Here is a 137,743-nt window from a genome sequence, read left to right on the forward strand (position 1 = left end):
CCGGGGTGGAAAGAAGGAGTGTGCTGACATATTACAGGGATGGCAACTAGGGTCTCATAACAATGCGTGTATAAATTTGTGTATGAGAAACTAACTTGAGTTGTAAACTTTCACTTAAAACACAATAAAAAAAAAGTGAAAAATGGGAAACAACCCAAATGTCCATCAAAAGGGGATTGAAGAAAGAAACCATGGTAAACATAACACAAAGGAGTACTATGCAACCACTAAAATGATATTGTGCAAGAAGATTCGATGCCATGGGAATATTTTCATAATATAGTACATCAAAAATGAAATCATGTGATACAATTTTTGTAAGAAAAATAAGCCTAAAAAAAGATTAGAAAAGTATTCATCTAATCGTTAATAATTGTTCTCACTGAATTATGAATTCAGGAGTGGTTTTCTTCTTTGTACTTTTCTGATTCCCCCGCCCCCTAGAATTTCCACCGTAAGAGTTCTTGACTTTTTACAGCAGAAAAAATAATTTTACTAAATGTTTTTAAAAAATCACTTGTGGGGTGGCAATGAAGATTAACTGTAAATGTGCATTTTATTGGGATGATGAAAATGTTCTAAAATTGGATTATTATACAGTTTGGTAAATTGTAAAAAACATAAAATTGTACTCCTAAAAATGGGCAAATTTTATGGTATTTTTTTTTTAAACTATTACTTCAATAAAATTGTTTTAAAATTTCTTTAAAAAATCCATTTGCTGGGCTTTCTACCATTGAGAAAAGTCTCCTAACTCCACATGCCTTAACCAGTTGCTGCCCCGTCAATTCTGACTCATGGCAACCACATGTGTGTCAGAGTAGAACTGTGCTCCACAAGGTCTTCGGTGGCTGATTTTTTGGAAGTAGATTGTCAGGCCTTTCTTCTGAGGTGCTTCTGGGTGGACTCGAACCTGCAGCCTCTTGATTAGCAGCTGAACTCGTTCACTGTTTGTACCACCCAGGAACTCGTCCACCTTCCTTTAAGAGTCCTAAAACAAACCTGAGTTCTTAGCTAGGTTTGCCGGATAAGATACAGGACGCCCAGTTAATTTGAATTTCAGATAAACAATAAATATTTTTTAAAATAAGTATAAAACTAAGTAGCACAAGTTTAAAGAGTCATGAGCTCTTAGTATTAGTATCTAAAATATCATTCATTGTTTATCCGAAATTCAAATTTAACTAGGTGTCCTGTATTTTTATTTGCTAATTCTGGCAACCCTTGTCTGGGGTCCTTGCTCCTTTCAGATCTTGGGGCAGGAAATAGACTTGGTGGTGGTCATTTAGGTTTGTACCTCCCTCACCCCTAGAGCGATTCTACACAGCCTAGGAGAGTGTGATGGGGAAGCTCAGGTGCTGGAAACAGCAAGGTGAGAGAGGGTGAAGCTGCGGCCATTTCCAGTGTGGAAGGTGATTGCCAGCTCATTGAGTGGGTGTGACAGTGGCATTTCAGCTGACCAGAACCAGGGAGTGGTGTTTTCCACTCTCCTTGGGCAGTGGTCAAGCCTCGCCAAGGCTGGAGGCGGGGGAGGAGCTCACTGTTCAGGCCTCACGATAGCCCTTTTCGCAGGCATTCTATGTTGTACCCCAACAGCGCAGTGAGGAGGGTGATGTCATTGCCCACCATTACGGAGGAGGAAACAGAGATTCCAAGAGATTAAGTAGGCTTCCCAAACTCACACAGCTGGTAAGTGGCAGAGCCACAGCCCGAGTCGAAGCCTTTCCCCTCTCACTGGGGTACTTTCCACAAAGGCAGTGTAATCCAATGGCTAAACAAGTCAGTCTTTGGGCTCGGAGAACATGGGGTCATATCTCTGCATCTTCAGTGACTTGGCTTTTGGCAAGCTCCTTAAGTCTTCTGAGCCCTAGCTACTTCATCTTAAAAGTGAGGATAATAATAATAATAATCCCTATCTCATGAGGTTATTGGAAGGATTAAATGAGACGGTGGAGGTAAAGTCTATTGTCTACTGGGCAGGATGTATGAGAGACCCTGCTGCTCAAGGATGGCAGAACACTGTGAATCAAGGACTTCTCATCAGGGTGTTCTGGGTCCGCAGGGAGTTGCCAAGAGAAAAGAGACAGGGATGTTTCTTCCTTTTGGGGGCAGACACCCTCAAACCTGAGGAGACTGTCTGGCATTTCACCTAGATAGCCTGGGTTCTGCCCTGGCCCTGTGTTACTAGTGGCTTAACCTCCCTGAGCTTCCATCTCCTCATCTAAAAGATGGAGTATATAATATCTACCTTGTCGAACTGTTGTAAGAATGACAATGTAAAGAACATGACTGGGCCCTTCAAGGGACCCTCGGTGGTGCAGTGGCTAAAGAGCTCAGCTGCTAACCTGAAGATCAATGGTTTAACCCACCAATTGCTTCTTGGGAGAAAAATGTGGCAGTCTGCTTCTGTAAAGATTTACAGCCTTGGAAACCCTATAGGGCAGTTCTACTTTGTCATTTAGGGTCGCTATTTTTTGAGTCAGAATCAACTTTGTTGGCAGCGGGTTTGGTTTTTGGTTGGTTGGGCCCTTTAAAAAGAAGGAGTTCAATAAAAGTTCACTAAGAAAGTGGGCAACACATATGTTGTTAACCAGAAATGACTCGCGGGAAGGAAGGCGATTGGGTGAGTTTTTGTATGCCAATGGTCCGTGCCCCACCATGTAGCATTTAACTCCACTGTGTCTTGTTCTGTATTGTTTCATGGACCTCAGGGCGAAGGGGACCTTTCAGAATCACATGGTCCACCCCTCCAATCTCAGAGGGGAAACAGACTCAGAGAGGGCAAGTGATTTGCCTAAGCTCCTACAGGCAGAGCTGGCTTGGGTCTCCCAGGCCCCTGCTTTGCCCACTACACCACCCAGCCTTCAGTGGCCAGACTCTTTCCACAGGATTGGAAGCTCCCAGAGGGCAGATGCATTTGTGTCCTCTGTCCCTGCCCCAGCATGCGTGCACCACCTGCAGAAGACACTCTGGAAGAACCTGCTGATATGTGGGACATGACTGGTCATGCTGTCACTTGCACTGTTGTGTTCATGTGGCCTTGACTCCTGAGCAGGCAGGCAGGAACCCCCATCCAGTCCAGGAATCCTGGGCCTCAGTTCCAGGTCCCAGCAGGAAGGTAGGGGAGAGGATGGGCTTCCTTCCCAGTCATCCCTTCAGACCTCCTGCTCCCCTTGCTGCTGGCGGGGGGCAGTAAGAGGGCTAGGTGTGGCCACACCAAGCCCTGAGGGGAGCTGCGAAGTCTTGTCCCAGGGTCCTGCCTCTGTCCCAGGCCTTCTAGTCACCTGGCTGCTGAGGAAGGCTCTTGGTCGATGTGAGATCTGCTGACCAGGGGGTTGGCAGATTTTCTCTTCTTTCTCTCTCTCTCTATACATATACACACACATATATATAATCTTTTTTTTTTTTTTTTAGGTGCCATGACAAACTGTGGCAGCTGCACCCGGAATAGTCTTTATTTTTAAACAAATTCACAGCTCATTCTGGGAACCATGATGCTGGCTTTTCCCAAGTTTGGCCATTGCTGAGTGTACAGACAGTGGCCTGCCTCCAACCTTTAGGCCAGGAAGCCAGGAGGTGGGGGGACTGGGAGGGGGCAGACGGTGTCAAGGGCCAGGTAAGGTTCTCAGGTGAAGAATGTCTGAGGCCCTTGCCTCCAGCCAGGTTCTCCTTTTTTTTTTTTTTTTTAACTATTGTGCTTTAGGTGAGGGTTTACAGAGCAAATTAGTTTCCCATTCAAAGTTTATACACAAATTGTTCCATGACATAGGTTGCACTCCCTGAAATGTGTCAGTACTCTCCCCGTTACCACCCTGAGTTCCCCAGTTCCATTCCTCCAGTTTTCCTGCCCCTTCCTGCCCTGTCATCTTTGCTTTTGGGCAGATGATGCCCTTTTGCTCTCATACAGGTGATTGTTCTAAGGAGCACATTCCTTATGGATGTTAGTGTTTATTTTATAGGCCTGTCTATTATTTGGCTGACAGGTGGTATCTGGGAGTGGCTTTACTTCCAAGTTAGAAGGATGTCTAAGGGCCATAGTCTCAGGAACTTCAACAGTCCCTCTCGGATGAGTAAATCTGGTCTTTTTTTTTTTTTATGAATTTGAATTTTGTTCTCCATTTTTTTCCCACTCTAACTGGGACCTTCTATTGTGATCCTGGTCAGAGCGGTTGGTAGTGGTCGCTGGGTACCATCTAGTTCTTCTGGTCTCCGGCTAATGGAGGCTGTGGTTCCTGTGGTCCTTTGATCCTTTGGACTAATTGTTTCCTTAAATCTTTGGTTTTCTTCACTCTCCTTTGCCCTGGATGGAAAGAGACCAATAGTTGTACTTAGATGGACCCTCCAAGCTTTTAAGATCCCAGACACTACTTACCAAGGTAGGATGTAGAACGTTTTCTTTATGAACTGTGTTATGCCAGTTGACCTAGACGTCCCCCGAGACTATGGTCCTTAGCGTTCAAGCCGAGTAACTCAGTCCTGTGAGGTGTTGGGTTATATCTAGGATGTTTCCATGACTGTGCCCCCTGTGTGCTCTGTTATGTACGTGAATATACATGCAGCACATACAAATATGTATGTAGAAATATCCACAGCTAAACCTGTATATGCACTTGAATGTACTCCTGTATGCCCTCCCACACCTATTCAGCATACATATCTACCTATGTAGCCATTCATAAATTATTGTTATTACTGTTGTTGCAGGATTATATATGTTATAGTATTTACTGTTGTTGCCTTTTATTCTTGTGTACCTCTCAGTGTCTTCCCTTGGCTTGGTCATGTTGTACTGACTTCCCCTATATTGTGTACTAGCCTTTCCCTTCACCAGAGTTAACATGTGTCTAGTCTACAGTTAGTGATTTTCTCTTCCTCCACCTCCCACCTCTGGTAACCATCAAAAATGTTTCTTTCTGTGTATAAACCTTTTTCTTGACTATAATAGTGGTCTCATACAATACTTGTCCTTTGTGATTGACATTTCACTTAGCACAGTGTCCTCCAGATTCATACATGTTGTGAGATGTTTCAGGGATTCATCATTATTGTTTATTATTGCATAGTATTCCATTGTGTGTATGTACTGTAGTTAGTTTATCCATTCATCTGCTGATGGGCACTTAGGTTGTTTCCATCATTTTGCTATTGTGAATAATGCTGCAATGAACATGGGTGTGCCTATGTCTATTCTTGTCAAGGGTCTTGTTTTTCTAGGATATATACTTAGGAGTGGGATTGCTGGATCACACGGTATTTCTATTTCCAGCTTTTTAAGGAAGCGCCATACCGTTTTCCATTCTGGTACATCACTTTACATTCCCACCAGCAGTATATAAGAGTTCCAATCTCCCCACAACCTCGTCAGCATTTTTTGTTTTCTGTTTTTTTGATCAGTGCCATTATTGCCAAGGTAAGATGGTATCTCATTGTAGTTTTGATTTGCATCTTATTTTTTAATGGCTAATGATTGTATCTCTTCATGTGTTTTTAGTCACCTGAATGTCTTCTTTGGTTAAGTGTCTGTTCATACCCTTTGCCCATTTTTTAATTGGGTCATTTGTCTTTTTGTTGTTGAGGTGTTGAAGTTTTCTCTAAATTTTAGAGATTAGGCCCTTGTTGGATATGTCATAGCCAATTTTTTTTTCCCAGTCTCCAGGTTCTTTTTTTACTCTTTTGGTTAAGTTTTTTGACGAGCATAAGTGTTTAATTTTTAGGAGATCCCAGTTATCTAGTTTATCTTCTGCTGTTTGTACATTTTTAGCTGTATTTGGTATTCTGTTTATGCCATATGTTAATTAGGACTCCAAGCATTGTCCTTACTTTTTTTTTTTCCGTGATCTTTATAGTTTTAATTTTTACATTTAGGTCTTTGATCCATTTTAAGTTAGTTTTTGCATATGGTGTGAGGTAGAGATCTTGTTTCATTTTTCTGCAAATGGATACCCAATTTTGCCAGCAACATTTGTTAAAGAGACTTTCTCTTCCCCATTTGATGAAATTTGACCCTTTGTTGAAGACCAGCTGTCCACAGGTGAATGGATCTACTTCTGGGTTCTCAATTCTGTTCCATTGGTCTATGTGTCTGTCATTGTACCAGCACCAGGCTGTTTTGACTACTGTGGCTATATAGTAGGTTCTGAGATCAGGGAGTGTGAGGCCTTCTACTTCATTCTTTTTCTTCAACAATACTTCGCTTATCCAGGGCCTCTTTCCTTTCCATATAAAGCTGGTGATTAGTTTTTCCATTTCATTAAAGAATGTTGTTGGAATTTGGATCGAGATCACATTATATTTGTAGATTGCTTTTTTTTTTTGGGTAGTATTGACATTTTCACAACGTTAAGTCTTCCTATGCATAAGCATGGTATGTGTTTCCATTTACGTAGGTCTCTTTTGGTTTCTTGTGGTAGTGTTTGTAGTTTTCTTTGTATAAGTATTTTATGTCTCTACTTAGCTTTATTCCTAAGTATTTTATCTTTCTGAGGGCTATTGTAAATGATAGTGTTTTCCTGATTTCCTTTTAAGAGTTCTTCTTGTTAGTGTAGAGAAATCCAACTGATTTTTGAATGTTGATCTTGCATCCTGGCATTTTGCTGAATTCTTTTATTAGTTCCAGTAGCTTTCTTATGGAGTCTCTGGGATTTTCTATGTATATGATCATATCATCTGTGAATAGGGATAGTTTTACTTCTTCTTTGCCATTTTGTATGCCCTTTATTTCCTTTTGTTGCCTTATTGCTCTAGCTAGGACTTCCAGCACAATATTGAATAAGAGTTGTGATAAAGGGCACTGTTGTCTGGTTCTCATTCTCAAAAGAAATGCTTTCAGTCTCTCTCCATTGAGAATACTGTTGGCTGTTGGTTTTGTATATTTGTCCTTAACTATCTTGAGGAATTCCCTTTTATTTCTATTTTGTTGGAAGTTTTTATGAAGAATGGGTGTTGCCCTCCTAGGTTTTTTTTTTTTTTGGTCTTGCTTTATTTATTTATTTATTTTCAGTTACAACTCTAGAATCATTAACTGGCCGAAAACTAAAAACCAAATTCATTGCTGTCCAGTTGATTCTGACTCACAGTGACCCTACAGGACAGAGTAGAACTGCCCCATAGGGTTTCCAAGGAGTGGCTGGTAGATTCCAACAGCTGACCTTTTGGTTAGCAGCTGAGTTCTTAACCACTGCACCACTAGGGCTCCAGCATTAGCTGGCAAAGCTAGAAAAATTCTCAGAAGTCATCCATCAAGCCATGCCACTTTACAGATGAGGAAATTGAGGCCCAGTGGGGTGTTTGCTTGCCCAAGGCCCCTGTCTGGTGCTTTTCCTCCAAACATCTGAAGTTTTTCCCCAAACATCTCAAACAGGCAAGGGTGATGGTGTGCTGGATACTAGTGCCCAACCCCAGAGGAGAGGCCTCTAGGGGAAAAAGGAAGAGAAGGGAGGAGGAAACTGGTTTTCTACCCTTTTTAATCTCATCTTGTTGGACCAGCCAGAAATGTCTCCAGCTGGAAGGAAGGGAACCTAGTCCAACCCTCTCATCCTAGAGATAAAAGAACAAAGAAAGGAAGGCACTTAGCTAGGGTCACGCAGGGAGGTCTGGGTTAAACCTAGAGGTCCTAGGGGCAGTTTTCACAAGAGCCGGCATAACTCAGTCCTTAACGTCACTGCCTTTGCTTTGTGCCTGGGGAACATGGATAGTTGGCCCTGAAATAAATTCTCTCCCATACTCTCCTCATTTCTTCTGGCTCCTGAGCTCATTATGAACAGCCCAAGGGCAGGTCTGGGCCAGAAAGCATCCAGAAAGAATGACGGTCTAGCCTGAATTCTGATGCTGGTACTGTCCTGGATGCTGTCACATCTGCCGTCACCTCTAATTTGGGACTCACTGAGTGTCAGAGCTGAAAGTGACCTCAGAGGACAGAAGTCCTAGAACTGTGTCCCAGATGAGGAGACTGAGGCCCAGAGGGGAAAAGACTCATCCAACAGCACACAGGAAAGAAGCTGTCCCTATGTTGCTCCTGGTTTTCTGACTTCCTGTCCTCTTAGAGTCCCTGGGTAGTGCACATGGTTAACAAGCTTGCCTACTAATTGAAAGGTTGGAGATTCACTTCTACCAAGATGCACTTGGAAGACAGGCCTGATAAAGCTGCCATTGAAAACCCTACGGAACACAGTTTTACTCTGACACACATGGGCCGCCATGAGTTGGAGTTAATTTGACAACAACGGTTTTTCAGCCCTGTTATTTTTTTGCAGCACCTAACATTGTTCTGGCCTCATAAGTTTTCAATCTGCTGAATAAATTCTTGCTGAATATAATATAAATAAGATTCCCCTGTGTATAAGACCCTTTGGTAATTGATAAAAGCTTTAAAGCATGCATATTTCCTTTGAAAAATGTCTAATAAAGGCTTATTGCTTGGGTTTATCGACTTATTTCTCCCTCATTCTGTATTATTTTCTCCTCAAAGCTATATTTAGGCAGAGCTGAACTAGTTCCTCCCCAGCCATTCTTGGGGGCTGTTAGAGCCACTTAAGTGCTGCTCCATTAGAGACCAGAACTGTGAGCTAGACCATGTTAGTTAGAGCCTCCCCAGAGCCCTGGCTCTGGAATTCTGCCTTTGGCTTGGAAGTCCCTCTCCAGGAGACACACTGGTGAGAGTTTGGAGGTGGGACACATCTGACCTAAGGGTCATGTCAGCTCCCCAGGCAATGCCAACCTTAGAGGGCACAGACTGTGGCTGAGTTAGAAGGACTGTGGAGGAGATGGGTGCCAGCCGTATGTTCAGCCATGCCCACCAAATGGGGAGGAAGATTGCTCTGTCTTCTGCCCCAAGTACTGGCCAGGACAATTTCTCATGATGCCAGGCAGGAGTACTACTCCCAGAGCCCCTTGCCGTGGTGCTCACCATGCCTCATTCCACTCTCCAGCCCTAACACCTCCTTCTCAAAGTCCAACAGTGCTGCCAATCTGGCGGCTATTGGTTAAACGCCTGGATCTTCTCCGAGATTTATTTCCTTCTACCAAAAAGCCAAATTCTCTGCCTGTTGCCAGGATCGGAAGTCTCCCACACCCCCGTCAGCTACTAGGTCCCATCTGCAGGCTCACTCTACATCGGGGGAAAATGAGGTAGTGGTTAATGAGACAGTCCCTCCCGCCCTGTTGCCATGGTGAATGGTCTGGGGTCTCTGCCTACTCTATGGCCTCAGAACAAATGATAGTTTTATTCTCTGTAAGGAACTGTGAGTTCATTACAGGCAGAATCATCTCTGTATTCCCAGCGCCCTCCACAGTTGCTCAAGAAATGTGTGCAGAATGAATGCTGAGCTATTTAACCCCCACCTGAGAAGGGGAAATTAGAGGGTTATCCAGGGCGCCATATGATGAATTCTTATAACTTCTGGGACATTTGGCTGCTGGGGGACAGGGTGATAACCACATAGATCTCCAGAGAAGAGGACAAGAGTGGGGGCTTGAGGGACAGAGATAGAGACCTGGGTTTGGATCCTAGTTCTGTTTGTACAAACTCTGTGACTTCGGGCAGGTTTTTTAGCTTCTCCATACCTCGTATGTCTCATCTATGAAGTGGAAAGTGCCTAGCCAAGGTGCTCAATGAGATAGTTATTGATAGTCATCTGTCACACCAGATGGGGAGATCTTTTCCCATGTTCCAAAACCCCCAAAGAAGAGATTCCAGAGTCTTCCAGTGTCTGCAAGTCTTTATCGAGTGCCCGCTACGTGTGAGGAGCCCTGGTGGTATAATGGTTAAGAGCTTGGCTGCTAACCAAAAAGGTCAGCAGCTCTAATCCACCAGCTGCTCCTTGGAAACCTTATGGGTCAGTTCTACTCTGTCCTATAGGGCTGCTATGAGTTGGCAATGGGTTTTTTGATATGGTTATGAGGCGATGTGTTAGGTTTACGCTGTTGTCTCTTTTTTCAAGTGGCTCAAAACCTGTTTGGGAAGACAAAACTTAAGCACTGAGAAATCAAAATTCCAACCCAGCACAACCACCCAAGAGAAATTGCAAGGTAGTACAAGGTGGCACCATCATTATGGGAAAGAGGCAGGAGGGACTCCTGTTGTTGGAGTAACATAGGATGACTCCATGGGAGCCATCCTTCTGCTCAAAGAGTCTATTGTTCAATCAGAAAGTTGTCACCTTGGTTTAATCTTTTAATATTCATCCATTTCATTAAACAAATATTCACAAAGTCTTTCTTTGTGCCAGGTACCATGCTGAGTGCCATGCTGGGAGGACCAAAAAAAAAAAAAAGAAAAAACCCATTGATGTTGAGTGGATTCTGACTCATAGTGACCCCGTGTGTTACAGAGTAGAATTGTTCCATAGGGTTTTCTTGGCTGTAATCGTTACAGAAGCAGATTGCCAGGCCTTTCTTTTGAGGTACCACTGAGTGGGTTCAAATGGACAACTTTTAGGTAGTAGTCAAGCACAAACCTGCAAATGGCTTGTGCCACCCAGGAACTTCTCTGGGAGAATAGCAATAAATAAAAGAGATGTATGGTTCCTGCCCTCAAGAAGTTTATAATTTGGGGGTGAGACGGATATAGAACCGATAACGCCATAAACCCTGTTGCCACTGAGTCAATTCCAACTCATAGCGATCCTATAGAACAAAGTAGAATTGCCCCATAGAGTTTCCAAGGAGTGTCTGGTAGATTCGAACTGCCGACCTTTTGGTTAGCAGCTGTAGCCCTTAATCACTACCCTACCAAAGTTTCTGATAGTGCCATAGATAGATGTATATAAAAATTATTATCAGGGTCAACAAAAACATATGTAACAAGGAGACCTAATTTAATTATAGGACCAAGGAAGGGCTCTTTCAGGAAGTGATATTTAATTGAGCTATGATGGATGAGTCGGAGTTAACCACACAAAGAGAAGTGGGGGGGTGTGGGATACCAGGTAGAAAAAACAGCCTGTGCAAAGGCCCTGGGAAGCAAGGACCTAAGGGGAAGCCACAATTGCTGGGGTACAGGGAGCTAAGGAGAGGGAGGTGAGGTACGCAGGGATCGGATCATGTAGAACCTTATAGGCTGTTTCCCCTCCCCACCCCCGCTGCCCTTTTTTCCCCCAAGTGTGAGGGAAAGAGTAGCTGTGGCAGAATCTCCTGGGGGAACTTACTAAAAATGAAGATTTCTGGGCCTCATCCCTATAGAAATATAAGCTCTAGCAGCAGGGCCCAGGAATTAGTAGTTTTAAGAACTTCCTCATGTGAGTAAGTACCCTAAAGTTTGAAAACTACTTTTCTAGGCCAGTTAAGGATTTTAGTCTTTATCCTAATGTTAGCTGCCTCGAAGTTGGCTTCCCCACTCATGGCAACCCTATGCAGAATGGAACAAAACACTGCCTGGCCCTATGCTATCCCTGTGATTGGTTGTGGATCAGAATATTGTGATCCACAGGATTTTCACTGGCTGATTTTCTGAAAGTAGATTGCCAGGCCTTTCTTCCTAGTCTGTCTTAGTCCATAAGCTCTACTGAAACATGCTCAGCATCATAGCAACATGCAAGCTTCCACTGACTAAAAAAATTGGAAAGGTTTTAAGGCCTTAGTTGATTAGATTTATGTTCTGAAAAGCTCATTCTGGCTTCAGGAGAAGGCTGGTAGTGGGCGGTGGGGGTGGCTAGAGTATCCCAGGTAAGGGATGACTTGGCTTAGAGGGAGGAGTGGGAATGGAGATGGAGAGGAGCGGGCAGATTCACGAGACACTTTGTAAGAAGAATCTTTATCACTTATTGTTAGTTGCCATGAAGTCAGTTCTGACTCATGGCGACCCCATGTGCGCAGAGTAGAACTGCTCCATAGGGTTTTTAAGGCCATGACCTTTCAGAAGCAGATAGACAGGCCTTACTTACAAGGTGCCTCTGGATGGGTTTGAACTGCCATCCTTTCTGTTAGTAGTCCTGTGCTTAACCATTGCACCACCCAGGGACTCTTTTATCATTTATTACAGAAACATTTATAGGTATCTTTTATTTTCTCTGATTAGACAAGTAATACATGATATTGCAAAATTTCATATATCTAGAAAAAGATAACGAGAAAAGTAAAAAACATTCTGGTATATATTATAGATTTTTTTTTTTTACTATACCTACATATTTAGATATATGGATATAGTTTGTTGTTGTTTTTTACAATAATGGAACAATTCTGTAATACTTGCTTAATTCCTGATTTTCAAGAAAACAATATATCATGAACATCTTTCCAGGTCGATATGAACCTATATATAATTTTTAATGTCTAAACCATTTTTAATAGTTTTCACTGAACCCATGTGCCCTAGTTTGCCAATCCCCTACTGATAGATATATAGGTTGTTTTCAACTTTGCACGTCAGTATAAGCAATCTCTTTCCTTCCACGCTCATTTTTTGTTAGTGGAATTGCTGGGTCATTGATTGTCTAGGTTTAATCATACATAACTCACACGGTGTCCTCAGGGGAGTGGTGGAGGAGGAGCGCACCTAAGTCAGGGACCGGAAGTCTTTCTTGCTTCTGTCCTGCCCTTTGGAAGGCCTTGGACTGCTACAACGGTGTTCCGGCCTTTCCTAGCTTTTCTTTCCCTGGCACGGATGCAGTGTGTCCGGTCAATGTCTGCCGGGGTTCAGACCTGTCCGAGTCAACACCCCCTTCTGCAGCCTAGGCCCCCTAGGAATCCATCCCCTCTCCCTCCCCACCGCGGGAGGGCGCGTTAGGGAGAGGCTTAGGCAGACAACGACTGCACCATCCTCAGCTTAAAAAGGAAGTCGAGGAAGCGCAGGGAGGAAAGCGGTGCTTCCCAAAGGCCAAGGCCCCGCATCCAGCCCCCCAGGTCCGTTCCCTGCAGCGATCCTTCCACCTCCACTCCCGGCACCGGTCCTCCTCCCCAGTCCGACTCCTTGCTGGGTACCGGCCCTTTAAGAAGCTGTCACGGCGGAGCTGCTGGCCCCGCCCAGCGGGGAGGGCCGAGAGCGAAGGGCGGAGTTGGCGGCGGCTGAAGTGGAGGGGGGGTCTGGGTCTATTTTTAGCTCTGGGTCGGGTCACGTGACGGGACTGACGTCTCCGAATGTTGTTGTTGGTGGCGGCGGCGAGCGGAGCCGGAGGAGCCGCCGCAAAGATGGAGGAGCCGTCGAGGAGGCGCTGCCGCTGCTGCCGCCGCCGCTGCTGCCGCCGCCGCCCGCGAAGCCGGAGCTCGAGTCGCAGGGGGTGAGCGCGCCGCACCACCCAGATCCCAGTCCCCCTCGACCCCCAGCGCGCGAGGCGGCGCCCTTCCCCGGCTTTGGCTGCCCGCGAGCTCCCCGCGCGCGCGCTCGCTCCGCGCCCCCCTTCCTTCCTCCCGGCGCCCGGGTGCCAGCCGGCGCTCCTGGGGGAGATCGCCTGTCCGGGAGAAGGGCCTCGGGTTTGTTCGCGCACCTCTCCCCACCCTCCCGGCTCCTCCCATGCAGGGGCGCCTCCCCTGCAGGTAAGGGAGGGGCCTACCTTCCCGGGACCCGCGCCCCCAAATGGCCCTGAGACGGGCCGGCGCTGTCTGAGTCGCCCTGCGGCTTATGCTGCGTTGCAGAGCCGTTTGAGCCTGCACCCAGATTCCGTGCAGTCCCCTCTTTTCTGGAGACTCTTTTGCTACACTGAGGTGAGGGGCGCTGCCTACCGCACAGCGCTTCTACACATACCTAAAAACGCATCCTTGATTTTGTGTCTTCGACTTCCGTGCTTGAGGAGGGGGATTGCTTAGCCCACCCGACTTCTCTCCCCCATTATTCTCACCTCCTCCCCGTGAGGCGTTACTGCGTTTGTTCCCACCCTCTTCTCCTGTCTGACACCCTGAAGTCAGAGAGAGAGAGCGCGAGCGAGCGAGCGAGCTAGGAGGTGAAATGGTTCTCCTTTCCCTTCTTGTCTGGGGTGGATGCCCCCCATTTTTCATCCTGGGTCTGTATCTCATGGAGGAGTGGGCGCTGCCAGTGTCTTGTAACTTGGGGGAATCTGCTACCCTACCCACCCCTAGGGCCCTGGGGAAGATGAGAACTGGCTGAGTGATAGATAAGTAATTAATCTGGGTGCCTGGGGCGGGGGAGAGGATGAGGGAGCCGCATCTGGGGAGGATGTGACCACCTGATAGCCCACCACTCTGAGCTGTCCCTAAAGGGGAGGTTTAGCAGCTGCAGTTGCTTTTTTTGGGGGGTGGTGGTTAACACTAACCAGACCCACCACTCTTGACAGTGACCACCTTGCTTCTCGAACTTGAAATTGGCCCTGGAGGTTGGGTGAGGGGGTGGATTATTGGGTTCAAGATCCAGTTGGGAGGGGAGGATGGAGCCAGATCTCAGGAACAAAAGGAGACAGGGGATGCGAAGGCCAGAAGTCTTGGCCAGAGGGACCCCTGGCCAGACTGCCCTAGAGGATTAGCGATGGGGCTGTGCCCTGCCCTGGGCCTCCTCTTATGCTCAGGGCTTGTGGGCAGGGTCTCCAGCTGCTGAGTCCCTGCTGGCTCGGGAGATGCTGGGTTGGGCTGGGTTTGGCGGGTGAACGTTTGGGGACTGCCTGTTTCTTCATTCCAGTCTTTCCTCCTCCTTTCCCTTGCTAAACACTAGGCTTGGGGAAAGCCTGGTTTGTCCCCTGCCCCTTTTCTTGAACCTTTTCTTTACCCTCTGTCCCCCTTGGACTTGGACTTGGGCTGTCTTGACAAGGCAGGCAGAGGTCTTTCTGAGTTAAGGGGTGGACGCCACAGCATCTCCCCTCTGTCGTGTATGCACCCCAGGGGCCAGAGAGAAGGGTACCAGCTGTAAGTTCCTTGGGGGCAAGAACAGAGGAAATGTTAGCTCTATGCCAGCCTTCCCTTCTCCCCAATATTTCCTTCTCCTTTCACTGGATGGTGTAATTCCACGGGTGGGGGGGGCAGCAGTATCACATGCCCCACCCACCCCAAGTAGCTGTAGAGACAAAGGTTTGCTTTCCTTTCCCTAGGGGTGGCATCTTAGTTTGTGTGTTTAGAAAAGGGGCCTGGGGGTGGAGGGGTCATTTGTTTCACATAAGGGGGTGGTCCGTGTGAGGAGCTGGGGGGAGTTCAGTTGCTACCGAAGTACCAGCTGCTCTTTAATAATTAATTCTTCCTACTCAAATCTCTGTGAGGAGGGATGTCTGGAGCGGCATCAGGCTCAGCCAGCCTGCTAGAGGACACACTCCTGTTGGGGGGGGGGGCAGGCAGTGAGGGGGGGCGGTTCTTGGCATTTTTGGAGCACTGTAGCTTGCTCATGAATGAAAACCTGATGCAGGCCATGAGGGGGCCTATCGTAGCTGCCTCCAGTTCATTAAACTTTCTCTGTTGCTCTTCCTCCCACCCTACTTCCCCCCCCACCAGCCCCAGCCCTTTTCGTCTTGATTGGGGACCCTGTCTGATAGGGCTGGGAGGGGGGTATTGTTCTGCCTGGGGTTTTAGGGCAAACAGACCCAGTCTTCCGCCCTCCGCCTCCGCCTGCTCCCTCCCCTCTCACCCCCTTTTTTTTTTTTTTTTTTTCTAGAAATAGCAGCCTCCTCCATCTGGCTTGTGCAGATGCCTGGAGCTGCGTCTGAGCAGACAAACAGAAATGGGCCTATTGCAAAAATGAATTTGTCAGCCTGGTGCCTTTTTTCCTCCCCTCTTGCCCTGCCTTTCCCCTAGTTTGGGACCTGTCTGTCCAAGTCAGCCACCCTGCACAACTCAGATCTTCTCAGGGATCTGTTGTCTCAGTTTGGGGGAGGCAAAAGGTGAGGGAAGCTCCTGGGGGCTGGGGAAAGCGGCCTGCTGTGGCCATGCTCAGGAGGGGTCAAGATGCAAGGTCCTTAGGGCCTTGGGATGGGATGGATGTCTGGGCTTGTTCGTTTTTGATGAAGTCCTTAGGGGCAAAATGAAGCAATCTCAGGCTCATAGGACTTGGTTCAGACTCCTGCTTTCCCGGGTCTCAACCCTGCTATGTATGAACTAAGGGGTGGTGGGGGGGCGCGGCCCTAGCCTGGCCTGCGTGCTTGGGACTTGCGCTTACCTGTAGCAGGGCCAGAGCTGGTGTGTCAGGAGGGGGTTGCATGGTAGTACGGGAGTCCAAGTTCTGGAGACCCTGGCAGGGACACCTTACTTCCCAGGAATTCAGAGGGAGTTGTTTGAGGGACAAGATTCCTCCAGGGCAACCTTGTGAACTTGTGGCCTTGGGGCACTGTGTTGCCTCTTGGCTCCCTCACTGTCTGCCCTTCTCCTCCCACCCCTGCCAGTTTTTATTGCTCCTGAGTGGGGTGGGGGGTGTCTCCCTAGGTTTCTGTTCTACCACCACCACCCCCAGCTTAGCTGTGAGCTGTAGGGTGAGAAGCAGCCTGTTTCCGTCACTCTTCCTTGACCTACTGTCCTGGCTGGTGGTAGGAGGTGGGTTTGGATCCTGGAGTGGGACAGAGGTCTGTTTGGAAAAAGAGAGTCAGCAACAAGGGCCAGTGCCCTGGAGTCTGCCTCTTTATGACCCCATGGAAGCAGAGTTTGACCCCTAAGTGTTGGGGGGTCCAGGAGCCACACAACTGCTGGTCCTTGGGTGCCCACGCAGAGGGTCATGTAATAATGGTCAGCGTGTTTCCCTGGCAGAGGAAGAAACAGATAGCTTAGGTTTTACCCATCAGGCTGCCCTCTTTCCCCTTCATGCCCCACCCCAGACAAGAATCTATGCCTGGCCTATCAGGCCATGAATGCTGCTTTGTTTCCCAGGAGGCCTTGGCCCATGACTGTTGTTCACTTTGGAGGCCAATGGGCTGTTGGCAGACACTCTCTGGGGCTTTGCTGGTGGATGGGACACAGGGGTCCTGCGAAGTCCTGCAGGGTGGGGAGAAGTGGAGCATAATCAAGGCTTGAGCCCATTGTGGGTTCTGGGAGTCCTTCCCTTTCTCCCCTCCCCCAGTGAGTGAGGATCAGCACCTTTTAAGACCCAGAGATAGGGTGGATAAGTAAGGACGATAGGGACGGGCGGCTGATCTTGACCTGGTTTTTGTACCATTGGAGGCTTCTGCCCCTTCTGAGCATCCTGCTGTGGAGGTGCCTTTCTCTAAGGAGATAGGCTGGGCCACTCAGGCTGCTGGGAGTCGTGGGAATTTCTGAACCTGTGTTCCCCAGCCCACGGGAAAGGGTGTGAGTGGTACTGGGTGCCAGCCCTGGTGTGGGCACAGGCTGAGCTGCCTGCCACATGGGCCCTGCCAGGGCACCAATAGCCCCACCTGCCACATTCCTGAGCTTAGCCCTAGTCCTGCACAGCCTCTTTTGTTCTTACCCCATACCTGTGCTCCAGGAGCAGTTCAGCCCCTTTGACCCTGCTCCCCTCTCCCATACCATCTGAGCACACCTTCCTCCAGTTTTAGAATCCAGAATCCAAGCCCCGTGGGTGAGAGCAGGGGGCAGTGGGCCTACGCCTTCAGGTCTTCCTAGCGTGTGTATGCACGTGCGTCTGTGTTCTTGTGTCCCTGCTGTAGCTGACCTTTGGGCTTCTGGGCCCCAAATGGAGCCCATCCCTGGGAATCAATGCATATTTAAGGCTTACTGAGAATCAGGCCTGCTGGGATGGGAAGTGGGGCTATCCAGGGGCCAGAGCTGATTGTCTTCTTGAAGCTTGGGGAGCACAGTTAGGACTTAAACATGCAGCTCCTCTCAGCCTCATCTGATTGCTTCCTGCTACCTCGCTTTCTTCATTTGGAAGAAAATGAATGAGATCATGTCTGGGTGGATCGTGGGCTGTTTAGGGATGGGCCCAGGTAGGTGTGTGTAGCTCTGAAGCTTGGGGACTAGTGATGGGGCTAGAGGGGGGATGGAGGAGTAGGGACAAAGCCATGGTCATGTAATCCTGGGTCATCCTTCATTACTATATTGAACTAGGCTGGGCCACTGCAGGGCCTTTTGGTGCCTTTGTGCAAACTGGAGAAAAGGGGCCCTTGTTCTAGGTTCATCCAGTCTGTGTCAGGCCCGTGGCTTGGCAGGCAGAGTAGGAGCTAGATTTCACATCTCCCTGGGCCAGGCCTCCTTGACCAGGCACGACCTGGACAACACACCCAACAGCCTTGGGCTTGGGCCCTGGACCCTACCCCCTGTGGTGGTGGCGCAGGTGGGTGTCTCTGCCTTTCCAAATTCCTAGAAATGGCGTGGGTTCTGGATAGAAGGGAGGCAGTTATCATCTTGTCCTAACCCGTTTTTGAATGGGAAAGATCAAAAGAGAAACATCCACATCCCAGAGTTGGAGTGGCACAAGGATCAGAAAGTGGGGAGAAATGACTCTCTCTTTGAGAGTCCCAGCTCAGGTTACTGGGGCTGGGATACCAGTTGCTCCCTTAACCTCTTCCGGAGACCCAGATCAGCCCTGTATCCCACCATTGCTGGAGACAGAGTTCAGAACCCTGCCTGCATTTTCTCCACTGGCCCGTACCCAGTCCCACATCAGGCACCTTTGGGAGTGGATAAGGTCTCCCCACCAGGCAGTGGACACTGACACTTGAAAAGGAGTTTGGGTGGGGCCACTGTAGCCATTTCCCATTCTTTTGGGTGCTGGAAGCCTCACCGATTAGGAAGAGAAGAAGCCAGGCTTCTGGCCCAGTTTTGGTGACCCCCCTTCTGTGCCCCTGGGAAGGTGTCCCTCCCTGTCTGTCCCAGGTTTCCTTCAACTCTCAAGATTCTTGAGTTGGGGGTCTAACCCTGCTCCGTCTCTCCCCAGGGATGCCGTTCTGAGTGCCTGACCGCCTCGCCCGAAGGATGGCCTTGGATGGGCATTAGAGGCACGGCGGCCCCGGGCTCCCGTCCCGTCTGTCCGTCTGTCTGTTATCGTCTGTCTCTCTTGACATCACTGCAGCTCCACCCTCTCCTGCCCCAGCCCCCAACGCCAGTTTCCTGCGGGCCCCAAGCCGGCATGAACTCTCCCAACGAGTCGGGTAAGAACTGGGAGGCTGGAAAGAGCACCCTGGAGTAGCTTTGGGTGCGATGGGCTGTGTGGGTGTCCAGCCCAGGCCTTCAGGGTCTCTGAGCTGTCAGGGAACCAGGGCATCAGGAGTGGAGAAGGGTTGCAAGTCAAGGGCAGAGGCAAATAGAGGTTTTGACCAGGAAGTGGACCTGGGACTTGCTGGGCTGACAGTCCCCCCGGCCCTGGGTCCAACTCTGTCCTTTGCCTGCCCTCTCAACTCAGGGGCATAAATGCCAACTCCGTCCTGCCCTGTTAGCTGAGACAGGCAGGCCTGAGGGGGTTGTGCACCCCTTAATTGCTCTTGGCAGGCCAGGGATGATCTGGAAGAATTTTCTTACTATATTCTGAATGGCCGGCTTCCTCTTTGTGGTAATGGTTTCTTTTCTTGGTGGAGTGTTTCTTTGGGTTCCAGACTTTTTTCTTGGGGGAGGTTTGCAGGGCCTCAGGTCTTACCCTCTGTGATGCGGAGGTATGATATTGGGATAGGCAGGGTGATCTGTTTGTAGAGGAGTCTCCGTTCTCTCCTCAGAGTTCAGGTAGACTACCCCTCTGCCTCTTTGCCCTGGACATGGTGGATTCCTAATTTGGGACCTTCGGCTCAGAGATTTTCTATTCCTCTCTGCAACTAGGACCCTGCCCAGTGCAGCCAGAAATAGTCCATGGGTGGGACGCCAGGCAGCTTTCTGCACGGGTGGGTTTGGGTGTGTGCCCATGAGTATGTGTCCAAGTGGCCTGAGCTGGACCCTCAGGAGTTTCCCAGGGGGTCATGGGTCACTGTGGTCAGAATAATAACTGCCTTCTCTCCTTGGCTGTCTCCTTCTCTTCTGCACAGCCTTAAAGGTTCAGAGTTAATCTTGCTCAACTTTAACCCCCGTATCCCCACATTGTTTTCTGAAGGGTAGAAGAATGTTTTTTCTCCTTTTGGGTGTAGAGAAACTAAAGCCTGAGATGAAACCCATTTGCTAGATGATACAGAAGCCATATCAGGGAGGAATGCAGGCCACCCCCATCTTCCATCTTCAGTTGGCTGGGGATCTGAGGCTATCTGTTGTGGGTGTCCCAGGCTGGCGATGTGTGGGAGAAGCCCTGACCCAGGATCCTCGGGATTCCAGCCGATGCAGGGAAGCTGGGGGCTGGTGGATTGGTTGGCTGTGTGCCATTTATTGTGGTCAAATCTGTGCCCCCGCCCCACTTCTACACCAAGACTCACCCTGGGCATGGGCTGTAGATAGGAGAGTGTCAGCTGGCGGAGGCCAGGCTCCTGAGGCCCACCAAGGTGGGCTGTCAAGACCTGACTTTCTGCTTCCCCTTCTTAGGCTGGATTCGCAAGGGAAAGGAGAGGCCTGTAGTGGCTTCTCGTTAGTCCCTTGCCTGTCTCTGCCTGCCCCTGGCAGGGCCACTTGTGCATGGTGGTAGGGCCAGCTGCTCCTTTCCTTTGAACTAGGCTGACCTGTCCAGAAGCCACCTCCAGTCCTCACTTCACACTGGGGCTGGATCTAACCCTTGGCCAAGGGAACAGAATCTGCCCAGAGGCAGCAGTTCGTGGCTCGGAAAGGATGTTTCCTTGCTTTGGTGTTTTATTCAATTGCAACAAAAGACTAAAATAATCAACCCAGGATGGATGAAGTTACTGGGTTCCCTTTCCAGACACTAGTGGTCTGAATTCCTCTTGCAGACACTTCTGCTGAGGCTGGGAGGAGTGTGGTGGTAGGTGGAGGTGCCTCCAGCCCAGGAGGCAGGCAGCTTGGGAGCAGTTGCTGAGCCCCTGCCCAGTATGGGCCTCTGAGTGGGCCTATGGAATCAGCCTCCCTGGCTGGCTTTCCAGCTCCCCCAGTAGGGGGAGATGCAGCCTTCCCTGTGTTTGGGAGGGAGGTCCCGAGGGAGGGGGCCTGGGACTGGAAACCTCACTCTAGGATTGTTGAGAGGCCAGGATCAGGGCTTGGGGACATCAACCTGAGGCCCTTCCCATAGTTTCCCCAGGGTTCTGGGACTGACTCCCAATTGTAGGGTTTCAGCCACCCTGGGCTAGGGAGCCAGCCAGCCTCCACACAGCTCTTCCTCTTCGAGGGGCCCAGCATCTGCTATTCCCAGAGCGCAGGATGGCATCTGGGGTAGGGCTGTGGGTGCCTGGCAGAAGCCTGGAAGCCACGTGCCTTGGGACTCCACGGAAGTAAAATGAAACCACAATTGTAGCCTGAGCACGTGGGTGTCCACTTCCCCTGTGGACACCCCGCAGAGAGCTTCTGGAGCCCCAAGAAAGAAGAGTATGGGGCCACAATGCAGGGGGTGGGGCAGGGGGGAATGATGGGAATAGTTTGTCCCTTGGGCTTGGGTACCCCAGCCCTGAACATCTCCCACCGTTTTCTTCCATACCCCTGAACTGTTCTTCTTCTTTCTTTGGGGTGCAGAGCAGCAGGGCTGGGTAAGGGCACAGAGTTTTCTACTGGCCCCTCGGCTTCCCCCCAGTTCCTCTAAGTACAGGAGCGCTTCCATTTGGCAAGTCCTTGCTGAGTATCGCCAACACCCCAAACCCTGGGCTTGACCCTGTGGGGAATAGAAGGAAAATAGATGGCCCATCCCTGCCCACATGGCAGTCAAGTTAGTAAAAGAGCGTTCTGGGTAAGGGGCGGCTGATGGAGACTGAGCAGTGTACACCCTAGTCCAGGGATTCCCTTCCTCCCCAGTAGTGGGAGCTGATCTACTTATCTCTGGGCTGGCACCTCTGGGCTGGGTGAAACGCCAGCATTTGGCCTTAAGTTGCAGTTCTGGGGTACCTGCGAAGGCCGTCGATGGGGCTGCTTGTTTCCCTGAGGAGACTATTCCTTGGTCTCCAGCTTCTCTTTAAGCAAGAGAGGGCTGGAGGATTGAGGCTTTCTTTATTTTTCTGGAACTGATCATTTCTGCATGTTCTCCTCAGTCCGTTTAGAGGACTGACAGGATCTCCCCTGCCGGGCTTGGGCTGGGCAGGTTGGAGGAGCTGCCAGGGGACCCCGGACCTTCGCCTGCTGTGGTCACTGCCCAGAGGAAAGTGTAAGAGTGAGGGCCGGCTACATGAGCCATTCTGGCTGGTGACTGGGGGCCTGGGAGGAGGCGGCTAGGTTCCTTATCCCCAGTGTGGGAGGGAGACAAGCCTCATAACAACACCTGCCCGCCCAGCAGTTCCCAGCGCCCTCCACACTTTCTTTACTTCCCTTTCCCAGGCGGGCGGGCAGGCGGGCAGCTTCTCCCTCCTTTCTGGGTGACCAGAAAAACTGGGGCATGGGTGTGGGGTGGAGCCAAGAACTTCGGCGTCCCTCCTCCCAGCCTTGGGCTCTGCCTCTGAGCCCCTGGGGAAGGCAGGCATCCAGCCCCATGGAGGAGAAAGTGGGTCAGTGCCGGCATGGGGCCGGGGTCTGGGAAATGGACTCCTGGTGGTCTCTCTCCTGCTCAGAGCCCCCACCACACCTTTGTGCTCACCGTGGGTTGGGATCTGCTCCACCCTTCTCTTCTCTGTTCTATTGTTCCAAAGAGATTGAAGGCTTAGAATGGGAAGGTCAGAGGAGGCAGGGTCAACCCTGAGAGGAGATGGAAGATGCCAAAGTAGATTTTCCATTTTTCCTGGACTTGGTTCCAATTGAGAGGGTTCAGCCAGCACCTAGCATGGAACCCAGCTCTCAGGCAATGCAGATGGGCTCTGGCACAACTTGGCTTGAAGAGAAGGAGAAAAATGGAGGGCAGGCAGGCATGATGTCTCCAGGGCCCCAGGGTGGCTGGCACCCCACACTCTGGGGTGCTCTTGGGACAGTCCTTGACTTTTCGTACTGTGGAAAAGGTACTCCTTGCTTGAAGAAGAGGCCCCAACCCAGCCTTTTGGGCCCAGGAAAGGGAGCCTGGAAGAGTTCAAGGAGCCAGCGTTGGGCTCTTCCTTTCTTCTAGATTCCAAGGAAGGGGATGGGGTCATTACAGCCTGTGGAGGTTGGTGCTGGCACTGCACAATGCTCATCTGACCCATGCTCCATAGGGTTTGTGGGATGACACATGGAGGAGCAGGATGGGTGGGTATGGAGAAATGAACCAAGGGGAAAGGGGCTATAGCAGGAAGGATTGAGATTAGACACGAGGAAGATCTTATAGCATCACCTGACTCTCAGGAGAAGAAAGAAAGATACTTGTCCTCACCCTAGACCTTTTCTCTTGTTCCCCTGGATTCTGGGAATTGCATGGAGGATAGTCTGGTTGTATCTACACTTCATTTCCCACTTTATGCTGTTACTGTAAGTGGTAATAGTGCTGGGAGCTGCCCTGAGCTCCTAGCCCTGGCCCCCTCTGGCTGCCCAGTCTCCTGGGTCCTACTGTCTTCCCTAAGTAGAAAGCTCTCTTTTCTTGGCATCTGGCTGCCCCAAGTTCTGGGGGCCCTGCTTTTGAATTATAACTGATGTATTCCTCTTCTCCAGAACAAGGCTCCCCTGCCATCCTCTCCTGTGCCTGGGGCTGGCAGAGAGAGCCAGGGCAGGGCTAGCCAGCCCTTCCAGTTGCTCCTAGCCTGGGTGGGTGGAGACCTGGGCAGGGAGGGGCTGCTTCCCCCAGCTTTCTGGGCTCCCTTGAGTCTGCTGCCCATCACCCAGCTAAGGGAGCCTTGGCCTCCCTCTTGAGAGGGTGTGATTGGCCAGGATGAGGTTCAGGCAAGGGTGGTGTCTGCCAGGGCTAAACCCCTGTGGGGAGCACTGCCTCATCACCCCTTTTCTACAGTTTCTCCTGGCTGAGAAATCGAGGCTCTAGGCCCCTGTTTAGTTCCTGGTCCAACACTTCCTTTACCCCCTCCACCATACACACCAGCCAGCCAGTCTGGGATGGGAAAGCCGGCCCCTGTCCATATGCTCCTCCACCTGAGGGCAGAGGCCAGCTGGGAAGACGGGCTCCAGGAGCCTCAGCCACTGTGTCCTTGGTTGGCCAGCTCCTCCTGGGCTCCTGACAGGAGAGTGAGGTCATCCAGTCCAGGGAAAGGACAGGTGTCCCTGGCTCCATGCCTGGAGTAGGGGGCAAGGAGGGGCCAGAGGGGGCTCTAAAATAGCAACTGTGACATCAGGAAGGGGGAGGGGGATACAGACCCAGAAATAACCAGGCTATTAAAAGTCTCCAGTGAGGTCAGGGGGCCAAGTGAGATCTCTGCACCAGTGGGAGGCACAGCCTGAGGAGAAGGGGTGGCCAGTCCTCATGTTGCCTCAGCCCCAGGGCCCAGCAGGGCCCAGGAGCAGGGGGTGATCTACCAGGCCTGAGGTCTGGGGGAAGGGGCTGGATGCTGGCCTCTTGACTCTTCTTGGAGGGACTCCAATCTCAAGTCTTTTCCTACCTGACTATTGGGGTCATTGTGCCTATTAATGGGAACCCTGGGGCAGATTGTTGAGCTCTCTTGCGCGGGAGGGTGGACTGTGGTGGTTAGTGCTCAAACTTGAGCCTCAGACATTCTAAGCAGCCCTCCCATTTAAGCAGTGGTGCCTCGGTTTTCCTATCAGTACCTGCCTCCTGAGGTTGTCATGCAGAATAAATGAGACATAATGCTTTTAGCATTGCACCTGGCACATTGCTTGGAAAGTGCTACCTGTGCTCTGAGAATGGGCAGGTGCCACAAGGTCCCCTTCCCTGGGCTAGGGCGAGGCCTGCCCAGGAAGTCTCCCTATTCCCTGGAAGGAAGCTCAGCAGTCTCTGGAAGTGACGACACAGAATGAGTGGGAGGGATCTGCCATTTAGCCGATCCTCAGGGGTCGCCCTGCTGGTTGAGGGGTTGGGGAGACACCTCCCTGCTCTGCCACAGGGTGGCGGGGGCCGGGCGCAGTGCAGAAGCTAACCAGATGCCTATCTAGCTGTTAGAAGGGCTCCAGGGAAGATGCGAGGTTAGGCCAAGTGGCCCTGCCTGCCACCCTCTTCCATACCCTCCCACTTCCTTTACCTGCTCTAGGCATCTAGAGGAAAGACAGGGTGGAATCTGGCTTGCTGGTCTCCAACCCCTCGCCTGCCAAGGGCAGCGGCCAGAGCAGCTTGGAGGCCGGGGAGACCGGGTACTCCGGCCTGTGCCCGTCCCCGCCCCAACCTCTGGCCGCCACCTAGCTCTGTGGCCTTGGCCCTGAGTGCAGGCCCTCCCCATTCCCATCCCCCTCCCTGACGCTTCCTCCTGGGGAGGAACGCGCCTCCCCCCATGGGGCCTCCGCCGGGCCAGGAGCCCTGGCAGTGGGCCTGCGGCTCCCTGAGCATGCTCCACCTATTTATAGACAAGGCCCTCCCCCAACTGCTATTTCAGTCTCCTGCCAGCTGCCGGCGGCTCATTCGGGAAGGAGGAGCAGGGAGCCGGTCCCAGAGCTGTCACCCAGTGCAGGGAGGGAACGCATAGCCTGCCTGCCCGCCGAGTTCCCCTTCCTGTCCCCTGAGTGCTCCTCGACACCCCAGCTCAGGGAACGGGGGACAGGCCTGGTGGTGAATGCCCCTCTAGAGGAGAACTAGGCCTGCAGCCTGGGAGCCTCTTGGCTCCTCCTGCTGAGAGGAGCACCCGGGCCGGATGAGGCACCTCCCACAGCACGGGTCCCCACAGCAGTGGCCTGAGGGAGCCCCTGAGCAGTGAGGGCCCCGCCCGACCACCTTTCCGCTGGCTGGCTCCCGCCTCGGGCGGCCCCTTCTCTGGCATGCTGCTGGTGCCCAAGGCCCAGGGGCTCGTGGAGATGCTGCAGACCATCTATGAGACGGAATCGTGTTTCTCAGCAGATGGAATGTCAGGCCGGGAGCCATCCTTGGAAATCCTGCCGCGTACTCCTCTACACAGCATCCCTGTGGCAGGTAAGTGCATCCGTGTCCCTGCCTGCTCTCTGCTGTTGGGCATCCCTGCCCCTGGGACTGAGCACCTGGCTCCTGGCCTTGCCCAGACAGGGTCCTGTTTGTTAGGTCTTTCTTGAGGTCTTTGTTGTGAATACATGAGGTGAGGGGAGCCATACTCACAGAGCAGGGCTTCCCAGCCTGATGTCCCTGTCCTCCCTGGTTCAGACCTGCCCTCCTACCACGCCCCCGGCTGCACTTTGCATCTCTGCAAGTACCTTTGGCCTCTGGCAGGGTCGGCACCCCTAGTAGGGATAGAGGGTTACTAGAGCATCCTGGCCTACTTGGCACCATGGTCAGAAGGGAGGAAGTGGGTCAGCAACCTGCCTGCAGGCTGCCTGCTCCCCGGGCTTGGGCAGGGGAAGAAACCATAGCTGAGGTGTCCACCCCACCCCCTCTTGCTGGATCCTGGTGTTTAAGGGATAAAGTGCAGCAGTTTCCCCAAGTCCCCAGTCAGAGGGGTTCCCTGAAAATCAGACGCTTAGGAAGGAGGCTCAGTGAAGTCGTGGTCATGTTATGCCGATGGCTGACAGCTGGGATGTCGGAGGCCTTGGCTGCCTTAGCTCCTGGCTCCCCTTGTATCTCTCCTTGCCCCAGGCCTCTGTTTATTCCCATCTCATGAGGAAGGGTTACTCAGGCTCACAAGGCCTTGAGAACCCCCTAACCCCCTCACCTTCTCAGCAGGAACTTTTTTCTTAGTTGGAGGTGGGGTCCCCCAGAGCTGGGCTATTCCCTCCCACACAGGAACCTGTTGGCAGCATCAGGTCTTTCTGGCACAGCTTCCCCACCAGGCCGGCACCACAAGATGCTTCCTCTAGGGAGGAGCCTGCTGGACTCTTGCCTGCTTGGCCCCTCCTGGCAGTGGGTTGGCACTCGGGTGTGGGTCCCAGGCCTTGAATTAGAAAACAGAAGCTGCATGCCTCTGTAGGTACCTGTGATTTGGCTCTGAGCTGTCCAGGGATAAGGTTGCAGCTGGACTGGAAAATGTCATAGGATATATGTTTTAGGAAGATTTGGGAAACCCTTGCAACAAGGCCTGCCATCTGCATGGGCAGGGATGCTCATGCAGTCTCCTTGTATAGGGGCATGACCCTGGGGGCCAGCCCTACAGGATCCCCTGGGATGGGGGTATATCCTTGAGGACCAGCCCTACCAGGTCCCCACACAGTCCTCTAGGAGAGGGGTATAAACCTACAGGGCTGGTCATACCCCTGGTCTAGTTGACTCTACACCTTTAAAGGCCCTGCCTGCTGACCCTTACCCCAGAGCCTCCAGGACTTAATGGTAGTCTCTTGGAAGGCAAAGGGCTGGCCATGCAGAGCATCTGCTTAGGGGCCACTCTATCCTGCTTAGTGAATGTTGTATTGGTTTACCCATCCTGCTCTGTCCCGCTGTCCCTTGCCTCCCAGCAGCAGCGGGCAGTCGGCCTGAACTTTTCTTCTTCACCTTGTTCTTGTGCCTCTTTTCAAATTAGACCCCCAGAAACCTTGCAAGCTGGATCTGCGCCCGTCCCCTCCCTAGGCTGCCTGCCCCTTCACAGACCCCCGGCCGGTTTTCTTGGGTCTCTGTCCACCCTTCCCCCCACCCAGATTGCCCAGCCTCTGAGCGGTGGTGTGGCCCATGCTGGCAGGAGGGAGTTGTGAGTCACCTCAGCGGCTCGGGGACAGGGCTAAGAATGTTCCCCCTGCGTAGCTCTGATGCTGTGTGTCTGTGACGTGGCTGGGGACAGATATAGGCCTGGAACTCGGCTGCCTTGTCTTTTTTTTTTTGGACTCTGGAATGTAAACAGATGTTTCAAATAGAAACGCTTTAACCTTTGGGTTAAAAAAAAATCCACCCCAGATAAACAACATAGCCATGAGGCCCTGGGCAGCCTGGTGTTTCCCTTTGCTGTCTCCCCTCCTCATATCTTGATCAGTCTCCAAACAGGGTGTAAAAGCCTGTGGCTGAAAGAGCAGGTGTCCAGGGATGCTTTCTTGGGTGCTGTCTAGAGCAGGCCTCCTGGCCCAAGGGATTGGAGTAAAGGGATCTGCAGGGTGGGTGCCGACCTGTCACCTCCAGCAGCATGTCTTTGGAACCCTATTTTAGGGGCATTCCTTGTTCTCTGGGCAGTCTCACTCACTGCTCTTTTACCGGCATCCAGCACAGTGCCTGGCACATGGATGAATGAATGTTGGCATGAGGCGGGTGGTGTTCAAGGCCGGTGGCAGGATCCCTGGGTTCTATTCTGGGGCTTGGCTTTCTGGTGAATAGATAGCTATGGTGAGATGCCCCAGCGGGTGAGCCAGAGCCTTAGCCAACCTAAGGAAGGGGACAGATTGCAGCTTCTAATAGTGATCATCAGAGGTCCTCCTTGACTGAGGGGTCTCTGCCTGGCTATCCCCTCAACAACCCAGTGCACAGTGGCACCAGTACCATCCAGCCTGGGCTGGCTTGGGGAGCTTGGGAGCTCGGCCTCTGGTGTGGGATTCCCAAGGTCACAGAGCTGGGGAATCCCTGACCTCTGTTCTTTGGGCCCTGGGTTCCCCTCTCTCCTGGACTGGGTCAAGCTGATGGTTGAGCAATGTGCAGGGTGTTGTGGGAAGGCATGGAGGGGGGTTCCCTTTCTCCACTGAAGGTGGGTGCGACTCTGCTTGTACCAGGAAGGCATGCTATGGAGGTGGGGAAGTGCCATGGAGTTTGGGTTTGTTGTTTTCCTTGGATAGTCTTATTCATGCTCTTCAGACCATTCAGAGCTTGGTTATGTGGGGGGTGTGTAGGTGCAGGGTGCAGGGAAGGTAGGAGGAGTGAGACTAGAGTCAGAAGGGAACTAACATTATTATAGCCTAAGTAACAAGGGTATCAGGTGCTTTCCTTACCTCATCTCATTTAGGAAAACAATAATAGCCACTTTTTATAAAAAGGAAGACTCAGAGAAGTTAAGGAACCTGCCCGAGGTCACAGATTAAGTAACAGCCAGGATTCAAACTCAAGTCTGTGTGGGGGGCCTCTGCTAACCCACACAAAAGCTCCTTTCTGAGAATTTTTTTTAAAAATGTCCCTTCTTCTGGGTGGCTGCATCCACATGTCAGGGTGCATGGCTTGGCAACTAAAGTGTGGGCTAGATTTCAGCCTCAATTTGCCCCTTCATGATGGATGCCCTTGTGCAGTATATAACCTGCACAACCTTATGCACAGCCTTGTCTGTGTGCCTCTAAAGTCTGTGCTTCTAGGGAATAAAGCCCTAGGGCTCAGCGTTAGGGAGCTCCTGAGGTTTCTAAAAGGAAGCTTTGTTTTCTATAAATACTTGGGACTTCTTGGTTAGCCATCTCTCTCCCTGCAGGAATTTCTGCCCAAGGAGAGAAGGGGGCCCAGAAACAATTGAATACCCCCTCCCACATAGACAGCCTCCCCTGCCCCCATTCCTTCCTACCTCATTCCCTCTTGTTTTTGAGGCCCTCAGCTGTCCCTTCCCTGCTGTGCAGCTGCCAGATAGGAAATCAGATTAACTGTGTCCACATGCACAGCTGTAACAGCTGTTGGGTCGGCAGCAGGAGTGCGGGCAGCCCAGGGACACTGTGGGGCAGTGGTTCTCAAACTTTCAGTTGTATCAGAATTATCAGAGGAATGCATTAAAATGCAGATTCCCAGGTCTTGCCCCCAAAGGCTTGGATTCTGTACCTTGGCCCAGGAACCAGCATTTTTAGCAGTGGTTCTGGTATAAGTGATCTCAGACTGTGAATGAAGTAAGAGCTGTGTAGACAGTGGTCATGGAGACAACGGCCCACCAATGAGTGTCACCAGCAACCCTGGGAGACCCCAGTGGGCCTTGGGACTCCTGGGTGAAGGACCTTGCACCTACTGTAGTCTAGAGTCAAGTCCAGCTCCCAGCAGCGTGGCAGTCTGGAGAGGATGTTTTGAGATGCTGGAGAGCAGGTGTCCAAACCCCAGCTGAGGCTGGGGATTATGGCTAGAGGCCAGGTGGGCAGGGTGCCCTACTGAATGCTCAGGGCTGGGTTGTGCTCTGGGGCCCCCCGCTGTCCCACCCCAGGTGTGGAGCACACAGTCTGAGCAACAGCTGCAGACTCTGAATGACTGATGTGCTTTTTAATTGCCTGTAGCTTTCTGCCCAAGTATTTCCCTGAAATGGCTGGGCTGGGAGAAGGGAGTCTACTTCTCCTCCAGATAGCATTCCAAGACCAGAGACTAAGTTCATCTTCACCAGTTAGAGACACTTTGTGCCTCCTCCAGGGCTCTGTGTCCCCCAGGCTTGAACCCATTTAGAGTCACAGTCTGCCTCAAAGTTCAGCCCTCTTCTTCCCTGCGCTCTCTGGCTCTGGGGTTTGGTGCCCAACCAGGTGCCCTTGTCTAGATCCTGGATGCAGAGCTTGGCTCCGGTTTCCGTCTCTAATTAAATTCCCGAGCAGCTCTCAGGGTTTCCCTTCAGTTTTCCAGTGGGAGGCAGAGAAGGAGGCAGAGAAGGAGGCCAGAAGCCTCGGGATTAAGCCCTGGCTCCTCCACCACCTTTCCAGGTGACCTTAGACAAATCTCTCCCCATCTCTGGCCTCACTTTCTTCTTCTGTCGGCTAGTGGGGGTTGAGTTGAGGAGCTCCAGGGCCCTTGTGCCTTGACCTTCTAATCATCTCTGAAGTCAGTTTCATGTCTCTTCTGTTTTGCCAGAAGTGGGACTTAGGGTTTCCTGAGCCCTGTCCCTGGAAGGATGTGGAATCAGGAGAGAGGTATCGCCTGCAGTGGGACATAGTGAGGTTAGAAAGTGAGCTAGAATTTCTGACTGGCTGAGCTGAGAGCTTTGAGAGCAGAGACTAAAACTTGTACACGTGTCTGTGCTAAGTAAGGCTTTTGAGGGACAGGAGGGATCCCATGATTGCAGGCTGAGCCACAGAGGGATGGAGTGGCTCTTCTCGGAGTGGTACAGCAGGTGAGACGGTCTGGAAGTGCTGGTGTTGAGAGGAGGGTTATTCCCAAGATTCCTCCTCTGCCTTGGGACACAGCTGCTGACTACTTTGTCACACTTTGTTTGGGACAGCACCACAAAGTGACCTCAGGGCAGTCTGAAACTCGAGCTAAGGCCTCACTCTGGCAGGGGTCTGAACCTGGCATCCTTAGAATCCAAGCTGCCTGTGAACTTGGCCGTATGTAATTCTAAGTACTTTATTTTGTGCATTCTAGAAACACTATTCTGAGAAGCAGTCTGTAGGCTTCACTAGACTGCCAGAGGTGTCCAGGACACCAAAAATGTAAAGAGCCCCTACCCCAGGGAGCCTTTCAGTACAGGCAGTCCCGGTGTTAACGAATGTCCATTGCAAACCAACCCCTATAAAGCCTATTAAAAATTTGAGGTACATACAGTGGTTCCTAAGAACAAACAGGTGCTACTTTGCGGCGCACTTGAAAACGTTCTTTTTTTATTACTATGTTATTATGTGAAAGATGTTTTAGCCTATCTGCAAGTGTTTCTTTGATGTTTTTTATGCGTAGGAAGGTACGCTGTGTACTTATATACTAAGACAAACATCTGAGTAACTGAGGTTAGATACAAACAGTACCTGTTTCAGCTGACCTACAAATTCGATTTAAAGACAGACTTACAAACAGAACTTGTGCATAATCCAGGGACTGACTGTAATTCAAGGACCCAGCACATTGATAACAGCCCTGACCCGCATGTCTTGAGACCTTACCAGGCTCTGGACTAATCTCCTCTGCATGGATTTTCTCTCTTGAGCCCAGCAACTTTGGGAGGCAGGTGCTGTTATTACTCCCATTTCACAGATGCCTGAATGAGTGCAGGGAGGTGCTCACCACCTTGCACTAGTAAGTGGTAAAGCCTGACTTGAACCCTGGTGCTCTTACTCCAGAGCCCTGGCTCTTAACCATTAGGTGATGTGTGTTCGCTCACATTAAATGAGGAATTGCAAATATTGTTAGGTGAGAGTCATACCCAGCTTGCATGTGTGGCAACATCTGTCTGAATTGTGGAAGAACCTGTTGAGCCTAAATTGGCCTCCCTAGTCATGTAAAGGCCCAGAAATAGATCATGGGAAAGCCATCCTCAGTGGGGAGGGGTCATCGGCGTCATCAGAGTTTGAAATGCCGTTCTCCGCCTTCTTCCAGACTCCCTCAAGGCCAGGACAGGGACAAGAGCCTTTTCCCATTCTCCAAAGGGACAGAATGGGGTAATTAGATGCCTAGTGAGGGAGTCCTGGGGCCTGCTGCTGGTGGAAGAGGCTGCCTTCCAGGGAGGCTGCCAGCCTGTTGCTCTCCAAGAGGCCAGGTACCCAGGGCTAGTGGCTGCACACATTTGTGTGGAGAGGGAACCTGCCTGAGCTGGGAGTCGGGACACCTGGGTTCACACCCCTGCTCTGCTACTACTTAGCTTGTGGCATCTTGCAGAGAGCAGCCTCTGTAGGTTTGGTTTCCCCATCTGTGTAACAAGGGGGTCAAAGTAGATGATCTTAAAGGTCCCTCCTTTCACCCCCCTCCCCTGCTTTTTTTTTTTTTTAAAGGCTGCTTCTCAGTCCCAGGGATTATCTGCAGGGGCCTCAGTTTTGGCCCGTGTAGATATTCCTAGCAGTTTAATGTGCCCCTGTCTCCTACTCTGTGCACCCTGGGCCCTCTCCTCCCCCAGACGTCTATGTCTGGGAGCTCCTGGGAGCAAAACCTTTTTAGAACCAGGTTCTAAGCTTCTTAGGTCCTCTAGGCAGGTCCTCACACTATCCCTCCCTCTCCTTCCAGGGCTTCTTCAGGGGAAATTGTCTTAGTTATCTAGTGCTGCTATAACTGAAATATCACAAGTGGGTGGGTTTAACAAACAAATGTATTTTCTCACAGTTCAGGAGGTTAGAAGTCTGAATTCAGGCTGCTGGCTCTAGAGGAGGGCTTTCTGTCTCTGTCAGCTCTAGGGGGAAGGTCCTTGTTCCTTGGTTCCTTGGTGATCTTTATGTGGCTTGACATCTGTCTTCCTCCATCTCTGCTCTCTTCTCTGTCTTAATCTGCTCTTTTTATATTTCAAAGGTGATTGGCTTAAAACACGCTATACACTGATACAGCCTCTTAACAAAGAAAACCCATTCCCAAATGGGATTATAACCACAGGTATAGGGATTAGAAGGAGCCCTGATGACATAGTGGGTAAAGCGCTCTGCTGTTAACTGAAAGGTCTATGGTTTGAACCCACCATCCACTCCACAGGAGAAAGAAAAGATATGGCAGTCTGATTGCGCAAAGATTTGCAGCCTTGGAGACCTTATGGGGCAGTTCTACTCTGTCCTCTAGGGTTGTTATGAGTTGGAATTGAGTCTATGGCAGTGGTTTTGGTATTGGGCTGTAGGGGTTAGGATTTACAGTACATATATTTGGGGGATACAATTCAATCCATAACAGAAACTGAGACACCATACCCACTGGCCAGGGTTTGGGCCACAGGGATTCAAGACTGTTGACAGCGTCACCATGAGAGGGCCTAGAGCTGGGCACAGGTTGTAGTGTGTTCAGAGCAGGAGAGAAGGCTTGGCCTTGCTCTGCAGCTAGGTTTGCTTCTTATTTTGAGCCCTTGTCCCCAAGGCACTGCTAAAACCTGCTTTTCGTGTCACAGAGCCCCTCATCTGCTTGGGGGCAGTGACCCTTTGCCAGGACACCCTCTTTCTAGCCTAAGACTATGCTGGCAGTAGCTCCAGAGGTTGCTCATCAGCATCTGTGTCATCTTCCCCAGAGGAGCCAGGCCATCCCTTGTGCTGGCCAGAGAGCCCTCCATGGAAGCCCCCAGTGGGATGATAGGGGTCATGGAGGCCCAACTGGGCGGAAACCAAGTGTCACTAAGGTGTCACCACTGCCCAGCTGTGCCCATGCACTGGTCAGATAACCCCTTCTGAGCCAGAGCTGGAGTGAGATTGTAGGGGTATGTGCAGGGCTGCTCCGATGGTTGGAAACGTGAAGCGCCCCTCCCAGCTGCACGGGCAGGGCTTCTCCCTGGAAGTGGTGGTGGTCAGTCCTACAGAAGGCCAAGTGACAGGATGCTGTTGTCTCCCGTTCCTGATGCTGCCGCTCCCAGGAGGAGTGGTCAGAGTCCCTGGAAGGGAAAGAATATTGAGCAGAAGCAGGTAGGATGACCCTGGGCCTGCCTCAGGACCCCACCCCAGAGCCCCTCCCCACTGCAGGGTTTGTTGTGTTGGCTATCTGGCCTCTTCTTTTTGCCCCATGCCCCTCTGTTAACTTGAGGCGCTGGGGTGGGCAGAACCCAGGGCCTTGGCCTTCCACATGATCCCTTTCCTGGCCTTTTAGGGGAGCTCTTTGCCAGCCAGAGCTCCCAACCACTGGTCCCACTAAGGAGAAGTGCCCCTTCTCCTACCCTCTTTCCTTTCAGGAGGCCCTCCAGCCTTCTTTGGTCCGCCAGGAGGCGGCCAAGAGCCTCCTTGTATCATGACACACCCACTTCCCCTTCCAGGTGTTTGGTTCTGATGGCAGCTGCTGCCACCTGTCCTGCTGGTGCCAAGCTGGCAGAGGGCACAGATCCCAGGGGGTGCAAGGCTGGCTAGGCTCTAGGTTCTGTGCATGGCAGACTACATTCAGGGGGTTCCGTGCCCCTCCCCCAGCCCTTCCCTGACCCCAACTATCCCACAGACCACTTCCACCTTGGGGCCAGGTTGCTGCCTGGCAGACCCCTGGGTGCTGTATGCTGCTCAGGCCCCACAGGACCTGCAGATTAATATTCTCCAGTCGCCCGCACTTTCTGCTTGCATGGGAATGAGCTGTGGTGAAGCCCGTCAGCAGCCCCACCACCTGCGTACCAATGGGGCTGCGGCTCCCACTGCAGAGCAGGGCCTGCTGCTGTGCTGCCGTGGCCTTAGTGGCAGCAGTGGTGGTGGTGGCGGTGGCGGTGGCTTAGCCATGGTGGGAGATCCCCTCTCCTGAATCCGTGGCCTCATACAAGGCTCCTGTAAGGGAAGCCAGCATTGCTGGCAACAGTTCCAGCCTGAGACAGGGCTATCTGCTGGGAGCCAGGACTGCTTGGACCCCTGCCCTTCTCTGGGCAGGCGGGCTGGTATCCGGTGCCCGCAGGTTGAAGCCTGTCCACCTCTTGGCGGAGCGATCAGAGTGCCACAGGCCAAGCCTGCCTTGATTGGGAACAGACAGCCCTCCGATCAGCTGGGGGCCTTGCTGAGTGCTTCAGGGGCTGGGGAGACCCAGGCTGCCTACCTATGACTCCTTGCTGCCACCCTGCTTTGCCTGGGGCCAGCTGCCTCCAGAAAGGTCCTCTGCAGTTCCCAAGGGCTCTTCTTCCTGCTGCTGGGGCAGGACATGGGTCCGAGGGAAAGCGAGTGAGTGACCACACCCTCCTGGCCACGTCTGGCCACTCCTGCAGATGTGGCTCTGGCCTTGTGGCCGCAGAGTCGTCAGTGCGGCTGGCGGGCAAACCACAGAGGAATGTGCTTGTCAGTGCTGCAGGGAGAAGAGGTCTGTGGGGACATCTTAGGGCTTTACCTTCCCCACTTCCCGACGTCCAGGGGCCCCTAGAGGCTTCCTTCAGGCATGAGGGTAGCAGGGTTTTGGCCTTCCACGGGCCTGGCCCCTGCCTTGGTGACTTCTCTTCAGTGCCTGGTCCCCAGAGAGATACAGGCCCATAGCCTGGGCCTCTCTTATCTCAGCCCATAGCATACTCTGGCAAGGGACAATGGGGCCAGAAGACATGGGCAGCTAGCCGTCAGGGCCCATCCTTGTCCAGACCTGGGCTGGAGGGGCCACTTTGCCACAGGAGAATCATCCCAGCTCCCCCTGTGGCCTCCCTGGGCTAGAGCAACGGAAGTGAGGGCTTTCTTTGGAGAAAGAAGTGGAAAAGAAACAAGATGGGTTCTGCCTCTTTCATTTCCTCCTTCCTGCTGGCGTCAGGAGGCTTTGTGGGGTGTGGGCTGGGCTTGGGGCTCCCTGCTGGCCTGGTGTTTGCCCAGTTGCCCTGGGAACCAGGGGCAGTGGTGGGAAGTGACACTCAGTGAGCAGACAACAGCGTACAGGAATCAAGAGGTCGAGACTCAGCCTTCCCATAAGCCACTGGAACCTTTTGCCACTCCCTGGGGTCCTATTGTCCACTTGGGGGCCTGGACAAAAAGCCATGGGCCCCCCTGCAGCTCCCCACCTTTCCCCGCTTCCCTGGGGTTGCTCCCTGGCCCTGGAGTTCCGAGTTCTTCTCTTTGGGCTCCAGCCCTCCCTTTTGCCATCACCCTTCTTCCTGTCTGATTCCCTTTCCTTCCCTGTCTCCTCCTCCCACCTCCTCCCTTTCGCCTGCCCGCCCATTCTTTCATTCCCCCCTCCTCCCCAGGCACAGCTGCTGTTTGGCTCACTCTATATATAGCGGCATTTTCAGGGTAATTACAATAAAACTGTTGAAAGGAGATAATCCAGCAAAGGAAGCAAGTCTGACTCCCAGTCTCCCTCCTGTCCCTGGCTTGGTGCTGCCCTGCACCCACTTTCCCTGAGGTCTGCTGCTGCCACCCCACCCTCCATCCCCAGAGCCTCCTCCTCTTCCTCCACCTGTCCCAGCTGGTATGGGGCAGAGAACAGGGGAGAAGGCAGGGATCCCCACGTCTCATAGACTTCTTCTGGGTCTACCAAGGGCTCTGGCTCCCAGCCCTAGCAGTTCTAGAACCAACCTCTGTGCCTGTTTCTATAGGCTTCTTGAGGGGGGGTGGTGTTGAGAGGTTGGGGGGGGGGCATAGGACAGTGACTTAAAAGCATAAATTTGACAGAAAATTTGGCAATGATTATTGGTGATGGTTGTACGCCATGATTAGAGTAATTGATTTCACTAAATCATGCATCTGAAAAATGTTGAATTGGTAAATATTGTGTTATATATATTTTTACAACAATTAAAAAAAAAAAAAGCAAAACTCTGTGATGACCTGGCTGTACGTCTTTGGTTGAATTACTTAAACCTCTGTTTCCTCATCAGTGTAATGGGGTATCAATAAGTACGTACCTCATAGGTAGTGATGAGGTTTAAATGAGTGAGTAATTCATGTAAAATGCTGGCCCTTGAGTACCTACATGTTGAGTCTGTGCCCCCCACCAAGTCTGCACGCTTATGCATATTCTGTGTTGAAGCCCATGGCTTCATCTCATTTAGTGAAGGTGTAACCGTGCTGGCTGTGGTCTAGGAGTCTGCCTGGTAGCTTCCTGCGCCCCAGGCTGGGCTGCAGGGGCTACTAGGGTATGGGCTGGCTCACTGACTCTTCCTGTCTCCTCTCCCCACAGTGGAGGTGAAGCCAGTGCTGCCGGGAGCCATGCCCAGCTCCATGGGGGGTGGCAGTGGAGGCAGTGCTAGCCCCGTGGAGCTTCGGGGAGCTCTGGCAGGCCCTGTGGACCCTGCGCTACGTGAGCAGCAACTCCAGCAGGAGCTGCTGGCGCTCAAGCAGCAGCAGCAGCTGCAGAAACAGCTCCTGTTTGCCGAGTTCCAGAAGCAGCACGACCACCTGACACGGCAGCACGAAGTCCAGCTGCAGAAGCACCTCAAGGTGACCGAGGGAGGTGCAGGGGGCCGCCCAGACGCCCGACCCCTGTCTGGGCCCAACTCACCACCTTCTACCCCTGTGCCCCTGCAGCAGCAGCAGGAGATGCTGGCAGCCAAGAGGCAGCAGGAGTTGGAGCAGCAGCGGCAGCGGGAGCAGCAGCGGCAGGAGGAGCTGGAGAAGCAGCGCCTGGAGCAGCAGCTGCTCATCCTTCGGAACAAGGAGAAGAGCAAAGAGAGTAAGACCTGGGGCCTCCTGGGCCGCCAGCCTCTGGCCACGGGGCCCTGGCCCTGAGCCCCCAGGTCAGCTGTGCCCTGTCCCACAGGTGCCATCGCCAGCACCGAGGTGAAGCTGAGGCTCCAGGAATTCCTGTTGTCGAAATCAAAGGAGCCCACTCCGGGCGGCCTCAACCATTCCCTCCCGCAGCACCCCAAATGCTGGTAATGGCCCGGGGTAGGCAGATATGGGCCTCAGTCTCTCATAGAGGATGAGACTCCCACCCCTGGTTTCTCCTTGCTTCTCTCTCCAAGATCCACTTCCTATCCCTACATATAGTGGAGAGGAATCCCTGGGTGGCACAAAAGTTAAGTGTTCGGCTGCTAACCAAAAGGTTGGAGGTTTGAATCTGCCTAGAGGTACCTCGGAAGAAAGGCCTGGCGAGCTACTTCCGAAAGGTCACAGCCATCGAGAGCCCTCTGGAGTACAGTTCTACTCTGACACACGTAGGGTCACCATGCGTTGGAATCAGTTTGACCTCAACTGGTTTACTGTTACATACAGTGGGCTTTTCATAAATGTAGATTGCCAGGTGGCAGGCCCAGCTGACTGAATGGTAACCTAGCTCTTTTTCTGTCACCCCTCCCCCCCAGGGGAGCCCACCATGCTTCTTTGGACCAGAGTTCCCCTCCCCAGAGCGGCCCTCCTGGGACGCCTCCTTCCTACAAACTGCCTTTGCTTGGGCCCTATGACAGCCGCGATGACTTCCCCCTCCGCAAAACAGGTGAGTGCCCCATCTGATCTTGTGGGATATGGCTCCTCAGAGGTAGAGGTAGGTGTGTTGTGAAGGCAGGGCTGTTGCTGCGAGCCAGCCTGCAGGCTGGGCTGCAGGTGCGTGCCCACTTGTCGGGGGTGTCTCTGAGCCACGACTGCCTTCTCTGCAGCCTCTGAACCCAACTTGAAAGTGCGTTCAAGGCTAAAGCAGAAGGTGGCCGAGCGGAGAAGCAGTCCCCTCCTGCGCCGCAAGGATGGGACTGTTATTAGCACCTTTAAGAAGAGAGCTGTTGAGATCACAGGTGCTGGGCCTGGGGGTAAGCACTTCTCTCCTGTCCCTGTTCTGAGGGCCTGGGAGTAGGGGGTGGTTCAGAGGAGGCCCAGGTGACAGCCACTTCTCCCGTAGTGTCGTCTGTGTGTAACAGCGCGCCAGGCTCTGGTCCTAGTTCTCCCAACAGCTCCCACAGCACCATCGCTGAGAACGGCTTTACTGGCTCCGTCCCCAACATCCCCACCGAGGTACAGGCCCAGCTGAGGGCGGGGTGGGATGGGGACAAAGCCGCTCCCTTTCCTTGGAAGATGTAGCTCCTTCCTGTCTTGCTGAGAGTGCCAAGCAGAGACCTCTGCCTGAATGGATGGGCTGGAGGGTCCCTGCCTGGACTTGCTGTCCTGCAGGGATGTTTGTCCAACACACCCATGAAGGGTCCTGATTTCTCCATCACCCCCAGTTGAGGCTCTAGGCAGGGGGAGTGGGGCACCATTCAGAGACCTTGGCCTCGATCCCTCCCTTGCCATCTCCTTTGCCCATGCTCATGCCTGTCTCTCCTGACTGCTCCCCAGATGCTCCCCCAGCACCGGGCCCTCCCTCTGGACAGCTCCCCCAACCAGTTCAGCCTCTACACGTCCCCCTCTCTGCCCAACATCTCCCTAGGGCTGCAGGCCACCGTCACCGTCACCAACTCGCACCTCACCGTAAGTATAGGACACATACCCCATCCTCTCCCCGATGTTGGGGGGACTGATCCTGGATGCTTCTGACTGGGGCTTTTGCCCTCCCAAGGCCCTGAGGGGGATTAAATGGCCCCTCAGAACTCGGGGCTGGGCAGGGGGTGATGAGGGGTGCTGGTCTGAAGTTGGCAGCCATCCCCCCCCAACCAGGCCTCCCCAAAGCTGTCAACGCAGCAAGAGGCCGAGAGGCAGGCCCTCCAGTCCCTGCGGCAGGGTGGTGCGCTGACGGGCAAGTTCATGAGCACATCCTCCATCCCGGGCTGCCTGCTGGGTGTGGCGCTGGAGGGCGACACGAGTCCCCACGGGCACGCCTCCCTGTTGCAGCATGTGCTGCTGCTGGAGCAGGCCCGGCAACAGAGCACCCTCATTGCCGGTGAGTGGGTGGCCACTGTGCCATGGGGGGCCAACAGAGGGGCATTCCAGTCTCTTCTGGGGGGCTCAAGGCAGGACCAACTATCAGGAAGCAGCCAGAGACACTTCCCAGCCCTGTCACAGCTCCCCCAAGGGCATCGTTAATTTTTTCCACATTCTATAAACATTTATCAAGCACCTATAGCATGCCAGGCACTGTTCTCGACAAAAGCTGCTGCCATCAGGGAGCTCACGCTTTAGAGCCATGGTGTCTGTTAGAAATATCACACGAGCCACCTAATGTTACATTTTCTAGTGGCCACATTAAGAAATGTAAGAAGAAACAAAGGAAATTAATTTTAATAACACATTTAACCCGGTATATCTAAAATACTATCACTTAATGTATAATCAATATGAAGAGTTGTCAGTGAGATGTTTTCCTTTTTTTTTCATGCTAAGTCTTAGAAATCTGGTTTGTGTTTCACCCTTACAGCACGTCTGAATTGAGACAAGCACGTTTCAAGTGCTCAGTAGTCACGGGTGGTTGGTTGCTATGGGATTGGCAGCAGAGCTTTTTTAGACAGTCAGTCCTGAAGTACCTGTTGGTGTCCTCAGGAGGGGGCTGCTTGAAAGACACATGGTCCTGCTCCAGGGCTTCCCTGCCTGCTGGGATCCATGGGGGCCTATGATCAGGGAGGTCTTGTTCCAGCTAGGGGGAACTAGTCATTGCTCATAAGCAATGCCCAAGACTATGTGTGCAATGAGTTAAATGAATCCAAAGGTGAGAATGGTGAATCCAGGAAGGCTTGTTGGAGGCAGTGGCCCTGAGCTGTCAGACTGTTCAGTCATGGGGAAGAGGAAGTATGGGGCTCAGATTTGGAGCAGGGCACTCTAGGCCCCTCTGTGTTTTCTTCCTGATTGTGGTAGATGTAGGTGGCTGTGTTCCAAGAGGGAGAGAGTCCTGGGGTAGGATGGGTGGTCTGGTGCCCCGATGGTGATGCTTATCCGCCCCCCTGCCACTTCACAGTGCCACTCCACGGGCAGTCCCCACTGGTGACAGGCGAACGTGTGGCTACCAGCATGCGGACGGTAGGCAAGCTCCCACGACATCGGCCCCTGAGCCGCACGCAGTCCTCGCCGCTGCCGCAGAGCCCCCAGGCCCTGCAGCAGCTGGTCATGCAGCAGCAGCACCAGCAGTTCCTGGAGAAGCAGAAGCAGCAGCAGCTGCAGCTGGGCAAGGTGAGGCAGAGAGGCGAGTCTGGCTGGGCTGGGGCAAGGCACGCGGCGCAGGCACCGAAACCCAGGGCGCTCCCAGGCTGGGCGCTCCTGGCCTTTTTCTTCATTCACAGGGAGGCTCAGGAGGGGCTAGGATCAGGGAGGAGGGATATAGACTCCTGGGCCACTGGCTGGGGCTGCTCCCCCTCCCAGCTGATGCGTCCCCCTTGGTGCTGCTCCCAGATGCTCACCAAGACTGGGGAGCTGCCTCGGCAACCCACCACCCACCCTGAGGAGACTGAGGAGGAGCTGACAGAGCAGCAGGAGGTGCTGCTGGGGGAGGGAGCCCTGACCATGCCCCGGGAAGGCTCCACCGAGAGTGAGAGCACCCAGGAGGATCTGGAGGAGGAAGAGGAGGAGGAGGAGGAGGAGGAAGAGGAGGAGGAGGAAGACTGCATCCAGGTCAAGGACGAGGAGGGCGAGAGTGGTGCTGAGGAGGGACCTGATCTGGAGGAGTCCAGTGCTGGTTACAAAAAGGTACCCACCCCTCCTGGCCCCAGCCCTGTCCCACCTTTCTGGCTGCCTTCCTCCCACTTTCTGCCCTTGCCTTTCCCTCTCCCACTCTGGGCAGTTTGCTGTGAGGAAGGAGAAAAGAGAAAAAGAGGAGTAGGAAAGGGGCAGGGTGAGGTGGGAGGGAGGGAGCTGTTTGTGTTGGTCCCAGAGCCCTGAATGTGTCCCAGTCTGCCAGCCCCCTCCCCCCGACCCCATCTGTGACTGCCCCCGCCTGTGTGTGTCCATGTGGCTGTGTGTCTGCATGTCTGTCTGCGTAGGGCAGGCTGTGTGCGTTGGTCCCGATGTGCGCCTGTGCACGTGTGTGTGTACACAAACGCCCCCTCTGCTACTACAGTCTGCCTCGCGCCTAGCATGCACGCACACGCTCCATTCATTGCTCATTGCGGACACAGCCGAGCCCTCCAGGCCTGACTCATCCCACCCCCTTGCAACGCCCCCGCCCCTCTCAGCCTCTTACCTCAATGTTACTCTTTGATGTGACTCATCATATCCCCCCATCCCTCACCATCTTCTAGGAGATGGCAAGGCTGGAGCATCTCCTGTCCCTGGAGGGAGGAAGGGGAGGAGGTGGGGGGAGCTGGATGCTTGGAAGAGAAGGGCTGGATTTGGAGGCCCTGAGGGTACCTGCCCTCACTTCATCCCAGGCTAAGCCTCACCCAGGTGCCTCCTGGCTCCTCCTTCCCAGGTGTTTTCAGAGGCCCAGCCCCTGCAGCCACTACAGGTGTACCAGGCACCCCTCAGCCTGGCCACTGTGCCCCACCAGGCCTTGGGCCGCACCCAATCCTCACCCGCTGCCCCTGGGGGCATGAAGAGCCCCCCAGACCAGCCCACCAAGCACCTCTTCACCACAGGTGAGCTGCACCACTGTGTGCTGTGTTCTTCCAGTGTGAGGCCCAGGGGGCCGTTGGGGGTATTCAGCCCTGCTGGGTAGCTTCAGAGCAGGCCCCTCCCCTGAAAAGATTGTCAGGTCCCCTCAGAGAACCTGATGGGAGAGAAGACCTTGGGCCTCCTTACCGGGAGGTCAAGAATATAGACTCAGTCCTGTCCAGAAAGCCCTTCCCCAAGCCACCATGTGCTGGGTTCAGGGGGCTCTGAGGGGCCCTGAAGGGGTGCAGACATGCCTAAGGGTGGTCCCATCCCTCCAGAGGGGAGTGGGGGCTGTGGGGAAGAGCACAGAAGGGGCTGTGGCGGGTGGTGGGAACCAGGACAGGCCGTGAAGATGCGTTCAGTGCTATGGGTACAGTGGGCAGAGATCAGTGCCAGTGGGGGTGTCTGGGGCAGCCTGATTGGGGTGAGATTGGGGTGGGGAGGCTTTTGATAGGCAGTAATGGAGGAAAGGGAATTCAGGAAGAAAAAATAGGGCAAAAGCTGGAGAGGAGAGGGGGAGCAGGTGTGTGGGAGGGTGGCCAAGGTGGCCCAGGGTGGTTGGGGAGAGCCTGGTGAGCTCTGTGGAGGATGGCGGGGCCAGGCTTCGAGCCTGTGCCTGGAGCAGCATTGGCCAACACATCCATCTGGCCCAGGTGTGGTCTATGACACATTCATGCTGAAGCACCAGTGCACGTGCGGGAACACACACGTGCACCCCGAGCACGCTGGCCGGATCCAGAGCATCTGGTCTCGGCTGCAGGAGACAGGCCTGCTGAGCAAGTGTGAGGTAGGGGCCCTTGCCTCCAGCCCCTGACTCAAACCAGCAAAAGACTTCATCTCACTCCCTGTCTCTTCTTCCTTCTCTCTTCAACCTTGATTTGGAACCAGTACCCCAGCTACCCCCCTGCAGTCTGTTTTCCCCCATAGTCCCCAGCTGAGTGAGCAGGGGACCAGGGTACACTTTGTCAAAGATCTTTGGATCTCCTGAAGCCAGAAAGTGGCTCTGTGTGCCCCAGGCTGTGGGGCAGAGAGTCTGAGCACTGGGAAAGTGGGGCCTGCAGTGATCCCTCTCACCAGCCCTTCTTCCTGCCTCCTCTGGTAGCGGGTCCGGGGCCGCAAGGCCACACTGGATGAGATCCAGACGGTGCACTCCGAGTACCACACCCTGCTCTATGGGACCAGCCCTCTCAACCGGCAGAAGCTGGACAGCAAGAAGCTGCTCGGTAAGCAGCTTGGGGCCTAGGCCAGAGGAGGGCCACTGCCTGCACATAGGGGGAGGAGGCTGTCAGGAAGACCACATGGCCAGGGTAGGCAGGTGGTTCCTGATGATGGGCACAGGTCGTCCCCTTGGCTGAGTGGCATGGTTGCCATGCTGCCCACCTCCACGGGTCACACTCACAGAATATGACAAGAACGGAGCATGCTGGTGATGCACAGGTGGCAAGGTCAGGCGTGATGATGGGGGAGTGGTTTGCCCCTCTCTCCATACCATCTGCCCCCAGAGGGAGGATGTTCCCCCAGAACAGGGGTACAGATAGCTAACTGGCCTGGCCTGAGCCTTCTTTTTTTGGCGGCTGAGTTCACTGTCCTCTGCAGACCCCAACCTGTAGCCCTGGCAGTTGAGGCAACTTCCAGAATAACTGTCCCTCCTCTTCCTGGCAGGCCCCATCAGCCAGAAGATGTATGCCATGCTGCCGTGTGGGGGCATTGGGGTGAGTAGGGTGCCCACAAGTGGGAGTGGGCCGGCAAGTGGCTCTCCCTGCTTTGGCCCCTCCTTCCCACCCACCTGGCTGCCGGGGATGTCCTGGTGCCTGCCCCCACCCTTTTTTCCCCTCCCCCTGCAGGGGGCATGCTGAAGCCTGCTCTCCTGTCCCTGCAGGTGGACAGTGACACTGTGTGGAACGAGATGCACTCCTCCAGTGCCGTGCGCATGGCGGTGGGCTGCCTGGTGGAGCTGGCCTTCAAGGTGGCTGCAGGAGAGCTCAAGGTGAGTGTGTCCCTGTGGCCTGGGTGCTCCTTGCCTGGTCCTGTGTCCTCAGGAGTGGAGGATGGGGCAGTCTTGGCCTCACCTCCCTTGCAGTCTCAACTCTTAGGTGCCTGGGTCGGGAGAGGTGCCACTCTAGGGCCAGCTGGGGGGTGGTGGTGAGGAGTAAGGGGGACTGGATGGAAGAGTCACCAGCATCTGGAGCTCTCTCTCAGGTGTCTTGAGGGTAGAGATGGTGCCTGCTTGCCCAGCAGGCCCACGGTTGCCATTCAAAGCTATGTGTTGAGTATATGCTTTTCTGACCTGTGTTCTCTTCCCTGCCTGGCTTATGCTTCTGTGTCCACCCATCTGTGGCCATCTTGCCTTATTATCTGTTCCTGCCCATCACCTCTTCAGAATGGATTTGCCATCATACGGCCCCCAGGACACCACGCTGAGGAGTCCACAGCCATGTGAGTGCCCCCCCACCCCGATCCCTGCACTAGACTCTCTGCCCTCAGCCTTGTACCTTCTCAGCCGGGTGGATGCCCACAGCCTCTCCTCACGAAGCCAACAAGGTCACACTGAAGCTGACCGCCCCACCCTCTTCTCCCCCCACCCCCCTCAGGGGATTCTGCTTCTTCAATTCTGTAGCCATCACAGCAAAACTCCTGCAGCAGAAGTTGAACGTTGGCAAGGTCCTCATCGTGGACTGGGTAGGCAGTGGGCTCTGAGGGCTGGGCAGGGCCAGGCAGAGCTGGGACCAGAGTCAGCCTTTCGGAAGCCCTCTCCCCAATCCTGCCTCCAGGGAGCCCACTCTTCCTTGGGGTTGGACACTGGGGGGCCTGCCTTGGTCACCCATCATGTTGACTCACCTTATGTGCCTCCTGCTGGAGCATCCATCAGCCTGTCCTCACGTTCCAATAAGGCTCCCTCCTCCCTATGAGAGACTCAGAAGGGGTTTGTGCCCCCTGCTCCATCTTGGTCCCCGCCTTGCAGCCTCAGGCAGCTGAGGGGATTTCATATCCTGAATGGTAGAGAGCACTAATGGGGGCTGAGCATGTGCCAGGCCTTGACACACAGTGATGCTCCCGGCCACCTCTCATGGTAGGAATCATTATGTCCATTTTCCATAAAGGAAGACACCGAGCTATGTAAGGTCACTTAGCTTGGGATGTTGGCACTGGGTTTCAGACCACGCCTTTGTCCCCAACACTTCTGCTCTTGCTGCTTCAGGGCTTCTCAAACCTTACCTCTAATGGGGGAGGGAAAAGCACCCCTACTCCTTGTGAGCTAGGGAGGTACCAAGAGTTATCCTCAGCAGGGATGACGTCCCTATGAAGTTCAACTTTGGCCTAAAAATTTAGGCACCATGCCTTTTCCAGAATTTGCCTGTTTGTTTAAAATTCCTTACTAGTTAATTTGCCTTTAGGAGAATGGATTCTGCAGGGAGCTATGCTGCATTTATCCCGCAGCTTTCTGTGTCCCCGTGTGGTGCCACGTCACGCACACACAGACCCTGGTTAGAGAAGCGTTGGGCCATACTGTTGTGAACAGAACTCACATGCCCTGTAGCTAGTAGTGGGCTGCACCCCCAGAGCTCACTGTAGGGTGGGATTGGGGGGCAAGTGGGATTTGAACCTTTGGGTCAGAGCAGGGGCCATTTTCCTGATGCCACCCCCTCCCCCGACTAGGACATCCACCACGGCAACGGCACCCAGCAGGCGTTCTACAACGACCCCTCTGTGCTCTACATTTCCCTCCATCGCTATGACAACGGGAACTTCTTTCCAGGCAGTGGGGCGCCTGAAGAGGTACAGCTCCTGGGCCCAAAGGTGGGGCCCCTCGGGGAAGCAGCGGAGTAGGACCAGCAGGGAGCCACGGAGGTCCGTGGTGATGCTGGTGCCTGGGGAGTCTGGACTCCTAGTGGGAGGACCACTGGCCCGATGGCCCCTCTGGGCAGAGCCGAGGTCAGTGAGGACAAGAGGTGGGGGGGGGCGATGTCTGGGATCTCCAGACAGAGATAATTCCCTCCCCCATCCTGGTGCCAGGTTGGCGGAGGCCCGGGCGTGGGGTACAATGTGAACGTGGCATGGACAGGAGGTGTGGACCCCCCCATCGGAGATGTGGAGTACCTGACAGCCTTCAGGTGGGGGCCGAGGAGGGCGTGGGAGGGGTGGGGAGCCCCTGCCCCAACCCTGCCGTGGGAGGGCAGAAGCACTCGGTTTTGCATGGGTGGAGGGGGTTGTCTGGAAGGAGAGCAGTGGGGTGAGCCCCAGCAGGTCAGCTCAGGCCATCCCTTTGCAGGACAGTGGTGATGCCCATTGCCCACGAGTTCTCCCCTGACATGGTCCTGGTCTCCGCCGGCTTTGATGCTGTCGAGGGACATCTGTCTCCGCTGGGTGGCTACTCTGTCACCGCCAGATGTGAGCCTACTGGGGGACTGAGAGAGGGTGTGGAATAGTGAGGATGGGGACAAGAGCGGGGATTGCAGAGCTTGGGGGTAAGAGAGCTAGAAGCAGGTCTAGGATGTGGATTCATCCCAGCACCTCCTCCCCGAAGCTCCCCCGCCAACTTTGGTCCTGGGGGCAAGTGGGGGGATAGCAGAGGGTGTATCTCCTGCTGGAGCCATAGGGATGGAGTTAGTTGATCCCTGATAATGTTAGTGGTCTCCTTTAAGTCAGCACGTAATTGGATTTGTTTTAGCCGATCTGTTACCTTTTATCTTTAGTGAAGCATCTAGTCCATTACGTTGAATTTCATTATGGATATATCTGGGTTTAAAGCTACCATCTTGTTCTGTGCTATTGTCCCACCTCTCCTGTTTCTTTTTGTCTCTTGCCTTGTTTGAATTATTTTTTACCATTCCATCATCTTCCTCCTCCACCCATCCCCAAAGGTTTTGGCCATTTGACCAGGCAGCTGATGACGCTGGCAGGGGGCCGGGTGGTGCTGGCCCTGGAGGGAGGCCACGACTTGACCGCCATCTGTGATGCCTCTGAGGCCTGTGTCTCGGCTTTGCTCAGCGTGGAGGTGAGGGGTGCAGGGAGGGGTGGGGGAGAAGGAACAGTGGGCCAAGGGGGCTGGGGGAGGTGCAGCAAGGCATGGCCCTGTACCTGGGTCAAGTAGTAGGGAAGGTTTTCCTGAGTCTTAAGGACAACTAGTAGCCAGGGCTGTCTGAGTTGGGGCACCCCCAGAAAGGCTGTGCCTTGCCCTGCCATGAGAGGTGTCTGGGGCTGGCTGGAGGCACTTAGAGGGGCAAATGCATCCCTCCACTTCTTACCCTAAGCCTTCTCTTCTTTCTCCCGCCAGTTGCAGCCCTTGGATGAGGCAGTCTTGCAGCAAAAGCCCAACGTCAACGCAGTGACCACACTAGAGAAAGTCATTGAGATCCAGAGTGCGTGGGGATGGCGCAGGGGCCCAACCCTCAGCTTGCAAAGGGCGTGGCACTTGTGGGAGCCCCTGGGCAGGAGATGCAGGTATTGGGGTGGTCTGCCCTCCTTGACCCCCTGCCCTCCCCTCTTACAGGCAAACACTGGAGCTGTGTGCAGAGGTTTGCGGTGGGTTTGGGCTGTTCCCTGCGGGAGGCCCAGGCTGGTGAGTCGGAGGAAGCTGAGACTGTGAGCGCCATGGCCTTGCTGTCGGTGGGAGCTGAGCAGGCCCAGGCTGCTGCCGCCCGGGAGCACAGCCCCAGGTGAGGTCCCTCACCAGCTGTCTGTCCTGGCGTCCTGCCAGTGCCCCCCACTCAGTGCCCTTCCCTGTGTTTGTCCCCACAGGCCAGCAGAGGAGCCCATGGAGCAGGAGCCTGCCCCGTGACACCCTGGCCCCACCCTTCTGGGCTTCATCATTGTGATTTTGTTTATTTTTTCTATTAAAAACAAAAAGTCACACATTCAACAACGTGTGCCGTGTGGGTCTCTCAGCCTTGCCCCTCCTGCTCCTCTAAGCTGCCTCAGGCCTATCCCCCCCACCCCCCTCCCCAACTGGTCCCCATCTCAGTTCTGGAAGTTTGTTCCTTCCAGGGAGGGTATACTTTCCAGCCCCTCCCCACATTGTAGCCTACACCTACTTTCCCGCAATCTGTCCTTTTCCCCCTTGGAGCTTGGGGCAGCTCAAGGTGGCATGGAGGCCAGGACAGTGCCCTCAGGTTCTGGGGTCTCCCTGAGGGAGGAGGGAGCAGTAAGTTCGGTGCCGTGGCTCCAGCTGATCTGGGGGGAAATGCCTTAATTCTACCCTCAGGGGAGGGTCTAGAGGGTCCCTATAGTACTAAGGTGTAGGCTGGAGGGGAAGTGGGCCCCACCTTTACCGCTATTGCCTTCCCCTTTCCTCTCCTGGCCTCAGCGCCCAGGGGAGTGCTCATGCCACAGATGTAGGCCTGAGGTCTGCAGGCAGGGCTTTTCCCCTTTCCAGGGGTGGAGTGGAGAAAGTGTATGGGGAGGGATGGGATGGACCCTGGGTTCTGAGGGCCCAGGAGGAGCCGCAGAACCAGGCCTGCTGCCCACCTGACTATTAGCCTCCCTGCCCCTCTGCTGGTACAGCCTGGGGAGGGGAAGAAGGTGGTCCCTGCAGGGGGTGCTCCAGGCTGATGAGAGCCCCCCTGCTGATCAGGACCAGATTTCCCCCAACCATCCGGTGTGCTTCCGCAGAAGGGTCAGCAGTCCTTTGTTTTGAAGCCTGGGGATGGTGAGAGTGAGGTTCTAGAAGAGGCAAGGACAGTGCCAGAACCCAAGAACTCAGGAGTCTGCCCTCAGCTGGAGCTTCCCTCCTTCTGGGCTCCCTTTGCTGGCCTTGACCAAGGAAGCTACGAGCAGGAGAGGGCTGGGCGCTGCCCCTTCTTTCCTAGGAGCCCTGTCTGTGTCCAGGGGCTGGGGGCCCACAAGGCTTCCAGGGAATGCCATCCAGCTGTTAGGAAACCAAAGATGAGAAGTGGCTCCTAGGAGGCTGAGTCTTCCTCCTCCTCCCCAACACCACATACACTTTCTTTCCCCCAATCCCCAGGGCTCCACCAGTCTGTTTACATATTTATTATCCTAATACGGGCTTGAATAGGGTTGAGGGAGCCAGAGGGAGGGGCAGGAGTCCCTTTATGTTGGTTTGTTGTGCGCTGTGTCTTGTGTCTTGTGTGTTACAGATCCTACTGGGGATGGGGCTGGGGCTGGCCCAGTGTACCAGGCTTGCCCATGCGGAGCCCCAGGCGCCAGGCCCCTCACCTCCCTTTCCTGTGGCCAGTCTGGTTCTCATGTAAACCCCCTTGCTTTGTTTCCCTGGATATGGATTTCAGTTAAGTATTTTGTAACCTACTACACTGTATGTCCTTGTGTAAATAAACTTGTTTCTGGCAGTGCCTTCTGGGGCCAGTGTCTCTGTTCTCTGGGCTCCCAAATGGAGTAGAGGTTCTCATTCTCCCGGGCCAAAAAATCTACTCTGCTTTTTCCCAGCCCCTGGACTAGAAGCCAATTTAGGCAACAGGTAGGATGGGGTAGGGGTGGGGTTCCTGTCCTGTAGCTGAAAGACATGGTCTCACTGCCTGTGGCCACAACATCTCACGGGACCTCCCGTGTGGCCTAGGCCTGACAGATCACAACTGAACCCAGAGCCCTTCTCTGTCGCTGTGACTCTGCCTCTGTAGAATGAGGATTGCAGAGGGGGCAGCCTGGCCAGGGTCCACCTGCATTCATGCTGGCAAGTTCAGTGGAGAGACAAGAAAGGAATCCAGAAATGTTCAAGGGCTTTATTGGGGCCTCCTTGAGACACCCCTCACAGTGCTGCAGGAACCGCTGGTCTTGCCATTGCTCCTGCTCTTTAGGGGCTTGGGAGGGAAGGCAGGAGAAGACCAGCCTCTCTGGGAGAGAAAAGGCTCTCTTTTGGGGCTAAGACCAGGTGGTGGGAGAAGTTGGGGAAATTCAAAGTAAGCCTGTTGGGATCTGGACACTCAGAAGGGATGGGGCTGCCTGGAAGGCAGAGGTAGAGGAGTGTTGGCTTTGGGAGGGAAGGTAGTGGAAGGAAGTACTTGGACGTCAGGAAGAATGGATGGGTGGGGCTTCCTGGGCACTGAACAAGTGTACCACCCAGGGCACGAGGGCCAGGACCAGGCATGGCCAGAGGGTGAATTTGAGGAAATTGAAGATGTAGAAGAGGCTGACCTGAGGGGCATGGCCCAGCCAGTCCAGGGGACCTAGCAGCACCATGGCCAGCACAAAACAGGCAATCTTCTGGCCATTTCCCAGGTGTGCCCGCCGTACCTGGGCATAACAGGGAGAGTGCAAGGCAATGCCCAGACCCAGGGCGGCACCTGAATCACGGCTCAGGGAGGCAAAGGGCCGGCTGTCCACATGCAACCACTCAGGTCGCTCACACCACTTGGAAGCTAGGTTGATGGACCTGTGGTGAGGAAGAAACATTCCCCTGGAACCTAGAGGGCCCCGGCTCTTAGCCATCTGCCCTTTGGGGCCCAGCCTCATGTTCTGTGACCCCAGAAGGGTCTATCTTTGTGAATAAGCGGTGTGTCCTTTGTTAGCTACAGTTAACCAGGGACCTACTAGGCTAGATCCAGGTGAGGTAGCACAGGCCCTAGCCTGCCCAGTCTTCAAAGAGGGACTTACCAAGAAAGATCCAGGCCCAGTGTAAAGAGGGTCCAATAGATGAGGCTGGCGCCCAGCATGAGAGCCAGCGCAGTCAAACCGTAGAAGCTTAGCTCCCGCTCCGTGGGCACCCGGGGGGTCATCAGCCAGCCCAGGATGACACCTGGGGAAGGGGGTGACATGAGCTTCAAGGAGTTGGGGACGTGACCAGTGAGTTGCGGCTTGGCAGGAGAACACACTGAGACACGAGGGGGACCTCGGGGTTGGCTCTACAGAAGCCAGGGTAAATGCAAAGATTTTGAACTGGTCCTTCCACCACCAAAGGCACCCTCTCAGCCACTCCAGTTGCTTACCAGCTATTAAGCCAGCCAACACCTGGTGTGGAAAATGTGCTAAGATGAAGACCCGAGACAGGCCGACTGCCAAGAGGAAGGTGCAATAAGCCAGGCTAGGCATAATCCGCACCCAGCGGCTGGAAAGAAGAAAGGCAAATGGCTCAGGGGGTGTCCACACAGCATGGCTTCCCTCTACACCCAGGCATGGCATGGGTTGACCAAATGTCCCAGGACCCCCAAAACTCCAGCTCTCAGGCTGCCCTACTGCCATTATCCCTGCTCCCATTGGTGAGCAATGCCAGACAGAGTATACCTGCGGGTCCGAGTGGCCAACTGGGAGGAGACGGTCGTCATTACAGGCCAGAGGGCTGCTCCTGTGATCATGCAGTGTCCAGAAGGGCTACCTGATGGAGAATCCAGAAGCTTGTGATAAGAGGATGGGGGTGGAACCCAGGTGTCCCTGGTGATATCTTAACACATCTTCCTTCCCCTAGCCAAGATGAGAGCTTCCTTCCAGTACTAGTCCATAGCTCCTTCTGCTCTGAGGGCTTTTTTACTCCCCATCTGCCTCCTTCCCCCATGAGGCCTCTCTCAGGCTTCTGCCTTGGCCTGTGTACAAGGTGGGCAACTGGCACACTGGCATGGGGGCCCTCCTCCTACAACTTGACTCAGTCTTCCTGGGGTTTCTTTGTTTTCAGGGCCAGTGACTGTGAGGCTGGGCATCTGGTGGGGCCACCCAGGCTAAAAAGTACTCTGAAATGCTTACCCAAACCCTAACCATATTGGGAAAGAGAGGAGGGTTGAAGCTTCCCACCTGGACCAGTTTCACATGAAGAGGGGAACTGGTGAACCTGGGCTGGGGCCTGGCTGTAGTACCCAGATTCATGGACCCACCAGAAGGGTCTGTCTCCAAAGAGGAACCTGCAAGAGAATAGATGCAGGACAACATTAAGCACAACACAGGTGGGAGGAGAGAGGGGAGAGTAGCAGAAGGACACCTGAGAGTCCACGGGAGAGGGGAAGAGTCAGAATGGGAACTCTGATTCTCTGCCATTACCCCGCCATGGTTTCCTACCTTGGAACAGGAGAAAGCATGCTATTTTCTAAAAGCAATAGGACACAACAGATTGTGGAGTGTGTGTGTGTTGCAAGGCCAGATCTCCTCATCCACAGAGAGCCCAGGACCTGACACTTCTCTTCCCACTCCCCACCCTAGACTCTCACTAACCCTCCTGCTTCCGTTTTTCTTGGTGCCATATCCCCTCTCTCCATTTCCCAAATTTCATCTTGAATTACCCACACCTGCATTACTTAGGTGAGTGTCTCATGTTTGAAAACGGGAGTGGTGAATGGACAAGGTGGCTGAGAAAGTGTAAGGACAAAAAATTGAAAGTTCCCTGGCTTAGTGGGGGTGGCTTCTTGGCTAGGCCCTGGACAACCACACACTGAAGGCTGCTGTGGCCAGGAGAAAAGATGAGAGCGCAGAAAAGATGCCAGCAGGAAGCTGTGTGCCAGGGAGGGTGGTGCAAGAGGGACCTAACTCCTCAGCAAAAACAACCTAATTTCACATACTAGATGTTCAATACCTACTTAGCCCCTACTTTGTCATGTGGGGGGCATTAGCGCTCCACCAAGGGCTGGAGGTGGGAGGCCTGACGGTTGAGGGAATAGGACAAGAGAGGGAGGCTTATACAGACTCCGAGGAAAGAGAAAGCATAAAGCAAAGGGCAATTAAGCAAGAAGGAAACGATTTGACAATTGCTTTTCCGTTTACAGCAGGAATGCATCGCTACAGAAGAGTGGAAGGGAAAGTAACTATTTTGTTTTTTCAGCAAGTCGTTCTTTTTTTTTTCATTCCAGTCCATTCAAGTGTCTCCTATGGACCTCCTTCCCTCCTGCAGAGGGAACAGAGGCTGAGGTGAGGCAAGGTGCTGGCTGCATGCCCAGGGAGAGGCATCACTCTGTTGTGCACCCAAAAGAGAAGAGGTGGCTCAAAAAGATAAGCCCCAAGGGCTGCAGGGCCTCCACCCACTTGCCTGGGATTCTTGGCTTCTAAGTCTCAGTGTGAATAGCCTACTAGTGAATGAAGAGAAAAAGGAAAAAGAGACAGCGTGCCCTGGAAGGCAATGCTTTTCAAACTTTACTGTGCACTGGAATCGCCTGGGTACTTTGTTAATATGCAGATTCTGATAGCGCAGGTCTGGGCTGGGGCCTGATACTCTGCATTTCTAGTAAGCTTTCCAGTGCTGCCTATGTTCTGATTTGCAAGGCTTGTAGCCTTTTCTGGCCTTAGCAGCTCGTGGGATGCCTGGCACAAAGTGTGCTTCTTAAAATTGCGTCAAAGGAATAAATAAGTAGATGAATGAAAAAGCGAGTTTAAACCAGGGCTTTCACCTATTTAAAAATCGCCATAGATGCTGGTTAAAATACAGATCCCTAGCCTCTCCCCCGGAGTTTCTAAATCACTAGGTCTGAGGTGAGGATGGGGTATTTGCATTTTTAACACATTCCTTAAGCGATTTCTCTGATCAGGGATACTGGTCCAAGGGGCGGGCTGGGTGGACACTGAGGTCTGAGTTGAAGATGCTCAAAGAGGAAAAGTCGAGGCCACGGGGTAAGGGTGGGAGGTGTAAAGGCCATGGGTTCACTCTTGGGGGAGGTGCAGGCTTCTGAGGCACCCGCTAGAGAGGTCAGGGCTTGCATAGGAGTCAGGGTCCCCAGGGATGGGGGACCAGGCTGCCAGAGGGCTTCGCTGTCTCACCACTTGAAGACCAGGTTGAGCCATTCAGTGATGAGGCTGATCCAGAGCACCGCGATGCCCACGCGGCGAGAGGTGTAGTAGGCCGCGGGAAAGTAGAACAGGAAGAGGCACTTGGGATCGCCCAGAAAGGTGACCCAGAGCCACAAGTTCTCCAGCCCAGGCATCTGATTCTGCAGCGCCTCGGCCACCGCGATGCCCGCACCCTGCGCCGACTCCATGGCGGCCGGGGCAGGTCGAGCTGGGGCTTGCTCTACCGCGGAAGGCGAGAAGGCCGGGAGACTGTAAAGGGGGTACCGGATGGCCTCCACACCAACCCTCCCGGACCCCAGGCCCCGCCCTCCCCACCGGCCGCCCTCCCCACCGGCGGCCGGCACCCAGGGCCCACCCACTGCCCCGCCCCGAGCAGTTTCAGGCTCGCGCGAGCCGGACCTCTCGCCGGTTTGGTTTCCTTCTGCGCTCTTCCTTGGGCCGTCTCTCTACTGGGCAGCGCAGGGGACAAACCTTTGCGAAGCGTTTCCGCAGGGCCCCACGTGGCTGCCGTTGTGTGCACGTGGACAGGGGGCGTAGAGGCGGCCCCGGCTGCTGTTCTGGGTGATGGGACAGTGTTGGGGATGAGCAATTAAGGGCAAAGGGCAATTGAGAAGAAGATGATTTGACAACTTATTTTCTGTTTACAGTAGGGATGAAACGCTAGCGGAGAAGAGTGGAAAGGAAGGTAACTCCTATTTGTTCTGCTACCCTCCAAAAATAATCCTGCGATCTCTTGGAGAGAGACTTACGGATACTACCTCCTCCAGAAAGCCAGGCATTCCCGGTCAGCGCTGAAGCGGGACCCTAAATTTGCGTACATGCGTACACAGCAAATCCGTCCACGCCTTTCTCGCTGAGCCCAAGACTCCCGCCCTAATCTATCCGCTATTGACTCGCAAATTCTTATTTACAACCGACAAAGTCACACTTCGTCCCACTTCTAACCTTGCCTCCTGCCATCCACAACCCCGCTGGGCAGATAAACCAGGAGATAGTAACAGTGTAAGAGAGGAGGGGGACACACCCATGACAGAGTTTGTATGGCTTCTCTGGAGGAACACACGGAAAACAGAAATCTCAGCTATTCTGGGTGAGGTCCTGCCTGGGGCGGGCGGGGGGAGGGGGAAGGAGACTGTTGAAATGTCACCTCAGTACTTTCCTACTTAAATAACTTTGTTCTTGGAGAGTTTTCTGATGGGTAGTTGAAAATGAGAGTGTAAATCTGGGTTCTTGGAAAGAGATTAGTTTCACTAATTAAAAAGGTGTGGGGAAACGAGGCTGGATATAACTCTGGATATATACATCTCACTCCCTTGCTAAATGTTTTCCGGTTGTCCCCGGGAGAAAGCCTAAATTTCTTGCAGTCTTTCAAAGTTTGGTGTAGCTCTAGTCTCAACCTTCACCAGCCTGACCCCCATACTCCCTTGATAATATTTCTGGGTTATTTTCCTTTCCTTGAAATCTCCAAGCTCCCTCCTTTCAGGGGTCCTGACACATGCGGTTTCTTCTGCCTGGACACGGCCACCCTGTTTCCCTGGTGGTCCTTCAGGTCGCAGTTTAGATTTCTCATTTCTTCCAGGAAGCCTGTCATCACAGTGCAATGTAAAAAATGGAGTGAGTTCCCATGGGGGCCTGAGAGCAAGCATGAGAGATGAAAAAGTACTCTGAAAAACACAAGCATGAGGGAGCAGTATTTTTATTTCTATAAGAAGGGATTGTACCAATACACCCAACACAAGAAAGTTGATGCCTGTTTCAGGGCAAGGAAACATTTTTGACTTTTGTTCAGATTAAACCCCTGCGTCGATTAAGTGGGGCCAAAGCTGGCCCTTTGCTTCCTTGTGGGAATAGAGAAAGGTCAACCTGTTGTTCCTCCTAAGTGAGGCTCCAGAATTTTTACGTTGGGGGGCAGGTGAGCTAGGGGAATGCAGTTGGTTTGGGGTGGTTAAACATATATCTGTGTAGTACCTTACATGAGGTTAAGAAAACAACTGTTTTTGATATCAGATGGAGATTAATGGGGGTGGGACAGAAGCCCCACCCCTCAAAGGCCTCCCCCCATAACTATTACTGCTCCTCACTCCTGCCCTTTGCCTGGCTTGAGACGGGGGAGAGCAAGGAGGGAGATGGGGAAGCGTTGAGTTCCAAGGGTGACGGTCATTCATGGGGGAACTATCATTGATTAAATACCTACTACGTGCCGCCTGAGGCCCTAATGGCACAGTTGTTAAGAGCTCAGGCTGCTTAGCAAAGGTCAGCGGTTGAACAGTTTGAACCCATCAGCGGGAGAAAGATGTGGCAGTCTGCTTCCCTTAAGATTTACAGTCTTGGAAACCCTATGGGGCAGTTCTACTGTGTCCTATAGGGTCGTCGGAGTCGACTGGACGGCAGCGGGTTTGGTTTTGGCTTTTAGGTGAATGCGTTTATACACACTATCTCATTTAAGACTTCTTTTTTTTTAACTACTCTGTGAGGTAGGTATTATCTAACACGGTGCAACAGTGAATAACACCGTCTTTGGAAACAGGCCAACTGTGTCCAGCCACTTGCTAGTTGTGTGACCCTGGACAGGTTCAGTTTCTCTAAGACTTGGTTTCTTCATTGTAAAATGGGGATATTGATTCCTACCTCAAAGGGTTGTTGGGATGCTCAATAAGCGATAAAACAGATGCAAATGAAGAAACAGGCTGTAGAGGTTTAGTAATTTGCTGAAGATCATATAAGTAGTATGTGGCCGACCTGGGATTCCGATTCCCGTTTTCTGCTTCTATAGCCAACGTTCTTTCCGCAACCATTTTGTAAATAGGTATAATTATCTTGAGCAACTTTCGTTAAATCCTCATAGCCTTGGATTCCTCACATGTAAATAAAGGTAGTATATATTACTTTATATATAGAGTTCATTCATTAAGCTCTCGCTGTGGGCAAAGTGTGCACATAATGGGGACTGCAGGTCATTCCTGTTCTCGCTGTTTATTCCACGTGGGTCACTTATCTTTAAAGGACCTTACAAACAGTTGCCAACGCGGGCGCCGCTGCAGAAACATTATTCTTCAGATTCCTTTTCATTTCCTCGTTTTTCCTCTTCCACCTAGGCTCCCGCCCCACCCACGCCAGGCCACGCCCAGGCGTGTGACATCAGCACGCCCCGTGCGTCGCGTCGCGGCGCTCACTGGGGGCCCGGCTTTCGCCCGCTGCTGCCGCCGCCGCCGCCGCCGGCCGCGGCTGCTCTCCCAAGATGGCGGCTCCTCCGGGCGAGTACTTCAGCGTTGGGAGCCAGGTGTCGTGCCGGACGTGCCAGGAGCAGCGGCTGCAGGGCGAGGTGGTAGCCTTCGACTACCAGTCCAAAATGCTGGCATTAAGTATCCTTCCTTGCGTGGAGCCCGAGGCCGGGCCGGCGTGTATGTGCGGTGGTGGGGGGGTGGGGGACGACGGCGGCGGCTGGGGCCCTCTCCGGGCCTAGGGGCGACCGGCTACCGCGGCGCCCCGGGCGCATGCGCACGGCCCTGAACTCCCCTCCCCCTCCCGCGGGCCCCCACGGTCAGCTTTGGGCAACCTGTCTCCCAGCCCTTGCGGGAGCTGGGCCCCAAGAGAGGGTTGGTGGGTGGAGAGGGGCTTGACACGCGGATGGCTTTTTGGGGGGAATGCTGTGAGGGGAGACACTGTGATCGGGCAGGGGGTGATGGTAGTGGGAGGGGGCTGGTGAATTGGAGCCCGGATGGAAGGGGGGCGGGTAAGATCATGTGGGGAGGGGGTGTGTAGGGCAAGGAACTGCTAGTGGGGCATGGGTATGACTGTGAGTTTAGGAGGAGGGCTATTTACTGATGGGATTTGATCCGAGGAAGGGGCGGAGGGGTGGTGAGCAAATGGTCCTTGCTCATTTTGGGGAAGAGTAAGTGCAGGTCAGAGTTTGTATCTGAACTGGGGGTAGTGGCTTTTCCTGGTTTGTGTGTATGTGTGATGCCATTGGGATGGGGGCTGCTGACTTTTAGGCTTCTCTGTCATTTGGTAATTGTTTTGTGATGCGCGTATGGGAAATCTGGTGCAGAGGGGGCTTGCCAGGTTTTTCAGGGACTTATGTAGAGATGTGTGGGTTACAGGTGAAAGAGTAAGTTCTTATCTTCTCTTGCTCAGCCCAGCACATGGAGTCCTGACTTTTCCATCATAGTAGCCTCCCCTTTTGGAAGTGACAGTGCTAGAATGAGTGGGAAAAGGTGGCCTGCTTCTTTGGGGTGGAACTGATTTCTGAGTTACTCTTGGAAGTAAAAACACTTCCCGGATGGAATAAATGTGCCACCTTTCCCCCTTTTATTTGAGCTACAGGTGGGTTTGTTTGGGTATATTTGGGGGAGGGGGCAATCTTTTAATCCTGTATGGCATCTTTCAAGATGAAGTTACCTGTTGAGTCTTCTGCCTTTGAGTGGCAAACATTTTCATTCATTTAACCACTAGTTATAGATTTCTAGTTTAGGAAGATGTCCTTTGAAACAGCTGCATACAGCAAAGACAGTTGCTTTTTTTAAAAACAAGAAGTTATACGTGGACCTAATGGGACTCTCTATATTAGTGGTTTAGATGGAAGGATCTTTGAAATGAGGAATAAATTTACTTGCTTTTCATTGGCATACTGTAGGCACTTGGTACATGGTTGGAGAGTGCGCGAATGAATGAATGGAGTAACTAGCTAGGTGAGTTTCCTTTCCAGTGCTGTAGTTTTCTCCTCTGTAAAATGGGAAATATCCAATCTGAAAAAATGAAAAAAAGCATTATATTATACAGCAAGTATTATACCAAGAACAGAAAATTCTGGCTCTGCCGTCAAGCGGTTCATAAGCTCCAGACAAACAGTATACGTAAGACATAAAAATTGCGTCGTGCTCTCTTTGTGAAGCAGAGGTGACAGAAACCCTTTTGAGGCTTCCCGTTTTTGGTTGTGAGTTTGAAAAGCTCAAAATCCTTTGATTATGGGCTTGGGTGCGAGGAAGAGGCAGAGATTTTTGAGGAGAATAGTAATTGTTGTGAGCCCCCTCCCCAGGTCCCCCGTGGCACACTTTTTTACAAGAACTTTGTGTCAGTTGTGTTTTCCATGCCCCTTTTGGGATGTGTCCGTGCCTCTGCTTGCCCCTATTTTCCTTAACTTTATTTTCTCACCAGAATGTCCTTCTTCAAGTGGAAAGCCCAACCATGCAGACATCTTGCTCATAAACTTACAGTATGTTTCAGAAGTGGAAATAATTAATGACCGAACAGAAACCCCTCCTCCTCTAGCTTCACTCAATGTTAGTAAGGTAAGGACTTGAGGTCAGGTCTGCCTGACCAAAATGGCGGGGAAGATGAGTCTCATAGACTCTTGATGATATGTACATTGTCTGTTGTCTGTTTTTCATTGACTTACAGTCACCTGTTTTGATAGCTTTTTAAAAAAATGTGTCATCTTAGTTTTTGTCTTTATTCTTGGATATCTTCAGCATATCTTAAGAAACATCTCAATGCTCAGACAGAATTGACAGCTTGCTTTGCCATGTGTGAAAGGGGGCCTTTTTTTTTTTTTTAACCTGGCGGTGGTCGGGTGGGATGGGGTGGGGCTTTTGCCTGTGAATCTCCTGAAATTATGAGTACATGTGTATGTGTGCACGCACGAGTATATGTGTTTCCTAGGTGAGGATCTGGAGTTCTTTTCAGATTCTCAGAGGGATTCACGACCTACAAAAGTTTGAAAACCACTTCCTTAGAGTTTCGTTTGTCTTTATGTTTGAATTTTGAAGTCTAACAAATTTAGATCTTTAGGGTGTTTTAAACTTGAACGCACAAATTGATCTCAGAACCCCAAGTCACTTTTTTGGTTCTTCAGCTCCATTAGCCAAAGTTCATGTTGAGCGATTAATAACGCCCGAAGCCTTGTCGTAGCCTGTGCTGTCCCCTGTGTTTGGAACACTCTTCCTTCCAGAATGACTGGTGCCATATCCATTAGGACTCACCTTAAATGGCACCCCTTCTAAGAAGTCTTCCCTGATCACCCAGGCTAAAGTAATCTTCCCCTCATTTCTCTCATAGTACCTTGTTCTTCATAGCTAAGGTGACCGTACCTGTTGTCCAAACAGGAAAAATTTTGAGTAAAGGGTTATGCTTTCATTTTATGCTGGGACAGCATGTATAGTTCCTTGTGTCTTGGGCAAAGTAGAACCTCACGTCACCCTATCCTGGCCTTTTTCCAAATTATAAGCTCCAGAAACTCTTTGCTATTGAGTCAATTCTGACTCATAGTGGCTCTATAGGACAGAGTAGAACTGCCCCGTAGGGCTTCCAGGCAGTGGCTGGTGGATTTGAACTGCTGACCTTTTGGTTAGCAGCCATAGTTTTTAACCACTGTGTTACCAGGACTCCTTTTGTAATTATGTTTGTATGTTGCTCGCTTATCTAATATCTGTCCTTGCTGTGCTTTGTCCTACGAGGATGGGACCCATACCTGTTTTGTTCAGTGAATACACAGTGCCTTGTGTTTAATAAATATTCGTTGAGTGCATAAGTTGTGCCTTTGGTTTTAGTAGTGGCTGCAGTTTCTTAAGTCTCTTGTGTTACTGTGGAAGTTTTTCCCTCTGGAGGAGGCGCGTCATAATGTATGTTCTCATACCTCTCTTGGGAATATGGTATGTTCATCACGATTCAGCAAAGCAAGGAAACACTCAGGCAGCTGAAACACTAGAGGGTAATAGGCTAGCAAAACGTAGACTGTAGTTCTACCTTAGACCTGGAACCCCCTTCTTGCCAGATTCCAGGGAAATGGTTTAGTGATAGCTGAGAACAGATTCAGAAGGGTCTTGGGTTTCATATTAAACACTGTTGTCCTTTCCAGGATGTCCTGTTCTTAGAAGCCTATGTTTCCAAAACCCTGGCTTAGTTAGATACCTCCTTGCTGAAGTATAGCGCTCTTTGGCTTGTCTTCTGTTAGTTGAAGAGATTTTAAAAGATCTAAGTGAAATAGATTGAGTCCAATATGTTAAGGAGAAAATAGGCTCTAAGTTATCCTTTGATGTTTATAGAGTATGAGAAGCCTGCCACTAAATAGTGAATAGTAAGGAAAGATTATCTGAAAGAGGGATGCTTTTCTCAAATTTAAAAGATAATGGGTTTCTACTCTTGGGAACAACAAATGCCACCATTTATCAGCGAGTGCTTGGAGTGATAGAGGGGTGAGACTGCTAAGTAGGAGCTATTAAGCAATTCCCTTCTACTTCTATAGCTATTTGATCTCAAAGATAAGTAGCTCTTGATTATTTAGTTTGTGGTTAATCTTTGCCTTTAGGGTTTTGCTTTCTGCTGGTTATGTTTTTTAGTTGTTTACTAGTATTGGTAACTAGTTGTTTACCCACTCAGGAAAGTAATAGATTGGGGAATACCAGAATCTTAATTTCTCTTACTTTGTGGCCTGCTTGCCAATTCTGGAAAAAGGTTTGCTGGGAAGAGGAGACAGAAGCTAAAAACTAAAATTAGGTTGGAGGGCTATCTTTGGATTTCATTTTTTCATTCTTTTTCTGCTTGTAGATTTGTTTATGAGTAAGCTGTATGGGTTTTCCCTTGAAACCAACCTTTAAGATGCTTTTTGAGTCCTCTGATTGAGTTAGAATTAGAGATAGCCTACGGGGCTGTCACTGAAAACAGCCAATCTGGGCAGCAATTTACATGTTGCTTGAATGACAGGAAAAGTTCATCTCAGTTAAAAGCTCGGACTTGGGGATTTCTTAAGATGGAGGATGGTTTAAGCATGTGGAAAGGAACTAAAACACTGAGCTCCCTGGAAGAAAACTGCTGAAGCTAGTGCTTCAGACACTTGCATTTTCGGGTAGCACTAGCTGTGCTTCCAGTGAAAGATAACCATTACATGTTGGCTCCTCTTGCTGACCTAGTAAGAGCTCTGCTTAATTAAACCTGTGGATATAAACTGGATATTTGTTTACTCTGGCCCTCCAGGAAATGGAAGGGAGGACCTTTTAAAGGAAACACTTATTCCAGCCCAACTAGGGAAGGTATGGACCAGCAAGTTCTTGGAGATGAGCCTGTTCTGTTGTCGTTTGGCAGCTTACTGCAGGTTAGCAAGTCATCTCTATCCATGGCAGTGGGATAATAGAGGAAGCTTGGAAGGGGACAGTGAGGCTGGAGAAGGGGGAAGTTTTGAATATCATTTTATCTTCTCTAGAGTAATATTGTATCCTGTTTAAAGTGTTCTGAATTTCCTGACCATAAAACAGAAACATTCAAGTAAAAGTCTAAAAGCATATCAAAGCCAGTCATAAATATAATCAGATTATTCACCATTGTTGCGTATTCTTAGTTTACTCTGCCACAGAAGGCTTAAATGTTGTCTGAGGACCAGAGCCCTAATAGCCTCATGGTAGGGTGTTTCTTAATGAGTTCCTTGAATTAAGTCAGCATCCTGTTCTCTGGGTTAGTATTCTCTCAGGTGATTTGGGACATGTCAGTATTAACAAGGTCTTTCATGTAGCATTTATCAGACTCTTACTGAAAAATCTATTTTGTGTAAGGCATTGTGGTAAGCTTTGCTGGGAGCTATACCTTACATTTTTATAGAGTTTTAGAGTTTGCAGGAAGATTTGACAACATCTCATTTCATCTTCTTGGCCACCCTGTGTGTTCTTTGGAGTTTTTTTTTTTTTAGTTTAATGTTTGAGGAAACAGGCTTATCAGATTAAGTGACTTATTCACGGATGTATGGCTAGTAGCATGGGAACTAATACTTGTAGGTGCCGTGCTCTGAGTTAGCCATCTCATTTAAATTCTCACAACAGTTCTTATGGTGTGGGTACCATTGCCATCTTACAGAGGAGTAAACTGAGGCTCTAGCTTAAGGTCATGGAGCTAGTAAGTGATAGAGCTGGAGTTTGAACTCAGGTCTGGTGTTTTGATGTCAAAGTCCTGTGGTTTTTCTACTTCTGTGTGCTTATCTCAAGGAGCTTATAGAGTAGTTTGGTGAAATGAAATGAGTACTCGAATGTCTATAATATTAAGTAATGTTTCTAAATAAACAGAAATATCTGTATTGTATGGTACATTTGCTGTTATCGGTGGGCAGTGTGATCTAGTGGAAAGAACCTAGGAACAGACCAAGCAGATCTGACTTTAAGTTACTTACCTGCCTTGTAACCTTACTGAGCATCAATTTCCTCACCTGTTAAAAAATGGGGATAGTGTTAGTATCTCTCTCAGAGTTGTTAGGAGGATTACGTCAAGTTGGCTAGGGTTGGCAGATGTTGGTTTTGTTCTCCCACAGTAGCTATATGTAGCCAACTGACGCTCCTTGAATTGTGGGATGGGGTGGGAGGGTGTGACAAAGGAAAGCAGCCAGGAACCTTGATGTTACTATGTCAGTCCTCCCTGGCATTGGACCTGACGTGGATTCAGAGACCTGAACTTGCCAGCCCAAGACTGGGGAAAATCTAAATTGTACTGAATACCATTAATATGTGATATACTTAAAAGATGTTTTTGAGAGCACTTTTGTTGGTGACTTTTCAGGGCAGTATTATCAGGTGGCATATTTAAGTGAACACTTGCCTGAACACTGGAGGCTGGAGTGAGCAGTCACAGAACCTAGGAGCCTGTGTTTTCTGCCTTGGAGACTCCTAGCAAAGGACTTACTGACACAGCCAGTCAGTGTCTGTATTCATTTGTTTTGATAAGTGCACCCACTGCATTGAATGGGAGGTAAGCCTTCTTACCACTTCGCTGAGTTGGAAAATAATTTCTGGAGGGGAGGAGGAAAAGGGACAGAGCATGGACAGTTTAAATCCACAGGTAATGTAGGATTTAGGCATTCACCTCCCGTACCGAACTATTGACTGATTTGTCAGCCTCTTTTATCCATTTATCCATTACTAACAAGCACTGAGGAGCCCTGGTGTTCCAGTGGTTAAGCACTTGGCTGCTAACCAAAAGATCAGATTTCGAACCCACTAAGCTGCTCTGTAGAATAAAGATGTGGCAGTTTATTTCCGTAAAGATTACAGCCCATGGGGCAGTTCTTCTCTGTTCTGTAGGGTCGCTATGAGTGATGAAGTGGTACCAGGAAGAAAGGATTCCAAGAGCTTATCATTGGCCCCTGGTAATGGAGAATGAGTTGACTGCCGTTGAATATAAATGGTATCTAAAGATTGGTCTGGGGGTAAAGGGACCTGTTGAGGCTGAGAAGATGGAAGAGGCACAGAGTTCCCTTTTAAAAGAAACTGACTGTAGTGATTACCTTTGAATATAATTTGACACTGAGAGAAGAATTAACTTCAGTTTGGTTTTGAATTCAGCTTAACCTTTTGAAGTTCTGGTGATTTGAGAGTTAATCCCCAAGTATGAGTAAATTCCTGAGGTAGTTGATAGCTACTGCATTACTGCAGTGCTCTGTGTTCACAGACATAGCCTGTTAGCAGGGCCCTTGGCATACTAGTTGACCATATCTTCACCCAGATGTGTTGGGGTTCAGAGTTACTGAGTCAGAGATGGCCTGGCCACCTTATGTTTAGGTATGTGTGTTTTGGTAGGAGGTGGAAGATACATCATGTGTAAACGTGAGAAGGGAAAAAACACTTGTCCAGCCCAAGCAAGAATTTTTTGTTAGACACATAAAACTTTTTGGCTCATAGAGGTACAGAAGATCAAAGACTGCAGTCTTCAGTATGGATTATACTTCAACATAAAGAAAAGAAAAATCCTCACAACTGGACCAGTAAGCAACATTATGATAGACGGAGAAAAAATTGAAGTTGTCAAGGATTTCATTTTACTTGGATCCACAGTCAACACCCATGAAATCAGCAGTCAAGAAATCAAACGATGTACTGCATTGGGCACATTTGCTGCAAAAGACATCTTTAAAGTATAAGAAAGCAAAGATGTGACTTTGAGGACTAAGGTGAGGCTGACCCAAGCCAGGCATGGTATTTTCAACTGCCTCATGCATGTGAAAGCTGAACAGTGCATGAGGAAGACCGAAGAAGAATTGATGCCTTTGAATTAGGATGTTGGTGAAGAATATGGAATATACCCTGGACTGTCAGAAGAATGAACAAATCTGACTTGGAAGAAGTACAGGCATCTGCTCCTTAGAAGCGAGAATGACGAGACTTCTTGCCTGCTTTGGACATGTTATCAGGAGGGTCCAGTCCCTGGAGAAGGACAGCATGCTTGATAAAGTAAAGGGTTAGCAAAAAAGAGGAAGACCTTCAGTGAGATGGACTGACACAGTGGCTGCAACAGTGGGCTCAAACATAGCAATGATTGTGAGAGTGGCACAGGACTGGACAATGTTGTACATAACATCTACAAATTATGTGTTCTGTTGTACGTAGTGTCACTGTGAGTCAGAACCAACTTGACAGCACCTAACAACAACAACGCAGGTATAATCTATTAGGCTCACTTGGTTAGAATATGTTGCCAAGGCTACGGTCCCACGTTAGAGTCCGCCAGTAAGTTTTGCACCTGGCTCTGAGTATACACCTGCTTTCACAGGCACATCATGAGGTGATAGGGAGAGCCTGCTACTGGTGAGTGCTTAGGACCATGTTAGGTAGGGAGTGGTGGCAGATGAGGTCAAAGAGGTAGAGTGATTGCTGTTTAAAGAATGACGGGCCTTTTGACGGTCAGATTTAGTGGCATTCAAACTTTGAGGTCAACCTGTCAGCCAGGGTGGGGGCTACAGTGCCTCGGGGGCCTTCTTGGCATCATGAGTATGTAGGCGGAATCACTATTCACACTAAAAGACAAGCTCCTGAGTCCAAGTGACTATCTAGCAGAATTGTGCCCTGGCTGGGTCATTGTACCCACCTCTACACCCTGGAGGCAATTCAAAATAAGACCTTAACTAGTGGGTCTGTGGTAGCATCTCCAATGTTAAGAAAGGGCAGTCTAACTGGTTTAGTTTTCCTGACAGAAAACAGACATGGGGGGGAAAAAAAAAAACAAGTGGTGTGGTTAAATTCTAGCACTGGAATTTTGAGACTACCTTAAATACCAGAAACTACGCTGGTAGGTGAAACAAATCGGATCTGCACTGAAAATGAAAGAATCTACACATTATGAGAAAAGCTAACCAAATGGTATGGTAGAATGCTGGGAGTTTGGAGAACTGGGTTCTTTTTATAGCTGGACCGCAATGAATTAGTGACTGTGTGTTAGTCACTTAACCTCTGGGGACTGTTGGTTATGATTGGTACTGTGAACATCTAGTAGTCATCAGAGTTTCTTCTCCTTTTATCTGCCTTCCAGTCCTCCCTCCCTCCCTCCCTCCCAGGTGCTGGGACTGTCAAGGTGATTAAGACACTGCCCTTGCCCTCAAGAATCACATTTGTTGGGAGCAGTGAGGGACAGCAGCATTTAGATTAGTGATTACAATAGAGTGAGATCAGTGTTAATGGAGGTATGAGCAAGGTGTTATGATAGCATAGAGCAGAGGGCAGCAAACTTTTTCTGTGAAGGGCCAGATAGTAAATATTATAGACTTCGTGAGCCATATGGTCTCTGTCACAATTACTTAACTGTGCGTTTGTAGCAAAAGCAGCCATAGATGATGTATAAATGAACGGGCATGGTGGTGTTCCAGTAAAACTTTACTAACAGGTGGCAGACTGGATTTGGGTCACAGGCTGTAGTTTGCTGACCCTTGGGATAGAGTAGTGAACCTATTAGGAAAGGCTCCTCAGATGTGACAGCGGTGTATCGTCTTGAGGAATAATGGTAGTTAATTAGATAAATCAGCAATGTCATGATAAAGGGAGGGAGTTAAATGGAATCAAGCTGAATCGAGAGTGCTCAGTTTATCTCTGTGACTTAGAAACTTGCTGTTGGGTCTCTGTGAACTGGAGGTTGGTAGTTCACAGAGGGAGGGAAGGGATTTGCTAGGTGCTCTACATTTATATATTGCTGAACAGGTCTTCCCAGGTTCACGCACCTGGTGGCTGGTAGGCAGGGACTTGAGCTGCAATTTCTGGTTTTTGGTGGGAAGGGGATGGCTCTTCCATTCTACTTTGCCGCCTTTGCTCTCTTCAGAACTTGAGAAACAACACGTGGCTCTTTCATTATCACTGAATAAAATACAACTGTTTTATTTGACAAGTGGAGCCTCCCATTTTGGCAGATAAAGACATTTTCCAGCTTATGATTCCAGTTAGATTTTGGAAGATATTCCCTTTAGGACTTATGGTGTCTCTAGCAGCTCTTGTAGAAACTAGGAGGGAGGGCGCACTGAACTAATTGGCTGAAGGAAAGGTTGGATTATATGGATTTTTCTAAAATGACCCGTAAGCTATCTTCTCTGTGTTAATAATGTTAACAGCTAATATTTGTACAGCGATTTATAGCTTATCTAGTGTTTTTCACCCACATTGTGTCCTTTAATCCTCACAGCCATGCTGGAAGATGGCTAATTTGAGCAGAGCCGTCAGGTTGTTGGAGTCACATTTCAGTTTGCATCCTGGCCAGTTTCTCTCTGGCAGAGCCGCATGGTAGGTTCCAGAGCAGTACTTCGTTTCAGGGCCTCAGGACTAGGAAATTACTCTGTAGGTGTCCAGGAGGTTTAGCTGTCTGTAGTAGCTATGAATAGCTTTTTGTGACATAATTACAAATAACTAACAAGGACTGTTGACTTGGCTGACATTTAGGTGTTTTAAACTAGGTGAAAAATGAAACTCTGCCTGTAATGTATGTTGACTCTGAGTTGAATCTGGTGCAATGTTGTATGGTAGCAATATGATACATGTAAAAATTCAGAGCTTGAGGTGATGATATGGCCACTCTGAATTTACAAGGTGTTTTTCAACATAGCTGCAAGCATTGATGTATTCATATTATCTTAATATTCTTGGGAATTAGAGATTGGATAACATCTTTTCTTGTAAGAAGAAAAATTGAGACCCACAGAAGTTAAGAAATCTCTTCAAGGTCTCACAAAGTTAGGCTGAGACTCAGCAGGTTTCCTCATTTTTCATCCAGGTGCCCCACCACCAGCTGCGTGGAGAATATGGTTGCAGATTTAATAATTGCTAAGCAGTCTTTGACGCATCTGTTTGACATCCATGGGTTTAACATCAGGGGATAAAATAATCGTTTCTAAAGACTGAAGACCAAAAACCCACCTTGTTTGTACTGAGACCATTTCGGTAGCCCAGCTTACACACAGCCCTGTGATTCAAAGGAAAATGCACACCACTGGACGTTTTCTAACTGTTCTCTAGTCTGGGTGCATCAGAAAATGGCGCATCCGGGGAATACTTACCACTGGCCTGCAGTGCTTACTCAGATCGGGTCTGTTCTTTTTGAAGTGTCCCTGTGAATTACCTTCGACAGAAGTTAAGGATGTTGAGGTTTAGGGTGAGACTAGGGCTGCTTTTTGGTATAGAAAGCCTCTTCGCTAAAACGCAGCCAAACAGTTGTGTTCTGTACGGGGATATTGTCTAGTGGAAATGCCAGGATGCACTGATAGAAAAGGCAGCAGCTAAGTCTGACAGTATATTCCATTTTTAGAATATTTTCTTTTGCATTCAAAGTTATATTTTTAACCATAGCTTAGACTTCTCTTAGTTGGTACTGTTTAAGTGTGGTGCAGTGGGTTAAGAACACAGCTCTGGAGTGAGACTGGGTTCAAATCCAGACTCCACCATTTGCAGCTTGGTAAACTTGAGCAAGTTTGTTATCAGCAGTGATTTAGTTTCTCCATCTCTCACATGGGAATAGTATTAGTCCCTGTTTCATAGGGTTGTTGTGAGGAGTAAATGGTTCACATGTGAATTATGTAGCTTGGTGCCTTAACTGGATTACACCCTCACTCAACAAAAGTTAGCTTTTAAAATTATAGTGCTTACTGCCAGGCCTCTTTGCCCATACTTTTCTCCTGTTTAGATTCAACAAGTAATATTTCATCTTTATGTATTCTAGGACATAACTTCAAGTGGGGCACTATATTTTTTGAGTTACCAGTTATCTGCAGTTCTAAAGCACAGTATTTTTTTTTTTATAATTTTTATTGTGCTTTAAGTGAAAGTTTACAAATCAAGTCAGTCTGTCACATATAAGCTTATATACACCTTACTCCATACTCCCACTTACTCTCCCCCAATGAGTCAGCCCGCTCCTTCCTTCCAGTCTCTCCTTTCGTGACGATTTTGCCAGTTTCTAACCCTCTCTACCCTCCTATCTCCCCTCCAGACAGGAGATGCCAGCACAGTCTCAAGTGTCCACCCGATACAAGTAGCTCACTCTTCATCAGCATCTCTCTCCAACCCACTGTCCAGTCCCTTCCATGTCTGATGAGTTGTCTTTGGGAATGGTTTCTGTCCTGGGTCAACAGAAGGTTTGGGGACCATGACTGCTGGGATTCCTCTAGTCTCAGTCAGACCATTAAGTCTGGTCTTTTTATGAGAATTTGTGGTCTGCATCCCACTGCTCTCCTGCTCCCTCAGGGGTTCTCTGTTGTGCTCCCTGCCTGGGCAGTCATCGGTTGTGGCCAGGCACCATCTAGCTCTTCTGGTCTCAGGACGATGTAAGTCTCTGGTTCATGTGGCCCTTTCTGTAAAGAACAGTATTTTAATAGAAACTTTCAGGCAGGAGCTTTCAGCTGGTTAACAGGGAGGCTTACACATACTGATGTTTGAACGAAGTATTTTTGAGAGTCTCTTTGTTGCTAGCTAAAAACAAGAGCTTACCAAGAGCCCATCCCAGAATTGAAACAGCAGGAGCAAACATGTGTCCTTAGGATGACAGTTGTTCTCAGTCCCTCTGCTCTGCAGTCCCTGGCCCCCACCAGGCTTGCAGGCAGCACCAGCAGTTCCGGGGAGCAGCTGCAGTGCTTCCTAACCCCAGCCTAAGGGCAGCTGGTTGGAAGACCTGAACTCACAGGAAGACAGACTGAGAGTGGCTCATCAGAGTCAGTAGGTCACACCCAGCAGGTTCCTCGCTGGACTCTGCCTCCCTTGTTGTATCAGCTGTCACAGCCTGTTAAATACTTGCGGTAGGGATCCCTCTGGATTTGCCACAGCACCTGTGCTTTCCTGATCTGGGTGCGTGGCAATAAGATGGCCCAGCTGCCCCGCTGGCAACTAAACAACAAGACGAAGTGCATACATATTGCTTGGATTTTTTTTGTTGTTGTGGCTGCTCCCTCTCCCCCTACGTGTGTACCGAGTGCAGGAAGAGGTATGTACCCTTGGTGTTCATTAATTCACTCACTCAAGGGTTAACCAGCAGCAGGCGTGACTAGAAGCCTTTTAATATTGAAGGGATTTGGTGTCAAGTTCATGCGCTTTGTCCTTTTTCCACATCAAGGTGCTATATATAAAATGACCACAGGAGGAATGGGAGGTTAGTAGATAAGAAATGACTCTTTTCACTGGGAATCGGACAGAATGACAGGGAAGGCAGGTAAGCACAGCTGTATTGTGCACTCATTTCAGTGAGGCCACCTGCGCCATTAGCAACAAGTCTTTATTGATTTGTGCCCCTTGGTTTGCCTGAACCCAGCGTGTTCTTAAAGTTGGTGTCTTATTCTTTGAGATGCCGGCAGTCAGTTCTTTAACGCCCAAGATGGTGGGTAGGGGCCAGATTGGCATTGAAAGTGCGTGTAGTATGGGAGGTAGTCATTGCATTTTTAAAATTACGATCCTGATGACCCTTCCAAGCCTAAAACACATGCAACACTTTTTAACCGAGGGCAGTTTCTACTGGTTCCCTCTGCCAGTTGATAGTAACCATAAACTTGTTAACTTAAAACTGGACCATTTATGGGTATATATTTGTCTACAAAAATATGATGTGGGAAATGTAGACTTGTACAATAATTAAATTGGTGGAGAGTGATAATCACTTGCTTTACAAAGGGAGGCTTATTATATTATTACCTTATAGAAATGGCAGTTCTGCATGAGTTTTCACAACTGTATCTAAAAAGAGCAGGTACTCTCCCTCCCGCTCACATCCCCGATTCTGAGAAGAGGAAACGCCTTTGGATTCTTTTGGTGGAGAGGGCGGTCTCCCTCATGCTGAATTGTTGGGGCCCTCTGTGGGAGATACTTACCACACTTGTCCAAGTTCCTTGTGAAAGCAGATCCCTATAGAAGAGAGAGTGGCTGAAGGTCAAGTTTAAGCATTTTTCAGATTACCATGAAAATTCAGTCTGTAAACTGACCACTGGAGGTCTCAGGGTCAGCAGCAAGTCCAGCTCCTCAGAGCTCGATGGCAGGTACAGGTAGGGTGGTTGAGGGCATTGGGGTGAAGTAGGTACAGTAAACTTGCACTTGTTTCTCCTGACTTTTCCATGGCACCCCCTTATATCATTTGGCATCTGTGCACACTGGAGTTGAAATAGGGAATGAGCTAGACCAGTCGCCTTTGCTTTCAGAGCCTTTCGAGGAGATTGTACAGCTGGTGCTTTTGGGGGTAACGGGTATAATTTGAAATCATTATTCTATAACCAGTGTGTCACTGTTACTCACACTGTCCAAACTCAATAATCACTTTGGGCTGAGATTTATATCCATTTTTTTCTGCCTTTGGCAAAAATTTAAAAGTGGCTCCTCTCCCAGCCTTTTTTTTTTTTTCCCCTTCTCTACCTTAATTTGTCAGTTCCATTCTTAAACATTCTACATAGATGTCTGGTTTCCCCAAGCCAACTCTTCTTTCTCTCTTACAGAATGAAGTGTTGTTACATGTTTTTAATCTACTATATAGGTGACAAGAATATTTTATTCTGAGTACTCAGATTTTATCTACTCATCAGCTTTATAGAAGCAGCCTTGTCTGACCCAACATTGAGAGATGGTTTTAGTTTTCAGGAATAAACATTTTTGAAAGGGACTGAGACTCATGGGGTGAGCGGCTGACCAGGAGCTCTGCAGGAGCTTGGTTACACCAAGCGAACACTGCTACCCTCCCGTTTTCTCCTCCTTTGCTTGGAGACTTTAGATTCTAAGGGATTGTTTGGAAAGTGAGACTCAAGGTAACTCCTCCTTGTTACCAGGGTTTTCTTGGTGACTGAGGAAGCTTTGCTTGGTTGCTGCTTAAAATACACCACCAGCAGTTCTCTTTCCATTGAAACCAAGTGCTTTTAAGCCATGAGGCTTTCTTGCTGTAGTTGGGATTGCCAAGGCTCAGGGGAGTGCTGCCAGCCCTGTGCATTTATTTCTCTGTAAAGTTGTAGTCTGGTGGGGCCAGAATGGCAGGACCAGGCTTGAAAGATTACTCAGTGCTGCTGCATCTCTCTCCATGTCCTGGGGATGGACCACATGAAAACGGAGTTCTAGCTTCACATCACAGCAGAGTTTGGCTCTTCTGCCCTGTTTTGCTTTGGGAAGCAGAAATGACAGTGTGTATGAGCTAGCTGTGCTCTGCTCACACCCCTCCGCTCTCCCCCAACCCCATTTGGAGTAGACAGTCTTGAAAATTCAGAGGCAAGGATGAAACTACCCAGTTCCTCATAACTGTTAGGGTATCTCCGAAGGCCCCCTTTTCTTTTCTTCATAGTTAATCCCAAGCCTTAATAAAGTGCTTCATTTTACAAGCAAAGAACTAGACACTTTGCTCCCCCTCCCTCCCAGTTTATTTGCTTTATGGCTTGAGGGGCCACTGTAAAAGCAGTGGAAAATATAAATAGCTAAAGAAGCTTTTGGAACACACTGGAGGTGGAATCCCTGTTTGTATTTAAGGAGCTGGTGTTAGGGAAGGAATTGTGTGTCCCCATGTGTACGTGTGTGTGTGTGTGTGCATGTGTGTTCAGCGTGCTGCTGCATCAGTGTACGCAGCTGTTCATGTTAATGGAGGAAATCAGGGTATGAAAATCTCCAAATCACTTCTTTGCCTTTCAAATGTATTATATGCCATTCGTTTTTTGTTTGTGTTGACCGTCGTCTGGCAGATTTGTCTTGTCTTACACTCAAACAAATTTATACTTCCGGTGTCTGTAGTAACCAGTAGTGTGGAGTGAGGACTAGAAATGTGTCTGAGGGGCCATAGGGATTGACTGTTGGGAGCAGCTTACTAGAGTGCCTTTTCGTTTGGTCAGTTTGTGATTATTCCACCAGAGGGCAGTCAAAATGAACAGATGTGAAGTAGGACACAGACCTAAGAGCAGGACAGGACAGGACAGGGTTGCCTTCAGCTCAAGTGAAGTCGGAGAGTATCCATGGTGAGGTTTATTTGGGTGAGCACAGATGTTAATTCAGCACCTCAAATTCTGGTCTATGAGGCTGTGATAATTTTTAAACCTGAGCCTGTAGCACAGTAACTGATAAAAATTCTGAGTTCTCCCCTTTAAACAGAAGTATGTGCATGACCTCCATCTCTGATCATCCCATCTAAAAAAAGCCCCCCGTCACACTCTTACCGCCATGTTGCCCTGCTTTATTTTCTTCCTGGTACTTCTCACTGTCTGAATTTAGCTTGTTTATGTTCTTACTTGTTTGTTTATAGTCTGCCTCCCCTTCCCCGTCAGTGATGTATCTCTGGCCTAGCACAGTGAATGTCTGGCACATGTATGCGCTCAATAAGTATTGGAAGGAAGCAGTGTTTGCCAGGAATAGCAGTAGCTGTTCAAGTATGTCATGTTTTTTTGTTTATGTCATTTTTGCTCTCTGAGAAAACTGAATCCACCCAAACCAGTCTTTTCTGGCCGCCTTTTCTCAGCTTAGATCCTGACTGTTGGGAGAAATGAATGTGAGTGGTTTTCTGAGTCCCTTTCCTCTCCCCCACTCTAGCTTGCCAGCAAAGCACGGACAGAAAAGGAGGAGAAGCTGAGCCAGGCCTATGCAATCAGCGCTGGTGTCTCCCTAGAGGGCCAGCAGCTCTTCCAGACCATTCACAAGACGTGAGTTGGGGGAACGCAGGGGTGCTTTGTCCCAGGGTGGTGCTGCCTGATAGTGCTGTCTGGTAGCTGACTGTCAGGTGGTTGGATTCCTCAGAGTCCACTGGGGACGCTGGGTAGTGTGTTGGCACTAGCCTGGGCATCCAGAGATGTGGGTGCTCACCGTGTTCCACACAGAATGGCAAAATCACGGACAGGTCGTCTTCTCGGGGCTTCAGTTTGTCTGTAAAACTTAGTTTTGGATTTGATTATACCTAAGGTCCTTTCCGGATCTAGTATTCCATAATTTAGAACTAATGGTCTCTTTCCTTTTTATTGTTGTAGTTGTTATACCTTTCTCCCAAAGCTGATGAGTTTTTATTAAGGGAAAGTTATATCTATCTCATTCTTCTGAACTGTACATTGGAATGAATATAGGGAGCTCCCTAGAGGGAGAGCAGAAGGCGACTTCCTTACCACTTCCTAAAAGACATTTTGTCACAGCAGAAGTCATTTGACTTTCCACTGGCTTTCCTAGCTGCTGGAAAACTGAAACATTTGACACCCCCCCCCCCCACTGCCTTCTGTTATCCTATTTAACCACCTGGGTCTGGTGCACAGATGGCAGCTGGCATCAGAGCTGTTTGAGGCCATGGTGTGTCGGAACGTTTACAGGTATCTGAAGGCACTCTCCTAGTAGCATCAGCTGCCCTGGGTTTCTCCAAGCGTGAACTGGAATGGGTTTTCCCAATCTGGCAAGCACCCAGCTGTCTGGTAATTGAGAGGGGCCAGTTTATGAGCAGCTTCCACTGTGGGTGTTGGGGGATGGAGTATAGATTGTAACAAGATGGAGAGTTTGTTCTGTCTTTCTGAAGGTGCCATTTCCTCCTAGCCCAGGGGTTGGCAGACTATGGCCAACAGGTCAAATCTGGTTTGCAGCCTGTTTTTGTAAATAAAGTTTTATTGGAACACAACTACACTCATTTGTTGTGTATTATCTATGACTGCTTTTACATATGATGGCAGAATTCAGTAGTTGTGACAGAGACCATATGGCCCACAAAGCCTGCAGTATGTACTCTCTGGACCTTTATAGAAAAAGTTTGCCTTGAGTAGATACATGAGACTAAATGGTCAGCTTCTGTCTGGAGGCGAGATGAGAAGCCAGAAAGGGACAGGAGCTGGTTGAATGGACATGGGAAATCCGGGGTGGAAAGGAAGAGTGTGCTGTCACATTATAGGGAGAGCAACTAGGGGCACGTAACAACGTGTGTATAAATTTTTATATGAGAAACTAACTTGAACTGTAAACTTTTCACTTAAAGCGCGCGCATGCGCGCGAGCACACACACACACACAGAGTTTGCCCATCCTGGTCCTAGATTGAAGTTGAATCTAGTAGCCTGAGCCTAGTTATCTGTTACTCAATTTGGTTTGGACTTCTGTGGTTCTCCAGGTCCTTAATGTTTCAGGGAGACTCTTCTGGGCCCTCCTTGGAATAAATGTGGAGTGGTGCCCTGGAAATGATTCATGGCTACTCTTCTCTCTGTGGCTGCTGGTATATAGTTTTTGGCTGAGTGGTGAACTGGGAACTTGGGGTCAGCTTTCTGGAGTTAGTCACCAGGCAGGAGATGTGGGATGCCTGCAAAAGGTGATATTTCACCTCTTCTTTTCTCCTTCCAGTATTAAAGACTGTAAATGGCAAGAAAAAAACATCGTAGTCATGGAAGAAGTTGTTATTACACCCCCATATCAAGTGGAAAACTGTAAAGGCAAAGAGGGGAGTGCACTGAGCCATGTACGCAAAATAGTAAGTAAAGGAGCTGTGGGACTTTAGGGAGAGGACGGTTCCTCGGCCTTCACCACACCAGCATCAGGGCAGGACGTTGTGTCACAATCTCTGCCACCTCTGACATGGTCAGCCTGCTAGCAGCACTGCCAAAGCATCCTGCCTCCCAGCACATGAGGCTCTGAAGCTGTGGCTTGGGCACTCCTGTGGGGATGGAACCATTGGGCAGTGTGACTGAAGCAAGCAGTCGACCCCATGTCCTCTGCAGAGTGTCTTCGGAATTAGGCCGACCATCCTGTGGTCTTGGGCCTGAGCAGTTCCTGTCTCCCAGGCTGGGTTCTTCTCATCCACAGGTGCTCTTCTAGGAAGGGCTGATTGGTATAAATCCGTTGCCATTGGCGTCTCTGTGGCCCTGAGTGTGTCACCTGACTTTCTAAAGTGAGTTACAACATTTGTAAACACAAGCCAAAAAAACCACTCCTACTCTTTTTTTCTCCAAGGAACCTTGAGAGACGAACATCATGGATGTAAAAAGCATAAGACCAACTCCCCACCAACTCTTCATTCTGCACCTTTGTGAAGAGGGAAGGGGGAGTTTGGGTCATAATAATCTCCCCTCTTTTTTTTTTTTAAATACATGTGTGTGTGTGTATGTGTATATATATATATATATATGCTTATAGAGTCAACTTCTTACAGCCAGTCTTTGCTGAAGCTGCTAAAAATGTGACTAAAACAAGAGAACACCCACCTACCATGGGAAGGCCAGTAGACAGCAAGGACCAGGGTACCTGAGTAGTCCGTAGGCTAAACAGCCAAGTTGGGGCTGTTGACTCCTGGAGTGGACTGCTGGGGAGACCTTGCTTGCCCGTCTTCTTTTCCTGACCTTGGCTGCCTGGTCTCTTTCAGGTTGAAAAACATTTTAGAGACGTGGAAAGCCAAAAGATACTGCAGCGTTCACAAGCCCAGCAACCACAGAAGGAGGCTGCCCTGTCATCCTGAGTCCACACACCTGGAGGACTCTTCCAACATCCAGCCGAGGAGGCAGCGGTGGTGGCTTCAGCGGAGGCAGGCCGGGGGAGGGAAGGGATCCTATATTTCCTGTTGGCTCTTGTTAACAAAGGGTCAGCGTTTCCAAATCTTAGACTTGAACAAACAAAACACCCAACAAAAAAGAACAAGAGAATAATTTAAAAGTTGAATCATTACTTGACTAACAGACTTCGGTCCACCATGTCCTTTTCACAGCTCCCTTCTGGAACAGTCACCTTGTTAATTTTATTTTTGAAAATTCCTTTCCTTTCCTGCTTCCCCCTTTCAACTCTGACTTTCCTAGTCTGTTCCCTGCCATTCTGTTTTTATAAGTGGCTACACTTTGCCTTCGGAGTGATTGAAAGAAACTTTTACATCTTTTCTTCCAAAATAAAAGTAACAAGCTGACTGTGATACTTGAGACCAGAACAGCAGACAGAGGTCTCACTTTAAATTTTTCTTTTTTTTTCTCCTTTTTTTTTTTTTTTTTTGCACAGGGCATGGCTTGAATTAGTTTTATTTTTCTTAACTTTAAATATATATATGAAAATATATATTAAAATGTTCTCTAAATATTTTCTGCTTCTTGCAGGTCTCTTTTTACTAGATTGTGGCCACTCTTCCCACCTCATCCCTACGAAAATACAAATGTATTGCCCTCCCCCTCAGGCCTGTAGCCAGGCACTTGACTTAGTTCACAGCAAGAATCTCCTGCAGCACTTTGTAGAGCTAGTGTCTGCAGATGGGATTCGGGGTTCGAGGGTCCCTGATGGCATTGTAGTCTTTAACTGTGTGTGTACCAGTCTCACATTTGGCCAAAACCTCAGGATTCTCCCTCTGCCTTTTGTCTGACTTCATGGTACTAGAAGAACCTCCTCATCACTCTCTCCTAGATGGGAGAGCCAGCTTCCTTGCTCCTGTGCCCTCTGCAGGAAGAACTGTTTTGCATGGCACAGCTCAGCTCTTCTTCCTTGAGGGATGACTTTCTTTTATAAGGAAACTGGAGTCCACCCACCCTGACCTTTCTTGAAATCCATGTCCAGAGCCACTAGCCCAGGAGAAAGCTTGGGTGACCTATAGTTTCTCTTCGTCTGCCAGCCTCCTCCTCCTGTGCTCCTCCCCGCTTAAATTTACAAGCTTATCACAGTTTGTATGTGCTCAGCCGATGGGCAGAAAACTCGGAAGACTTTCTAGACTTTAGCCCACCAGTCTGGTTTTGACTAACCTGCTGAGAGCTAAAACTGGCACCCAATGCCCTGTGCTTTTAGGGTGGTCATGTGGGGCAGAGGGTGCTGCCACCTGAATATCAGGCACCGAGTGGGATGTGGGTGATGCTCATGTGACTGGCTAGAGCTTGGGGTGGGGGTGGGGGAGTTCATTACTATTTTTGGCCATGATCTCTTTCCCCTTCCTTTTTTTTTTTTTTTAATTAAATAAATGGATCAAAATTAAATAATTCAAGCCCTGCCTTCAAAATGAACTTTTTTTTTTTTTTTTTAGTATTGTTTAGGAAAAACAATAAAACCCAAATTTTTTTAACCATCACTCATGTCTCCGGTTTGTGTGTGCTTCGGAGGTTCTGGAAGAAGGGAGTCCAAGGGGGTGTGTGTTTGGCCTTTCCTTTTTCGATTCTCTGCTTCCTACTCTTTACCCTCTTTCCTTCCACTCCCTAAGGACTCCGAGAAATACAGTGCGAAGTATATAATTAGAGGATAGGGCTCCAGAGTTGAGTTGGATGTAAGTGCAATAGGAGAAAGAAGGGGGTGGGCACATACAGAAGACCATTTGTTACAGGACTGTGTTCGGAGGCAAAATGACAGAAGAGCTGAGAAGGAAAGCCAAATCCACTCGTCACTGGTCAGAACTTGATTAAAAGTACCGAGCTTCCGATTTAGTCTACACAGAAATGTAGACTTTTGGAGAAGGTAAAGGAGGGAGAAGGGGAGACCTTGTAAGACCTAGGAAACCTGAAATCTGAGAGGTAAGATTAAAGGAATGAAGGTGACTTAATTAGAGGGAAACGGCACAGCTGGGAGAGAGCTCTTGTGTCATAGGTCCCACATCACCTTCATTTTCTTTTCCCGTCAGTCTGTAGGCCTATGAGTGTGTTTTTGACAGGAAGCACCTTGGACACTTAGTTTCTGAAATGGTGCAGGGAACTTTGCTCTGAGGAGTTCAAGAGGCGGAGTAAACTTGCTTGGAAAAGCAAGGCAGTGAGGTATAGAAGCACGAAGGCTTTGAGACATCAGTAGTTGAGTGCAAATCCTCGCACCTCCATCTCCGTGCTTTGTGACTGTCGTTAAGTCGTTTCACCTTCCTGAGCCTTAATTTCCCCAATTGTAAAGAGGGAAATAATACCCGTCTCCTAGAATTGATGTGAAGAGTTAAATGAGATTTAAAATTAGAAGGTGCTCCGAAAGTTTTATTGTAAATGTTAACTTAGTCCTGGCATGGTTAAGTCTGGAGGTGAGACTGGGCTAAATGGTTTCCAGAGGCTCCAACTTGCTTTAGAGTAATTGTGTGGATGACATTTTAAGTGAGGCTAATAGTAAAACATAGATAAGGACAGTGCATTCCACCCAGGTTAGGTGACATGTCCAGAGTACCACAACTGCCTGTGGTGGCAAAGCTGGAACAAAATTCACACCTGTTCCACTCATGGCCTCCTAATGCTCTTGTGCATCTCCAAATGATGGCACGTGTGTTGCTCAATTTTATTGGCCAGGTTTTAGGTGGAACCCAAAGATTATCGTGAAGAGAGGCAGAAAGCGCCCCTCTAGATTGAAAGAACATCAAAGTATTTAAGAATGTGATGCAGGTGGCTTGCATCTCTGATGAAGTACAGAGAATTTTATAGTGCTTCCTTGGCTTTGGAGCATTCTTTCCCTTCCCCTAACACACACACGCACGCACGCGCACACACACACACTTTGCACGCAGGCCTTTGGGATTACTGCTATTTACAGCATCCAGTCAGTACAGTCAGTATCACAGTGAGTTGATATTGAATCTATGCTGAGCAGGTTATTGCTGATTTCTGTTTGGCATTTTGAAAATTGCTCAAGCACTTCAATATTAGTTCAAGGGCTTTAGACTGGGAACCATTGATTTCAGGGTGAAGGCCCCTTGACGTTCTGGAAGCTGAGAATGTGTCAGTGTTTTCCTGTAAGACATACTGGGAAAGGAAGGAGTTGCAGGGATTGCAGTCATACGCAGAGGAGACCATTGTCCTGCCTGACACAGATTACAATCTGGAGGGTACTGTGGTGGGAATGCTTGATGAGTCCCACAGGACAGGCGGTGGGGACAGTGGATGGAACCAGAGTTTCCGGGGGTCTGGGAGTGGTTATCTGGATTGGAGGATGGTTTCGTTTACCTGGTATATGTCCGTTCCCATCACTACTGGAGGCCACTGGTGCCAGTGGGTCTCCCTTTAGAAAACGTGGAATCACCATCATGTACTGCCTGAATTTCAGGGGGTTAAGATAATACATAAACATGATGTACCTTACAGGTGAAAAGGGAATGCTTTCGGGCTGCCATCCGCTGGTGGTAGACTGTGCCACTGGGTAATAAACCTTTCAAAATGAGTGTTATATTACAAAAGCCTTACATGGCTCATTACAGAAAAACTAGATAATAAGGCAAACGTTTTTCCATCTGCCTCTCCCCAAAATGTTGTTAACGTCCTTTATATCCTTTTCTATACAGACCATATTTACTAGATTCTAGGATACTTCGCCCTGCCCTTTGCATTTCTACAGTCTCAGAACGCACCGTACAAATTAATGTCAAAAGAAACTTCCCAACTGGTTCCTTCATCCCCAGCCCAAAAAGTTATTAAATCGATGATGTACTTTACAGTTTGTTGGCGTCTTAGAATTGATGTATATAAAAGGGACAAGTTAAGATTGCTTCCAATAATAATCTCTTCTGTCTTACCCTACAGTGCCCTGCTTCATACCCACCTGTGAGCCATCCTTGAAAATTGGAATGGAAAGTGAGCCACGTAATAATTTGTATCACCTGTGTCATGGGATCTATAACTTGCACTATAGTTATTTATTTTGGTTTTATACTTAGTTGTCTAACGGGAAATTTTGAGGCTTCTTCAAGGCAAGGGGATGACTTACTCATTTTTGTATTACTGCTCTGCACTGGCTGTTGAGAAAGATTAAAGGTGGAGTTTTGAAAATCAGTAGTACAAGTGGGTGAGTTGCTTGAGCCGAGATGAAAAGTCATCCAGGACTGGGTTTTGAGGAGAGTTCAAGTTCAGAAAGAAGAGGAGGGATCAGTAAAGGACATGGGAAGGTGGGGGAAAGGCCCACCTGTTTCCAAGCTGGGACACGTGGAGAATCTCCCCCAGGTTTTTCCAGAGATTGGCAGCTAAGACTCAGTCTGGTTGAATTTTGGCTTCCCTTTCCAGCTGGCCTCTCTGTCTCCTTTTCTTCTAATTCTCAATTTTATTGAAAAGTCCAAAATCAAACTAAGTTTCTTCCTGAACTGGCGAGGTGAGGTGGGGGTAAGGCATATTTCTAGAGCCTTCTCCCTTTCCCCCAAAAATCCTTGTAGTGCTGACACCAACGTTATTAGTTAAGAGTTTATGTGAGTCTTTTGGGGGTGACGAGTGGTAGATTCTTTTTCTACTCTGGCCACCTTTATTCTGGTCAGTCTCTCTCCTAGTTTAAGGTTGTTGCTTATGCTTCATGGAGGGAAGTGGGGGTGCTGCTTTAAATAGAATATTCAGGGACGGCCTCTAAGGAGATGTGATTTAAGTTGAAATGCAAAAAACCAGGTGTCAGCCATTGAAGAGTGCTCAAGATGAGGGGACAGCAAGTTCCAAGTCTTCAGGTTGACAAGAGCTCCATGGTGTGTTTAGGAGCTGATAGAAGGCAGGTAGCTGAAGCCTGGTGAACGTGGTGGTTGGAGAAGTAGGTGGGAGCCGGGTCATACAGGCCTTGTAGCCATGGTAAAGAGTCTGGGAAGCCATTAAAGGGTTTTAAGCAGTCGGAATTTGGTCCAATATTTTTTTTAACATGTTAATGGCTGGACAGTGAATGTTAAATGGCAACGGTGAAAGAAGAAAGACTCATGGTATGAGGCTGCTGAAATAGTCAAGGCAAGACATGTGGCTGAGAAGTGATTTCAGGACTTGGATGGATTGGATGTGAGGGCAAGGTGGTGAGGAGGGGAGGAACAAAGAATGTCTTCTGAGTGGATGGTGGTGCCATTTACTGAGGTAGAGATTTGTGGAGAAATCAAAAGTTGTCTTTTGTCCTTCTAAGTTTGTGTTGACCATGAAACAGTGGCAAACAGAAGGCAAGTAGGCAGCTGGATAATGAGCTTGGAGTTCAGAGGTGAGGGCTGGGCTATAGATACATGTTTAGGAATCATTAGAAGATGAATCAGGATTGGCCTCTGATAGGAATCACTTTTTCTATTGTAAGAGGAAGGAAGGAGGACAGTAGTACAGTTGCAGGTGAGCCTATAGATTTGGCAGGAAGATGAGAGGGAGTTGCTGACCTGTGGATCAGTAAACTCTTGAGGGACATGCAATAAGATTGTTGAATGCCCTTTAGAGGCATGTGTTCATGCATTTACAGTGTAAGTAGGTGCCAGTCATGTCGAGTGACATAGGTACAGACAGAGAGGGTGGATAGTCGGTACAGCCAGGGTTTGGAGATTCATCAGGTCAGTACTATGAAGGGGGAGGGGTGTGGAGCTGAGGACATTTGCAAGGGAGTGATTATAATAATGGACCTTTAACTCCTTCAGTCCTTGTTCAGATTAGCCTTTTTTTTAAGTTCTGGGGTTTCCTGCTGCCACCCCATGTACTTGTTCTGCACCCATGTAACTCCAGAACTCTGTGTGGGACAATGCAAATGCAGGCAGCTTCCAGTGCTGGGGTGGGGCCTGGTGTGATAGTGAAGCTTTCCCAGCACATAGCAGCACATAGACACCAGGGATCTTAGGGCTCATACAGTATGTAAGAGTCCAGCCTCCCACCCAGTTGAAATATCCCCTCTATAGCATCCTTGACAGACTGCCTTACTTGAACACTTTGATTGATGGAGAGCTCATTACCTTAGGAGGTAACATGAGATAGCTGCCCGTTTTCCTCTGAGCAGCAGCTCACTTGTAGAACAGGCTGGAACTAATCCTTGCTCTTTAGGTTTTTTTCCTTTCCCTGGCAGTCTCTAGGTGAGAGGCACAGGAGTTACTAAGTGGGCAGATGTGACTGGGAGCTGTCATCTCCAGTCAAGTGGCTTCTGAAGGACCCCTTCTCAGTTCTGAAGTGTGTCCCCCACACAGGATATGGTCTGTTAGCACAAAGGACATCGAGGCCATTTCCTGCCTGGGCCACTGAAGGGCTGTAACTTCCAGCTGCTTTTGGCAGACACATCGCACAACCTTTGACTCAGACTGACATGGGGGTTAGCAAAAGTTGCCCAGCCTTATTCACAGATGTAGCTGTTGGCAAATCTTCTCCAACTTGTGTAATGTAGATTTTAAAATCTTAAATATAGAAGTTTATGTTTATCTCTATTAAATACAATATTTTAGCCATTGTTCCAATCTATTAAGAATTTAAAACTTGATTCTATAAGCAGATATACTAGTTATCCATCCTAATGTTGTGTCGTTTCCAGTTTTGCTAAATTGCCCGCTGTGTTTTCATCTTTTCCAAAGGAATGTCATGAGAGACTTTGAGATTCAGATGTTTGTCCGTGATAGCCATCTAATAACCTTATTAAAACGAAATGAGGCTGTTTTGGTCTAACTTAATTTTAGTGAACTCATGTGGGCATTTGGTGATCATGTTTTAGGCAACTGCCCAGACAAGACATGTTCAATGAGCCCTTTTTGAATTTTGATATCTGTTGTTACACTTGTCTGACTTTTGAAAATTGGAACTTTTGCCAAGCTTTAGTTTCTGGCAAACTTCTGTTTGTCATACTTTCCCCAAGACTCTTAGCAACGATTCTTCAAGTTATTTCAATATAATTTGCTTGAACAAGATCACTTGATTAATCCAGAGACTTGAGGCTCAGACTTGTGCCGTGGGTTGGTGGTAGCTTGGCTGTCTTCCTGTTCCAGGGGTAATCTATGGTACTCACTCATTAGCTCTGTCTGTGTACCTCGACTTCTTAAAGGGTGTTTGGCTGGCATGGAGGACAGTGACCTAGTCTTTGGGCCTGGCTGCATAGTGGTTAGGAGCATGACTAGATCCAGACAGACTGGAGTTCTGTTGGACTTAGCCCTGCCACTAAGTAGCAGTATGACTTGGCAACTTACTTTACCTTGTCAGGCCTCCATAAAATGATGAAATTTCCTACCTCTCAGGTAAGGATTAAATGAAGCCTTTAATGAGTAACTTGGCCCTTGGTAAGGGTCCTTTCCATAATAGCACCTATTATTATTCTCTTGGAGCCGTGGTGGCACAGTGGTTAATAGCTACAGCTGCTAACCAAAAGATTGGGAGTTCGAATCCACCAGCTGCTCTTTGGAAACCCTATGGGACAGTTCTTCTGTGTCCTGTAGGGTCACTATGAGTTGCAATTGACTTGACGGCAACAGGTTTGGTTTGGTAAGGCAAGGTGGAGCCCTAATGGTGCAATGGTTAAGCATTCAACTTAACTAACTGAAAGTTTGGCAGTTCCAACCCACCCAGTGGCTTTGTGGGAGAAAGACCTGGTGATGTGCTTCCATAAAGTTTGTTGTTGTGTGCCGTCAAGTCGATTCTGACTCATAGTACCCGTATATTACAGAATAGAACTGTCCCGCAGGGTTTTCTAGGCTGTGATATTTGTGGGAGCAGATCTCCAGGTCTTTTCTCCTGTGGTACCACTGGTAGCTTCGAAATGCCGAAGCCAAGGGCTAAACCAGTGTGCCACCAGGGCTCCTCCCATAAAGAAAACTCTATGGGGCGGTTCTCTGTCACATGAGGTCACTGTCAGTCAAAAATCGACTCAACAGCACCTAACAACAAGGCAAGGTGGAAGCACGGGGCACAGACACCCTAGCCCCATATCCTCTGTTTCACAAAGAGATGCGAGGCACTCCTTAAAGGCCACGATGGAATATTTTGACCTGTGGCCTAGCGAGAACAAGAGAGAACGTTCCCTTCCTTTGTGCCCAGACAAGACCTGGGTGAATTATAGACGAAGGCAGATTTCTTAGGCAGCATGGACTGAAAGGAGACACGTGGCTCCTTCCCGACCTAAGGGAGGGCTCTGGGGAGCCTCAAGCAGTCCTGGAAAGAGATAGAGCAGGACTTGGGTTTCGAGAAGGGAATGAGGGAAGTGTCAGCAGCACCTGCTATTAGAAGGCAGGGCTGGGCCCTTCTTCCCAGGTTATAAGGCCACAAGGCTTTGGGAATTTCCTCACCCTGCCCCCCATCCCACCCTCAGGCTATGGTTTTCCTTGGAGCCAGTCCCTCTACTGCTCTGGGGGCAAGGCCCTGGCAGGAGGCCAGTGCAGGTGACCAAAGCTGAGATTCTTTCCACTGTCTTTCCTGGGCTGAGGTGGCACTCAACAGGGGTTGCCAGGAGCACAGGTGAGTGCATTGGGCTTCTGTGGCCTGATGCCCTGACCTGGGTGACCAGGCCTGGCTGAAGGAGAGCCAGGCCGTAGTTGAGGCTCTATCTAGTAGAACAGGAATTCTGCAAATATTGGCTATAGGAGAGCAACTGGGTGAGTGTTTAGGGGCAGAAGGCAGAGTTGCCCCTGGGACCTTGTGGGCAGTAAACAAGGTAGGCTGTGGGAGTGGGGGTGAAGAGAGGTCCAGGGGCAAAGGGCCATCTCCCCTGTTTCTTTTCATCCTAGTAGAAATAAAGGAATGAGTGTTGGTGGCGGGGGGAGGGTCAGGATGCTGGGTTCTCAGGCTGAGGTGGCTCTTGGTGGGAAGGTGGAGGGAGGGTGTCCTTGAGACCATGTTGGGGGACAGGCATATGATGAGACCCCTGAATGGTATCTACTCTTATTTTTCTCCCTTAGCATCATTGTGCTTCCCCGGGGTCCTAGGTGGAGGAGTGAGGCATGAAGGTCTCTGCGTCCTTGAGGGCCTGATGCCATCCTCACTTCAGCCCCTCATGGGGCAAGAACAGGGTAGGCATGGCCACTCCTCCCTCACAGTGGCCACAGCCACAGTGGTGGCATCAGCCTTTCTGGGAAATCTGATAGCAGCCTGCCCAGCACCCTATACCTGCCCAGCCGAGGGCAGTGTGGTGCTTCGCGGGGGCCTTTGCCTGCTCAGCCTTCCTTCTGGGCTGCCTGACGGAGTCTGGCTTCTGAAGCTGAGCTACACTAATCTCAGCCACTGCAGGCTGGCTCCTTCCAGGGCCTCTGGGCACTGGGGTGCTGCGGCTTTCTCACAATAACCTGTGGGGCCTGGCTGGCGGGGCCCTGGGTGGCCTGGGCTTCTTGGAGCAGCTGAATCTCAGCCACAACCAGCTGGACCTCTCCCACAACCTGCTTACCACCCTGGATGCCTGCAGGGCCTGGAAAGCCTGGAGCAGCTCGACCTGAGCCACAACCAGTTGGCAGAGCTGGGTGCAGTGGGGCCTGAGCGGGCTCTTCCACCTGCGCTGGCTCTCACTGGCTGGGAACCAGCTGCGGTAGGTTGGGGGCACTGCCCTGGCTGCCATGCCAGGCCTGGAGGTCTTCCCTCTGGTCAGGAACAACATCAGCAAGCTGGAGGCTGAGGCTTTCACGGCCTTGCCGGCACTGGTCCTTTCATGGAGAACCAGCTGCAGCACCTGGAGTTCAAGGTAGTGGCAGGCATCCAGACAGTGGGCACCAGGCTGCTGCTGGCCAACAACCCTTGGGCATGTGACTGAGACCTGCAGTGGGCCTTCAGGAAGCTGGGCCACCTGCAGCATCTCCATGTGGCTGACCTGGGCAACCTGACCTGTGCTGGGCCTGGGCGGCTGGCAGGGGCAGTGCTGAGCAGCGTAGAGGCCTGACTCTGCTTGGCTGAGACAGCCATCGTGCTGGGCATCACGGGCACCATGCTGGTCACCATGGCCCTGGCTATGGTCATGGCTGAGCACAAACATAGGCAGGGCCCTTGCCAGAGCAGGGGAGCCCTCTGGAGAGGTGAGGGGTGCTGGAGGAGGGAGGTCAAGGCAGCTGGAGGAGAGGGAGCTGTGGGAGAGGTAAAGGGAAAGTCCTCAGAAGTCTCAGGGGGTGGGAGGGTTTGGGGGGGGGGTGTGGGCAAGGACAAAGGGCTATGTTCAGAGCATAGGACCCTGCACCTGCCTACTCCCCTCTTCTGACCTGTCTCAACCCTAGAAAATGGGAGTTGGCCCCTGGCCCATCCCCTCTTAACACTCCTCTGGGGAAGAGGCAGTAAAATGTAAGGAGGAACAAAGCCCAGAGGGAATTGGGTGACAGGGAAAGCTTCCCTAATCCTAATCCCCCATCCCTTCCTCACATATGTTCCTGACCTCTACTTGTAAGCTGGTTGCTGAGGTAATGGTGAGAGTGTGGGGCATTGTCCTGGTGGAAGCAAATCTGGACAGCCCAGGCAGGTTTCTAGGACTATATTATGGACTTATGCCACTGCAGTTCTGGTTCTCCTTACCGCCTCAACCCCATCCTGAGGGCTGTGCATCTTTCTGCCCATTTCAATCAGGGATGAATGAGGAGACTGGAAAAATAAAACGTGTTGTAAAGTTGATTGTGTACTATGTGCCTGTATTTCAGGGAAGAAAATTTAGTTTGTGTGATTATCACTGGTGGGCGGAGGTGGGCAAAATGACCTTTAATCCAGTGTTTCACTCCTTCACCTGGAGAACTCTCCTCCGCCCACAGCATACACCTACACAATGCCACTCCCTAGGTCACTTTGCATGGATACACACCTCTCCTTATTCTTTTGGATACACCCAGGCTATCCTAGTGATTTTGTTAAAAATGAGACGTGAAAATATATGTTTTGTTGCTCAACTTTCAACTGGCTGACTGGGAAATTTAAATTCACATGGTCAGAAATGCTGTTTGGACATTAAGTCTCCTCCTCAAGGAACTAGAAACAGATCTCCTGAATTAAATGGTCTTCTTGGGGTACTTGCAGGGTCTTAACTTCAACAATGGAAGATAAATTCATATGTTAGGGGGGCGGAATAGGAAGATAGGTGGGAGTAGCCTTGTAGTGGCAAGCCCAGAGTGCCTGGAACTTTTGGCTGCTTATTTATTCAATAATTCTTTACTGAGCACCTACTATGAACTAGGTATAGAACTTTTGTTCATTTATTTAGCTATTCAGCACATATTTCTTGAGTGCCTCCTATATACTAGGCCCTGAGGATATAATAGTAAACAGAAGCCAGACATGGTCCTTGTCACCATAGAACTCACAATCTAGCAGGTAAGACAATCATTAATGAAAGAATCACAAATACATAATCACCATATGTTAAGTGTTTCAAAGGAAAGGTAGTTGATGTTACAAGAACATATAGTAGGGGAGCTGAGAACAAATTTGATGGGGGGAGGGAGACCAGTTGAAAGGCTGCTGCAATTAAACTGACAAAAGAAGATGATAGTTTGGGCTAGAGTGGAAGCATTAGAGCTGGAGAAAGTGGACTGATTTGCTATGGCCCATATGTTCACATCAGACCTTCCCCTTCTTTCAGGGGACAGACGAAAGGTGGGTCAAGACCAAATTTCTCTACAGGTGACTTTTTTAGCCAGAAAACAACTAAAACAGAAACCGGGGGATTTCCTCCAGTGTGTGTGTACCATTTATTGAACCCTTAGTATGTGCCAGGACCAACATTGTCATATCTGAATCTCACAACAATCCGGTGTAGTAGGTGTCATTAGCCCCATTTCATAGAAGAGTCTCTGAAAGTTTCGGTGATGTGTTCAAAGTCAAGTGTTGGAGCTAGGATTGGCGCATTCAAAGACTAGTTCTTTTCAACACATCAAATTAGGATCACGGGCTTCTGATGTCTTGAATGCATTGTTCATTCCTCTAGTCTACGTTTCAACTTTGCTGCTACTAGGAGAAGTCCTACATTCTCCGTGGTCAGAGAACTCCACTGCGAGAGACCCTTATTCGCTCCGGAACTAGGGAGCGAGGGCCTTGTTCCCGGACAGGAGAGAAATAGCTCTGTTCCCGGAAGCCGCGTGCTGCATCCCCCCCCACCGGCTTCCTTGAGGGGGGTGAGGCTACAGCGGACTGCCCTTCCCCAAGATGGCGTCGAAGGTGGGTTCGCGACGGTGGGTGCTGCAGCTGATTATGCAGTTGGGTTCGGTGCTGCTTACGCGCTGCCCCTTCTGGGGCTGCTTTAGCCAGCTCATGTTGTACGCTGAGAGGGCGGAGGCTCGCCGGTGAGTGGTCCCACGCAGCCGGCGAACGCGGTGGTGGTGTGGGGGAGGTGGTACGGCCAGTCCAGGGAACCAGGATATAGTGGGGTGGGGAAGAAGTTGGCGTCTAGAAGTTGGGGCCCCTGGATTGGGAGGAATTGGGACCTCGGAGTTGTTGGAAGGGGCTCTAGTCCAGAGCGATGTGGGCACTGAGCTTGGTGCGGGGTTCAGGCCATAAGTGGGGGATCTGTTTTGGGGGAGCTTGTGGGACCTCAGTGGGTCTCAGGGCCTCCCTCCCCTTTCTTTTTTCTCTCGTCACTTCCCCACTGCGGGTTCGCAGGAAGCCTGACATCCCAGTGCCCTACCTGTACTTCGACATGGGGGCTGCCGTGCTGTGCGCTAGCTTCATGTCCTTCGGGGTGAAGCGGCGTTGGTTCGCGCTGGGAGCCGCACTTCAGCTGGCCATTAGCACCTACGCCGCCTACATTGGGGGCTATGTCCACTACGGGGACTGGCTGAAGGTGAGCGTCTTGGCCCTAGATGGGGCTTCGCGAGGGTGATGGGGAGCTCGCGGCAGTTGGTGGGATGTAAGTGGTGTTAGCCAGTGCAGTCTGAAAGCTGGGAGGGCTGAACCGCAGGCTTGTGGAGGTTGTTAGAGTTCAGGAATAGAAGGACTTTAGAGACCACACAAGCCTCCCCTGGAAACTGAGGCACAGAGATGGGAAGAGACTTTCCCAAAGTCACACCAGAAGTTAGCATCACAGGTGAGACCACAACCTAGGTCACCTGGTTCCCAGGATGCTTTATACCATTAGTTTAGCAATTCTAGACTCATAGAACAAAAGGCACTTGGGGAGTACCTGGGCCAATCACCTGATTTTATGAAATTTAATTAATCTTAACACAGCCTTTAAGCCTGTAAATGCCAGATCTGTGCCAGTCACTGCATACTTGGAGACTACCCATAAGGGTAGTCAGAACAGTAGGGAAGGACAACAGATCAGTGGGGATTTTTTTTTTTCTTTTTAACGGAATAGACTCTATACTATGTAGAGGAAAGAACATTGGGATTAGTCTGGAGACCTCTGGGTGGGGCAACTTGTGTGGTGTCTGGGTTCTGCCACTTACTTTCTGTAGGACCTTAGACAATTATCTTAATCCCTCTGGGCCTCAGTTTCTCCTTCTGTAAAAAGAATTATCTATCCTGCCGTACCTGCCCACCATGCTTGGAAATGGTAAAAGGGTTCATCAGATGGAATGCGATGTGTACAGATAGGCAGTTCTGCACTCTGGGCAGCCAGGAAAAATGTGGGTGACTGCAGTTTCTAACCAGGGTTCCCTTGCTCTGGCCTAGGTCCGTATGTACTCGCGCACGGTTGCCATCATTGGTGGCTTTCTCGTGCTGGCCAGTGGTGCTGGGGAGCTCTACCGCCGGAAACCCCGCAGCCGTTCCCTGCAGTCCACCGGCCAGGTGTTCCTGGGCATCTACCTCATCTGCGTGGTAGGTTGGGCAACTGTTGGCTAGAGGTGCCTGGCTGGGAGCGAAATGTGAGCCCTGAGAGGTGGGCCAAACAAGGTCTGGCCCTCAGGAATTGCCCTGGCTACCTTCTGAGGCCTGGCTGGGAGTCCCTTCTTCCAACATTATTGCCACCAGGGGGAGAAGAGGTTGGATTGACCGTGTCTCACGGGGACAAAAGAGAGGTTTGGTGGGGTTCAGGTCCCAGATAGGATTCTGCCACCTAGAACTGATGGGGGTGGCCCAGGGTAGCTAGTTCCAGTCATCCCTGGTGCTAGGGGAGGCAGGTGTGAATGAGCAAGTGGACAGGCCCCAGGCCCCTTGGCCTCATCTTTGTTACTGAGCACTACATCATGTGTGCAGACCTCTGTGGGCTCCTACCGGATCGTCAGAGGTGGGAGCCCAGTCTGATGGTGGAGACATCATCTATTCTTCAGAGCCCCCAAGGTGATGGGAGACATAGGCCCTAACCTCTTGGAGCTCCCCAGTCTGAGGGGGAGATAGAGAATACCAAGTCTGAGAGGAGAGTCAGAAGCCCACCTTGTAGGCACTGTCTCAGGGTGGCCTTCCCAAGACAGGCTTCTCAGTCTGCTGGAGAGTCTGAAAAGATGGTGTGTCTCCAGGCCTACTCGCTGCAGCACAGTAAAGAGGACCGGCTGGCATATCTGAACCAGCTGCCAGGAGGAGAGCTGATGATCCAGCTGTTCTTTGTGCTGTATGGCATCCTGGCCCTGGCCTTCCTGTCAGGCTACTACGTGACCCTGGCTGCCCAGATCCTGGCTGTGCTGCTGCCCCCAGTCATACTGCTCATCGATGGCAATGTTACCTACTGGCACAACACACGGCGTGTCGAGTTCTGGAACCAGATGAAGCTCCTTGGAGAGAGTGTGGGCATCTTTGGGGCCGCCATCATTCTGGCCACTGATGGCTGAGTTGCAGGGCGAGAGGCTGAGCTGGGCGCAGGGAGCCACAGAGGGCCACCCTGCCATCTTCCTTGCTGGCCTGGTTGCTGTTTGTCCTTTTTGATCTGTTTGTTTGATCCTTTGCTTTTTTTGCCTTGGTAGGAGGCAGGTCCCTTCCCCAAATTCCTGGGCTCAGCTCTTGGGAGGGTAGGAGCCCTGATGCTGATGCCTCGTGGATTTGTTCCTGTTCATTTGAAGGAGAGTTGAGGGCCAGCTGCACCCGAGGATCTCCTGTCCCTGAAAAGGGACTAAGGCAGGGCTGGGGTGGGGGCACCGAGCAGTGGGAGACAGGAGAAGGAAGATGGAGAACTAGAAGTGAGCAAAAATGAAAAATTCCTTTTTGAACCTGGAGGATGCAGCTAGGCTCTGCAGTGCTTTGTGGAGACTGTGAGAGTGGGTATGTGTGTTGGCACACATGCCTGGGAGGAGCAGAGGGCCCAGGCACCACAGAAGTCACGTGGGTTCTCAGGGTACTCTGGGGCAGGTAGTACCAGCCCTTTACCGTCCACTTGGAGAGCAGCGCAGGCCCTGTCTGCTCTCGAGTATGCATGGGTCGGGTGGGCAGCAGCCAGCTTCCCACCTCCTGCTGTCTGTTTCCAGCTTTGTGGTTGCCCTGGTGAGAGTGAAGTACCCTCCCAAACACCAGACCACACAGTCCTCCAAAAATAAACATTTTATATCAACATTTGGCTTTGGCTTCTCTGTTATCCCCACAGGGCACTTTGTCATTGGCTGGGATTGATCCTTGTCTTCTTGAAGGACCGTACCTGGTTAAGCCCCACCTTGCTTCTCCCACGATCTTTCCCCTGTTCTGAGTACTCCCACAGCCCTTTGGCTCTCTTTTCAAGAATCTCACAGTCTTTCTTGTAGTGTATGCTTTCGATATCTAACCTCAGTCTCTCTTGTTGGAGTTTGTCTTCTTCCTCCCCTTTCGGTGCAGCTCTTTTTGGAGAAAACTTTGGCCAAAGGCAGCTAGAGGGAGAGAACTAACAGTAAGTGTCCACTGTGAGGCCAAGTATTATCCCCATTTTACAGATGAGGAAATGAGGCTCAGAGAAGGTAAGCAGCTTGCCTAAAGCCACAGAGCAAATTGGTGCCTGGATTCCAGGTCAAGCTGTCTAATGCCCAAACCCAGTGTGTACTAGACATGACGTATCTCCCAAGGGAAGAGACAGGTTGCTCTTGGGGCCTAGATTCTGTCACAGCCCCTAGTGTGCTATGATGGTCTCCTAACTGCCTATCTCCCCTCTCACTCATACATCACCTGATAGGAAATAGTCCCAGCAGCCAGTGTGGGACCTAGCACATAGTGGGGGTTCAAGGTCTGAAGAAACCTCGGGCTTTGGACTCCTGCCTCTGAAGTGTTCTGATGCTGTAGAGACAAACACAATCTCCAGGGGGGCCTAGGGGGAAATGTTCAAGTCTGGGCTTTTAAACCAAAGCCACCCTGTGGTGGCTTCTGTAGGGTCTAGTAGGTAAAATATGAGCTGTTGCTTTCTGGGCTTGGCTCTGAACCCCAGCCTGGAAGGGCATCTGTGGGAGGGGCACCCATGGGAAAGGGAGCCGGGCTGCTGGCACCTGGTCTGAGTGGGGAATGTTTCCTACCTTTGGGGTAGGGGGCCCCTCTGAAGGCTGTTGATACTCAGGTGAGAGAGATGGCAGCAGCCTTCATCCTTGGGACTCTCTAACTTACTTAGCTCCAGTATTCCCCTAGGAGCCCCTGGGTCCCCAGTCCTCAAGATCTTGCTCCCAGAGGGTCACTGCTAATTTCCTTTTAAGTGTGAACTGACTTTCAGACAAGTATTTGTGTTTTAATCAAGGCCTCCTGAAAAGTTGTAAGACCCAAAGGAATTAAAATGGGTGGTGGAATATCAGGCAGGTGGGGGTAATACAGTGGGCAGGGGAGCCTCAAAACACAGCACAAGGGCTGCAGAAACCAGCTATTCTTCAAGGTTCCTTTGAGCAGACCCCTCCAAGTCAATCCCCGCCTGCATCAAAGGCTGAGACTTGAAGACCACCTGATTGTGGCTTTGGAGCAAGTGGAGGTCTTGGGCTGGCCTTCTCTTTCCTGTGTCCTATGCTTGACCCACTTCAGTGCCCCCACCTTGGCAGAGTCAAGTGGGGGCTGCTTCCTGCTCTGCAGGTCACTCATCCAACAAGCCTGGTCCTGCCTGTGGCTGCCTGGGGCCAGCCCCAACAGGCATGGCTATTGGTCCACCTTGGCTGTCCCAGGGCCTGCAGGGCCTGTGGTGAGGGTCAGCTGCCTAGATCAGAAGCTGGCTTGCAGAAGGAGTCTGGCAGCCCCTTGGCGTGGTTGACCAGCTCATAGGAGTCCCGGATATCAGCCAGGCCAAACCAGAAGAAGATCCACTGCTTGTTGGAGAAGCTGCCGTCACTGTGCTTGAAGTACCTGAGGGTAGAGGGTGGGGTGGGGGTGAGGTACCTTTAGGGCATGACCAGTGCTCACTCACTGGTTCTTTCAAAGACCCTCCTGGGACCTGCTTTGTGTTTTCTGATTTCACCTTCACAGCAGTTCTCCTAGCCTGGTATTTCTATGCTAACTCACAGAGAAGCAGCTAAGGGTCAGAGAAGTTAGGTAACTTGCCAGGGTCACACAGGAAGATCAGAGGGAGGGCGTGCCTTGCCCTCTCCACACTGCCTTGGCTGCATAGCAGTGGGGAGGGGTTCTTGCTCACCTCTTGGTGTCCACAGAGTGGGGAATGTGGGGAGAGTTGCTGAAGGAAAGAGAGGACGGGGTGTTCTGAGGGAGGTACAGAGGGCCTGGACCCAGGAGCTAGGAGCTAGGCCTGGAATAGAGCCTGAAGTGTTAGGCTTCTAGGCGAGGTGAGTGGGCAGGGGGGAGGGTTGATCCCTTCTAGGGCTGCACTGAAGCAGAACAGAGCAGGGTTCAATGTGGCCTGCCCCTGGGGAATCTCAGGCTCTGTATGTGATCTGCCCTCTGGGGAATGTGGAGCCACACTGGGCAGGGCCTTTGAGGTGCGGTGGGGGTGGGGAGTGGGGTAGGGGAGAAGCTACTGAAAGAAAGGGGAGTCCACTCTTGCCACTGGGCGTGGCTGGCAAGCGCCGGAGAGGAGGGGAGGGCCCCAGCCCTGAGCGGGGAGAGGCAGAACCTACCAGGGGTTGATGGGGTTAGTGACCCGGGAGCGCCAGAAAAGAGTCTGCAGGTCCCGCCGCAGGCGCTCCCACAGCATCTGGCCCGAGCCCTGGCCCTGGCGGCTGGAGTTCACCACGAATTTGTCCAGGTATGGGGTACCCCCCAGCACGGGCTCCGTGGTCAGAATGGCGGCTGCATTGTACCTGGCACAGCGGTGAAGAGGCAGGCTCGGACCTCGCCTTGGCGTGCAGCTGCCCAGCCCTCTCCCTTGGCCCCTGCCCTCTGGGGCTCGCAGGCTCACCCCTCAGAGACGTAGATGGAGTGCAGCCGCGGGCGCAGCGAGGCCAGGTAGTCGTCGCGGAGTTTCTTGCCAAAGCTGGCGTTGACCAGGTCCACCAGGCGGCCCTGGTCCAGGCTGTCCAGGCTCCGCACTCGCAGCATTCGCTCTGCATTCTTGAACAGCGTCCCACACCCTGGGAGTATGATAGAGAGCGCGGGGGTAGCTTAGCCCAAGGGCCGGTCCCACCCATCCTCTGTTTGCCCGGCCATTCCAAGAAGAGCAGGGGCTGGTGGGACAACTGCCCTCGTGTGGAAATCGCCACAATTAAATTATCTCTGCCATCTGCATAGACCTGTGTGTGACTTTTACTCTCCAAAAAAAAAACACAAACCCGTTGCAGTTGAGTCAATTCTAATTCATAGCGACCCTATAGGACAAAGTAGAACTGCCCCATAGGGTTTCCAAGGAGCGGCTGCTAGATTCGAACTGCCTAGTTCTGAACCAGCGAGCCACCAGGGCCCCATGACTTTCACTCCAGCGGATGCTTTTTTCCAAGCAGTTTGTCCCCCGAATACCGCCCATCGCCTGTAGCCCCACCCACTTCCCCATATCCCTCCTATCTCCGCAATTTCAGTCCCTGGCCTCGCCCTCCATCCCAAACCCCATCCATCTCCGTAGTTCCACCTAAAAACAACAACAAAAAACTCGCAGTCTAGTTGATTCCGAGTCCTAGCGACCCTATAGTCCCACCCAAGTCCGATTCAAATCCGGTCCATCTCCTTCTCGCCCACCTCCCCAAGGGGCAGGAAGCCATTGCTGTGGCATACCCCCACCGCTTCCGGGACTGTCTGGGCAGCCGCTTCTGCCCACCGACACCCAGCCACTGTCGGGACCCAGCCAGGCCCGCCCGCCCGCAGCCCTCACCCTTGTTACTGAAGAGCTCGGTGAGCAGCTTGCTAGCGGCCGTGATGACGGCCGAGGAGTGGTGAGGCAGGCGGCTGAGCACGTCCACGATGAGCCGTATCTGCTGCCGCTCTTTGGTGCTCACCCACTCGGCGTTGGTGATCAGGTCCAGGTCGGCTGGCAGGTTCACGTTACTCAGGACCTGTGGCCGGGGCTAGGGGAGTGAGCCTCCCGCCCACAGCCGGCCTGGGCAGCTCCTGACTCCCAGACTGAGTCCTGCCCCCACGGACCCCTCCTCCCTGCCGCCTTTAACTTGACTTCCAGAGTCCTCGCCCAGAGAGGGCTCAAATCTGGACGCCAGGGGCTCTCCTGGTCCATCCGGCTTAAGACTAACTCTGGGGGGCCTCAGGGAGGGGTGCAGGAGTAGCAGAATAGGGGGCTAAGGCAAGCCCGGAGTCGTGGGGGGAGGGGACCATAAGAGGGGGCACACCTTGTGGCTGATGTCGCGCAGGCCGCCTGTGGTATTGAGGAAGATAATTTTGGTGGGCTTCAGCGCCTTAGCCAGCGATGCGGTCACTTCCAGCGAGTCGAGGAGGACCGAGCGGCGCGCTTCAGTCTCCCCGATGGGGCACAGGATGGGGATGCTACCCGACTCCAGGCACCACTGCAGCAGGTCCGTCTCCACTGAGACTATACCACCACAGCTGTGGGCCAGATTTGGTGCTCAAGAGGGTCCCGCCAGGCCGGGCCAGGAGCTCACTCCGAAGACGCCGGGGCGGGCAGGGAGGGCACTAACCTGGCATGCGGGGCTGGCTCGGCTGCGCCCAGCACTGACCCGCCGCCAAAGAAGGGCACAGCGGTGGCGGCGTTGTGCCGAAGCACGTCCACCAGAACCTTGCAGCTCTGAGCGAGTTGGGCCTTGGCCTCCCAGAAGGAGAGACAACCCGAGGGCGCCGTGGGTGCGGGCAGCCCAAGGACTATTAGCGGCTTCATGTCCATGCGCTGCAGGAAGGCCAGGGCGAAGGCCAGAGTAGACACAGTCTGCCGGCACTGGAGCACCTCCTCGTCCACCTGGGGAGGAGTGGCTTTCAGCTGGGCGACCGGAGCCCTGACCACCGCTGCACACCTCCCACCAAGCGGATTGCTTCTACAGCCTGGCACCGCCCCCAGGATCCTCTGCTTGTTCCCGCCCTCTCTAGGAGCTGTCAGCCTCAACTTTTGTCCATCAGAGCCCACCTGCTCGCCCTTTGCCCGTTTGGTCCTGCCATCACCTTATCTCACACCAGTGTTTCACCCCCTTATCTCACACCAATGTTCCTCCGCTCCTCCCTGCGTCCTTGGACTCTGGGGCACATTGGGGGTAGGGTTGACGCAGGAGGCTCCCGTCCAGTTTCCCCTAACTGCGCCCATGAAGTGAGTTGACCTTCTTCAGAGCATCATGCCTGACAGTTTGCGGTCCCCAGGCTCCTCACTCGGGCTGGCCGCGAGGCTTCCGCCGTAGCGCACAGCCTTGGCCAGTCTTCGACCCATGTTAGGGCTCTGCTGCGACCCTTCCTAGTTCTGCTGCACAGGACCCGCAGCCGGCCTTCCCATGCCTGACAACATGTCACCACACAACCGCCATCCCCTCGCTGTGACACTGCCAACGCTGCCGCTCACCTCTATGACGGCGAAGGGCTTGTCCGAGGAGTGGTGGCAAGTCTGGAACTCCATGAGCCAGTGGCGCGCCTCCCCGGGACTGGCCCCGCACTGGTTCAGGAAGGCCTGGATGTCCCGCTGTAACAGCGAGCGGCTGGCAGGGTGCTGGGGGAGCTCGGGGTTCACAAGCGGCGCGGAGGGCAGGCTCCACTCTGGCTTCTCTGCTGCAGGTGGCGGAGCCACGTCCTTCGCTCCCTCCGCCTCCTCACTTGGGGGCTGGGCCGGCGCCCGGGCTGTGCTGAGCCAGCGCCCCGGGCTGGCGCCCCTAGAGGCCCGCCGCCGAGCGCTGCCGCTCAGCCTCCGGGCGCCCCCAGGACCTCGCAGGCAGTGCAGCAGCCCGCCGGCAGCGACAGCCCGCGGGGCCCGAGCCACCCGCGCGGTCGCCATGACGACCAAACCGGCTCGCCCCTCCATGCGTGACCGTCTGTCCCAAGCGCCTGGCTCTGGGGGGCTCTTAACCTGCCGCGGGGCGGGACTGGACCTGGCCAGGGCGGGGCCCAGAATCGTCCCTGGGTGCGTTCAAGGAGGGCGAGGCCATGGGTCAGGGGGCGGGTTCCCCGGCGGCCTCGCCCTGGGGGAGGACGGTACCCACTAATGAGGGTCAATAGGCTGTTATAAGGGCGGGGCGTCTTTAATCTGCTGCCAAGGCCTATTCCAGGAAAGGCTTAGCGGGCTCTGGGGTGACTTTGGGGTCTTCAGGGACTTGGAGAGAGTGGGTGATTAAAGGAGGTCTGCCTAGGGCTAGGGCTAATAATAGGGAGACTTTGTGGTGCAGTGGTTAAGCGCTACGCTCCCGAAAGGTCAGCGGTTTGAACTCACGCTGCTCAGCGGGAGAAAGATGTGGCAGTTTGTTTCCGTAAATATTACAGCCTTGGAAACCCTATGGAGCAGTTCTATTCGTAGGGTCGTTATGCATCACTCAACAGCAATAGGTGTTTTGGCCTAGGGAGAGCAGGTGGTGGGAGTCAGCGCTGGGGCTGGATTTGGAAAGGAAGAGGGGTGGGAAGGGGAGATGGGAAAAGGGGCTGCGGTGCTGGCCCTGGTCAGTCCTGTCTGAGCTCTGAGAAGACTCCCATCGATCATGAGGTTACCAGGACTTGCCAAACTCCAGCAACGGAGTATCACCTTGAAGAATTTTGTTATATCCTTGCATCACCCTTTGTCAGCATTAAAGCTTTTCTTTAAACCTTTAAAACTGAAAACAGTTCAACTCCAGATCCATGCTCCTAAGCAAGATTTGAAAAGGACTTGACAGAGAAAGCTTTCACAGGATATGATTAAATGTTACTTAATACTGTGTCCATGTGCTGGACAACCTCTTGTGCCATCAGTTGTACACACCTCACCCTCTGGGACACTTTGATCTAATCTGACCTTCTGTGGTTATAGAGGAGGAAAGGACAATCATAGAGAGGAGGTGACTTGTTCAAGGTCACACAGCTCATTAGTGTCACAGCCAGACCCAGGCATCCCAAGCCCCCACCCTCTGCCCTTTCCTACCTTACAGTGTTCTGTGCTCCCCATGCTGGGAGTCAGGGCTCCAGGGACTCTGCCTAAATGGGAGACAGTAGCCTCGGCTTCTGCCCTGAGCATCCCAGAGGATGCTGGGTGAGTGCACCGAGCCCTTCCTGGGTCTTCCCCACCAACACACACACACGCACACACACACACACACGCACACACACACACACGAGTGCGCGCACGTGCACAACCCCCCTACTGTCTTAGGTAGGAGACTCCAGAGGGGAGACCTGACCTTTCTCATAGCTGATCCCCTCCATTGGCTTTTCTACTTTCCTGCTTAGAAACCTTGGGCCCCAAGGCAGGAATGAAGCAATGGCATGGCAGGCCTGCCCCTCCCCACACCCCTTCCTCCACAGGGCCTACTTTCTCTTTTTTATCGCTTCTCCTCCTCCCTACACAGGTAAACTCCCCAGAATCCTAGCCCCTGGGGGCATCCTGGTTTTTCTCCCCAAGTTCCTCCCCACTCTCAGAACCTCCAGCCTCAAATGCAGCTTCCCCTTCCAGGGCCTTCCTTCCTGTCTCTTGGTGAGTGCCACCCTGCAGACCTTTCTCCATTTGGGACTCCTCCTCCTTTCTCTCCCTCCGTTATCGATTGAGTTGTGTCCCCCCAAAATACGTGTTTTAAATTCTACCCTCTCTGCCTGTGGTTATAATCCCATTTGGCAATGGGTTGTATTTGTTGTGTTAATGAGACAGGATTAATATAGGGTGTGTCTTTAGTCAATCTCTGACAAGATATAAAAGGAGCAGATTAAGCAAGGGGAGATGGGGGAAGATAGATGCCATGCCATATGAAGATCACCAAGAAGTCAAGGAACAAAGACCTTCCCCCAGAGCCACCAAAGACAGAAAGCCTTCACCTAGAGCCAGAACCCTGAATTCAGGCTTCTAGCCTTCTAAACTGTGAGAAAATAAATTTCTGTTTATTAAAGTCACACACTTGTAGTATTTCTGGTATAGGAGCACTAGATAACTAAGACACCCTCCTTCGCTGCTCTGGGACTCTACCCCTGCCTTGGCCTCTCTTCACTCCTCCCAACCCAGATATATTTCCCTTCCAGGTCTTTTCCTGCGGCCTAGGCTCGGTTCTGCCTCCTACCAACTAGGGACCCTGTGAGGGCAAGAGCTGTCCCTCCTCTTGGACTGGACCTCTCTGAGGGCAGTAGCTGTGCCTTTCTGCTCTCAGACTGGGGCTTCCCGAGGGCTGGGCTGATGTCGCCTCCTCAGACTGGGGACTGCCTCTGAGCCACTCATTTCAGTAAGTGCCGACAGCATCAGCCCCATTTCCTCTGGGCTGGAGGGGTAGACACTGGCTAGGAAGCTGCTTCTGGCTCCCCTGGGCTTCAGTTCAAGGGGCTGTGTCCCCAGGCAACCAATAAGACCCAGGGATGTCCCAGTGGATAATTAACCCCAGACCTGGTGACCCTGAGGCCACTGTTCCCACCACCTTTCCCTGGAGGAAGGCCAGCCTCTGGCTGGGGAGCTGGCCTTGCTTTCTGGAGGAGATGAGTGTGAGTGTGTGGGGTCAATACCCTCCCTGACCTCATCTCCCCCTGAACTGGAGGCTTATGAGCCTACAGGGTCACTGTCAACGTGTGATTCCAGCTTGAATTTTCTTTTTTCCTCTCTGAAGCTTGCTGTTGTTGGTTCGGTTTCTTTCAGAGCAGAGCCTGTTGTCAATGTGCCCAGAATTAGGGTCTTGGCTTCTCACCAGACCTTGGGTCTTGTAGATGCTGACAGCAGAGACCCTTTAACAGGGAGCTGGTTTGAGAGGCCGAGCCTTTCCCTCCGGTTAGGGCCCTACCTGGCTGCAACTTAGTATAGGTGAGCATGGAAGTGACAGGGGAGGGATCAGGGTTAACACGTGGCAGCCCCACATCACAGCACCTGAGGGAAGACATGCACAGAGATATAGAGACTGCACAAACACAGAGACCCACACCACCCATAGAGAGGCCCAGACATGTGTACACATAGAGGGAGACTCGTATGTGGACACAAAGCGGTACAGAGAGCCACAGGTCCCTCACATACGTGTGCATGCGGAAGTATGCATGCCCCAAAGACCCTCACAGCGACTATGTCATACAGAGGAACATGCTCACATACACAGAAAGACACAGAATACATGAAAATACATGCAGCTTCAGTCACTGACAACTACACACTTAGACCTGAAGACATAAATGCACAGACTTGTGTACACACACACACACGCACGTGCACACGTATACATAAGAAGTTAGAAGCAAGAGCATGCACCCCTGAAACTATACCCATCTTCCTATATACAGAGGCACACATCCACACTCCTTCCCATATGTACATATATACACAGACACACAACACTGATGAAACCATACACAGTATCTATGGTATTAAAATATACATTAAGACACACCCTGAGAAGCACAGACCTCTCCTGAGAGTGCCATTTGCACTTATCCACAGAGACACACTCAGGTTAGTCAAAGGCAGATGCAGGGCACACTCAACAAAAAGGCTGGTAAGTCAACCCTCCATCGACTCTGTGTCTGCCTCATGCAGCTTAAATGTGGTTGATGCTGGAGAAAGATGCACAACCTGGATGGCTGGTCTCGCTTTAGGTTTACAACCACAAACCCTGACCGATGCCAGATCGAATCCATTCATTTTCTCTCCCAAACAATGATTTCTCACTTTCTGTTCTCTCCTCAAACCCCTGGTATCCCCTCCCCAAACGCTCACCTCCAGAAAGGACTTCCGCAGCCCTCCTCCTGCCTAAGGATCTGCACCCAAGTCCCTGCTTTCAGCCCGTGACCATAGATGAACCGCCCTTGCTCCATCCAAAGCCAGTCCCTCCACTTGTGCATGGGGCCCCACCCCCTCCATGGGCACTGCTCCGAGAATTCTCCCCTCTGCTTCTCCATCATCAACATTTCCCTCTTCGGTGGATCGTTCCCATCAGCACATAAACACAATTATTTCTCCATTGTAACAAAATCTCCTCTTGACCCAATTTCCTCCCTCCACCCTCCGTGCCACTTCCTGGTCAACTAACTCCTGCCCCATTTCCTTGCTTCCTTTAGCTTCAGAAGCCCTGCAAAAGGTTGAACCAACTTGTCACCTCCAGTTCTTCCTCTCATTCTCTATTAGACCCATGCTGCTACTCCTGGGCTGCAGAGGTTTGGGTAAGCCTTTAAACTTCCCTGAGCCTCAGTTTTCTCACCTGTAAAATAGGGCAAAGAGGATAAATCTCTTTGCATTGTAGTGAAGATTAAAATTCACTGTGGGCATGGTCTATGGGGCAGTTCTACTCTGTCCTACAGAGTTGCTATGAGTCAAAATTGACTCAAGGGCAATGGGTTTTTTTTTTTTTTTTTTTTTTGGTGGGCATGGAGTCTGCCAACTCTAGACTGTGGAAAGTACAGGACAAACGACCTGCTTTCTTCAACTAGAAATTGCAAGGAAAAGGGGGAGAAGGAGAAGGAGGAGCAAATAGACTAAATGATGTTTAAAGTCTCTTTCAATCCTTATTTGGATTCTGATTCAAACAAGCAAAAAAAAAAAAAAAAAGGACAACTGAGGAAGTCTGACCACAAAGGATATTTAAGACGGTAATTTTTTAGGCGTGATAATGGTTATGTGTTATGTTTTTAAAAATATTCTGTATCTATTAGTGTACATACCAAAATATTTATGGATGAAATCTAAGATACCTTGAATTTACTTCAAAATAACCCTGGAGGGGAAGAAATAGGTGAGGGGACAGATAAAAATAAATCTGGCCATGAGTTAAGAGTCAATACTTCTTGAAGCTGGTGGCAGGTACGTGGGGCTTATTATACTATCTCTATAATTTTAAACATGCTTGAACATTTTCAAAATAAGAAGTAAAGATTCAATGAGTTCACTTATGTGTGAATGCCCAGTCTGGCGTAATGTAAACAACAAATGCTAGTTTGCTTCTTCCAGGCATAGTTTTCCTCCGAGGCATTAATATGTGAAATACCAAATACTTCCCAAATACATAGTACAAGGAAGCACTCTGGATTTCGGATTTAAAAAAAAAAAAAAATTTTTTTTTTTTTTCATTTCAAGAGTTCCATGCGCCTCCTGTCCAGCAGGGGGCGCCTTACTCTCTGCTGCTCTTTTTCTAAAACCCACCCATTAAGGTCCAGTTGATTCTGACTCAAAGCGACCCTACAGGACAGGGTAGAACTGCCCCACAGGGTTTCCAAGGTTGTAGTCTTTAGGGAGGATGACTGCCATACCTTTCTCCCGCAGAGCGGCTGGGGGTACGAACCGCTGACCTTTCGGTTAGTAAACACTTAACCACTGTGCCAGCAGGGCTCCTCTCTTTCTCTGCCTGCTACAAACCCTGGGCGTGTCAAGAAGGAGGCAGCCCCACAATGTAGATATCTCAGAGACTAAGAAAAGGCCGTTGGCTTTACTCTTCAGTGACTCCTCCTTTTCGGTGGGGTGGTGGGGAGGTAGGGAGGGGAAGCTGGCGGAGGGTTGGGGAAGGGCCAAGGATGAGGCCATGAGCATGGAACTTCTGGAGAAATTGTGGCTGGTCCATGCCAGCACCTGGGCGCTGAGTAGAAGCGCAGAACCTGGTGCCCACCCTAGACCCACTCAGTCAGAATCTGCATTTTAATGAATTTCCGGGGGACCCGTGTGTGCATTAAAGTCTAAAAAGCAGTGGAGAAGAGATGTGGGCTGGTCTGTAGAAGTCCAGAGAAAGAGCTTTCAATGTGGGGTGACCAGAGCGAGAGACAGGGAGAGGTGAAGATGCTGGGGCGGGGCTGGTGACTGAGGAAGCAAGAGCCTCATGGGGGTGTCGTCTGTGCTGTGTGTGCGTGTTTATGGCTGTGTGGGGGCTGGAGTGTTGTGTGGGACTCACAGTTAAGATAGTGTAGTGATAGGTGATACTTCTGTGTCCCGTGGTTCAAATCTTCCTGAGGGGTGTCCATCTGTGTGTTCCCTCAGCGTGTGAGGGAATGTAGGGGTGTTCCATGTCTCTGTGTGCGTGAGGTGTTGGTGTGTGTGAGGGTAGGTGTGGGGCAGAGTTCACATGTGTCTGTCATTGGAGAGGTGTTTGGACTGTTGTATGATCCATGGGTTGGTGTGGGTAGGAGGGGTGTGCACAGATAAAGCTGTATGAGGTATGTGTATGCGTATTAGATCAAACCATATGAAACTGCTGTGTTTATATACCAAAAACGCTCAACTGATGCAAATTTCATATAGTTCAACCTACCATGTATATGACCCAAGGTGATGTTTATGTGTGAGCAGGCGATTTTGGGGTACTGGGGTCCAGAAAACTGTCCTAAGGCTGAATATTCAGCCTCCTGAGCTCAGGGAACTCAGGGCGCAGGTCCACACCCCAAATCATCCCAGCCACCCTCCTGTCCTCAGTGGATAGAGGTCGTGGATTCCGCTACTCCGTCAGGTTGTAATTACCGACTGTAGCCACTAGGCAGTGGTGCCGGTCCGGCCACATTGGATCCGGGCGTTCCCGTGACCGGCCGCGCTCCGTCAGCCTGCAGCGCCGAGTCCCCGAGTCGAGCAATCCGTCCCAGGGGCGACTGGGAACTGGCCCTGGGCGGCTAGTTTGGGGGACGCTTCCTGGTTCCCTCGCGCCCAGGCTTTCCGCTCCTCTCCCGAGCCCTGTTGACAATCCACCCCTCGCAGACCGTTCTCCCCCTGTAATACTGGGCCATTCACCTTCGTTCACCCCAGCACCTCTTAGCCTCTCTGATCTCTACCCCAACCCTCTTCCTTGAGAACCCACCCCGGGAGAGGCGGAAGTAGGGGTGCAGCCTAAGAGGGTGGTCAGGGGCAAGGACGTTAAGGAGTGGGAGGTTTTATTTGGGTCGAAGGTGGGGACTTTTCTCCCCTCAGGCAGTGGGGAGGGCTCAGGCGTCATCTGGAGGGTAAAACTAGGCAGGGTGCTGGGCGCCTGGACACAGAAATAGGCATAGTCCTTGCATCGATCTGGGCTTAGAACACTGGGCGGGGAGGAGGTGGAGTTCGAGTCCCAGCCTCATTTACTGGCCTTGGGCTGACTTTGAGCAGGACTTTTACTCCCACTGTGGGGAGTCTGTTTCCAGTAGAGAGAAAGCTGTGCTCCTGCCTGGACCTTACAGGGCTGTTGCGGCTCAGATTGAAAACCCAAGTGAAAGTACTTTGTTCGCTGACGTTAGTGGGGTGTGCGTGTGTGTGTGTGTTGGGGGGTGGGGTGGTGGAAGGTCAAGGGCAAAACCAAAAGGTGGATTGAGGCCAGTGGTGGGGGTGCAGGTTAAGAAGACCCTGACAGCCACTGCAGGATTTTCAGGGAGGGAGTCACCTAAGGATTTAAAGGGGGTGGAGGCAGGAAAGGGAGGAATCCCAGACAGACCAGGGACCTGGCAGTGGGAATGGAGGGAGGGGGTGGTGGTTACAAAGAAAGTATATTTATTTTGTAGGAAACTTTTTTTTTTTTTGCACACTAATGTTCATAGCATCTTTATTCAAAATAGTTAAAAATTGGAAACAAGCTTAATGTACATCAACTGCTGAATAGAAAAACTATGGCATATAATACAATGGAATGTTACTCGACAATAAAAAAGAATAAACTTGATACACTTAACAACATGGGTGAATCTCAAAACAAGTATGCTGAAAAAAAGAAATCAGATACAGAAGAATACACAGTGTATGCTTCCATATATATCATATTCTAGATCAGGCAAAAGTATACAGATAGTAATAATATCGGTGGTGCCATTAGACTTATAAAAGTAATTTAGGAAAACTACTGAAAATGTTGAAAATTGGATAAACAAAATCTACCTAGCCTACTAATATAGCCACTGTTTGCTTTTGTCCTATTTCCTTCTCAACATTTTTCATATATATATATTTAATTTTATTAATTTTATTGTTGTTGAGAATATTTTTTTTGAGAATATACACAGCAAAACATAACACCAGTTCAGCAGTTTCTACATGTACAGTTCAGTGACATTGATTACATACTTCGAGTTGTGCAATCATTCTCACCCTCCTTTTCTGAGTTGTTCCTCCTCTATTAATATTAACTCACTGCCCTGTAAGATTCCTATCTAATCTTTTGAATTGCTGTTGTCAGTTACATACATATTTTTTTTTAACATGGCTGTCATTCCCTGGGTGATACAAATGGTTAACGCTCTCAGCTGCTAACTGAAAGGTCAGCAGTTCTAATCTACCAGCGGCTTCAAGGGAGAAAAGACCTGGTGATCTCCTGTAAAGATTACAGCCTGGGAAACCCTATGGTGCTTCCACTCTGTCCTATAGGGTCTCTACGAGTTGGAAGTGACTTGACGGCACACAACAACAACTCTTTATCCTAAATGCCATATGGATTTTTCTTAGTTTGTTCCTTCCTTTGTTTAGAAAATAGTTACTGAGTTCTACTCTGTGCTAACTCTGTGTGCTGGACATAGAGATTATAAAAACAAGACTTCAAGGTGCCCATTGTCCATGGAGATACAGATATAAGCAGACAATCACAACACAGTTTCGTCTGTGCCTTGATAGAGGTCAAGGAGCCAGGGTACCACAGAGCACTCAGGGGCAACAGCCTCACACACTCTGGGTGGGGTCAGGGATGGTCAGGGAATGTTTCTGGGGAGCTAAATCTAGAATGAGGTAGGAGTTAGCCCGGCAAAAAAGGGTGCTCTGATTTGTCATTTCAGTTATACTTTTATGACACACACGTTTGTCTTGGTGACTTTCTTTTAAAATTTACCTTATGTGGAGTTCGATGAGCATCTTGGATAGATATCTTCTCATCTTTCACGATATCAGGGAAGATTTCTGCCAACAAATCTTCATCAATTCTCTCTGTATTTTCTGTTATCCCTCCCTATTCTGGTACTCCAATCACTTGTAGGTTATTTCTCTTGATAGAGTCCCATATGATTCTTAAGTTTTCTTCATTTTTTAAAAATTCTTTTGTCTGATTTTTCTTCAAATATATTGGTGACAAGTGCCTTATCTTCAAGCTCACCAGTTTGCCCTTCCACTTGCTAAATTCTGCTCCTCTGACTTTCTACTGAGTTGTCTAATTCTGTAATTCTACTGTTAATCTTCTGAATTTCTGATTGCTGTCTCTCTATGGATTTTTGCAGCTAATTAAATTTTTCATTGTGTTCTTGAATAACCTTTTTAATTTCCTCAACTATTTTATCTGTGTGTTCCTTGCCTTGTTCTGTGTATTGCCTGATCTCCTTCCTGATGTCTTGAAGAGTTCTGTATATTAATCTTTTGCATTCTGCATCTGGTAATTCCAGGAAGGCACTTCCATCTAGAAGATCCCTTGATTCTTTGTTTTGAGAGCTTGTTGAAGTGATCATCATCTGTTTCTTTATGTGGTTTGATATTGACTGCTATCTCTGAGCCATCAATAAGTTATTGTATCAGTTTATTTTATGTTTGTTTAACTGAATCCTAGCTTCTTTCTTTGTTTTGTTTTGATATGCCCAAATGGGTTGCTTGAGTGAGCTAGCTTGATTATTTTCGCCTTTGAAGCTCTGACGTCCTGTCACCGGATGGTTAGAGCTGTTCTCAGGTATATCAGTCTAGGAGTCCATTCACTTTTCTTGTATGGATTCAGCTCACGTGTCCAGGTAGCTGGTCATCAAGTGTGTGGTACAGGCTCTATCCTACAGTCTTAGAAGGGCAGGGGTGATTGGTGTAGGTACTGGTATCTGATTGCATCAGGGGGTCATGCTCTGACCAAGGCAGGGGTCTGAGAATCATCCTCCAAGTGACCCTGAGGAAAGCGCATCCCTCTTCCCTAAAGCGTACAGGTGGGTGGGTTCTGCAGACAGACCATGGGCACCCAATGCTTTCGGTTGTAAGGACTGGGAGGTACCAGTTGTCCCTGGACCTCTGTCATGGGTGGCTGGGTGACCTGAGTGGAGCCACCAGTTCTTCGGCCCCTGATGTGGGTAGGTGAGGACCCTGTTTAATACGCAAAGTGGTGTCAAACATCAAACACCCAGCTCTCCAGTGCACAGCTGAAACAGTTGCAGTCTGCCAACAAGGATCTATTCTTATGAAACAGGCCCGTAAAGGTCCATGCAGGTGGGAAAAGTATTCAAAGTCCATGGACCATTTATGCCTGGACAGGAACCACTTCTGTCCAGAGCTCCCCGGATTAGTGGAGCTGGCAAATTATCTTTCCCCCCCAACTGCGAATTTATTCCTTCTCTAAGGCTGGGAGAATGGCACCAGGTGCTCAACAGGGCCTAGCTCAGGCCCAGAGAAATCAACAACCTCTGAAGCCAGCTTGGGGGCAGGGGGCGCAATAAAATATAAGCAAGTACTTAGCTTTTGCCGAGAGCACCCTTCTTCTCTGGTTCCAGAGGTGTGAGTAGGCTGTGTGGCTGGCTGCTTCTCCCTGAGGAAACTGCCTCGGAATGCTAGTACCAGCCCGCCACTGCCACCGCCACCGCTGCTGGGGGAGTAGTGTCTGAGGGCTCCCTGTGATTCAGGCCTGGTAACTCCTCTCTGCTTCTGAACCGTCTCTCCCTTCCCCTGCCCTCAGTCCATTTTCTAACTTTGCCTTTGATGTTCAGGGTTCCTAGCTTGTCATAAATATAATAGTTTGACTTGTTTTTTCGGGTCTTTGTTGTAAGTGGGATCACCGGAAGCATCTGGCTATTCCACCATCTTGGCCCCACCTCCCACACACCTACGTTTAAAGCTAACATGGCTGAGGCTGTTGACCTTTCTTGTGATTTCTTCCCGTGCTTTTAAGCTCATAAAGATCTCTTCCCTCAAGAGGGCTGATCATTCTATTTCTTCCTGTTTTTCTACGGTTCAATTAATTTTTACATTTAACTCTTCCATCTACCTTGGGATTCTTTTGATGGTGATGTTGACTGACGCAATAAAAGGCCCCGTGGAAGGGTGAAGAGGCAGACACAAGAGGCTGGGTAGCTGCTGGAAGCTCTGTGCAATTTTGTTCTGTCACCTTACCCCCAACATGGTGGCTCTGGGGTCTCCCAACACTCGATCTCTGTTCTCACTACCCCTGCAGGGGGCTTGCCAGGATGTGAATAGTCTGTGGCTGTCTTAGGTGGGGTGGCTGTGTGGCCACAGTCCTGGGTGACTGGAGATGATGATCTGGTAAAACCAGGTTGGCCTTAAAGTATGAGGGATACAGAACAGACTGCTGTGAGGGTTTCCAACAGGGATAAAACAAGAAGGGATGGAAGTTGTGTTAATTTCCTAGAGCTGGCATAAAAAAGTATCACCAGTTGGGTGGCTTAAAGAACAGAAATGTACTGTCTCACAGTTCTGGAGGCTGGTAGTCCGAATTCAGGGTGTCAACAGGGCCATGTTCTCTCCAAAGTCTCTCAACTTCTGGTAGCCCCAAACGTTCCTTAGCTTGCAGCTGCAGCACAACTCCATCATCACAAGGCTGTCTTCTGTCTCTCAGTGTCTCTTCTCCTTTACAGGACACCACTCAGATGGGATTAGGACCCACCCTACTCTGATATGACATCATGTTAACTGATAACATCTTCAAAGACCATCTTTCCAAACAAGGTCACAGTCACAGGTTCCAGGGGTTAGAATTTCAACATATCCTTTCTGGGACGATAGGGTCGCTATGAGTCGGAATCGACTTGACAGCAACGGGTTTTTTTTTTTTTTCCAGGACGCAATTCAATCCCTCACAGAGGTGGGTGTGCCTGCCTTCTCTCATTGCCCATCCCCTGTCACCCAAGCGATTTCTCTCTAGCTCAGCTCCCACTTACCTTGCTTCTTATAAACAAATGTACCTATTGTTTTGTTTGCTTCTTTGGGGCTGTGCTCCCCACTAGACCATAACTCCTGGAGGGCAGACGCCATGTCTGTCTTGCTCCTCACTATATCTCCAGTGCCTGAAGCAGGGTCTGGTACTAAGAAGATGTTCAGTGAATATGGTTGAATGAATGAAGAAATGGCCTCTTCTCCCAGGCCTGCAGGGGTGCGGGCATATGGGAAGCCAGGGGGCTGTCTGCTCCAGGGACCTTGGGCAGATTTCTGGACAGAGGACTGAGGATCTAGAATCCTCAATCTGGGGCAGCTTTCCTCCGTGATCTCATCTGTTGGTCAGTGGTCCAGTGGTAGCTGGGGGGCTGGGTGACTGGAAGTCTCCCACTCACAGGTGCCCCTTTTGGCTGAAGGCTGGAGCACCGGGCTGGTGGGAGCAGGGACAGGGGCTGGGCAGATGGCCTGGGCCCAAAGGAACAGGGCAGAGGGAGGCAGGGCTGGAGTATGGAGGCGGCTGCTCTGGATGACATTTCCCATCTCAGGGGCCCCTAGACATTCATTACAGCCAGGAGAAGTAATTAAGCCAGAGAGCGGTGGCGGGAGGGAGCGAGGCCTGATTTTCTCAGGGGGCTCCTGGTGCAGTTAATAAGGGCAGGGGGAGGGGAGGGCTCTGCTAAGCTTGGAAAGATCAGTAACGGCAACATGGCTTCAGGGCCAGAGTTACTCACGTCTATGCTGACCATCAGGGTGGACCCAGGGGCTCAAGGAATATGCTGGTACATTTGCCTTCAAGAGGCTGCCCGAGGCAGAGGATAGAGCTCGGGGGAAGCTTGAGCCCTGGTGTTGCTATTTACCTGCTGTGGAATCCCTTGGGTAAGGAGTCCCTGGGTGGTGCAAAAAGGTTAAGCGTTTAACTTCTAGCCAAAAGATTGTCAGTGTCAACCCACTCAGAAACGCTTTGGAAGACAGACCTGGTGACCTGCTTCTGAAAGGTCACAGCTTTGAAAACTCTATGAAACAGTTCTACTCTGCACATATGGGGTTGCCATGTGTGAGTCGGAATCAACTTGATGGCAATTAACAACAACAATAGGACCTTGGGCAGGTTGCTTAACCTCTCTAAGCCTCAGTTTTCTTATCAGTAAAATGGAACTAATGCCACCAACCTCCTAGGATTGCTATGGGGATTAAATATAAAATGCTTGACAGTGTGCCTAACATACAAACACTCAAAAAACAGTCTGGGGCAGACATAATTGGCTCTGGTACAGTTTAATGGACTCCTACGCTGTGTTTTTTTTCCATTATCTGTGTTCCTTACAATGACCCTACAAGTGTATTGTTATTCCCATTTTACAGACCAGGAAACAGACTCACAGAGGTTGAAAGTCAGTGGGTTGTAGAGCTGGGGTTCTAGACCAGCCTGTCTGATGCCACAGCCCTCGACACTTCTTTTCCTTTAAGCTGCAGGGGACAGAAATTTGAGGTGCACAGGGTATGGGAAATCATGTGACCCAGTCTTGGGGTGTGCCGTGAGGGGGCAACAGGGCACCTGGCCTCCTCCTCAGACACCCCCAAGGCCATCTCTCTAGGACATACACAGGCACAAGTCTTTAGGGGAGAAAGACCTGGACACTCACCTCTCTATGGGCCAGGGTGGTTGGTGCCCCACCCTCTTGTCTAATCCTGGTGAACCTTGGCTTTCTGCTTCTCCACTCTCCCAGGCCCTGGGCGTAGCCCATGCTCTACCTCCTTCAGGCCACAGTCTCACTGGGCTCTGGTCCTTTCTTTGACTCTTATTCTTGGCAGAGGCTGGAGGGGGTGGGGGAGAGAGGCCAGGCCTTGGCACTAGGGCAGGGTGGTGGTGGTGGGAGACTTTAGGCTGTGGCCCTGAGGCATTATGACGAGATGGGGGTAGAGGGGGCAAGGTTGCTGCTGTGCCGGGAAGGCAGGGAAGAAGAGGAAGGTAGCTGCCAGAGTTCGGGGCAAGACAACTGTGGAGGTGGAGGTCCCTGTCGGCAGGCTAGCCTGAGGACAACTTTCAGGAAATCTGGGGGCCCCACAGAGGAGTAAGTGGGGTCTTCTACTCCTGAGCAAACTCTAAGAACACAGTGTCCCTCGTCCTGGTCTAGAGTGCTCATAACACAGGCAGCAATGCTTTATGGGTTACACATTTTTTGTTCTCATTTCTTTTGTCTCTTTTTATTCTTTTAAATTAAAATATGATTTTTTTTATTATACAAGTAATAAATATTCATTGTAAACAATATAAAAACTTCAGAAAAATATAAGGAAAAAAGTCATCTATAATCTCACCCCAAGAGATAACCACTCTTCACATTTTTATTTATAGAATATCTGCATAGAGTTTTTTCTACATAAAAAAAATAAAAATTTTTATAAGTATATATATGTATTTTTTTTTACAAAATCAGAATCATTCTACATGTACTATTTTTTGTACCTTACTCCCCCCCCACATAACAATATATTGTAAATATTTCCATGTCATTTAACATTTTTCTAAAGCATGATTTTTAATTGCTCCATTATAATATTACAACTTTCATATGTACTGTAGTTTACTTGCTGTTGAACATTTTGGAAATTCGTGTTATTTGCTTTTATGTATGTGTACTATTGTGAATCACTGTTTCCTCTGGTTAATTCACAAAACTGGAGCTCCTGGATTAAAGGTGTACACATGTTACCCTAAACTAGTCTCCTGCAAGGCTGGTTAGTCTCACCTGTAGTGTTTGCAAGGGGCCTTACCACAGCCCAGCAATCACTGGACATTACCATTTAATAAAACTCCTGTCAAAAATTTTATTGTTGAAATAAAAGTAGGTCCTTATTTTAATTTGCATTTTTCGGTAAATAGTGAGATCGAATAAATATTTTTCACAGTTACTCGTCACTTGTGTGCTGTCTTTGCTCATTTTTAAAACCAGAGTCTTTGTCATTTTCTTATTGATTTGTAGGTACGTTTCTTAACGCTTCTTTAGGCGTATATGTTATAATATGTTTTCTCAATTTTGAGACTTACCTTTTACTTATTTATTTATTGCTATACAGAAAAGCATTAAATTTTAATGTAGTCACATTTATTAAAAACTCCTTTACTTTTCCGTCATTTGTTTTTATATTTACAAGGGGCTTCTCTTTTTCATTATAAAAGTCATGTAACCACTGTTCTAAAAGGTTGGGCGCGAAACAAACAAACAAAATCATCTCCAGCTCTACGGCCTCTTGCAACCAGACGGAATTTAATTAAGAGCAAAATCGAAATTCAATGAGTCCCTGATCTAAAATTAGGCAATCAATTTAGGTAACCTCAGAGCTGACTACAGACACCAGGTGTCCTAGGAAGGGCATGGAAGTGGCACCATAGAGGACTGCCTGGGGTCTGCCTCCCCCCCTTTCAAAGGAGGAGGCTTGTCTCTTAGGAGGAGGGGGGTGCAGGCTCTGGAGTCAGACAGCATTGAGTCCAAATCCACACCCAGCCACTTAGCAGCTACATGTCCTGAGGTTTTCAACCTCCCTAGGCAAGCAGCAGAAACCCTGGTGGCCTAGTGGCTAAGTGCTACAGCTGCTAACCAAAGGGTGGGCAGTGGAATCTCCCAGGTGCTCCTTGGAAGCTCTATGGGGCAGGTCTACTCTGTCGTAGAGGGTCACTATAAGTCAGAATTGACTCAAAGGCAATGAGTTTGATTTGGTTTGAAGTAAGCAGCTTCCACCTCTGTAAAATGGGAATAATAACAGTGCCCTTCTCCAGAACTGTTGGAAAGATTAAATCAGATAACAGTAATGCTTCTCAGCAGGCCCGCCCTCCAGTTAAGCCTCTGCCAAGTTAGATATAATAAAAAATAATGTTATTATTATTATTAATAGGAACGGCAGTCAAAGCAGAAGCAGTAGTAATGGTATTGTTTAGGGATTCCTAACAAGCCTCCAGTTCTCACCTCTTACCCACTGGGAATCCAGATTAAGAGGCGGGCCCTTGGCTGTGTAGATGGTGACAAGGGAAGATGCACATGGCTCAGCCAGGACTGATGGCCACAAATCCAGGTGGTGGGTTGAGGAAGAGAGAAAGGGCTGGCTGGGGAAGGAGTGGGCAGCAGTTGGGGAAGGGGATGGAAAGGCTCCCGGCTTCCCCCATGTTGGGACCTTCTAACAGCGACCCCATCATTTCCCCATCTCAGGGGTGATTTGAGGAATGGGGGTGTGAGAAGGGGCCGTTTCTCCTCTCCCTCGGGTCCTTATGTGCAATGAACCGATAACCGGGCTCCGATAAGGGGATCCGGTCGCCAGCGCACTAATGGAGGCCCGGGCCGCGTTCGCGCAGCGGCGGGCGGTTCCGGGGTTCCGGGTGCTGTGTTTGCGGGAGATAAGCACGGCTGGGTGCTTGCGCAGGGCTCTGTACACAGACGCCACTTAGCTGCGCAAACACACGCCGTTTGCCTCAAGTCACTAAAGCTCAGGGCCGGCACCAGAGATGAGTCCTTCTGAGCAGCGCTGGGGAGGAGGACCCCAGGGAGGGGTGCAGGGGTGCAGAGGGGGTGCGGAGGGGGTGCGGAGGGGTGCGGCAGTGGTGGCCATCGGGCCAGATTGACACAGTGTCTGGGTGAGAAAGTGTGTGAGTGGGTGCATGTGTATAAAAAAGGAGAGAGTGCGTGTTTGTGGGCAGGGGGGTCGTCGGGTGTGGACGACCCTGTGGCGTTGTTGGCGTGTATATACAAGTGTGCCCATGCGTGTGAAGCCTGTGGCGGTGTGTGGGCATGCACACATGTGGGCCTGAGCAGAAGCCCTTGGAGACAGCCTGCATCCCCTTTACTGCCTCCTTCATCTTGAGGCTGTCACCTCAGCCTCCAGGACCTTCTTCGGTGGCCCTGTCTCCCACTCCCAGCTGCCTTCAGGATCCCCAGCCCCCCCCCCCCCGCAACGGGACACCTCCAAGGTTGCCCATTGTGGCAATCCAAGCCCCAAACTGAAAACTACAATGGCCACCAACAGTAGAACAGATAAATAAATAGTGATATATGGGCACAATGAAAGATGAGAAGGAACAAACTATAACTACACACCATGGATGAATTTCACAATGTTGAAGGAAAGAAGCTAGACACAAAAGAATACATACAATGCCGTTCCATTTATGTGTTAGACTTGAGGATGAGTGGTTACCCTTGGCAAGGAAGTGATGGAAAGGATGGACTTCTGGGGGGCTGGCAATGCTCTGTTTCCTAAGCTAAGTGCTGGTCACACTTGGTGTTGAGTTTGAGAAAATTCATTGAGCTGAACGTTTACAATTTGTGCACTTTTCTGAACGCACACTATTCTTCAAAAAAATGTTCAAAATGATTTTTTTTTAATTTATGAATTATCGTTTGGATGAATTTAAGCTGGATGTCACTTATTAAACTCCCCTTGCCCTGTTGTTTTCTCCCCTCCTCTTCCTCTTTTAATCCTGGGCCTCATCTTGCTGCCCACATTCCCATCCCCCCAGGCTGCCTGCTTTTGATTGCTCGGGTTGTACAATTATATTCCAATATCGTTTTGTTGTTGTTGTTAGAGGAAGGAGTGCTTTAAAAAAAAAAAAAATCTCACAAAGATGCTGTATAGGCTAATGACAGCCCTGCTGGAAGCCCTTGGTTCCCCTTGGATCTTTTACCCATTGGGATTAGATTCAGCTGTGAGTGAAGAAAACCTCAAGTTAACAATGCCTTAAAACAGTGGTTTCTAGAGTTTGAATTTATATCAGAATCACTTGGAGGGCTCCTAAAACAGATTGCTGGGTGCCTCACCCCCCAGAGATTTTGATTCAGTAGATTTAGGGTGCAGCCCAAGAAGGTGCTTTTCTAACAAGCTCCCAGGTGATGTCGATGCTCCTGGTCCAGGAACCATACTTTGAGAAAGGCTGTTGTAAACGCACAAGGCTTTTTTCTGTAGTGCAAAAAAAAAAAAAAAAATCCAGAGGCAGGCAGTCCAGGGCTTGTGTGAATTGTCAGGGATTCAGGGCCCTTCAAGCTTTTCACTTTGGCATACCTCATGGTACAATATGGCTGCTTGAGCTCCAGCCATTAGATCTTCATTCCAGCAAGCAGGAAGGAGGAAGAGGCAGAAAGAAAAGCCCCAGGAGCACTTCTGGAGATTACGAACACCATTTCCACTTTGAATTCACTGGCCAGAATTTAGTCATATACATATAACCAATTTTTTTTTTTTTTTAATTCTGAATGTCCAGGTACCAGCTAAATCAGGGGGTTGTCTAACTGAGAAAGAAAGTAAGAACAGATATTGAAGGAGGAGTCAGAGAGCACTCTTACCCTACCCCATTAGCCCACTGCCAGAGACCCAGATCCAACAGGTTAAGATGAGGTGACCTTAGGCAAGGAAAGTCACTTTACCTCTGTGAATCTGTGAAATGGGGACTCATTCGTGTCTTCACCCAGCATGCACTTATTGAGCCCCTTCCCTGGCCTGGCACTGTGCTGGGAGCCTGGGGTGGAGAGGAATAAGAACAAGAGGCATTCACGGTTCTGGTGCCTGGCTCAGTCAAGGGGTGAGAGTGAGAAGTGACCTCTACAAACAGCAATTCCTGCCTACCCTTAGTGTTGTTGTGAGGATTAATTAAAATAATGGATGTGAGCATGATTTACATACTGCGAAGTCCCACAGCGAAGTGTGTTGCTTTTCTCTCTGAGGTTCAGACCCAAATTTGGGAAGGGAGGTTTCAGTGACTCTGAGCCCTGCAGCAGGAGGAGAGAGATAAGCTAGAGGGCAGTGGGGCTTTAAGTGTTGATGGAAGCCATGAACCCTCTTCCCCAGAAAGATTTCTTTCAAAAAATTTTGCCATGACCCAAATTCTCACAAAAAGACCATACTTAATGGTCTAACTGAGACTAGAGGAATCCCGGCGGTCATGGTCCCCAAACCTTCTGTTGGCCCAGGACAGGAAACATTCCCGAAGACAACTCAGCAGACATGAAAGGGACTGGACAGTGCGTAGGAGAGAGATGCTGATGAAGAGTGAGCTAATTATATCAGGTGGACACTTGAGACTGTGTTGGCATCTCCTGTCTGGAGGGGGAATGGGAGGATAGAGAGAGTTGGAAGCTGGCAAAATTGTCACGAGAGACTGGAAGGGCTGACTCATTAGGGGGAGAGCAAGTGGGAGCACGGAGTAAGGTGTATATAAACTTATATATGACAGTCTGATTTGATTTGTAAGCGTTCACTTGAAGCTCAATAAAAGTTAATAAAAAAAAAAATTGCCATGGAACCTCCAGGGGTTTACAGACTCCTGAAGCCCATGAAGGAACCCCCTTTAAGAAACTTTGTGGTAGAGAAAATCTCCATCTCAGCTAGTGGTGGTTTCTAGGAGGCCCCAGGCTCTGGGACTACAGTTTTAAGAGGTTTTTCTGAAAAGCCCAACTCTGGAGCAGGGCCTTTAAACAGGAAGACCCCTGTGGCAGTAGCAGAGATGGCTCTGAGACTGGGCCGCTGTTTCAAGGGACCCCTGAGCAGACAGAACAGAGGGGGGTAAGGGGAGGGAGAAGATGGACAGAATGAAAAAGGAGGAAGGAAGCAAGGAGAACCCCAAGTTCTTTGTGCCAAGGAAGGTATAGGTCCAGGCGCCTCTGGTGGGGGGCGGGTAGGCTTCCACCCAGCATCCCCCTGCTGGGTGAAAGCACCCCCTTGTGCTCTGTAAGAGACAAACAGTCCTGGTGCAAATGGGTGTCCAGGAGAGACCCAGAACCTAGTTTCCAAGTAGCTGCATGGGGCCTCATTCTCCCTGGGAGGTGGCAGGAGGGCGGAGTCAAGTCATTTTCTTGTTTTCTCTTCTCTCTTCCTGCCACCTTTCAGCCCCCCTCCATGGTGGATGGCACAGACTGAGTCACAAATAATGGCTTTCCACGGAGCCTGCGGAACTAATGAAGCTGCTAACGAGTGCCTGAGTAAAAGGTTCAACACCACTTCATCACCCTTACCCCCACCACAAAGGGCCACAGAGCAGCTTGTGGACACTGCAGACACAGAATGGGGGGGGGGGCTGGGGGCTAGGGCCTGTCACCTGGGATGGTGGGGGAGGGGCAGAAGAATGAAGGAGAGTATCTAGATCTATATGTAGATCTAGATTTAGCTCTACATATAGAGAGACGAGGTGAGGTACTGCGTGAGGGAGGAGAGAAATATGTGGAGAGGGACTTGGTGAGGACTGTGGAGACAGATGGCGAGAGATGCAGGTGGCAGAGATGAGGAGAGGGGGGAGAAAGGATATTCGAGGGGGTATAGGGGATGGTGATGACATCTGCCGAATGCCCCATGCTAGGCCCTGGGACACGAAGGTAGGAAGTACCAGGCCTTGGCCTTGAGAAGACCAGTTTCGCGGGGGAAAGAGACATACATCTACTACCCTAGTTGTCCAAAGAAGCCTGTGACACATTGCCATTACACCTGCTCCTCATTTATTGACTATCTCGTTATCTGGCATTTCACATTTATGACAATAGTAAAAACTCTATTACCTATTTTGTGCTTTAACAATTGGACATCTGACAGTAATGAATGCCGAGTTTCAAGGCAAGAGTAACGCTGGCTGTGATGATTAAAGTTATGTGTTAACTGGGCTGGGCCATGATTCTCAGTGGTTTGGCACTTATATAATAATGTAATTTAACAGTTATGTAATGATGTAATTGGCAGTTATGTAATGAGGTAGTCATCCTCCATTTTTCTATAATGCTGACTTCTGCATAACAACCTGGTCTTTGGAACCTAACCATGTTGATAAGTGAGGAGTATTCTCTTTTTATGTGAGGCTCAGAGAGGCCAGGTAACTGTCCTCAAGTCACACAGCTGAGAAGTGCAACTGGAATTCAAACCCAGGACAGTCTGACTCCAGAATCTACCAGCTTTCCACTATCTCTAGTTTATAACTCTGTGGAAAAGGAAGACATGATCAGAAGCGACTCAGAACAGAATATTCTGCGTTGATCTGATTTTCCTCTTTGATGGAATTACTCAGTTGTAGGCGGGGGAGTTGCAGGATCCTTGTGTCTGGTCTTTAGCAAGGCGCTCAGCAAAATCTCTCCTGACATCCTCTGGATAAAAGGGTGATATGTGAGCAAAGTGGCTCAACAGTTGCAAGAATTCCTAATTAGATGAGGGGCTGGTTCTAAAGATAGTTGATGGTGGAGCCAAAGCCACGAGTGGGAGGCAATGGCATTGGACCACAGGGCTCTGTCCTTGATCGGGTCGTGTTCTGCTTAACATTTTTTCCTTTTCCCTTTCCCTGTATTTATTTTTTATTACTCAAGTAATATCTGTCTCCTGTAGAAAAAAAGAAACTACAGATAAACAAAAAAAAAAAAAAGAAAAAGCATCCAAAGCATCACCAGCAACATTCACTGTACAATCTTTTCAATGTGCCCTAACTTTGACATTTTTTTTTTTTCATAATGAAATACAACAAAAGGTTCACGTTTCAGGTGCATCCTGCCAATCTTTTTATTGTAGATAGCAATAATAAAATATATCACCTTATTGGACACTGTGCTGGCAACAGTACTGAGCATTTTAGGTGCATTATTTCGTTAAATCCTCTTAACAACTTTTTACAGGTGCTTTTCTGCTTTTCATAGATGACAAAACTGAGGCGCAGAGGTTAAAATACCTTGCTCAGGCCACAGAGGCTGGGTGAGCCACTGAGGCTGAGTTTGAGCCTAGCTTTTTCTGACTCCACAGCTGGCCTCTTAACTACTATGGGATGCTACCCTCAATATGTGCATGCGTGGGCATCTGCAAGAGGACCCACCTCCACTGTCTGCCCCTTCCCACTTTACTTGGGGGCTGTTTGTGCAGGCAATCTGGAATCTTCACCTTGTTTCCCTTCTGCTTTCAAGATTTTTTGTCTTTAGGTTTTGGAATTTGATTATGATGTGTTTGGGCATGGCTTTCTTTGAATTTGTCCTGTTCGGGTTTGGTGAACTTCTTGAATCTGTAGATTTGTGCCTTTCACCAAATTTGGGAAGTTTCCAGCCATTATTTCTTCAAACATTTTTTTTCTGCACTGTACTCTTTCTCGTCTTCTTCTAGAACTCTAGTGTCATGAATATCAGACCTTGTATTGTCCCCTCAGTCCCTGAGGCTCTGTTTATTCATTTTTCAACACCTTTTCTCTCTGTTGTTTGGCCTGGATAATTTCTATTGCTCTATCTTCAAGTTCACTGGCTTTTTCCTCTGTTATCTCCATTTTGCTATTGACCCATCCAGTGAATTTTAAATTTTGGCTCTATTGTCATTCAGTTAAGAAATTCCAATTTGGTTCTTTTTGTATCTTTTATTTAATCACAGAGACTTCCTATCTTTTCATTTATTTCAAGAGTGTTTGGCCTTACTTCTTGAAGTATTTCTAAAACTGGTTTAAAGTCCTTGTCAGATAAATTCAACTTCTGCGTTATCTTGATGTTGGCATTGATTGTCTTTTTCTATGTGAGTGGAGGATTTCCCTCATAGTTAGTATGCCAAATAATTTTAGATTGTATCCTGGACATTTGAAAATATCATAAGATTCTGGGTATTGTTGAGGTCCTATGGAAATGTTGGTATTTTTGTTTTAGCAGGCAATTGACTCAGCTGCATTCTGGCCATTAAGTCCTGACCAGCCTCCTGTGGTTTCAATGTCAGTTCTGTTTTCAAAGACTTTGAAGTGCTGTCCAGTTCTGTCCCACGTGTGTGTCAGTTAGTGTCCAGTCTGAGACCTGGGCAGTGGTTTATCCCTTAGTTCAATTCTCAAAATCTTTGGTATACTGTTCAGGATCAGATCCACTCAAGTGCACCTCAGTCAGGGGTGAGTCCAGGAGTTCATAAATAACTTAATAGTGTTGCTTTCCCAAACTCCTCACTCTCTGCAATCTCCCTGGTACTTTCTGATTCCCTGGCACTTCCTTTTTTTGTCCTGTGGCGAGAAACCTGGGACTTTAGTTACCCCCATTCTGTGGCGCACTTCCTATGAACGTGCTCACATTCAGGGCCCAAAGGCAAGAGAGAGAACAAAAGCAATGTGGTTCACCCCACTGTCTTGGGACCATAGCTGTTTTGATCAGAGGTGCATATTCCCCTCCCTCCGTCTTAGGTGTCTGTGGGCCCTTGCACCTGCTGATGTCACTGTCGGTACTGTCACTGCCGTGCAATCGCCTGGGTGTTGGGGCATGAGAGAATGAAGAAAAGGAGGGGAAAAAAAGTGGAATTTCCCTTACTTTCTCTGTGTGTTAGATATTCCTCTTTTACCCCTTGAAGCAGAACTAGAGAGCTTTTCCTGGGGATTCCTCTCTACACTAGGGTCACTGTGATTCGAAATTGACTCGATGGCATACAACAACAACAACATTCACTTTTCAGAGTCTTCAGATAGTTGTTCCCTGCATTTATAGCTGCATTCACTAGCAGAGACAGGGTGGATATACTTAGTCCATCTTAGAATCCTTCCAGAGTCTTAGGATTTTTCCTGAATATTTTGTAGTTATCTTTCATATCGAACCCAACACTTCAGCACCTCTTTTTGTTCAGCCTTTCCGAAGCATTCAGCTTAATTTTCAAGTAAATCAGTCTTTTTGCATTTATAGTTCATCAGTTTATGTAACATTTAATTGAATTATATAATTAAAATGACAAATACGCCTGGCACAAACAAGCTTGGGAACACACTCAACTTTTGGTAAATAGACAGAAGTACTTGCTTGTCTTGACTGGGGTCTGGAAACTATGGCCCGTGGGCTTATTTTTGTTTATTCTAAGAGCTAAGAATGGTTTTACATTTTTATGTGGTTAAAAAAAATTTTAAAAGAATAATGTTTCATGAGGTGAAAATTACATGAAATGGAAACTTTAATGTCCATGAATAAAGTTTTATTGGAGCACAGCCATACTCATTGATTTTTGTATTGTTTTATGGCTGCTTTTGCACCAGAACAGCAGACTTGAGTAGTTGCAACAAAGCCTAAAAATATTTACTATTGGCCTTTTACAGAAAGAGTTTGCTGATCCCTGTTCTAGAGAGAAGCCTGAGTCCTGAGCATATACCATGTCACAGGTATCTGTCGCTGTGTTTTACAGAAAGACTCATAGTGTTAGAAAAAGGGAGATTTGACGGGAGGGCTTCAACCATAAAAAAATAAAATAAAAAGTGTAAATTCTGTCTTTTTCGGCATCACTGCCTTTCAAGCTCACTCCCAGTTATAAACATAGTCCACAGAGGGACAAAATGTGGACAACTCTGATTGACCTCAGTCACTTATCTATGATCCCACTTGCCTTCCATGGTGCTTTGCACATGATGACAGATCATGAGACATAGAGCGTGCCCCAGCCTACTTTTTGTCCAAGGAGATGACAGAGCTTCCTTGGATGTGGCTGATACCCCTTTGGAGGAATGTGGCCATTTTTCAATGATGTCAACTGGTTATTCTTCATTCTCTGCAAAGAGCCAAAGTGTTTTTAAGTAAGAGGACATTTATGCCACAACAAAATGCTTGTGCTTGCATTTCTGTGAGCACCATCACAACAGACTGTATTTTCCTAGGCTGTGACCAGTAGTTGAGGTAGCATAGAACATCTTACATGGACTGATAAACAAGGAGCCTTGACAATCAGAGAGCAGACAGACCCACAACCTAACTGCTGCAGGCATCTATTGATTTTCCGCTACCTTCCCCAGTGGACTGGTTCAATCAACTACATGGGCTATTGGTACTATACAGATATACCTGGCAATCGTTGGTTTAAACGTATGTGAGACATTTGCCTTGAGAGGAGTGTATGTGTTTGTGCGCGTGTCCCCACCATGCTAGTCCAAGCTGCCATCATCCATCCTCTCTCCCCTGGATTATTCCATTTGGCTGCTAACTGGTCTCCCTGCTTCTGACCTTGCCCCTTTGAACTTATTCTCAACACAGCAGCCAGAGTACTGCTTTTAAAATGTAAGTTGGATCATGTCACTCCTCTGCTCAAAGCTCCCATCTCATTCTGAACTAAAGCCAAAGTCCTTTATAGCAGCCTACAAAGCCCGGCTTGAGCCAATCCCTTTCTGCCTCCAAGATCTTATCTCCTGACCCTGCCCGTTGCTCACTCCACTCCAGCTGCCTGAGCTTCTTCCTATTCCTCAAACTGCTAAGTATGCTCTCATCTCAGGGCCTTTGTACTTGTAGTTTCCCCTGCCTGGAACATTCTTGTCCAAGGTAGCCTCATGGCTTGTTCTCTCACTTTCTTTAAATGCCACTTCATAGGTGAGGCCTCCACCTGACCAAACAAAATTCCCCACACCCCAGCATTCTGTATCCCCTTTATCTGGAAATTTTTCTATAACACTTATCACCATCAGACATCAGTGTTGTCAGCTAAGGTTGGCGTCACCCAGTGCAGTAACTCATGATGTCACCTCCCATGGACTCCTGTACAAGACCATACAGAATCATTAATAGTGTTTATTATCAATTTTAATCATAGAATAAAATGTGATAAATTGCTTAAATGTAATATTCCTTAAATTATCCTAATACCAACAACAAAATTGTTTTGTAAAATCTACGTTGAATTACAAGACTATTAGTTATAACATTTTCAGTAACTGAGGGGAAGGAAGACTTTTTTGATTTTTCTCCTTCTTTTCCTTTAATTACTACTTCATGTTCAAACAAGTTATTGATATAGGTTCACAAATACTAATTATCACAATATTGTAGCTAAAACACCAGAAAATTTGACAAAAGCAGTGACTATAAGAACACTGGCAGCAACGAAAACAACAGTTCATGCTTGCTCGTAGTGTGTGCAGACCAAACCACGGGATTTGAAGCATCACTGTAATTGAGTAATCATGACAACTCTGACAGGAGCGCGCTAGAAGGTTCGGAAAGTAAATTAGCATGGAGTTGTAGCCTTGTAGGCATGTTGATACGTGTAAGCTGGGCTTACAAAAAATGTTTTTGTTGTTCTAACTACAGGGATATTTTTATAAAAAAATAATAAATTTCTGCTGAAATACTGCACAAAATTTTATAGACAGTCATTTTGGTGTCACCCCCTATGACAGTGTCATCCACTATAAAATTTCCATGAAGGCAGGGATTTTGCCTGTTTGTTCATCTCCCTGTCCCCAGTACCTAGGACAATACCTGGCACATTTGTTGTTGTTACGTTCTGTCAAGTTGATTCTGACCCTATAGGACAGAGTAGAGCTGCCCCGTACGGTTTCCTAATCTGTAATCTTTATGGGAGCTGATCGCCAAACCTTTCCTCTCGTGGAGCCACTGGTGGGTTTAAACTGCCAACCTTTCGGTTAACAGTGCTTAACCACTGTGCCACCAGGACTCTTACTTGGCACATCCAAAAACCCATTGCTGTCGAGTCAATTCCAACTCATAGTGACCCTACAGTACAGAGTAGAACTGTCCCACAGGGTTTCCAAGGCTGTAATCTTTACAGAAGCAGACTGCCATATCTTTCTCCTGTGGAGCTGCTTGTGGGTGTGAACTGCCAACCTTTTGGTTAACAGCCAAACACTTCACCACTGCAACACCGGGGCTCCTTCATCGGAAAAAAAACCAAACAAACCCATTGCCATCGAGTCGATTCCGACTCATAGTGACCCTATAGGACAGAGTAGAACTTCCCATAGAGTTTCCAAGGAGCAGCTGGTGGATTCGAACTGCCAACCTTTTGCGTAGCAGCTGAAGCTCTTAACCACTGTGCCACCAGGGCTCCATCTGGCACACAGTAACAGCTTAATAAATGTTTGCTGAATGAGGATTGAATCACTCTTGCTACGGCTCAATTTGCTGTCTATCGCACGTAGAACTCTGGACATGAGGCCTGGCCTGAGGGTAGAAGGCAGTAGACCAGTGCACGGTGCATCCCAGAGAGGCCTTGTGTGCCGGGAGTGGCCAAGGGTGGGTGGCTGGTGGAATACAGAATGCTAAGCCTCAGGGATGAGTGGCATGGGCCACCCTATCTTGAAGAATTGCCCTTGAACCCACTGGGCAAGAGGAATGGTCTCCTGGGCCCCAAGCCCATGGCCTCCCTGATCTCTGGGGTGGCCATGCTAGGTGCTCTGAGAACAGGGACCAAGGGAGCCTCAATGATAATGATTCTGCCCCCCTATACTTTGAAGACAAGGTGGAGGCAGGGCTTGGTCCCAAGTCTACAATTACAATTGATTATGAAGTTTGTCCCTTCACGGATGTCAGCCCCCCCAAGTCCCAAACTCCCCAGACATGTCTCATAGTGGCTGAGTCATGTGTCAATGGTGGTGGTGGGTGTGTGGGTGGGTAGGGGTAACTGAGTCCATTGATCGAGAGCTGAGACATCCTCTGGACTAATCAACAATAGTCTCCCCAATGTGGAGGTGGTGATTAATGAACCAATCAACTTGCCCTGTAATTAGGGAGTGGAATTGGAGGGCGGGGGCGTGATGGATAGGGACAGTTCATGAGGCTGTGGGAGGCTGGCTCCTGGTCTACAGCCAGGGATGACCTCAGGTCCCTGTTAACTTTCACTCTAAAGGTGGTGGTGGTGGGGGAAAGGATTTCTTCAGAGGCTGTACCCCAAACCTAGGCCTTCCTCTACACCCTCTAGTTTCTCTACTGTTTCTCCTCTTCCCCATCTGCCCTTGGACTTCCCACTCCCCTAAGCATTAGGGGGTTCCTAGTATGCCACAGATTCCCTGTGGGCATGACCTAAGCTCCCTTACCCTCTCTCTTCCCCATCAGTACATTGGAAACCACCTCCCTGCCAGCCCCCACCCACCCCCTAACTAATGCCGCTGGGTCAAAAGTGCAAACCCCATCACCACTACAAGTCTCTTATATCCTTGCCTCCTGTAGCCTGATGATGCTTGTCTAGACTCTGATCCTGGGATTACAGGTCTCCCAACCAACCCCCAGCTGCTCACCCCATCCCTAGGTGAGCTCCTGTCTTTTGCCTTCTTGTGGCCTCTGGAGGAGTGGAATGCTTTTATTTCTGCTGTCTCCTCCAAACTGGACACGGGCTTGTCTCTGTGCTTGTTTCTCTCTCTCTCTGTGTTCTGGGAACCTCCTCAGACTGGGGTTCTCCCAGGATTGTGGAGTGCTTCCCCCCTCAGACTGAGGCTCCCCAGTGATAGACTGGGGATCCCCAAGGACATGGCCATGGCTCTCCCCTTAGACTGGGGTTCTGGGAGGACAGGGCTGTGCCTTGCCCCTCAGACTGGGGCTCCCTGAGGAGCAAAATTTTGTCTTTCTCCTTCAGAGGTAGAGTCTATGTCCCACCTTACTGGTGTCCTCCAGATGTTCAGGGCCCATGAGGGCTGAAAGGCTGATAAGGAGCCATTTCCGGACAGTGTAGGTGATTGAACCCATAAAAAAGTGATTGAGGCAGCCCTGGCCTGTTCATCTCAGGAGAGCTCTAAAAATAGTACCCTCAACCATCTGTTCTGGAGGTTGGAGGGGCTAGCCCAGAATCAGGCCTGGATCAGACTGCCCCTCTGCCTGCAGGGGCTGACGGAATGCCTGGCAGCCCTGGAGGCTCTGGTCAGGCAGAAGAAGGGGAGCTGTTGGGACACCCCCCAATAGCCTTTTGTATCTGAGTGCAGGCGGTGGCTCCGATGGGGTAGGCAGTCTGGAAGCCCCTCCCCTATCTGGCTCTCTCAGAGGGGGTGGCAGGCCCCAGACTTGGCCTTGCTTCACCTGCTCTCATGCCTGACTCCTGAGCCTTGGTGGTTATTCCTGGTGCTGAGTCTTTCCCCCATGATTAAGAAGGTCTCTTCCTGGGGTCCACCTCACCTCTGTTCTCTTATTTGGATCCTGGGTAATCTCACCTCTCAGAGCTTCAGTTTCCTTATTTGGAACATGGGAGCAAACTCAACCCATCGCGTTGTGCCTGAGATCATGTAGAACCAAAACAAAAACCAAACTCACTGTCTTCAAGTCAATTCTAACTCAATGCAACCCTATAGGACAGAGTAGAATGCCCCATAGGGTTTCCAAGTCTGTAAACCTTTATGAAGTAGACTGTCACAACTTTCTCAAGCAGAGCAGCTGGTGGATTTGAACTGCTGATCTTTCAGTTAGGATCCAAGCGCTTAACCGTTGTGCCACCAGGGCTCCTTTCGTGTAGTACAAACCTGTTGCCATCTAGTCGATTCTGACTCACAGTGACCTCATGTAGTACCAAACCCGTTGCTGTCGAGTTGATTCTGACTCATACCAACCTTATACGTCAGAGTAGAACTGCCTCAGAGGTTTTCCAACGAGTGGCTGGTGGATTTGAACTGCTGACCTTTTGTAGCAGCCATAGCTCTTAACCATTAGGCCACCAGTGTTCCTCATGTAGTAACCCCCCAAAACCCAAATGTGTTGCCATCCTGTGGATTCTGACTCATAGCGACCACATAGGGTTTCCAAAAACAAAACCCACTGCCGTGGAGTCGATTCTGACTCATAGCGACCCTCTAGGACAGAGTAGACCTGCCTGGTAGAGTTTCCACAGAGCGCCTGGCAGATTCGAACTGTCAGCCTTTTAGTTAGCAGTCGTAGCACTTAATCACTACGCCACCAGGCTTTCCAAGGAGGTGTTTAATAAACATTCATCCTTTCCTTTTTCCTTCTAAGGCCCAGTGGACACTGCAATGGGCTGGGAAGGTGGTGTATGCTTGGGCCCAAAGACACCAGTGCCCTGAATGACACCTGCATGGGGGTGGAGGCACACTGCCTCGGGAGGGGGCCCTATGCCAGGCCTGGCTGGACCCCAGTCTGCATGTGCCAGGCTGGATGCAGGTGGCCGGCTCAGCTGCTCTGGGGACAGGACTGGCTTCTGCCTCCTCCAGCCCCTGTCCCCAGCTCTTTAACTGAGAGAGTACCTAATGAGGTGTCCAGAGAGGCCCCTCAGGACATCATAAACAGCAGGTCAGGGGCAAGAGGTCATATGTTTCCACTCCTGCCTCCTCTAGGAACTTTCCCGATAGGTCCTGATCCACTTGTGGCTCTTCTCCAAGGTGATACCAAGTAGGGGCTGGAAAGGTGCCGTTTTCTAAGGGTTGGAAAGGTGGCCTTCCAAGCTGAGGAGGATGGCAGCTCATCCCTGGTCCTAGGGGCTGCCTCAGCAATCTGAATTGAAGCACCACACTTCCTCAGAAGGCTAGACTTGCCACGGGGGTGGGGGGTTGTGAGGTGAAGACGGGGTTCAGACAAGCGCCTTGCCCAGAGGGACCCTGAGCCTGAGCATGGCGGTCGCCTCCCCACAGCTCCTGAGAAGTGGAGGTATCATACACTGGCTGGGTGTAAGCTCAGCGAAGGGGCGGGGTGAAGGGAGACAGGAGGAAGGGCCCTCCCACTCCGGATCGCCCTCTCCCTCAAGCTTCCCCTCCCCCTCAGGCTCCCCTGTCCTCTAGGGCTCCCCCTCCCTTCCCAGGCCGGGATATAAGCCCTGCAGGGAAAGCCGAGCAGCAGGGGAGAAGGCCGCAGCTGGACCTGCAGCAGTCCAGCCCTCGGGACTTCCCTGCCTTTCACCTCCTGCTTTTCTCTGCTTCCCGAGCTGTCGTTGTAAGTAGCCTGGGGCCAGGGATGGTCCGACGCCGGGGAAACTGAGGCTGGGATGGTGGAAGTTGAGGCTGAGTAGTGGGAAGCTGGATTTGAGGAGGGCTTTTAGCAGAGGTGGAAGCAGAGGTGGGAAGGACTGGGGCCTGGGAGCCCCCGCTGCCAGTATGGACCTCTCCCTCCAGCTGCCTCACTGGGCAGCAGCGTGTGGGGGGAGAGCAGGGGCAGGCAGGGCTTATGCCCCTCTGATAGATGGGGAAACTGAGGCCAAAAACGGTGCAGTGACTGAGGACACACAGCGAGCCGGGAGGCCCAACGGGGCAACGGCACCCTCCAGGCTCCCTACAGCCGTCGGGGATCGAGGCTCGCAATGACCCATGCTCCAATGCCACCTCCCCAGATGGTGAAGGGGCGCCGGCCGTGGCCCGCCATGGTTGCAGTACTACTGGTCCTGCTCGCCTGCCTCGGCGCAATGGTCGACGCCTACCCCTCCAAACCTGAGGCTCCGGGCGAGGACGCCTCCCCGGAGGAGCTGAACCGCTACTACACCTCCCTACGCCACTACCTCAACCTGGTCACCCGGCAGCGGTCAGTGCATGCGCGAGGAGGGCGGGTCAGTGGGCTCCCACGCTTGACATCGCTCCGCCAGGGGCGTGGCCTCACCTTGCCACGCCCTCACCTGGCCTCGCCCCCTCCAGGTATGGGAAACGGGACAGCCCCGAAGGTCTACTCTCGAAACTGTTCTCCCTGGACAGCGAGGAACATCCCATCAAATCGCGGTAATGCGCCCACCTCACCACACCGCTGCCCCCTAGAGCCTGGCCTGGTCCTGCTGCGCCACAGAACCCCCACCTTGACGCCACCACTCTCCAGATTCGAGGCTGGGCTCCCGAGTGACTCCTTTCCTTTCCCTCTACAGCTCAGAAGACGCCTATATGTGGTGATGACCCCCAGGGCCTCCTGGGAGATATGCCAACCACACCAACCTCATTTTCATATTTGCTCCTGGCCCCTGGACCTGGAGTCCTCGCCCTGCAGGCTGCTTCTGGGGAGGGCTTATGGTGGGGTCCCCAGCCCTTTTTTTTTTTGGCTCCCCCAGCCCCTGGGCGGGAGGGCTGTTTATAGTCCTCCCCTGATCCCCAAATAAAGAGCAAATTTCACAGAAATAGAATGTGTGTTTGTATCTCTTTATTCTTCTCCTTCGTGGAGGTGGCATCTGGGTGGAAGTGGAGGGTGGAGGCGGGGGGTGGGGATGCGATAAGACTGGAGGCCTCAGACATGTGTCAGTCCTGATCACTCCAAGACAAAGCTGGAGAGGGGCTCCCTCTGCTCGGAGCTAAGAGAAAACCAGCTGGACAGTGCTCTGACAAGGAACCTCCCGGAACCTTCTAGTCCAGTTCTTGAAAAGGGGTTGAGTGGAACAGGAGGAAGATGAGGGGCCAGAGTCTGTGCGGAGGATGGGGGAGGGTGGAAAGGAACATGCTAGGTAGCCTAGGACAGTAGATGGGGCCAGAGCTGCCAGCGCCCACCCTTCAACTCCTATCAAGATGAAGGGGAGCTGGGGAATTTCTGGGGTCCCCAGCCTTTTTCTCTGTACCCTCAGCCCTAGGGTGGTTCCTTGAGGAGGCATATTACTAGCCCCCTGGGCTGTACTGGCTGGCTGGCGGTAGAGAGGGATCCAAGAGGGGGCTGTGAAAGAAGAGACATGGGGGGTTGGTGAGTGAGCTGGGGGAAGAGGTCATTTCTAACATCTCCCGTTCCCTGGGCCAGAAGGGGAGTGGGCCTGTGAAGGCTTCCCTTTCCCTCACCGCCTCCCCCCAACCTTGCTGAATTCATACTTAGTGGCTAAGTCATTAACTCTGCCTTCTTGGTGACAAGGCCATGGGAACACCCTCCTGTGTCCCCCACCCCCTTCCCTGGACTAGCCACTGAAGACTGATGGTGGATGTTTAAACTGAAGTCTAATCGAATCCCTCACCACTCTGCACCTACGCCCGTGAGGCATTCCAGAGCCTTCCTGAGAGCTGCTGTTCCCTGAACACCCTTCCTTTCCAGACCCTTTCCTCCAGGAAGCCTGCCTTAATTGTCCCTGATCTGTCCTGCACTCTTTTCGCCCTCCTTGTTCACCTAGCTCTCATGGCCAGTGCTAGGTCTGATGAGAGTTCTGTCCATGTCTCTGTGTCCTGTCACTCTTCTCTAGGGGTCTGGGGGTTCACTGAAAGAAGGCCTGTGTCTCACCACTCAGACACAGCCTTCTCTGTGTTGGGCTCTCTCCCTAGTCCCTAGTTCAGCTAGACCTGGCCAAACCCAAGGGAGGGGCTGGGGATTGAGGGAGGAGAATAGATTGAGACCAAAGTCCCAGCCCCAGAGAGGATAAGAAGGGCAGCAAGGCTGGGCAGCGTTACTGTGGAGGGTAGTGGCCACGCAGGGCTATTTGTAGTTAGGTGGCTCTGGGAGGAGAGAAGACTCTAAGGCTGGCTCTGCCGTAGCTGCAAGGGAGACCCGTGCTCAGACACAACCTGCTCTAGGAGTTCGTGGGGATCTGACACCCACCATCCCCTGTCTGTCTACACACCCTGCTCAGCCTGGTTGGCTAGAAGGCCAGGCCAAGGGCAGTGGAGGTAGGGCTGGAAAGGTGAGGCAGAGGAGCAGGTGCAGGGCCTGGTCCAGGTTACCGGCTTTGTGGATTCTGGGGTTCTGTGACTTTGCCTGAGATTACTCTCCCCCCTCCAGAGCCCCTTCCCTTTCCTTGGTCTAGAAAACATCTTCAGAGTAGCAGTCACCCCCCGCCCCCAGAAACCTTTCCTTTTTTGTGGGGCAGAGTTAGCTTCTCTGTTCTCTCTCTGTATTACCCAAGTCCTCAGTTTCTCTAAAATGATGCTTTCACGTCCACAAGATGGCCCCTGGCTGCACTGGTGTAAATGTGATCACCCGAGAAAATGTGGAAACCTTAGATAGTCCCCAGGCACACGCCTCAACAGTTAAGAGTAGACATGGCCTTCATGGGGGCACCTCACTTTTGAAACTAGCTGATCAGTTGGAAGCTTGCATGCCTGCCTTGCTCTTTCCTTCCTGACCACAGTTCTACTTTCTCTCTTTGCCTTGTGAGCAACCCCAGTGTTTCCCCTGCTGGCCCTGTGTGGCTTGCCGTGTCTTGCCAGGGAACTGTGAGTACAATAGTCTTCTAATTCTCAGGGCTTCTCTTGATCTGGATCTGGCCTCACCTTATCTGACCCGAGGTAACATGGTTCAGATACTCTCCTCACTGTATTGCCATTATCTGAGACCCACTTCCTATCACTTTTTGTTCCTGCCCTCTTCCCAGGGCAAGTGGGAAGGGAGCACACAACAGTGGCTTTGGTTCACTGCTGTGGTTGGGGGTGGAGGGAGTACACCTGAGTGTCTGGTGTCCATGGTCTCATATCTATCTGTCAGTCTGCCTGGAAGAGCTGCGGTCAGTTTGAGGCTAATGGGAGAGAGGCTTGGTATGGCTTATGCAGGACCATGGACAATTTCTTCCTCGCTTGCCATGTCTGGTTGACCACCAGTGACGTAGCTTCATCTCGTGTTCCCTTTGAGGGGTATTGGGGTGGTAGTTCCTGTAGTTAATTCACTGCTGATCAGACTCAACCAATATCAGAGCTGGAGGGAAACTCAGATGTAGTAATAGTAATATTAATGAAAATAACAATAGCCACTGTCTTAGTCATCTAGCGCTGTTATAACAGAATACCACAAGTGGATGGCTTTAACAGAAAGAAATTTATTCTCTCACAGTCTAGTAGGCTAGAAGTTCAAATTCAGGGCATCAGCTCCAAGGGAAGGCTTTCTGTCTATGGGGGAAGGTTCTTGTCCTCAATCTCCCCCTGGTCTAGGAACTTCTCAGAGCAGGAAACTTGGGTCCAAAGGAGGCACTCTGCTCCTGGCCTTACTTTCTTGGTGGTATGAGATCCCCCTGTCTCTCTGCTCATTTCTTTTATATCTCAAAAGAGGCTGACTTAAGACACAACCCAATCTTGTAGACTGAGTCCTGCCTCATTAATATAACTGCCTCCAATCCTGCCTCATTAACATCATAGAGGTAGGATTTACAACACATAGGAAAATCACATCAGATAACAAAATGCTGGACAATCACACAATACTGGGAATCATGGCCTAGCCAAGTAGACACATATTTTTGGGGGACACAGTTTAATCCATGACAATGCCTTCTTAAAAAGCAATTACTGGTTATTTACTGATTAGATAGTAGGTAAGAACTACTTTAGGTGAAGGGAAGGACAACACTCAATACAGGAGATGTCAGCTCAACTGGCCTGTACCAAAAGCAAAGAAGTTTCCTGAATAAACTGAATGCTTTGAAGGTCAGTGGAGCAAGGGCGGGGGTTTGGGGACTATGGCTTCAGGGGACTTCTAAGTCAACTGGCAAAATAAATTCTATTAAGAAAATATTCTGGATTCCACCTTGAAGTGTGGCATCTGGGATCCTAAACGCTAACAAGCGGCCATCTAAGATGCGTCAATGAATCTCAACCCACCTGGATCAAAGGAGAATGAAGAACACCAAGGTCACAAGGTAATTATGAGCCCAAGAGACAGAAAGGGCCACATGAACTACAGACTACATCATCCTGAGACCAGAAGAACTACATGGTGCCCGGCCACAACCGATGACTGCCCTGACAGGGAACACAACAGAAAACCCCTGAGGGAGCAGGAGAACAGTGGGATGCAGACCCCAAATTCTCATAAAAAGACCAGACTTAATGGTCTGACTGAGACTAGAAGAATCCCAGCGGTCATGGTCCCCAAACCTTCTGTTGGCCCAGGACAGGAGCCATTCCCGAAACCAACTCATCAGACATGGATTGGACTGGACAATGGGTTGGAGAGAGATGCTGATGAGGAGTGAGCTACTTGCATCAGGTGGACACTTGAGACTGTGTTGGCATCTCCTGCCTGGAGGGGAGATGGGAAGGTAGAGGGGGTTAGAAACTGGCAAAACAGTCATGAAAGGAGAGAGTGGGCTGACTCATTATGGGGAGAGTAAGTGGGAGTATGTAGTAAGGTGTATATAAGTTTATATGTGAGAGACTGACTTGACTTGTAAACTTTCACTTAGAGCATAATAAAAATTAAAAAAAAAAAAAAACAGTTACTTATGTGCCTGAGAAGAAGCTCTGGTGGCACAATTTTTAAGCACGTAGCTGCTAACTTAAAGGAGACCTGGTGGCGCAGCGGTTAAGTGTTTGCCTGCTAACCGAAAGGTCTGCAGTTCGAACTCACTAGCCGCTCCTTGGAAACTCTATGGGGCAGTTCTAGTCCGTCCTATAGGGTCGCTGTGAGTCAGAATCGACTCAATGGTAACGGATTTGCTTTAGTTTTGGGCTAACTTAAAAGTTGATGGTTTGAACCCACCAGCCACTCCATGGGAGAAAGATGTGGCAGTCTGCTTCCATAGATTAAAACCACCTCAAACCCACTGCTGTCGAGTCGGTTCTGACTCATAGCAAGCCTACAGGACAGAGTAGAACTGCCCCACAGGGTTTCCAAGGCTGTAAATCTTACTGAAGCAGACTGACACATCTTTCTCCCTCAGACTGAATGATGAGTTAGAACCAGCTGATCTTTCTGTTATTAGCCGAGTGCTTTAACCACTGTGCCACCAGGACTCCTTCCATAAAGATTACAGCCTTGGAAATCCTATGGGGCTATAGGTTTGCTATGAGTCGTAAATGACTCGGCAGCGATGGGTTTTATGTGCCTGACCCTGGGCTGTATGCTTTACAAACGTTGCATCGCTTAGGATATTGATTTGGCTTCTATTTAAACAGAGAAGGAATTAACAGTGGATTAAACAAGTAAGAAATTTATTTCTCTCTTTTATAAAATGCTAGTGGCATCTGGGTGGGGGGGCAGCTCTGTTTCTTGAGGACATCCAAGAACCCAGGCTCCTATTTTGTGGCTCCCCTGCCCCTCATCCACGTGGTTGAAGATGGTCCCCCATCATCACATCTGTGTTCTAGGCAATGGGAAAAGGAGGGAAGGGGAGAGGGGAAGTGGTCTGGTTATTATGCTATATAACAAATTACCCCCAAATGTAGCAGCTTAAAACAACCGTTTTATCTGGCTCGTGATTTTGTGGTTCAGGAAATTGGGAAGGGCTTGACTGGGTGGTTCTCACGTGGAGTCCCTCTTGTGGGTACAGTGAGAGGCTGGCTGCGGCTGCAGTCATCCTAAGGCTCACCTGGCCTGATGCCCAAGATCATGCCTGGCTCCCACATGCCTGGCAGTTGATACTGGCTATTTGCTGGGGGCTCAGCTGGGGCTGTTGACCAGAGCACCTGCAGGTGGCCTGTCCAGCATGATGCTCTTTGGGGATGGACTTCTTACATGGCAGGGCCCCCGCCCCCCCACCACCAGAGAGAGCATCCCAAGAGAACCAGGAGGAAGCAGCATTGGCTTGTCTGACCTAGCCTCAGAAGTCACATGGCATCTGCACCATGCTCTATTGATCAAAGCAGCCACAGACCCATTCAAGTGGAAGGGATATGGACCCAACTAGAAAAACATGTGGGATGGGAGGTATTTTTGTGGCTATTTTTGGAAAATACAATCTGCCACAGGAGGACACACCCAATCCTAAAAACAGACAGGCACAAATCACTTCAACTCCCATCGCATTGGTTAAAACTCAGTCAATGGCCCCACCTAGCTGCCAGGATGACCTGAGAGATGTCAATAGCTGTGTGGCATGTGCCGATCTCAAGCTTTTTTACAAAGGAAGTAGAGAGTGGAAGTGAGGGCAACTAGGGCTGAGGATGGCTGTGACAGCCCCCTACCACACATACCTTGGGCCCCTTGTTCACTCTCTTAGGACCAAGCCAAGCCCACTTGGGGCCTTCGGCCACTCTTATGGAGCCCGGGTCTTGCCTCTACTTCCCTCGGCCTGGGAACCCCATCTGCCTTCAGGTCCCTGTAGTCTCCCTGAGTCCCTGCCTCTGGCCAGGGCACCTGCATCAATCCCCAGATTCGCGGTCTGTCTGCTGGGGCTTGGTCCCCGAGGTGAGTAGTGGCCAGGACAGGTCCCAGCAGGGCACAGTCCTGTGGGAGCCTAGGCCTTCTGAGCAGGGGTTGGAGCTTGGCACCCCCTGGTGGCACACCAAAGCCTCTGCGGGCCTCACTAGAGGCCAGCCTACAATTAGCCACTACCAGTTCACCACTCTTGTTTTATAAAGTGGGAAACAGGCGCAGAGAAGGGCCGGGACCGAGACAGAACGAACTTTATTTTTGCTTTGGATTGTATGTTTCTGACGGGTGAAAGATTATTGTTCTTCTTACTATCAGAAATCAGAATGGAGAGGAACAAGGCAGGACACTGATGTTGACTGAGTCTTCCTCTATCCTATCTTGAAATGGTCATGATTAGCCCCATTTTACAGAGAGGAATATAGAGGCTCAGAGGTTAAAGGAATTACTCATCTGGCTTATCATACCAGCCCCCCGCCTCCCTCCACAGCACACACTTATTGCTGTTCTGATCTGGGACAGCAGGACCTCAGGAGGAAGACGTCCTTCACTCCCTACTCTGGCACTGATATGTCATTCAGACATAGCCAGTTACTGCTTTGGGGCTTGAGCTGGCAGGGGGTCTGTGGAGCTGGGGAAGGGACATGAGCAGGGGAAAGACTGAGAGACTGCTGGGCGTTTGGGGTTGGGGAGGCTGGGAATCTAGGCTAGAATTTGAGTCCTAGGCAGCTGTGTGGTCTTAGGCAAGTGTCTTTACCTCTCTGAGCCTCAGGTTTCTCAGCCCCAGAAGTGGGAAACTACAGCAATACTTTGATGGCCCCACTTAGAAAAAATAAGTGCAGGTTTTAGAGCTCAACCTTTGTTTCAAACCCTGGATATCCCACTGACTAGCTGTGAGGCCTGGGCCTCAGTTTTTTGCATCTGTAAAACGGGTAGTTGTAAAGATTCAGTGAGGTGATGGAGCGGGGAGCGTTTTGGAAAATTTTTGGTTTTACAAATGATGCTGATTTTTTACCACTCCCCTCGGACTGTGGGCACTGGGAATGTCTGGGATAGGAGAAACAGTAACAAAAAATTGGAACCCCACTTACCCCTAAACCCAGGGACTTTGTCACTCTGCATCCTATACACCAGTCAGCTGGGCTTCTGCCTGCCTGGGTCCCCACCTCTCTCCACATTGCCTAAGGATCTGAGGTTCCTCCTTGTTCCCACCTTGTTCTAATCCCAAATTGCAAAGAAAAGCTTGAATCTCAAACCTTCATCCCTGGGGTCTCAGAGCTGCAGCTTCAGCCCTCAGCCTTCAAGGAATCCATTTGATGATTAAGTTTAATCCTTGGGAAGCGAAGGGGCTGTTCAGAGGCCTGGGATCAGAACCCTTCAGGTGCCCTAAAGTCTTAGTACCCGGGCCTTCTTGAACCAAGCCTGTTCTGGTGCTTAAAGAGTCAGGGACAGCTTGGGCATCAGGAATGGGGGCCCACAGTTTTATTAAGGTCCAGTATTATGTGTTAGTCCCACAACACTACCGTGTCCCCCCTCCCCTCCCCGACAGCGCTGGCATTGCAGGCACAAGGGAGACAGGAGGAGGGGGTGAGGGCTGGGAGTAAGAGAGGCTGATAGGAGACAGGGACTCCAGGGGGCTGAGGAGTATAAAGGGGCATGGCCAAGGGCAGGGGAGGCCCATCCAGCCTGAGGCAGGTGCCTGCTGGGTCCAGTTCCTGTTGGTCCAGGACCCAGAATGAGGGAGCTTGGCCTGCCTGGCTCCGTGGGGAGTCCTGGGCCTAGTGTCTGCGCTGGTGGGAAGGATATGGTGCTTTGCAGGGTTGGGGGCCTCTGGCTCTGCATCTGGAAAAACCTGTCACACTGGAAAAGCAGTCCATTGAGAAGATGGAGTATGTGCGCTCGAAGGGGGTTGTGTCTGCAAACAGGACCATGTGACTGGGACCTTGTGAGTGGCTGTGATTCTTGTGTGTGTGTGTGTGTGTGTGTGACTGTGCCAGTCTGCCCAGGGCGACATGGGCAATAGTCTTCTCCAGGACCTGTGTCAGCATGTCTCACCAGGGGCGTTTTGGGGGCAGGGCCAGACCCATAAGACCATGGGTTTCTGTCCATAGTTCACAAGTTCATTCGGTGTCTTTCCACCCTGTGTGTGAGCTGAAGTGCCCCAACTTCCCGTCAGTTTTTTACCTTTTCCTTCCACCCTTCCCCCACACTTGCTTCCTCAGAGCACCAGGCCCTGGATGTCAGGAGCCCTGCACCTCCTGCCCCAGGTCACCCAGGTTCCCACCTTCTCTGCCAGACTTTTCTACTTTGCTGAGGCACTGGCTGAGCTCCGGCTGTTGGGCTGCCCATGAGGAGGCCTATCCGTGCCCTCAGGCTGATGTCTAGGAGGTGGGGTGGGCTCTGCTCCCTTACTTGTGATGGGCTC

The 137,743-nt window shown here is 50.4% G+C and overlaps 6 protein-coding genes across 18 annotated transcripts; 4 read left to right on the forward strand and 2 right to left on the reverse strand.

Annotated features, from left to right (window-relative positions):
* The first annotated feature begins 13,084 nt into the window (after positions 1–13,084).
* Positions 13,085–50,645, forward strand: HDAC5 (histone deacetylase 5). 8 transcript variants are annotated; one of them, XM_064270267.1, is made up of 27 exons: positions 13,087–13,214; positions 18,710–18,923; positions 25,682–25,756; positions 37,040–37,299; positions 37,387–37,531; positions 37,601–37,733; positions 38,163–38,293; positions 38,454–38,600; positions 38,690–38,802; positions 39,124–39,255; positions 39,442–39,664; positions 40,673–40,884; positions 41,104–41,397; positions 42,119–42,284; positions 42,954–43,087; positions 43,403–43,523; positions 43,963–44,012; positions 44,180–44,287; positions 44,681–44,736; positions 44,892–44,979; positions 45,958–46,077; positions 46,315–46,412; positions 46,571–46,689; positions 47,163–47,296; positions 47,576–47,660; positions 47,792–47,957; positions 48,040–50,645. In XM_064270267.1, the coding sequence occupies exons 2-27, from the start codon at positions 18,758–18,760 to the stop codon at positions 48,077–48,079; spliced, it is 3,516 nt and encodes a 1,171-aa protein (XP_064126337.1). In that variant the 5' UTR covers positions 13,087–13,214; positions 18,710–18,757; the 3' UTR covers positions 48,080–50,645. The 8 variants fall into 8 exon arrangements, with proteins under 8 accessions (XP_064126343.1, XP_064126335.1, XP_064126336.1 ...); XM_064270269.1 differs by having other exon boundaries at positions 37,619–37,733; XM_064270270.1 differs by having other exon boundaries at positions 25,685–25,756; positions 37,619–37,733.
* Positions 45,991–54,981, reverse strand: G6PC3 (glucose-6-phosphatase catalytic subunit 3). 3 transcript variants are annotated; one of them, XM_010594508.3, is made up of 6 exons: positions 53,941–54,256; positions 51,994–52,100; positions 51,493–51,583; positions 51,198–51,316; positions 50,866–51,007; positions 45,991–49,165 (listed from the first exon to the last, which is right to left on the reverse strand). In XM_010594508.3, the coding sequence occupies exons 1-6, from the start codon at positions 54,156–54,158 to the stop codon at positions 48,997–48,999; spliced, it is 846 nt and encodes a 281-aa protein (XP_010592810.1). In that variant the 5' UTR covers positions 54,159–54,256; the 3' UTR covers positions 45,991–48,996. The 3 variants fall into 3 exon arrangements, with proteins under 3 accessions (XP_010592810.1, XP_064126362.1, XP_003414331.1); XM_064270292.1 differs by lacking the exons at positions 45,991–49,165; positions 53,941–54,256 and adding exons at positions 50,281–50,644; positions 54,370–54,981; XM_003414283.4 differs by lacking the exon at positions 45,991–49,165 and adding an exon at positions 50,281–50,644.
* Positions 54,982–57,156: 2,175 nt separating this feature from the next.
* Positions 57,157–80,483, forward strand: LSM12 (LSM12 homolog). Its single transcript, XM_003414282.4, has 5 exons — positions 57,157–57,332; positions 59,125–59,258; positions 73,716–73,825; positions 75,485–75,611; positions 76,500–80,483. Exons 1-5 carry the CDS (start codon positions 57,209–57,211, stop codon positions 76,590–76,592), a joined length of 588 nt encoding a protein of 195 aa, XP_003414330.1. The 5' UTR covers positions 57,157–57,208; the 3' UTR covers positions 76,593–80,483.
* A 6,355-nt stretch (positions 80,484–86,838) lies between these two features.
* TMEM101 (transmembrane protein 101) lies at positions 86,839–92,098 on the forward strand. 3 transcript variants are annotated; one of them, XM_010594507.3, is made up of 4 exons: positions 86,839–88,961; positions 89,278–89,458; positions 90,292–90,438; positions 91,032–92,098. In XM_010594507.3, the coding sequence occupies exons 1-4, from the start codon at positions 88,825–88,827 to the stop codon at positions 91,383–91,385; spliced, it is 819 nt and encodes a 272-aa protein (XP_010592809.1). In that variant the 5' UTR covers positions 86,839–88,824; the 3' UTR covers positions 91,386–92,098. The 3 variants fall into 3 exon arrangements, with proteins under 3 accessions (XP_010592809.1, XP_064126365.1, XP_003414329.1); XM_064270295.1 differs by having other exon boundaries at positions 86,840–88,836; XM_003414281.4 differs by having other exon boundaries at positions 86,844–88,961; positions 91,077–92,098.
* Positions 92,099–92,988: 890 nt separating this feature from the next.
* Positions 92,989–97,798, reverse strand: NAGS (N-acetylglutamate synthase). Its single transcript, XM_003414492.4, has 7 exons — positions 97,373–97,798; positions 96,510–96,784; positions 96,204–96,417; positions 95,735–95,915; positions 94,832–95,003; positions 94,551–94,733; positions 92,989–93,825 (listed from the first exon to the last, which is right to left on the reverse strand). The coding sequence occupies exons 1-7, from the start codon at positions 97,796–97,798 to the stop codon at positions 93,672–93,674; spliced, it is 1,605 nt and encodes a 534-aa protein (XP_003414540.3). The 3' UTR covers positions 92,989–93,671.
* A 30,138-nt stretch (positions 97,799–127,936) lies between these two features.
* On the forward strand, positions 127,937–129,429 carry LOC100676155 (peptide YY). 2 transcript variants are annotated; one of them, XM_023553423.2, is made up of 4 exons: positions 127,937–128,292; positions 128,687–128,874; positions 128,985–129,065; positions 129,206–129,429. In XM_023553423.2, the coding sequence occupies exons 2-4, from the start codon at positions 128,687–128,689 to the stop codon at positions 129,228–129,230; spliced, it is 294 nt and encodes a 97-aa protein (XP_023409191.1). In that variant the 5' UTR covers positions 127,937–128,292; the 3' UTR covers positions 129,231–129,429. The 2 variants fall into 2 exon arrangements, with proteins under 2 accessions (XP_023409191.1, XP_064126369.1); XM_064270299.1 differs by having other exon boundaries at positions 128,985–129,429.
* The last annotated feature ends 8,314 nt before the right edge of the window (positions 129,430–137,743 follow it).

The sequence above is a fragment of the Loxodonta africana genome, chromosome 18 (assembly GCF_030014295.1).
Source record: "Loxodonta africana isolate mLoxAfr1 chromosome 18, mLoxAfr1.hap2, whole genome shotgun sequence".
NCBI classification, from domain to species: Eukaryota; Metazoa; Chordata; class Mammalia; order Proboscidea; family Elephantidae; genus Loxodonta; species Loxodonta africana.

Excerpts from the sequence above, each read along its gene's own strand:
- HDAC5 (XM_064270265.1), top strand. The coding sequence starts at position 18,758 with ATGGGCATTAGAGGCACGGCGGCCCCGGGCTCCCGTCCCGTCTGTCCG. Across the intron at positions 37,532-37,618 it reads CAAGGAGAAGAGCAAAGAGA|GTGCCATCGCCAGCACCGAG; the intron begins GTAAGACCTGGG and ends CCTGTCCCACAG. Across the intron at positions 46,413-46,570 it reads GAGTACCTGACAGCCTTCAG|GACAGTGGTGATGCCCATTG; the intron begins GTGGGGGCCGAG and ends ATCCCTTTGCAG.
- G6PC3 (XM_003414283.4), bottom strand. The coding sequence starts at position 54,158 with ATGGAGTCGGCGCAGGGTGCGGGCATCGCGGTGGCCGAGGCGCTGCAG. Across the intron at positions 51,584-51,993 it reads TTCATGTGAAACTGGTCCAG|GTAGCCCTTCTGGACACTGC; the intron begins GTGGGAAGCTTC and ends ATTCTCCATCAG. Across the intron at positions 51,317-51,492 it reads TTGGCCACTCGGACCCGCAG|CCGCTGGGTGCGGATTATGC; the intron begins GTATACTCTGTC and ends TCTTCTTTCCAG.
- LSM12 (XM_003414282.4), top strand. The coding sequence starts at position 57,209 with ATGGCGGCTCCTCCGGGCGAGTACTTCAGCGTTGGGAGCCAGGTGTCG. Across the intron at positions 57,333-59,124 it reads GTCCAAAATGCTGGCATTAA|AATGTCCTTCTTCAAGTGGA; the intron begins GTATCCTTCCTT and ends TTTTCTCACCAG. Across the intron at positions 73,826-75,484 it reads TTCCAGACCATTCACAAGAC|TATTAAAGACTGTAAATGGC; the intron begins GTGAGTTGGGGG and ends TTCTCCTTCCAG.
- TMEM101 (XM_010594507.3), top strand. The coding sequence starts at position 88,825 with ATGGCGTCGAAGGTGGGTTCGCGACGGTGGGTGCTGCAGCTGATTATG. Across the intron at positions 88,962-89,277 it reads GAGAGGGCGGAGGCTCGCCG|GAAGCCTGACATCCCAGTGC; the intron begins GTGAGTGGTCCC and ends GCGGGTTCGCAG. Across the intron at positions 89,459-90,291 it reads ACTACGGGGACTGGCTGAAG|GTCCGTATGTACTCGCGCAC; the intron begins GTGAGCGTCTTG and ends GCTCTGGCCTAG.
- NAGS (XM_003414492.4), bottom strand. The coding sequence starts at position 97,798 with ATGGCGACCGCGCGGGTGGCTCGGGCCCCGCGGGCTGTCGCTGCCGGC. Across the intron at positions 96,785-97,372 it reads AGCCCTTCGCCGTCATAGAG|GTGGACGAGGAGGTGCTCCA; the intron begins GTGAGCGGCAGC and ends ACTCCTCCCCAG. Across the intron at positions 94,734-94,831 it reads TCCATCTACGTCTCTGAGGG|GTACAATGCAGCCGCCATTC; the intron begins GTGAGCCTGCGA and ends CCGCTGTGCCAG.
- LOC100676155 (XM_023553423.2), top strand. The coding sequence starts at position 128,687 with ATGGTGAAGGGGCGCCGGCCGTGGCCCGCCATGGTTGCAGTACTACTG. Across the intron at positions 128,875-128,984 it reads AACCTGGTCACCCGGCAGCG|GTATGGGAAACGGGACAGCC; the intron begins GTCAGTGCATGC and ends CGCCCCCTCCAG. Across the intron at positions 129,066-129,205 it reads GAACATCCCATCAAATCGCG|CTCAGAAGACGCCTATATGT; the intron begins GTAATGCGCCCA and ends TTCCCTCTACAG.